The following is a 120,764-nucleotide window of genomic DNA, read 5'->3' on the forward strand; positions in this document are numbered from 1 at the left end:
AGTTTGGTAGGAAAGTCGTGAAAGGGTTTTATATTTGTATAGTGTGTTATATTACTTTGGTTTCACGATTTCATATCTATATCTATCTCTAATACAGTGTGCGATTCATGCTCATATGCTCGAGGGTGACAGAGATTAAGCAAAATGAGAAGGAGACATGCTTTTATTTATTACTTTTGTACAATTCTTCTATCGTTAGCTAACCGGAAACCTTTTTGATTATCTTCAGTTTTTCTCAGAATTTGTGCGAGGAAGAATTATGCGAAGATTCTAATGAACAGAAAAAAAACTTGATTGTACTGCCAATCCAAAATAGAGGAACAAAAAATTTAGGTGATGAAAACTGAAGTACCGTTAGGAGTGACGCACGATTTTTTGAATTGTGAACGAACGAGATGAATTGTTTGATTTATTCTGATGGAAATGATGGGGGGTTAGGCAAGATATTTTTTTTTCTAGCCACGGCTAACACGGCTTCACTATATGGAAGAATTTTTGTTCTCTCTGAACCAAAAGACGAGTAGTTGAAGAACACAGCGCCCCATCAAAAAAGATATACGCAACGCTCTGCGAGTTAGCAAACGTGAATAGGATAATTAAATGAAAAAAATTACCAATCAAGCTAGTTATTTTAAGGAACATTCAATTGTTTGTTTTTATTTTGCTAGAATTTACACAAAAAATTATTAATATACTTGTGGAAGAAAGCACACACACAAACGCAGGAAAAACATTGAGAGCGATTGATGTTTTTCTTCTCCCAACATGTTGGGAAGTGACAAAGAAAATTATAAAGAACGAAAGGGAATATTTTATTGGTGGAAACATACACACACACTGTAATCAGACGTAGGTTAGCTTTGTAAAGTAATATTTAAAAGATTATCTACATAATAACTGAAATGATACATAAAACTAACTATGTATTATGAAATAACTAATGTAAATTAAAAAAAAAAGATCGGACAGTAAAAAAGCGAACGGTTAGGAAGCATGCTAGGTCACAGAAGGAAAGGTGGTTAAAGTAACTACAGTGTGAGTAAACTTGAAGAAAGTGAATGGAAAAAAACACTTATCTTTAAAATTTAATTAAAATAAATCAAAGGTATATTAATTAAAGTAAAGGATAAGCGTAAATTAAAAACAAAGAAACCTATTGATTGAATACACACATATTGTTGTAAAATAAGAGTAAAAAACTTAAAAAATCCAAAAAATAGAAAAATATAAGACGCAAAAAGCAACAAAAAGAGACCACAGAAAAACGCTAGGTCTGGTGTAATTGTTACTTCGAAAAATCCCTTTCTATTAATAGGATGAATTTCACCAGAACTGATAAATCTGGCAAATATGTAAAAATGAAACTAGTAGTAACCTGCGTGAATCTGGTCTATGATAAATCGGAGCTCCCAAGACTGTGTTTTGACGCTTAAACTTCGTCTCACTGAAAATCGATTGTCAACATTATCTCACCGTTGACAACGTAGATATGATGCCGCAAATATTTACCGATTTCTTCCAGAGTTTATACAATATTTCGTCTGCAGTGATTGACTCTTGCAGGTTTCATCACGCATCTTCTCACGACATAATCCTCCCTCTGACCCAGTTTACCGCTATCGAAATAATGGAAGCACATGAAAATGTCGACACATCTAAGGCAGTTGGAGCGAATGGAATTCCACCTATCTCTTCAAGACAGGACCATCCCGAGCATATGCAGGACAGCACTGGTTACACCAACCCAAAAATTTGGTAACACCTAATACATTAATAATTACAGCGGAGTATCCATCCTTTGTGCACTGAGTGAGGTCTTCGAAAAAAACGATTCACACTGTATTATACAGATCAGCGAAGCCACTGATTGCCAATGTTCAAGACGGGTTTGTGTAGTATAGATCCACGACATTTGTTATATGAGGAAAGTAAAATGCGAAAACAAAGTCGATTCCATTTACGTTGATTTTTTAAAAGCGTTTGACGTTGTGGAATACACATCACTGGTCGTATTTGGAGACTTGTTCCAACCCCAGAAGCGGGAAACCTTAAGAATAATTCCTAAAGTCATTCAGACCAATTAGTTTATTAACAATACTGTTGAAAACTATAGAAGAATTATATGAATACATAAAGTGTGTGTTTATGTCCAAATGCTCATTATTTAAACACCAGTTTTCAAAATCAGGCAGATCTACAGCCATAGCGCTCACACGCATTCTGTGATTACGACAGAAGATTGCCTACATTTTTTTTTTATTAAATCGTTTATTTTTACAGGCTCAGTTACATAAGTTTAAAGGAGCCAAAATCCTATCTGTATAGTTACAAGTATACATAAACATTTTTTATTAATTCTAATGTTAATGAAGTAGAGAACCGATTACTCGCGGCTTGCTCGAGTTTAGAAGGGTGACATTTTGTTTCAGGAAAAGGATGGGATATAAGGATATGTTGACAATGTTCACACTCACATTCGCACTCACATTCATCATACTCAATTCTTAAGCCTATCTTATATCTAACATGTATTTACATTTCACCTTATTCTGTTGTTAGTAAGAAGGGATTTGATTTCTCGCGAAGGAAAAGGAAAAGGAGAATATAAGGATATAAGGACAATCACACACGAAGATCGATAACTTTTAGGAAGACATATATTTGGGACATGTAATCAAGGTCTAACCGAGCCAACACATCTCTCACCGGCACATTGGGCTGCCTTCCTCTAGCCCGAAGAGAGTTTTCTAAATTCGATCTGGCAACAAGATACTCCTCGCACGACCAAACAACGTGTTCGATGTCGTGGTAACCTTGGCCACAAGCACAGATATTGCCATCGGCAAGATTAAAACGAAAGAGTAGCGCGTCTAACGAACAGTGATTGGACATGAGTCGAGAGAAGGTGCGAATAAAGTCCCGACTTAAGTCCAGACTTTTGAACCATGGTTTGAGGCTAACCTTAGGGATAATCGAGTGAAGCCACCGACCCAATTCATCTTCGTTTCACTTACGTTGCCAGTTAGCGATGGTATTTTTACGGACTAAAGAATAAAATTCATTGAAAGCGATTTGACGCTGATAAATATCGCCTTCAATTGCACCTACCTTTGCTAATGAGTCAGCCCTCTCATTACCCGGAATTGAGCAATGTGAAGGGACCCAGACAAAGGTAATGACATAACAGCGTCTGGTTAAAGCACTCAAATTTTCTCGTATTCTCTCAAGGAAGTACGGCGAGTGCTTTTCCGGCCTCACTGAACGGATAGCTTCGACAGAGCTAAGACTATCCGTTACAATGTAATAGTGTTCAACAGGTCGTGAGGCGACGCTGTCCAGCGCCCAATGTATTGCTGCCAATTCAGCAATATACACAGAGCAAGGATTCTGAAGACTGTGTGAGGTGCTAAAAAATACGTTGAACACTCCAAATCCTGTGGACTCATTCATAGAGGACCCATCAGTAAAGTATATATTATCACAATTGATACGCCCATACTTTGCATTGAAGATTGTAGGAACGAACCCCAATCTAAGATAATCTGGATTTTCATGGATTTTCTCCTTCATGAACAGATCAAAATGTACAGAGGAATTGATGTAGTCAGGAAAACAAACACGGTTGGGAGTATACGAAGAAGGATCAACCTGCATGGAGATGAATTCATGATATGAGCTCATGAATCCTGAATGAAAATTTAGCTCGATAAGCTGCTCAAAATTTCCGATCACCAATGGGTTCATAACCTTACACCGGATGAGGAACCGAAGAGATAATAAATTGAAGCGATCTTTTAGTGGGAGTAGGCCTGCCAAAACCTCGAGACTCATGGTATGCGTTGAGGGCATACATCCCAATGCAATACGGAGACAAAGATACTGAATTCGCTCGAGTTTAATGAGATGTGTTTTGGCAGCTGATTGAAAACAGAAACTGCCATACTCCATCACTGAGAGAATAGTTGTTCGATACAACATTATAAGATCTTCGGGATTGGCTCCCCACCATGTGCCGGTGATTGTACGGAGAAAGTTTATTCTTTGTTGGTATTTTTTACTCAGATATCTAATATGGGCCCCCCAAGTACATTTGGAGTCGAACCAGACCCCAAGATACTTGAATGACATAGCATGAGTGATCGGTTTACCCAAAAGTTGAAGCTTTGGTTTTGCTGGTTTATGCTTCCTAGAAAAAACCACCATCTCTGTTTTCTCCGTGGAGAATTCGATCCCTAGCCCAATGGCCCAGGTTGAAAAATTGTTCAAAGTATCTTGTAAGGGTCCTTGCAGGTCGGATTCGTTTGATCCTACGACAGACACCACTCCATCATCTGCAAGTTGTCTTAGGCTGCAATTTTGTGTAAGGCAATTGTCGATGTCGCTTACATAGAAGTTGTACAAAAGGGGGCTTAAACATGAGCCCTGGGGGAGGCCCATGTAGGAGACCCGATTTACTGTCGAATCCCCGTGAGAAAAGTTCAACTGTTTCTCACAAAGCAAGTTATATAACATATTATTCAACAGAGGCGGCAGACCCCGAGAGTATAATTTAATTTGTCTGACAAAACCTCTATTGAAACAGAATCAAAGGCCCCCTTTATGTCCAAGAATACTGAAGCCATTTGTTTTTTTTCGGCGTAAGCCATTTGAATTTCTAAAGAAAGCAACGCAAGACAATCATTCGTCCCCTTGCCCCTGCGGAACCCATATTGTGTATCTGAGAGTAGGCCATTCGTTTCAACCCATCGATCAAGGCGAAACAAGATCATTTTCACCAACAATTTCCGTATACAAGACAGCATTGCTATTGGGCGGTACGAATTGAAGTCGGACGCGGGTTTTCCGGGTTTTTGAATAGCTATAATTCGCACTTGTCTCCAATCATCTGGAACAATATTATGCTCCAGAAACCGATTGAATAAATTCAACAAGCGATGTTTCGCCACATCAGGGAGGTTTTTTAACAAGTTGAACTTAATTCTATCCGTTCCTGGAGCCGAATTGTTACAAGAAAGGAGAGCAAGAGAGAATTCTACCATCGAAAACTCGGAATCAAGATCGCACCTATCTTGTGGTATATCTCGAACAATTTTTTGCACGGGAGCGGAATCGGGACAAACCTTCCGTGCAAAATTAAAAATCCATCGATGTGAATATTCTTCGCTTTCATTCGATGAAGAGCGATTTCTCATGTTTCGAGCCACTTTCCATAATTTTTTCATTGACGTTTCTCGTGACAAACCTCCCACGAAATTTCGCCAATAAGCACGTTTTTTCCCTTTGATCAAGTTTTTAAATGGATTTTCAAGGTCCAAATACGTTTGAAAATTCTCAATGGTTCCACGTTTCCGAAAAGCTTTAAATGCGTTCGATTTATCCTGATAAAGCTTGGAACATTGGCTATCCCACCATGGATTGGGAGGCCTTTGACGAAAAGTGGAGCCTGGGATGGGTTTCGTTTGAGCGCGAACCGCGCTGTCATATATCAAACGAGAAAGGAAGTTATACTCCTCCAATGGAGGCAAACCATCTCTGGAATTGATGGCTAGAGCAATTGCGTCCGCATATTTTTTCCAGTCAATGTGTCTTGTGAGGTCATATGCCATGTTTATAGATTCAGAAGAATTCGAACCAATGGTGATGGAAATTTTGATTGGCAAGTGGTCACTGCCGTTGGGGTCCTGGATTACATTCCACTTGCAATCTAACGATAGTGTATTCGAGCAAAGCGAGAGGTCAAGGGCACTTGGGTTAGCAGGAGGTTTAGGTACACGTGTTGTTTCCCCAGTGTTCAAAACGGTCATATTGAAGCTGTTACAAAGGTCATATATCAACAATGAACGATTGTCGTCGTACTGTTCCCCCCAGGCAGTTCCGTGAGAGTTGAAGTCTCCCAAGATCAATCGTGGCTCAGGAAGGAGTGAGCACATGTCAACAAGTTGCTTGCGGCTAACCGCAGCTCTCGGAGGCCAATACAAGCTGACAATACAAAGGTCTTTGCCTCTGATCTTTGCATGACAAGCAACAGCTTCGATCCCCCCAATAGGTGGAAGGTCAATTCTAAAAAATGAGTGGCACTTATTGATCCCCAATAGCACCCCTCCGTATCTGTCAACACGGTCCAAGCGTATAATATTAAAATCGTGGAAAGAGATATCATCTCGCGAAGAAAGCCAAGTTTCGGACAGAGCAAAAACGTCACAATTGAAGTTATGAATTAAAAATTTGAATGTATCCAGTTTAGGGATAAGACTACGACAATTCCACTGTAAAACAGTGATATCTCCGACCTCTCTATTTGAATTAGACATCAAGAGAGATAATCATTGCAAGGAGGGGCCATGTTTGCATCAATTGTTGCAAAATTGTCTTTAATACTGGAAGCATTGAAATGACAATGGTTCTGATGGAGTCGGAAACATTAAAGCATGTGAAGATTTGAGCCAGAAGGTCAGTCAACTTCATAAATCCCGATTGGGGAGTTGAGCTGGACGGAAAAATAGGGACATTTGGGGTTTTTGATGTCCCCTCGAGTGCTGGGTCGTTCGAAGGTGAACTATTCCCACGGAAGCCAGGAGGAACCTGATTTTGCTTGTCCGCTGCACTCGATTTTTTAGGCATTCTAACAGGAGGTATAACCGGAGGGGCTTGTCCTTGAACTTTGGGAGTGGTCACATTTTTGCGCCGGGGATTCCCTTGGAAAATGAACGGTGTGCCCCCGTTAACTGTGTCCGCTTCCATTTCGTCAACGGGCAACGTGGCGAAGACATTTTGTGTGATGATTGGTTGTTGTTGTTGGGCCAGTGGAGAAGCGCCCTTTAAAATATCCGCAAAAGTGCGTTTCGAGCGTTCCTTCAAAGAGCGCTTTTTTTCTCCCAGCGACTCTTGTAAGTTTCACAAACTGAGAGCTCGTGTGGGGATCCCCCGCAATATGGACATTTATGCTCAGTCGCACTGCAGGATTCCCCCTCATGTTGCTCTCCGCAAGTGGCACAGCGCTCCTTGTTGGCACAATAATCTGAAGTGTGACCAACTGACTTGCATTTTTGGCAAGTCATGGGCTTTGGCACGAAGAGTCGCACAGGCAGTCTTAATTTGCCCACCATGACGTAGTCAGGGAGAGCGGAACCAGCAAAAGTTACTCGAAACGAGTCTGACGGCGTGAATTTAGTTTTTCCCTTTTCTTGGGATACTTTCCCTAGTTGGCGGCTGTCCAAATTTGAACGCCCACCAACGGGAGTCTTTTAAATTTACCAACTCCTTCCTTTATCATTTCACACGTCAGACCCGTTTCAGTTATCACCCCCGAGATTTCTACGTCATGGGACGGCACGTAGACACGATACTCTAGGGAGAATCTCTCGTCGATCACAACTGTATTTGCGTGTTTCCGATCATTCACGACAACACGCAGTTTGTTCGGTCTAACCTTAGAGATTTCGACCACGGAGGAATAATATCTTGCCAGATCTTTCGAAACCTGAATGACATTGATGGATTTTCCGTTCGGTTTGGGCCGGAAAAAAACAACCCATGGCCAGCTCCAGGTGAATCTTCTGGATAGACCTTGACACGAGGAGAGGAAGCAACTGAGGGGGAGGTCGAGGTTGATTGTTGAGCGGGAGCGGGATCAGTTGGGCTGGGAGGCAAGTTCGGGAGTTGAGCGGAAACGGGAGCGGGAGAATGAGGGGGTGAAGAGGAAAGGTTTGCAAATTTTCTTGAGGGAGGCTTGTTGAGGTGAGTTAACTCTTCCTGTGAAGAGACATCTTCTGAGGGGGGAACGCGTTTAAGCGACTTCCCAGCACCCGTAGCTGGGGAGGGGGCGACAGTGGATTCGATATCCATGTCAACGCTTTCTTCCCCTTCTACCATTTAAAATGGCAGATGTACACTTTCTTATAATTTTTGCAATTTTTGTTTTTATAATTAACCTTAACCTAATAACCTTAACCTATTAATTTCAGTATACTTATTATGCAGACCAGTGCGGATTGTTTATAACGGTGCTGCGTGTTGATCGTTCGGTACAGCTGAACCCGTGTATCGCACCACGCGGTGATGATGTCGAAGACGTTGCTACGGCGATAACACACCAGCACACAGCGCTCGCGTGCAGGGTTTCTTCCTCTCGCTTGTTGTGTCTGCTTCAATGAATTCACAGGAAATCCCGTTAGTGTCCAACACTCAGTTCACCAACGGTATCACTTCAACGATGGACCATAACGATATAAAACCGTCCGGCGGCTTCGAGCTTAGGAAGACGAATGATTGCCTACAATGATTATAAAAAGTTATCCGCAAGGAAGTGCTCTATCATCTATCCTCTGGTCACTAGTGGTTGATTACCTTCTGAGACGCTTAGAGGCAAAGTTTGCCGAAATCGTGGGCTTTGCTGATGATCTAGTCGTAAGGATACGTGGAAAGTTCGATGATGTGATATCGAGCAGGATGCAGATGGCTGTAAACCTTACACAATCTTGGTGTATCACAGGATGTCTGAGCATAAATCCCTTAAAAAACGATTCTGTCACATTTACCCGAAAGACAGTTACAGGACGACAACTACCTGAAAGACATTCACCCGAATGTAACAAATATCCGAAAGCTACAGGTACCCGAATGCAACATTTACCCGAATGCAACATTTATCCGAGAGTAACATTTACTCAAATATAACATTTACAACGAGAGTAACAAAAAAAAAACAATACAAATATACAAAAACTCGTATATTGCGTGTGTAGAGAAAAAACGAAAGAGATCTTCCTTTGTGTACTATAAGTTATGAAAAAATATTGAAATCTGTGTAAAAAACAGATATTTCGTTGGAAGGAGATAAAATAACAGGATTATAACACAACGAGATTCTAGAGTCATTTACCGTTTATATGGATAGGATGCCGCTCCCGACGACTAGTTGGCGGCTGACTCGAATTGCGTCATCTCGGCAGCTTGAGCCCACCTCAGTTCTTTATCCTCGTTAGGTGGGGACTTCGCCCCCATTAACCTCTGACCTCTGGCCTCTAACCTCTGAATAAATTTCATTACGGAAGAATAAATTCATAAGAAAAATTGCGATGCGGTGCCATTTTTTTGTTACCAATTCGTTTCAAATTTTCAAGACATTTTCGAAATATGTCATGGCACATTTTCATTTCTAAATGAACTCTTAGTCTTAAAGAGCAATACGGAAAGGAAAGAGACGACATGTTAATCGTGCCTACATCAAATTTCCCCATTCAAATTTTCCATTTTACTTCGTATTTTTGTTGCTCTCTCATGTTGTTTTGATTTAATCTTATTTATCAACAGGAGATTGGACAAAACCCATAATCCGATTTGTCGGAATTTTTCTTCATTCGGGTTCGGGTAAATGTTACATTCGGGTGAATGTCATTCGGGCATGTGTTACATTCGGGTAAATGTGCTTCGAATAAACGTGTTTTCGGTGAATTGGACAACCCTCAAAAACAACAATTGCCCTTTTCACTAAAATGAAGAAAGAACATCTGCAGACTGCAAACCAAAAATGGTTATATTTGTTTACACTGCCATTATGCGGTCTAGGGAAGCATATGGTGACCAAAAACTAAGAAGACTATATCCACTACAACAGCCCTATTCTGTATTTCGTCGGATTTTCATTTCGTTAGAGTTATAATGTCGCATTCCCTATTTCGAACATTTTGTCCATTAAATGTTCGAAGAGAAATGGGAATGCAAAAACAACTCAAACGGAATACAGAATGAAATTTTATCAAGTTGTTCGAAATATTTCGAATCGATCGAAATACAGAATAGGGGTGGAAACACTAAACAAACTCCAACGACTGGCTTGCGTTGCTATTACAGGAGCAACTCGAAGCACACTGTTACCCTGTTACAGAAAAGATTGAAGAAAATGATAGACGGGGACAAAACAATATTTCTGATTGTGTGTTGAAGAGTGAGCTGAAGAAATGGGAAGACCGGGAAGTGAAGACCAATTGGATGGCTGTAAAACTTTTTTTTATTTTTTTTTTTATCTTCGCTTATTTTTCGTCGGCCTATTTCCGCCACTTTTAGTGCCAATCACCGACATCAGGGAGGCGACTCCACCTGTTCCTACCTATCAGACTCAACAACTCATGAGCCGGGCCAACTTCTTTTACTTCCGCTCCGAAGGAAGACGTAACCAGAGATTTTTTCGCCTCAGAAAATCCCAACGACGCCAGCTGGGATTGAACCCAGGCCGATCGGATTGTGAGGCTGTTACGCTAACCATACAACCACTGGCGCCGTCGGCTGTAAAACTTAACCAGTAAATAAATTTATCACACCGAGTTCTATGCCTTAAAAGAAAAGACCTGAGCACATTTTATAACTGAACACTGTCTGAGCAAATGACCTATTCGAAACATAAATTTCGTATAAGATGATATTTGTTGTTTTTGAAATACCGAGAGCGAAAACTCGGAACATTTGCTTTATCAAGCTCTAACAAAACGCAGATTTCAACATCTTGATAAGACCACTCTAGAGTCCAGGAGGTTTGAATTGCATTTCCGATTAAGATTATAAATTTCATTAGACAAGTTATTCTTGATTATTTGTAATTCGAGTCGATAAGAATCGACAATCACTATCACGAGCAAAAGTTTGTATTTTGTAAATCGCGATAATCTCATCGAGTCTTGTTCTTGTTCGAACTTCATGTGTTGCAAATTGCGTTTCTGAAATGGCTCCCAAATATATCAGGGACACAAACCAAAACAAACTAATTCTCCAAGGTAATGCAACAAGCAAACCAAACAGCTCGAAAAATTATTACCGTTGCACCGATAGCTTTCACTCGGTCGATGCTATTGACTTTTCTTCCTTGTTTGGTTTATAGAGACTTTAAACTTTAAACTTTTGTGGTTCATTCGTGTCTAACCGGAAAAGGGTCCTTGTGGAAAGGGAAAGAAAACTACTCTATTGCTCTTCCTTCACCTATCTTAACCCTTTCGTTACGAGCGTCGTCTACAGGCAACATCCCCGCGATGACTTGTGTGTACGAGCGTCGCCTATAGACGACATCAGAGTGATACTGCACATCGATCACACCAGCGCGATATGCACACTTTTCGGCGCAGTGCTCCGTTCAGCGGTATCATTCCGACGAAGCACACTGGCGTAGCGAAAGGGTTAAGATATACAATTTACGCTTAACTTTTCGATAGGCCCTATTTTTTTATCGATTCTCTTCATTGACTTTCTCTTTCGATAACCACGGTCTTGCAAACAGATTTTGTGCCAGATTTCGATATAATTTGATAAACGATGTTTCCCTCTACACTGCTGATTGTCGAACACATAAGGAAATGCTATTTTCGCTGAGTTATTAATGGTAGAGAATGTCGAAGAAAAGAATCGATCGAAACAAATAGGTTCTATTGAAAAGTTGAGCGTGAATTAATTACCGCTCGACGCTCTCCGGCAACGATGCTGCTCCGATGACCACCAAACGGGAAGTGTATCGACTATCTGTAGGGTCGGTAAGTCGGGGTGAGTAGGACATACGGGATGATTTAGACCACCCCTTTATCTTGAAAAGCACGGCTCAACTTGGATTTCTTATAATGTTATCTCCTTTTATTGTTGAACCGTATGTACCTATCGTAAAAAAAACTTTGGTAAAATTCGACAGGTGGAAGGAAACGGTAACATGAACGAAAAAAGCACTTTGATTGTAAAAATGTAAGTCTTTCGATCGTGGTTTTAAGTTTTTTTACGTTGGTTAAATAAACTTTTCGTGTATTGTTCAGTAAAGTTCTGTTCGCCTACAGAAGAGGAACCATTTGATGCAGGTAAACTGGAATTCTGGAACTACCACAAAGGATGGACAGACTTTATAAAAAAAAGATCGATCATGTCGAATCGATTTTCTAAACGGCGTAGGGACCAGTCCATTCATTAAATCGGTACCAAAGAATCGATCGTCTTTTCTGCAAGCAGGGCACACAAATTTCATATTTATAAAGAAACATCAAACGCACTTTGTTTTGTTCCTCAGCAGACCACAAAAATGTTTAAAGTCCAGAAAAAAACAAGGGTATCTTGTACCGTCAAGGAGCCGTTTTAATAAATACATTAATTGAAAAAGGAAATTCATCAACTAATATCTACTCAGCAGGGTTGCCATAATAAAATATGTGCTTTTGGTCTCAAAAAATCTTTTTATCTGAGTTTTTTCTCAGAAAATCTGTATCGAAATCTGTAACAACCCTTTGCGGTCATTTGTCTGCTCTCAGTCACCACAGCAATGAAGTATACTAATATTATAACTTATGCAATAATGTCTGATACTCTTTTTTTTAAAAGAATGTTAATGTGTTTTGAACTTATTCATGAACCAAAACCGTATTGCTATGAATAATATATAACGGTACTCAGTATAAACAAAAGTTGTTATCCGTGCTTGAGGAAAGGATTAATGGAAAACTCCATGTATTGCAGCACTGTGTAGATGTAAAGAGCATTTTTTTGTATGTATGTACGGCGAAATACGGCAAACTAATTATTTTTGTGTTACTTGCGAAAGTTATTACACGAAGAAGAATTATAGCAAATATTTTTCAGACATTAACATAAAAACTTTGTTTAGTAAATACTTATCAGAGGTTTACAAAAAATAAAAGAAACTTGTTCATCTTTTATAATCTTATAATTTTGTGAGATCACTGCTTTCTCGAGTAAGAGTAATTGCGACCATTTAATACAACCGCAAAGGGTTAAATCTATAAGTTCAATTTTGAAGCATAATCTTAGCTTTAGTTTCATTGGTTGACATAGTTGTTATGAATTTGACGATGTTGATGGTATCCACGTAAAAATGTGCAGTCACTTTGCAGTTAGTAGGGAAAAGATAAACAGTGTTAATTATTAATTGTAAAGCTAGCCGATGACGCAGACTTTTGCATATTTTCGCCTCAGATTGAATATGAGAAAGCAGTATTACACGCTACATATGAATGCCAAAATGAGACTCATTCAAACTGATTCGAATGCTATATGAATAAAATTGGTAAGTAGGGAAAAATATTATTGAGATCAAGTCAGAACTATTAGATGTACCGGTAAGTTTCTTCGGATTTACAACAGATGGCGTAACTTGATTATTATTCCAGTGAATCAAATTTCCAGACATTCATTGGAAAGCTACTGTCATGGCGCATTTTTTTCAGTATATGTCAAAATTGAAAAAAAAATAGTTTTTTGCCACTTCGAATCGAATGTCGAATTTCATACCAACGAGAGTGTTTTTGCGTGGAGTGTTACTTCATTACTTCAATATGAAGAAAAAAGCTGCGGACGGTCATCGCATTTTGGTGGAAGTTTATGGTGACCATGCTCCAACTGAGCGAACGTGTCAGACGTGGTTTGCACGGTTTAAAAGTGGTAATTTTGACCTGGAAGACGAAGAACGTTCCGGACCGCCAAAAAAGTTTGAAGATAAAGAATTGGAGGCTTCACTCGATCAAGATCCGTTACAAACGCAACAAGAACTTGCAGATACACTTGGAGTAGCTCAGCAAACCATATCCGATCGTTTAAAAGCAATGGGAAAGATCCGAAACATAGGACATTGGGTGCCGTATTAATTGAAGCCACGAGACGTCGAACGCCGTTTTTTACGTGCGAAAAATTGCTCCATGGCATAAAAGAAAGGGTTTTTTTTTTGCATCTAATCGTTTCTGGCGATGAAAAGTGGATCCTTAAAAGTCGGGCAACGTATGGATACCCCGGCCTTGCATCAAGCGCGGAATATTCACGGCCAGAAGATTATCCTGTCTATTTTGTGGGGCCAGCTGGGTGTGCTGTACTATGAGCTGCTAAATTCGAATGAAAACAATACAGGGGGACCTCTCCTGACGACAATTGATGCGTTAGAGCCGTACACTGAAGGAAAAACGGCCACAATATGAGCAAAGACACGATAAAGCTATTTTGCAGCACGACAAAGCTCGGCCGCATGTCGCAAACCCGGTCAAAACATACTTGGAAACGCTGAAATGGGGGGTCCTATCTCACCCGCCGTATTCTTCAGACATTGCTTCGTCCGATTACCACCTTTTTCGATCAATGCAACATGCCCTGTTGACCAGCACTTCTACAATTTTGATGAAGTCAAAAATTGGATCGATTCGTGGTTAGCCGATAAATCGGCCTCTCTGCAATGGTTATCTGTGAAGCAAAGAATTGTGTATTTAACTATGGTGTTAATTTTTAAAAATAAAACAAACTATTTTTACTATCCATTGTATCATTATTTGTTCATCTATCTTTTAACAATAGAACAAAAATTGAACGGCGAAAAAATAATCATAACTAGAATAGTTAAGAGCTGATGAAGTTAGAGAGTTAAAAAAAAGTTGTGCCATGGCGTACACGATTCCAGCCTTTCTGGTTATCTGAAACAAAAAAAATCGAACAGATTCTGAACTGCATCAAATTGTTCCTCTAACTTAGACGAACAGAACTGTACTGCACAATACACGAAAAGTTGGTTTAATTAGCGTGAAAAACCTTAAAACCACTATCGGAAAACTCACATTTTTGACGATCAGAGTGCTTACTGTGTTTATGCTACCGTTTCCCTCTACTTGTGAAGTTTTACCAAAGTTTTTTTTACTTTAGGTACATACGGTTCAACAATAGAAGGAAATGAAATTATAAAAAATTCAAGTTGAGCCGTAATTTTTGAGATAAAGGGGTGGTCCAAATCACTCCTTATGACCAAATCACCCCGTGTTACCCTACTTGGTGCGTTACTATCTCCGGGATTGCCGCGACATAGTGTCACAGAGCGCGGTGGGTGATTCCTCGGTTTTAGGAGCCACACATTTTGGCGATCCTGCCAGACTGCTGATTCAATAGCAGGAAATTTGGATTTTTTTTCTTTTTTTTCACTAAGGAATCACCCACAGCGCAAGTGATTAGGTGTGTATTATAAATGTGAACTGTTAGATCGAATTTATAAACAATATTCGAAACGAAAAAATTGCTGCGTTTATATTAGGGAGATCTATAGCTATAGATGGATTTATTCACGTGAACGGTGATGTGAACGAGTGAGAATAAATATGATACACTTATTCGAGGAATATACAGGGTTTTCCATTTCGGGCTTCCGAAAGTATACAGCCCTGCGCTGACAACCGTTTGACATAGCTGTCAACCAAAGCGTCATATCGTTAATTGAATGCCTGTCATTTTACAATATGGATCGTTTTAGCATATCGCACAACGTGTTAATTTTGTTATATTATACTATAATAATGATGAAAAACCGGCAAATGTTTTTCGAGCATTACGGACGGATTTTGGTCGTCATGGACGGCCTAAAGAGCACACAATCGCTAATGTAGTGCGTAAATTCGAACAAACTGGATCCGTAGCGGATATTGTGAAACCTGTGCATCATCGTAATGTGCGTTCGGCCGAAAATATTGCTGCTATTGCTGCCAGTGTGGAGGATGACCCGAATGTTTCGATTCCACGGCGTGCTCAGCAATTGGGTTCGTCAAACACATCATTGTGGCGGATTTTGCATTTGGACTTGCACCTACATCCATATAAAGTCCAACTGGTACAAAAATTAGAGCGTGGTGACCATGGACTGCGTCGGGCATACGTCGATTGGGTGAACGAACAACAGCAAAATGCTGAATTTTCGCATCAAATTTTCTTCAGCGATGAGGCACATTTAGAGCTCGGTGGCTATATGAACACCCAAAATTTCCGTATATGGGGCTCAGAAAACTGCTGTTTTGTTCGAGTAGCAGAGTGATGCGGGGTTCGAGATGGATGTGCGCATATGTACACGGGTCGTACATTTATCATGGCTTTAGGTTGCGTGAGGGGGTTCATGAATGTGTTCATTGTATAGATTCGCGCTGGTGTGGACGGATGATGCGATTTCTGTGGATCTCATCATGTTTCTTCATATGAATGAATCGCTGGTCTAAACCAACCGTAATGCATATGTGTGGCTGCAGCTCAGGCGAATTTGCAACCCAGAGGAGAGATCCTCTCTGGAGCCACCAAATGTGGCTGCAGGTTGCGCTAACGCGAAGGTTTTCTATATTAGCCACCGAATGTGGCTACCAACGAGCGCTGATTGTGCAATCGACACAAAAGGGGAGGAGGAAGGCCCTTTATCGGACGCTTTCTGGTACGCCAGATCACGTAGAGCACATAACGAGTATGCGCCTACTGATGCGATCCGGTGGTACCACGTCACTTAGGAATTCCTTGGCCGGGCGGAGTGGGAGTGGGAGGGAAAGGGGATAGGGAGGATGGATGGCGGAATTTCGGATTCTTTTGCCGAAGCTGTTCGGCAAGTGATACTTACCAACGCCCGATGCGTTGGGTTGGTTCCTGTTTCTACAGCGTCCTTCCTGGTCTCGTCGATGCCGGTGTCCTTCCTGCCTCTCCTATAGGCGTGTTGTGGATGTGATATTTGCTGGGATTTCTCCCGTCCTTCGGTATTTTACGATCGGAGATAGGCTCCGACTGTAAACTGATTGCATCTATTTGTTCGTTTACCCGGCGAGTTACCGCTAGGCGGAGGGTTTTTATGCTATTTTCTGTGTATTTAGGATAGAGCGTGATCTAATCATCTGCTCTATCATTCTGCGTCGAATCATGCTCTAAAAGCGTGATCCGTGCGGCGACAATATGTTTGCAAACAGGCCGGGGAAGTTGACAGTTCTCTGCAGCGGCAGAGGCGGCCTCTGTGAGAGGTATGAGTTTTGAGTGCCTTCGGAACGATCTGTGGGCGGTGTGCTGCATCGAATTTGTCATGTTTTTTTCGGACAGTTTGCGTTTACCGATTTGTTTCTGCTTCGTTCGCCTAATCTTGAGCCATTGTGGTTTCATATGGGAAATGGTTTGTTTTTCTTCGAATGTCTTCCTCGAAGAAGAAACTGAGTTGGATGCTTCTCCACAGTACCAAGTAATGGTTCCCTCATATGACAGTCGTTTGTCATCGTTTGGTGGTCAGAGGAATTTGGTCTAGAAATTATTCATTAGTTCATCCTGTGTCGACTCGATTCCGATCCGATCAATTTTAGTAGAGTTCAAGTGTACAGTTTGAGAATGCTTGTGCTTGTAAATTAAACAACATCAGCGGGCGCAAGCAAGGTAACACGCAAATCCCGTCTGTAGCTGTAGATCAACATCATCGAATATAGGTTGTGGGGGTCAATAGGATTGGGGAAGCATGTAATTTTTCAATAACATCCACATCATTCAGAAATTGGTCTATATGTATAGATCAGAATGAAAGGCCAGATATTTTGGTAAGCGCAAAAGTCGAGAAGAAATTGTCCGATTTGAGCTGTCTTTATTTCATAATATTCTCTGTATCGAAAATGTATTCCATGAAACGGGGGAACATGTTATTTGCAAGTGATTGAAGAATCTTGAATGTCAATTGTGTCTGAAAATAATTTTATATTATAATGATGAATGTTGGTAGAAGTACTAGGAAATCTATAGCAAAAAAGAACTGAAAAGGGTAAAAGGGAAATTAATCAATTGAGAGTTCTGCGATTAGACCCACGAACGTTCACTTAGTAAGAAAACGAGAATATTTGAAAGTATTTATATCAAAAAACAATTTGGGACGGGCCGAAGTTCGCGGGGTCAACTAGAATGTAGCATTGTTGTTGTTCAGAATTGGAAGTACGATGCCCGCGTAGGATTGTCCCGGTAGCGGCTCAGGACGACCGTATGAAAAAAAATATAATGACGAAAGTACGGATCGGGACGACCGTGCTGTTTAAAATAGAAGTAAAATTATTTGCAGATCGGGACGACCGTATGAATAAACTTATAAAGAAAAGAGTGCGGATCGGGACGACCGTGCTGTGTACAAATGGAAGTAAAAATATTTGCGGCTCAGGACGACCGTATGAATAAACTTATAAAGAAAAGAGTGCGGATCGGGACGACCGTGCTGTGTACAAATGGAAGTAAAAATATTTGCGGCTCAGGACGACCGTATGAATAAACTTATAATGAAAAGAGTGCGGATCGGGACGACCGTGCTGTGTAAAAATAGAGGTAAAATTATTTGCGAATCGGGACGACCGTATTACAAAAATATAATGAAAAGAGTACGGTGCGCAGAACAAGTACGTGCTTGGGAAGACCTATGGAACATAACTCGTAATTTTGTTAGTTGAAATTAGCTCATACATCCCGAAGGTGGTTCAAATGTTTTCTGTGAAGGAAAATACACTAAAACAAAATCCACATGCATTTGTTCTTTTCGTTTTTTTTAATTTCAATTTTTTTTTTCGGAGAAGAGAAAAGATTTATGGCAAACCCAGTTCAGGCAACACGGGCATCTTCAGTTTAGTGTTCAAGTGGGCTGGGCACTCGGCACATTTTCCGCCATCTTATTAGCAGGCAGTCACCGTTCGACTTCTGGCGGTCTCCGGTTATCCCGCGGATGCTCAGGAACACACACTTAAGTACTTCTGCAATCAAATGGAGAAATAGTGCATATTGTCAAAATGCCTGGGAATATCTTATGTGAAATGAGTGAATGATCGTCAAACGAATAATTATTGTAACCGTGTTTCACGTATGACGTCTCTCGTCTATTTTTTTTTTGGGAAGGAGGAGGATGTGTGGCGCTTCTCGATTATATCGATAATCTTGTCGATAACACCCGTTATTCTTTATTGAAGCATCCCACCTTGTAGGCACATACTTGGTGTGTTACTATCTCCGGCCTCGCAGCGACATAGTGTCACAGAGCGCGGTGGGTGATTCCTCGGTTTTAGGAGCCACACACTCATCAACCATGCAGGAGTCGAGTTTCGAAACGTCTGAGTTGGCTGAATGTAAACCACAAATCCGGATCATTGCAGAACTTTAGAAACACGCCTCTTCGTTTTGGCAGATAAAGTTCCTACTTCATTCCCTAGGCGTTAAGCTTTCTTGTGTCTCCAAACTATACTTAATTTTTTCAATGTATTTGCAAAGCCAATTTTCTCAGGCACCTTGGTTTTGACAGGTGTGTTGGGAAATTCGTAAATCGGTCCAATCAAAACGGGGCAGTTAGGGCGTTTAAATAGCGCTCGGTATCTTACAGTTATTCAATTGCTTATCTCAGGAAAAAAAACATTTTATTAATTTTGATATATGCGTAGAAATATTTTCTATCAGTTGATACAAACATCTTTCCGATCTACCAAGAAATACTAGAATTATGAGAATCCGAAATCTTAAATTTTTTCCTGCATGTTCTGTGTTTAGGTTTTCATTTTACCCCCCATATATTCCGGTTAGACGTAGTCCCACGTCAAAAACAAACGGTTGCAGTCAAAACTCTGTGAGTGAGAATGGGGATGTGACAAAGCCACATTTTTATATATTTTTTTATTTGCTTTTTTCAATTGGAACTTGACCGTTGTTCGAAGCTTGTTGTTATGATGAGAATCAAATTGAATAAAACTTATTTTCATTAGAAGAACCGTAATTTTGGTGGAAGATTTTATAAAGATTACATCCACGCTGTATAACCACGCCTGAGCCACAACACCCAATTAGAAAGAAACGCAACCGTATCAACATACGGTTGACATTGAACAGTTCCTTCTTCAGGGATGAGTCATCATTCGTTCCCGTTTCATTTTTATTCTCACCAAACAAGCAGGTTCTTAAAACTGAAACTGAAATGCTTCTTCACCATGCGTGCCTTGCTCCCAACCATTGCATAATTATATACCTATCCCGTAAATGATGCGGGATGCAATGGAAACAAGATTTTCTTCGTTATGTTTTTCCCGCTTTTGCGTACGTTTGAACCCAACATCTTATTGATCTTCTTCCATGTGTTAAGCAAAATATTGGATGACTCCGAGGAAGCACAACAAAAAAAACGTGAAAAGAGCTTTATAAAGCTAATCGACTACGATTTCAGAAACTCTTTTTTTTTGTTTATTCAGGTGTATCCCAAAAAAGTTGAAGTTCTTTCGATTTGCCCAAAAAGAAGCAGTGTTCAATGCTTGGTCTGTTTACCAAGCCAGGAACCCTTTGAGCTGTTTTGATTGCATGGAACGAATTGATATTTTCGTACACACACACACACACACATACTTCAAATAACGTTGGCAGGCAGGGATTTCGATGCTTTCTTCTGCGACGAACTTTTTGGACGATCGTTTTTGATTGAAGCAATTTAGAGAGAGAGAAAAACAGGCGGTGCTCTCGTGTCGATCAGGTGAGTCATCACTGAGATATTCCAACTACGTTCAGTTGTACTTAAAGGTACGCATCGTTTTCGATTCGTTGAAACACAACTATTCTGTGGCTTTAAATCTATTATTGTTATGACTTTGATGGGAACTTGCCCATGACATTGCGAAATCTGTATCGACGAGAAGTAAACAAAAATAGAATATATTTTACCTTTAATATCTTTTCAGAATAGAAAATAATTCAATTAACTTGAAAAAATTATCAAATACTTTGATATAATGTGAAATAATAAAATACAGGCAATAAACAGGAACATTCGATAGGATGGAAGCAGAAAAATTCTAAAATAATAGTGGAATAAATAAGTGTGAGTTAGTTTAGATATTTAAATTCAAAGTAAGTAGTTAGGAGTTCCATGCCATTATAACTCGAGATTTATAGATCAGGTTCTTGGCAGTTATCAAGCTTGTGATGAACTTAATTACAGCGCGGACTCGATTATATACAGTCTCCGATTTCTATTCTTTGTAAATAATTAAATCCTGTATTTAATTGGGTCGGTTTTTTTTATATTCGTTTTTATGAATATATTTTTCGTTTGTTTCGTTTGAATATATGATTTTTTTTGTTTCGGACTCTTTGTTTGAGACTTTATTGGAAGTAAAAAAATTAAAAGTAATTTTCAATGTGTAATTATTAAATTTATCCCAAAAATTCATATTAAACTTGAATGCTTCCCAACTTCTATCATTTTTAATTTCGCTGCAATATCGATCCAGGTCGTACTCGATTATATACAGACTCGATTATATGTGATTCGATTATATACAATTTTGGACTCGATTATATACAGTTTGGAGCAAAATATTTTTTTTTCATATTTCAAATATGGCTTATTTCATGAACAAATGTAACCTTTCAACGTTAAGGGTAAGTTTAAGTGGCTATTACTTGTGCCGTGGGGTAAAGATCGTGATTTTCGAAGATTTTGCTTGATTTTCACCAGGAATTGTTTATATCGATATTGCAGCCAAATTAAGAAAGATAGAAATTGTGCGTCAAAAGAACTTCAATTTAATTGATAGGAACAATCTAGTTTAATATAAATTTTTAGGATAAAATTAATAATAACACATTACAAATTATTAACTTTTAAGTGTTTCACTTCTAAAATGTTATTGAAATCCACTAATTTAGTTGTTCCACTACTATATCCTTTACTAAATTTTCACATCTTTCAAATAAAAGCATCAGAATCGTCTTCCGTAGCGTAGAGTTCTATAAGTTCTATAATTTAAAAAACAAAAAATACATGCAAAAAAAAAGAAATAAAAAAAAAATTTTTTTTGACTCCATTACAGGGAAACTTCTTAACGTACCCTCGTTATAACGTACCATCGTTATAACGTCACTCGATATAACGTACATTTTACCTCGATATAACGTACACATTATCAAAGTCCAAAAAAAATTTTTTTTGGATATTTTTTTTCTGAAACAAAAATAAATTATCTCTATTTTGATACTACAGCTTGTGTTGTAACTTTAACCAATCCCGAAATACAACTGTTTTGTGATTCCGGATTTCAAACGAATCAAACTTCAATCAACAGAACGAAGGGAAACATCATGAGAAAAGTTAGCTTCGTCTTCTAATAGAGTCCTTACTCAAACAGCAACACAATAAAGGAATATAAACTACGTTTCAGAGTTCTTTATTATGCTTCGATATAACGTACAATTCGATACAACGTACAATTTTGAAAGTAAAATGTACGTTATATCGAAGTTACCCTGTATATACAGGATTGGATTATATATAGTGAAAATAAATCAAGAACTGTATATAATCTGATGGCTACTTCCAAATTAAGGACCATAATTTGGGTCCAAAATTCGTCAGTGTAATCTCTATCAGATTAGAGGACACGAAGCCGGTTTTAAAATGTTAAAATGACTGAAAATTTTCACATCATGTTATTTAATTACTTGAAACTGACTTTTATTCAACCATATGGCTATACAATTCCAACATTTTTTCTGAGTCTTTTCATTATAATATAAAGTTGTCTTCATTAACTATTTTCATATGAGATTTTTTTTCCCCACCTGCAAAAAAAGTGTTTTCTAATTTAACCCAGCGCAAAAATGCCCGTTTTTGAAAAACTGTTTTTGATGAAACTAAAGTGTTCTAAATGATACCACATGACAATTCAAAACTGTTTTTTGTGTCAGTGTCATTTTATCTGTCATTTTTGTTGTTTTGTTGTGTATTGAAGCTTGCAAAGTTCGAGTTTAATGGAGTCGCAAAAGTAAACATAAATTTATCAAAGTTTTACCTCTTAAAGGATTCTAAATTGCTCAAATCTGTGACACAACATTACTAGACGAGTGTAAAAAATGATATCTAGCAAAAAATCCGAAGGAAATTATGAACCCGCAAAAAAATCTATGTTTACTTTTGAGCGTATAAAATTTCATACGCTGTGCAACTACGGTATATTTTCTTCTCAATAGGATATATCAGCTTCCCGATAATCCGGAGGAGCTGTACAATTATCTGATTGATTTGGATGAAGAGACATTTGTGTCAACAAATGATATTGACTTTGTCATCGTGCCCCCAAGCGGTGGAGACAGCGATGTGGATGCTGGAGATATTGACTCGGGGACGGCCCTTCCGGTTTTGACAAACAAGTGAGTATCGAGAGCAACATTGAACGAGGCCAATCACAAGAATGCTCCTCGGGCAGCAGCAAAAAGCGGAGAGCTAGACACTGGGAAAAAATGACCTTAAATTCGGATGCAGATGCAGCCGTTGCGACGTGTATGGAGAAGGTCTACAGCACGAAAATGGTTTGCAAAGTTCAAAAATGGCGACTCTGACGTCGATGACACGCCCCTTCTCAATTCGATGAAGAACGTCACTTTCGAAGGAGAACGGTCGCCAAACCAGTAGTGAATTGGTGGAAAAAATGAACTGCGGCAAATATGTACAGCCATCCAGGATATCCGGACATCTTCGATACCGGATGACCGAATATCCGGCAGCCCGATATATATTGGGTGTGGGAAAAAGAAATGTCGTACTTCTGATCGAAATTTCATACATGCAACATACTTAAAATTATCCAATTTAAGTCAAATATGCACCGTTTTGTTCGCAAACTTGTTGCCATTTAGAAGGCAATTATTCATTATCCCCCCCCTTATTACCCCCCCCCCCCTCATTCTCATTTGCAAAAAACTCAGACAGCCAGTTTTCGTAGGCCTCTTTTGAGGCCAACTTAGTATCACCAAGAGCGTTTTGCATGGACCGGAAGAGATGATAATCAGTTGAGCCCGGTCCGGACTATACGGTGGGTGCAATAGGACATCCCATCCGAGCTCCCGTAGCTTCTGGCGGGTCATCAAAGATGTGTGAGGCCGAGCGTTGTCCTGGTGGAAAACAACGCTATTCCTATTGATCATTTCTGGCCGCTTCTGGTCAATCGCCTGCTTCAAACGATCAAGCTGCTCACAGTAGAGAATCGAGTTGAGGGTCTCGCCATAGTTGAGCAGCTCTTAGTGGATGATTCCCTTCCAATCCCACCAAACACACAGCCTTCCTGGCCGTCAATCCGGGCTTGGCGATGGTTTGGGCCGGCTTATCGCGCTTCGACCACGACTTTTTTCGCTTTAGGTTGTCGTACGTGATCCACTTTTCATCACCAGTCATCATCTTCTTCAAAAATGGGTCGAGTTCGTTCCGTTTCAGCAGTGCATCACAGGCGTTGATTCGGTCTAAAAGTTTTTTTTTGCGTCAACTCGTGTGGCACCCACACATCCAGCTTTTTTTGGAATCCAATCTTCTGCAAATGGTTCCAAACGGTTTTATGGTCTATACGCAGTTCCTGGCCAACCGAGCGAGTGCTCACATGCCGGTCTACTTGGATGATTTCAACTATTTTATCGGTTTCCACGACGATGAGCCTACCAGTAAGGGGTGTATCTTCGACAGCTACACCAGAACGAAATCGATCAAACCAACGCTGTGCTGTGCGAATCGTTACAGTATCGGGTCCATAAACTACACGATTTTTTTCGGCTGCCTTCGTTGCAGTTTTAACTCGCAGGTAGTGAAAACGTAAAATATGGCGAACTTCTTGCTTGGTGGACTCCATCTTTGATGCGCTATAAATTGACATGCAATGAAAAGGACAACCACAACACTGTCAAAACGACACTTGTAGCACAGATTGTCGTCTTTAAATAGCCGTATAGTATGACCCCATGCGATGAGTACAACACAACATATGTTTACGCATATATTTCTAGCCTACTACACAGCTGGGAACCTTAAAAAAGTTATAATAATAATTTTTAAAAAACTTTTTTTTTCAATAATACCTAGAATGTCTCTTATTGTACAATTTCTAAAAAATTCACAAAAATTGTTTCATAAATAACAAAGTTATGATGATTTCAGAACGTACAAGTTTGCCCCAAAACATGCGGTCCAAGGTGTATGTCTTACATATTTCTTTGCGGTCCTTAATATGTTAATCGGATTCGATGCGAGATTACTACATGTTCATGTTATATCATTCATAAGATTATAAAATCTAATAAGATTTCATGAACCATAGAATGGTTACCATTCAACACCTGTTTAACACAGGGGGTATCTTGAAAAAAAGTTGTTTCGTTTGGAAATGAGCTCTCCTCCCCAGTAACCATTATAAGTGTAACCCAGGTATAAACAACATGAACAACCACACTTTAACCGATAGCTTTAACGGCGGCGGCGTCTTAATGGCATCAGAAAGCTTCTAAAAACCGACCGGACAGAGGGAGATTCAAACAAAGATGTGTACAGAGGAGCACTGCAGGTCCTTCAAACTCTCTCTCTCTCTCTCTTTCTCGTTATCTTAATTCAATACTCTCGCGCCTACCGTTTGCCCGATCTCTCTCTGATGCGCATGGTATACGCGTAGAGCATCATCAACATGCAGGTACCTGTTTTATTTACTCGCGCATTGAGCGATGATGAGAGAGAGAGATGAACAATGGTTTCATTTTCCGATTCGTTCCCATATGTATGGTTTTTTTTTTGTGTTTGACTCGGTCCAATTGATACATAGAAGAGAGAGAGAATCGCCAAGTGGGCAACGGTGAGAAATATGCGATGGGTTAGGGTGGGTCTCTAGAAGATGTTTTACTGTTAGTACAATAATATGGTCGGTGTTGAATCAGAGAGGACCAAGAGGGTACCAATTGAATTTTTCAAGTTATTGATTGCATTAGGTTAAGCATTTCGTAGGCTACATACCACATTTATCAGATTTGAAGAATCACTCATGCAGGAGGAATAACGTATCAACATTGAATGCTCAACGAAAACCCCATTATAGCATCAAACTTGAGACTCGTTTTTTCTCGAAACCATGGAAATGTCACATGATCCGGTCTGACTTAACACTGACCATATAATAGTTGACTAAAATTTTCGATATTCAGTTGAGTGTTATTTCTATTACATTTATGTACGCCAATCTGTTTGAGAAGTGTCAATAACAGCACCTATTCATTATTTTCATTGACCTTTGAATCGAATGGGACAACCACGTGGACAATTTTAGGGATGTAGGGGTTCACCCTTATTCAATGCACGAGGAAGGGAGTTCTAAATGATGTTCACATGGACTGAGAGAAACATACGTGAGGGATTGATACAGTTAACATTTTCTCATTATTTGTAAAATATGAAAACATTCTTAATGTGTTTCTACTAGTGTCTAGTGTCAGTATGTACGGACTAGTATGGAACCGATCGGTTACGCGGTGACCAAGCCAGGAATGACGGTCAAAAAGGTTTTGCTATGTGTTCGGTGAGTTGACTGGGAATCATCTACTGTGAGCTGCTCTACTATTAATGAACTCTCAACTCGGATCTGTACTCATATCCATTGGAAGGAAGCAATTGCCAAAAAGCCAGCTTTGACCAAAGAAAAAGGAAATATTATTATTCGAAGTATAGCATAAAATGTGAATTTCATAATGCCGGACGATTCAACTTGCTCAATACGTTGAGCCCCTACAAAAGTAGGGGACCGACAATTATCTTTTCTTCTGGCTCACATCGGTCTTTGTGGATCGATAGTGGATGTGTTCATCATTATTCTTCAATCCCAAAAATTGGCGAACAAACGCCAACATTTTGTTTATACTCTTTTTTGCGGAAAGGACGACAACTGTGGAATTGTTTGGCAAAAACGCTCTATCGAATATACATTCTGAAGAGTGGTTTACGCTCATCGTAATCGTCCAATCATCAAAGATAATATTTGATGGCGAAGTGGATCGAGACTCGTGTTAAATACAGAAAAGTTCACAAAATTATTAGGCCTACATCAAGCAGCAATTTTCATTTCTCGCCAACAACTTGAAGTTGTCGGCCGCATAGTGTCCAAGTCTCTCGTTATCAGTAATACCGCTGAAGTTTTTTTTGTCTAAATTATTTAATATCACGTGTCTGGAGTGTGGAAGAAGTGCAGAATCAAGGCAAGTTGACTCATTTGAAATTTATAAATTTATTTTAGACGTTGCCAGGGTTGCCACACTTAATTCTGTATAATTTTCTGAAAAAATCTGTATATCTGTATTTTTAGCCAAAAAATCTGTATCCGAAATTAGAGGGAAAACAATGAAAATAAAGGTTTATTTTTACTTTAAACTTAAAATATTTTTTTTTTATTTATGGGTTGTTAAAGTCGTGTCAATACAACAAAATAAATCATAAAAAAGTTTTTCGTTTCTGAATTGTATGATGTTTTTACATGGTTTTGTTGAACTGCGTCTTCAAATTTTCCTTCAACTTCATCCTTGACGCTCGTCCTTGAGCCGATGCATAGTTAGTCTTAGTCTCGTGTCGCATCTCGTGAGTGGTGACAATTGTCCTTAGGCATCGTGCACAAATTACGTAACGCTAAAAATCCGGATTTTGGACCCCCTCCCTCCTACGTAACGCAATTTCCTATCTCTAATACACAGAAAGTAACGCAACAGAAAATTGGCGCATCAAATTATTAAGGTATAGTAGCTTGACGAAATTTTGAGGGTTTATCAAGGCTGCAGTTCTGTTTCACCAGTTCAATACAGAAGTCACGAAAAAATCGATTTGAAGATCAACTTCCTAGCTGCATCCAATCCTTTTTCAGCTTCTTCTGCATCGATACCAACGCAAACATCCTCTGGCTTCTTCAGAAAGTCTTCAAAATCATTCACATCAAGGTCAGCATCAACGAATCGTTGCACGTAGCTCTCCAAACATAAGTTACCCAACATGATCAACAATAACAGTTTCATCTCAGTGGAGCCGATCTGGCGTGGAGGTAACATCCATACTTCTCACGCTCAAGATCACGAGTTCAATTCTCACTCCCTACATTCTTCCAAAATGGAAGGTAAAAGTGACGAACCAGCCAGAAACGTTGAAAGTCACTATAATACAGAAAAAAAAAGTTTCATCTCAGTTCGCAAAATTGAGAACTTTCTGATTGAAAAGTGCGAATGTCGTTATTGATGAGTTGTGGAACAAAATTTAGGAACAGTATAATCGGTTTAGTCATAAGATCGTTTAAATGAGTCAATATACGATTGGCGGATTGATTATGGTCATACATAATTTAGAAATTCTATTTTACATAACCCAGGTATCTATGTATTCAATGTAATAAATTTAATATTTAAAGTTGAATTTAAAAAAAATCTGCAAATTCTGTATTTTTGCAGTAAATCTGTAATTCTGTATATACAGATTCTCTATCTGAAATTTGGCGAAAAATCTGTAAAATACAGAATATTCTGTATATGTGGCAACCCTGGACCTTACCATAGGCATCTTACACTCTCACTCAAACAACAAGAGAACTGCGCTTAACGACAAAGCATATTGAATTGAACCATCTCAATTGTGCCAACCGCTTAGAACGCAATCAGCCGATCGTACAACGTGAGTAACACCAGTTTTCAAATCCTCTTCGTGGTGGCTAAACTAGACTAAATTACACTTATGATAACATACATATACATTGAGAGAAAAAAAGAAATTAGTTGCTAATAGCAGTGTCTGTAATTGCGGTGGTGTAGCGTTTCTTTAGTAATGCACGAGACAACCCGAAATCGAAGAAACAACTGCATCGGTTAAACTCACGACACATGCTCGAAAAAGGCTCATTGTAGCCATAGTTAGTACGAGAAAACGGTATTCGTAGAAAACTATGAGACCTAATGTTTATACTTTGTAGGTTGTAACTCATTTGCTGCAGAAGCTCTGGACTTCCTAAGACGAGCCAGCTCACCCTATCAAATCCCTATTTGAAAAAAATCGCAATCCATTCATTCGCCAGTGCCATCTGGTAAGTTATACCCCCGGAACAGGTGAGGTTAAGGTTAGGTCGAGCAAACTGTGAATTGTCGTGACCAACAACGCATTGAAAAGCATTTTAGTTTGGAGTATCACGTCTGCATCCGCTCTCATTAGGTAAAAATTTAGGGGATGATGATCGAAGCGGGTCTGAAATGCAAAACAATAAAGAATGATGGAGTAGGCTAGATCAAAAGTCTCATACCAATACTAAGTCTCCTCGAGACTTATCAACATTGTGGTACTTGCCACCTCGGAACAGTTTCTTAAGAAGGGAAACAAATAAAAGATACGCAGTCCAGCTCATTTCGAGTTTCCCTTACTCGTTCTGGACTCTCGGACAACGTCATGGCACTCACATTGAGAATGCCTGTGCGTCTGGGAAATTTCGTTTGTAATTTGTCTTTAAAAGATTTTGTGGATTAACACAATTTTCTTCCGACCTTAGTTAATAGCAAATCTAATTATTCTTATTAACCTTTAATTTGATCCTTATTGTGTTCCTGTTGTACCTTTCAATATAGAGATATTTTTGTTTGAATGAAAAATTTCCCATTCCTCTTTGATGTTGAATGATTCAATAGATAACGATCGCACCTCAAATCGGCAAATTTTTCAAACTCTGATAAATTCTTGTTGGTTTGTTGGTTTGAAATTCTACGCATACACTCAGAATGAATGATTCGTAGCTTTCGAGGTAATAAAGTTTGAAAATTTATGCATTAAAATGATGTACATCCCATCTTTATGAGTTGATTTTTTACGAAGCTACAGCATTTCAAAAATCACTGAAAAACTTTTACTTCGAACTTTGTTTATCTTTTATTATTTTTTGTGAAAAAAAAAACCAATTAACATTGTAAATTTTGTGCCTACGAACTACGATTTGCGGACATAAATGATTATTTTTGCTATAAACTAAAAAAATTCGCTCCCGATTCGCATAGAATGTTGGTAGAAGGTTACGGTGAGCCTTCCCTCGACAAATCGCTATGTTATGAGTGGTTCACAAAGTTTAAAAGTGGTAATTTTGATTGAACGTAGAAAATCATCGAATATCATTTGCGAAATTTTACGTACCAAGTACAAAGCAGAAAGTCATTTCTGCATCGGATCGTGACTGGGGATGCAAAACGGATATATTACAATAACGTTTGCATTAAAAATTGGACTTTTTTCGGATGGTGATAAAAAACAAAACAAACATTGAGTAACTGAAAATAAATTACACGGAAAATATTAGTAGAAATATTTAGCGATTGAGCGATTGGCCTCAGGCTAGAGCTTGCCGTCATTAAAAGAGGCCTTGAGAGCCCAACCTCAAAGGTTCCCGAGACTCAGACCAGGAACCGAGGTGTTGCGCGAGGTCCGTCTGACCCTCACGACAATGCCACGTCACATCAAGTTAACTGGCCAGGAAAACGGATGAGCTACTCAATTCGGATCAACTTCCACATGTGCCTTGTTTTTCAGACATGGCTCCTTCCGATCAGCATATGTTTACATCGATGTGACACACATTCGCTTAGCAGTACTCCAATTTTCACGAAAATGCACGATAACTGATTGGACTCAAAAACCAAAGGAGAAACGGAAAAATATGCAGCTTTCAATGGCCATTGCTCTGAATCAAATATTTTAAACCATTCAAGAACAATGAAGAAACTCCGGTTCATATGAATACTCCTGGTAATCTACATAAATAACAATGGAAGGCCAAATATGTCGCTAGGCGGAAAACCCGAGGAAGGGATGGTCTGATTTGATGATTTGAACCTTTTTTTTGTTGTGTTCGTCTCCACCCGTAGATCAATATGGTGGAGAGAAAATTCGAAAAAAATTTCGGAAAACTCTGAAGGAAGGTCGGAAAATTGAATTCTCATATGTTCTACTATTACATCGTGATTAGCGTTGTTAGTTCGTTTGATGTTTGCTCTAACAAAAGTTTTCTTTGTTCGAAAGTGGAAATGGATTTTCATCTAAAGCTTTTATATGAGGGGCTCAGAATGCAAGGGGTGTAAGTGACTTGATCGATTTCTCTTCATCAACTTTTTATTTAGTTAATAATTCAACTGTAAAAACGTTCCAATTTGAGTTTGCTATAGAATCCGATAGATGAGGTTCTGACCTATTTTCCACGTTGGTGAATACAGCTGGGAATGTATTTGCAGCTAAGTTATGACCCAAAGAGAGAGTCGATGTAGAGAAATCGATCAAATCACTTATACCCCTTTCATACTAAGTCCCTCATATACCTTCTGTCCAAATGAATAAAAAGTGATCGCCAAATGTGTTGGTGAGCACAAAACTCGAGGAAGGAATTGTCCGACTTGAGATCTCTTAATTTTATAATATTTTTGTATATTGAACATGTATTCCAAACAATGGGGAAACATGTTCTTTGCAAGTGATTGAAGATTCTTGAAAGGGAATTGTGTCTGAAAATAATGTTATATTTCAATGACGAATTTTGATGGAAGTACAGATCGTACTCGATTATATACTCGATCGTTCAAAAGAAATATATTTTTTCAATATTTCAAATATGACTTATTTCAAACAAAAATTAAATTAATCAACTTTAAAGTGAAAGTTATCACGAATACAGTGAAGTAAAAATCATGATTTTGGTTGATTTTTGTTGCATATTCACCAGGTGTTAATACGCCCGTCGATTTGGCGATCCCCTCGTACAGTACACAGTAGCATGTAACTGCTTACTTATCGATCGTCGTTCGTCGATCGTCCAGTCTGCTTGACCATCACGTAACAATCGTGATCTGTCAGTGGACGATGATCAGCATTTCTTTATCTGCGACGAGCACAAAAGAACAGATTACTTGCAAAAATCCTTAAGTTATACGATCCTGTGCCTGATAATAATTTCTAAAGACTAGTGCTAGTGTTTATATACCTAAATTACCTAAAATTATTTTTTATAAATACTAGGATAAAAAAGGTAACAATACGTTGAGTTTGCAATCAATTTATCTTAAAACCTAGTGTCCTTAAAAATAGGTTACAGCTACAACTAGGAACTAAGAAGAAATTATCTACATCTATCGCTTATTATACTACGCTAAACCTACAATTTACCACATCGGTGAGAATCGAACATTAAACCTATTATACAATTCCTTATACATACAATTTACAAACTTACAATATAGGGCAAATTAGGAATATTGACATAACCTTGAATTATTATGTGGAAGAGAAGTTGAATTACTAAAAGTAAGTGAATTGGATTCTAAATTATGTATTTAAAATAATTATTGTATCCATCATTCCTGTAGGAATTTATAACTCGATGTACTCTCAGTAATAAAGTTCATGAATTCGGTTAATTCTGGCGACGCCCGCGACTATTCTTCCAACATTTTATAAATTCTTTTAACCGAGCCGAGAGATGTCGTCGAAGCATTCCAAAGCCGAAACCGCGAAAAAGGCGAGTAAAACGGTCACGATGAGCAATCAGCAAGTCGCAGAGCCCGCGACGAACGCTACATCCTGTTCAACAAATACCGTTGCTGTTCCCTCTACTAGCGGCCAGGTAACAGTAGTTAGTATCGATCAGGCCGGGACTGGAGCAGCCCCTGAGAAGCGTATGGCTGGAGAAAGGCGAACCGATAAATCTAGTGGCGCCACCCGCGCAGCGGTCATTCAGGAGTCAGACTGTCCCTTGTGTGATGAGCCAAATGATATGGAAATGGTCCAATGTGATACTTGCCAGAGGTGGTTTCATTTTCGGTGCGTGAAGGTAACGCAGGACATTCAAAATGTGAGCTGGAGCTGCACCGACTGTCCTACTGTGAGTAATCAACAACGTACGACTGCCCCCGTACCTACTCAAAACCAAACATTGCCTACTCAGTCGCAGACGGCGAAGAGCGTTGTAAAGAGTATACAAAGTGAGGCAAGGAGGAGATTGAAGCTGCAGTTGCTGAAAATCGAAGAAGAGAAAAAACTTGAACAGAAGTACCTGAAGAAGAAATACGACGTGCTTCTTGAGTACGGAAGTGATACTTCAACGGAGATAAGTGTCAACGAGGCGGAGAAAATATCTAAAATCGAGGAATGGATGGCCGATACTGAGCGTTGCGATAACCAAGCGAACACCGGATTAGAGCCTGAAGAGATGGAAGAACTTTTGCCAATCCAACTGGCTGGACCTACAAAGCAAACTGCTCCGAATCTTGAACAAGGCACCGTGCAACCCACAAATCCACAACATCCAGTATCTTCGGATGTTCCTGGTATTCATCGTGTTAACCCTCCTTCGCTAATCGACCCCCGCATGTTCGTTCCAGGACAAAGATCAACACCGATGCGTCCGAGTCAGCAAGTATCGATGCCGCCGTCTGCGCCGCATGTTGCAAATGAAACTGTATGCATTCTAAACAGGAGTCAGCTAGCCGCACGACAAGCGGTTTCGAAAGATCTCCCGGAATTCAGTGGCAACCCCGAAGATTGGCCACTCTTCTTCTCGAACTTCAGTAACTCCACCCAGATGTGCGGGTTCTCCAACGAAGAAAATATGTTGCGGCTCCGAAAGTGCCTCAAAGGGAGAGCTCTAGAAGCAGTCAAGTGCCGCTTGCTTCATCCGTTTAACGTCGCAGGAGTTATGTCAACATTGAAAATGTTATATGGCAGGCCGGAAGCGATTATACAAGCAATTGTAAAAAATGTTCGATCGTTACCATCGCCAAACATCGATAGGCTAGAGACCGTCGTCAACTTCGCGCTCACCGTGGAGAACTTGGTCGCAACAATCCAAGCATGTGAAGTACACGATTTCGTCTATAATGCTTCTTTACGATACGAACTGGTGGAACGGTTACCTTCGACGTTGAAGCTTGATTGGGCCAAACACTCTAGGGATAAGCTCAATCCAAATTTGCTCGACTTCAGCTCGTGGCTGTATTCAACAGCAGAGGATGCCAGTGCGGTAATGGCTACGATAAATAACGACCCAAAGCCTCGTTCCATTAAGAAGGATGGATTTTTGAATATACATTCAGAAACCGAGTCGGGAAATAACAGATCGTACATGTCACCATCTAAAGTGAAACCAACTTCTTTCAGTGGGTTTGAGAAGCATTGTCCCATATGTAAGGGCGGGTGCCAGAGCGTTCCAAAGTGCAAACGATTTGCCGAGTTCAGTTATGACTCGAGATGGGCTGCAGTGCGAGAGTGTAAACTCTGCCGAAAGTGCTTACGGAAGCACAACGGATCATGCAGGCAACAGAAGCCATGCGGAATAAGTGGTTGTACTTATTTACACCACCCTCTTCTCCACAGTGAGAAACAACAGAGCAATAGTTCGTCAAATGGATCAATCACTGCTACGCTATCAGAAGGGACATCTCAGCAGAGTTGTAACATTCACCAAGGTCAATCGAAAGTTTTGTTCCGAATACTCCCAGTTCGTCTCTATGGACCCTCGAAAACAGTGCAAGCCTTCGCGTTTATCGATGATGGTTCGGAACTCTCGTTAATGGATCAAAGCTTGGCTGAAGAGTTAGGTCTGAAAGGCCCCAGGAAATCTTTATGCCTGAAATGGACAGGAGAGACGCAGCGTTTAGAAAAATCGTCACAGATTGTAAGTCTGCAAATTTCAAGTTGCTTCAGTCAGGCAAAAAGGTACGAACTTTGTTCCGTACATACCGTACAAAGTCTACAAATAAGACCGCAAACACTACTCTATTCTGAGATTCAGAAAAAGTACCAACATCTTGTCGGGCTTCCCATTCAATCGTACGAGAACGCCTGTCCTCGTATATTGATAGGTCTTGATAATCTCAATCTCGGACATCCACTGAAGTGTAAAGAAGGACAATCACAAGAACCAATAGGCGTCAAGACGCGTCTTGGGTGGACCGTCTATGGAAGCTGCGTGTCAGAAGATGCTGCTGAACATTCCGTTAACTACCACTCCTTGCAGATTTGTCAATGCAACCAATACAATGATGAGGATCTCCATAGAACAGTTAAAAGCTTCTTTTCGTTAGAGAGCATTGGAATTACAAAGCCCGAAAGACCCTTACAGTCTCAGGACGACCAGCGTGCCCTGATGCTTCTGGAATCGCTAACAATATTTCGAGATGGAAAGTATGAAACGGGACTTCTGTTTAAGTACGACAATGTGCGTCTGCCGAACAACAAAGAGATGGCGCTGAAGAGGTGGCAGTGTTTGGATCGGAGGATGAAGCACGATCGAGCATTAGCTGAAGCAGTGAACGCGAAAATCGAAGACCACATCGAGAAGGGTTACATACGCAAGCTAACTGACGAAGAGGTTCAAGCCTACCCTAATGTCTGGTATCTCCCGATGTTTCCAGTGGTAAACCCAAACAAACCCGGAAAAATAAGGCTCGTGTGGGATGCTGCAGCCACAACTTACGGAGTTTCTCTGAATTCCGTGCTATTGAAGGGTCCGGATCTTCTAACGTCGCTGTTATCTGTACTGATACAGTTTCGCGAATGCCGTATTGCAGTATCCGGAGATATCCGGGAGATGTATCAGCAAGTATCAATTCGGAAGAAGGATCAACCGTACCAGTTATTCTTCTATACAAAAAGTGGAATCAACCCGAACACGTACGTCATACAGGTCATGACGTTTGGAGCCTGTTGCTCGCCTAGTACTGCACAGTACATAAAAAATCTCCATGCAAGGAAGTTCGAACAGAGCTATCCTACAGCTGTTGAAGTAATCGTGGAACGCCACTACGTCGACGATATGCTTCTAAGCGTCGAACATGAGGAAGAAGCAATAAAGCTAACGAGAGAGGTGAGGAAAATTCATGCATCTGCGGGATTCGACATCCGAAATTGGGCCTCCAATTCTCCCGCGGTACTGAAGGCGCTGGACGAGTCCCCCACAGCAGTCAAAAGGCTAAGTGGTGATGGTTCAGTTGAGAAAATCCTCGGCATGTGGTGGGACACTTCTACAGATAACATTACGTTTAAAATTTCCGATCGTATAGATGCGCTGCTCTTGTCCGGTACCCGTCGACCTACCAAACGAGAGGTCTTGCGGACTCTCATGATGGTTTTTGACCCGCTAGGGCTTATCGGACATTTTCTGATGATCCTCAAGACGCTTCTCCAAGAGATATGGCGCTCGTCAATCGGCTGGGATGATTCGATCAACGACTCGCATTTCGAAAAGTGGTCTTCGTGGTGTGTGTCTCTCCCCGGAATAACGACGCTTCAGATCCCTCGCTGCTATCGAACAAAATCCTCTATAGCCAAGCACAATGACATCCAGCTACATACCTTTGTTGATGCGAGTGAAACCGGCTTCGCTGCAGTTGTATACCTGAGATTTCAGGAAGACACCACTATCGAATGTGCATTAGTTGGATCGAAAACGAGAGTGTCACCTATCAAATTTCTGTCCATTCCCCGTTCAGAGCTTCAAGCCGCCATAATTGGAGTCAGACTAGCAGAAACGGTGAAGCAATCGTTATCGATCAAGATAAGGCAACGATACTTTTGGACGGATTCGAAGGATGTACTCTGCTGGCTGAATTCCGACCATCGTCGTTATAGCCAGTTTGTGGCCTTCAGAGTCAGCGAGCTCCTCGAATCCTCAGATGTGCGCGAATGGAATTGGATACCTAGCAAGCAAAACGTGGCGGACGAAGGAACGAAATGGAAGACCAACCCCGACTTGTCCGCTTCTAGCCGTTGGTTCCGTGGGCCAGAATTCCTGTGGAAATCTACGGAACATTGGCCTATGTCTAATAGTCGCATCGGAGTAACCACTGAAGAACTACGTCCTCATCTGTTGTTTCATACTAAAATTGTAGAACCTGTAATCGATCTCCATCGCTTTTCCGACTGGCGGAAACTAATTCGCTGCACGGCTCATGTTTTTCGCTACATAAATAATCTGAAATCCTGCGTATATAAAAAGAATGTAACCAACGGACCACTGCAACGTCGAGAGCTAAGCGATTCCGAATGCTGCCTATTTCGTATGGCACAAAACTACACCTACGCTGACGAAATCACCATTCTCTCTAGAAACCGGCTTGCAGAGAATCCAGACAAAACCATTCCGAGAAACAGTCCATTATTTCACAAATGTGTCTTCCTCGACGAGAACGATGTTCTAAGGGTTCGAGGTCGAACAAGAGCTTGCCAGTTTATCGCCCGAGATGCCGCTCAACCAATCATTCTACCACGCGAGCACCCAATCACACGGCTTATTCTTCTTGATTTTCACAAGCGGTTCAACCACCAGAATCACGAGACGATTCTCAATGAAATACGTCAACGTTTCCACGTTCCAAGACTGAAGGGAACATACAGGAAGGTACGCAGGGAGTGCCAAAAATGCAAGAACGACCAAGCGTCTCCACAACCTCCCGCCATGAGTGACCTGCCACCGTACCGTCTAGCTGCTTTCACAGGACCCTTCACGTACATGGGGATCGATTATTTCGGTCCCATGACTGTCGTCGTTGGACGACGCTCAGAAAAAAGATGGGGAGTGCTGGCAACATGCCTCACAACTCGCGCTATCCATTTAGAACTAGCTCACACACTGACAACCGATTCGTGTATTCTAGCAATACGTAACGTAATGGCTAGGAGAGGGACACCTGCAGTTATTTTTAGCGACCGTGGCACCAACTTCCAGGGCGCCAGTAAAGAATTGAAAGAAGTGCTGCAAGACATCAACCAAGAACAGCTCATGCGGGAATTCACAACATCCAATACGGAATGGACCTTTATACCGCCAGCTTCACCACACATGGGCGGAGCGTGGGAGCGCTTGATTGGCAGCGTAAAATGCAACCTTCATAAACTGCAGTGGAGGAAACTTCCCACGGATGAAGTTCTTTACAGTACACTGCTAGAAATTGAGAACATTATAAACTCGCGACCACTTACTGACATCCCCATGGACGACGATGAATCTCCAGTGCTGACACCAAACCACTTTTTGCTGGGGTCATCAAATGGACTAAAACCATGGGTACAGTACAACGATAACCCCATCGTGCTCCGGAATTCCTGGAGGCAATCACAAGTTATGGCCAATGAATTTTGGCGCCAATGGTTAAGAGATTATCTCCCTGTAATCACCCGTCGCACCAAGTGGTTCATGAAGGTAAAACCAATTCAAGTGAATGATGTGGTAGTCATCGCAGATCCCAAGGCCCCTCGCAATAGTTGGCCTATGGGACGAATCATCGCAACCAGAGCAGGACAGGACGGGCAAGTCAGGAGTGCCACCATACAGACTAATCAGGGCATCTACGAACGTCCCGCGGTTAAACTCGCCGTACTCGACGTGGGCGTTAGGAACCAATACGCCTCCGGAGAACCCTCTGCGCATTCGGGGGGGAGTGTTAATACGCCCGTCGATTTGGCGATCCCCTCGTACAGTACACAGTAGCAATGTAACTGCTTACTTATCGATCGTCGTTCGTCGATCGTCCAGTCTGCTTGACCATCACGTAACAATCGTGATCTGTCAGTGGACGATGATCAGCATTTCTTTATCTGCGACGAGCACAAAAGAACAGATTACTTGCAAAAATCCTTAAGTTATACGATCCTGTGCCTGATAATAATTTCTAAAGACTAGTGCTAGTGTTTATATACCTAAATTACCTAAAATTATTTTTTATAAATACTAGGATAAAAAAGGTAACAATACGTTGAGTTTGCAATCAATTTATCTTAAAACCTAGTGTCCTTAAAAATAGGTTACAGCTACAACTAGGAACTAAGAAGAAATTATCTACATCTATCGCTTATTATACTACGCTAAACCTACAATTTACCACATCGGTGAGAATCGAACATTAAACCTATTATACAATTCCTTATACATACAATTTACAAACTTACAATATAGGGCAAATTAGGAATATTGACATAACCTTGAATTATTATGTGGAAGAGAAGTTGAATTACTAAAAGTAAGTGAATTGGATTCTAAATTATGTATTTAAAATAATTATTGTATCCATCATTCCTGTAGGAATTTATAACTCGATGTACTCTCAGTAATAAAGTTCATGAATTCGGTTAATTCTGGCGACGCCCGCGACTATTCTTCCAACACCAGGAATTGTCCAAAATTATATTGAAGCGAAATAAAAAAGATAGAAGTTGGGTGTCAAAGAACGTATTTTGACGTAGAACTACGTCTTTCAGGAAGGATGCCAAATCAAAAAAGGGTCACGTTTTTATGAAATAAACTTAACGTTAATAACTATTTTCACTGTGAACTAATTCTCAGAATCTGCGTACCAATCGAATCGGAAATTCTCTAAAATTTGTTTGATATGCTATACTTTACAATTCACTAATCTTTAAACGGTTTAAATTCATGAAAACTGGAAGAATTTCCTTTTTCCCATACATTTGTTCTGTCGATTTGTGTGCTAACCCTACCCGTATTTCGAATGCTTATAACTCGAACATTTCTTAACAGATCGGAAAGATTCAGAATTGAGGTCATCGAAATGCGTTAATTTAATGGTTTAGCTATGTAAATCTGATACAAATGGTGTGCAAGAATGATGTTTACAATATTTGTAAGTTTTATAATCCAGGAAAGGTCTGAATACGTGCCAAATAATTATTTGGTGATTGATTGAAAGTTAGCTCGAATGAGGGGCGCATTGTCACCAATAGAATGTGTATTTTATAATCCTTTAAAATGTTTGCGAATCCGTAAAACTATACTATAAAACTACTGTAAATCATGAAAAAGACAATTGTATTTATATGTTTTGAACATTCGAATACCTGATTTGACAAAGTTGTGCTGAATTAGAGGATTCAAAAAAGTGGACAAACCATGTTCATATTTTCGACTGGACAAACCAATATAATTTACCTTGTATACAGTGAGAAGAAATCAGAGACTGTATATAATCCTGTCCGCGCTGTACTCGGAAATTTATAGTAAAAGGAAATTTTAAAGGGTCAAAAGGTAATCGATCAATAGAGTGTTCTGTAATTGTACCCACGAACGTTCGCTTAGTAAGAAAACGTGATTAATTGGAAGTACTAATGTAAAAAAACAATTTTGGGCGGAACGAAGGTCGCCGGGTCAGCTAGTTAACCAATATTTACACAACCACTAAGTCTCAATTCCGAGAGTGTTTCTCTTTTGAAATTGTAAATTGAACAAATCACAACGTAATTTAAAACATCTGCGTTGGCACAGAACATCCCCCTTCGAGAACCACCCTAGTCTGCTCATGTTGGTGAAGGTGGCGAAACATTTTCTTGTGGTGCGTAGTCCTTGCAAACAGGCGAGATGCATGAACAAACAAAAAAAACAGCACGAGAGAAACAAGAGAGAAAAAGCATATCTTTGGCCACACAGAGGACCGCCACGGACCATGAATACGGTCCACTGCGGTGGAGATAGCGAACGTTGGTTGGCTCAGTTCTCATTCAAATCGCTCACGGTGCGGGATACGAAAGTTAATGCGGGCGGACGCGGTTTCACCTTTTTTTTGTGGCCATACCCTCCAATAACCACTCGTCGCTCTCGTCTCGAATAATTGTAATTGTCCTCCGTCGTACAGCAAAACAGTGTGAATCTCTGTGAAAATGGTACATGCAATTATGTGAGGCGGTATGATTGATTTTTGTTTTTGTACACTCAACATGAATTGAGAATTTAATCTCCAGTGGTATGTTGTGATCAGTCCCAGTGAATTGTTATGTTTACCGCCATCTTGAATCTTAACTATGGTTTACTGAAGAAAGTGTTGATGTTTCTTCGCATACATACGAATACCCAAGTGTATCTAATTCCCTTTAGTGGTTGGTTTTACAAAATTATGGTGATACAGAAGAAATAACATAAATTTTAGTGTTTTTTTTTGCAATTCTGCGGGTTGAGTGTCGAGCAGCTTTGCCATCCATAACCCAAGGCAGTGGAGATTATGAAATTCTTCAGAGAAACCGAAAAGGAAATCCACTATTGTATTCACTGAGAGGGAGGTTATCGATTTTCTGACACTTTTCAACGAGGGAGCAAAAGAAAATACGTGAATGAATAACACCTCTGCGTAAAGAAGGGAAACCTCGGGACCCAAATGTTGTGTGAAGTATGCAGTGTGTTGACTTGTATTGGTCTCGAAATAACAGAAAATATAAACTGTTTGTGTCGACGGATGGGTCGTAAAACAAAGTGAATTAAGTGCGAGGTAGAAAACAAAATTATTTTCGGCTTTTCTACCGAGCTCATAAAGATAGAAGCCCAACGGAGTACCGCATGCTAGCGGATCGCGTGCAAGGTGAGTTTACTGCATCCACAATTTACACACTTCGATGCTTATAAGTGCAATTGCACTGCAAAAAGAGGCTAGTTCGTCTTGAAAAACACAACCCACGACGTTAGAATGTGGGAACGCAAATCGATTGATGGCGAATCATCGGATATACATAGAACCAGGGGTGGGCTGGCTTGTAACAAGTTACTCTTAACTATAACTTTTCTATAAATAGTTTGGTCGTGGTTGAGTAATTTGATTTTTGTTTGAATTTTTTAGTTTCAACTATTTTATCAAAACGTACGGCCTTGAGCTTGCTGTTCAAGAATCTTGGATTCGATGAAGAGTTACACAGCTGACCTAATGTGGGATTCGTACTTGCCTGGTTCATCTCTCTATTATTACAGTCATCGGCGATTCGTAAAATGACGAGAAATAAAAGAGACTCAGTTTTGATCTAACTTTTACCTCGAAGAACAATTCAATGTATTTTTAAGTCGATCAGTAATCAATGTATCCTCCCTTCGTTTTCAGTGCCTTTTGTAGTCGTTTTCGGAGCTGCAGATCAAGATTATCTAATGCTGGATTGGCTTGAAATACGTGAGGTTTTGTGAAGGTAATTTGGACCGCCTAAGCGAATCGCCTAATATTTCCAAACCAATACTTCTTAAATTAAACAAGTCACATTAAACTGAGATACACTGAATGTTTAATCATTATATCAAACTTCAAACTACCAAACTATAAAAAAAGATGATTTTTGGATATTATAATTTTTTTTTTTTCCAAAATATATATTTTATTAAGGCACATGTGGCGTTAGCCTGACGGGGCCGGGAGTCCAATATTTTGACAATTTTTGTCTTACAACTATGTTAGTAATATGTAACCGATTACTCGCGGTTGGCTCGAGGTTAGTATTACAAGTGTTCTCATAATTGGTATGTTGCAGTCTTCGATGCTCTGTACGTGTGCCCTACACGGGATACTTCCTATTGGGATGCAGCTGACCATTAATCAGCAACGCCCCCCTAGTCTGTACCCCATATCTAGCGTGGTGCGTCTTTCTCGCCTCGAGGAATCCAGGATAGCGTTGTACGTGTACAGCGTTGTACAGGTACCACGATAGCATGACACACATACTTTGGTTGTACATTGTACCGTATGCCAAACTGACAATCATAAATTTGAATTTATTGCATTGTATTTTCACCAATATTTCAATGAAAAAGGTTTTTATTTAGCGTCTAAACTATCAAACACAACAAATAGGTTTCCAATCTGAGTTATTAACTCAAGAGAAAGTCAATGAAAAGAATATTTACCAAGTGTTTTGATTCAGTTTGTTCATGCTACCCACCACTAACCATTAGTGGCGCTGCGCACAGTACAACTGTAGCCATGTACAACGGTAAAATAGGTCGGTACAGGTACAGCGATTGTACCGAGTTGCTTGCATGGTTCTAGCACTGTACATGGTGACAGACATACAATTTTCGAAGTACAACGGTAGTACAGCTGTATGTCTGTCATAAGTATAACCAACGACCGAACTCATCACCACTCCACATGCGCTGCCAACTTACGAGCGTATACTGACGAGGAATGTGGAAAAATTCATTATAAGCAATTTGCCTTTCAAAAAGTGTGCCTTCTGAAGCGCCCACCTTAGCTAGCGAGTCCGCTTTCTCATTCCCCGGAATCGAGCAATGCGAGGGAACCCATGCTAAGGTAATCTTGAATAATTTTTCGACCAAAACACTCAATAGTTGTCTTATTCTTGTTAGGAAATAAGATGAGCGTTTATCAACTTTCATTGAGCGGATTGCCTCTATTGAGCTGAGACTGTCTGAAAAAATAAAATAGTGGTCGATGGGCAATGTTTCAATGATCCCTAATGCGTAATATATCGCACCCAATTCAGCGACATACACGGAACAAGGATCTTTGAGTTTGAAAGAGTCCTGGAATTTTCATTGAAGATGCCGAAGCCAGTGGACCCGTTTATGAATGAACCGTCAGTAAAGAACATTTTATCAGATCTAATTTTCCCATATTCTGCCGAAAATATCGGCGGAATAGAATCGGAGCGTATGTGATCTGGGATTCCATGGATTTTTTGTCATGGAATCCCAGATCACCTACGCTCCGATTCTATTCCTATTATATATTCTATTATTCGATATTATAATTTGATGTGGTGTGATTTGAACAGTCTGTGGGGTAATTTGGTCCAGTGTGTGTTTCATCGAAAAAAACATACTTATATTTATATCAATCAGTAACGATGAAAGGTGTCTTGACCAGAAGCCAGACCACAAGAGTTGCATTGTGACCATACAATGCCTTTTTTGCAATAAAATTTTATGGTACAAAACATTTCCAAACATGTAGCATACCCTAGATATTCGGTGACAATGATTGGTGAATGTGACATTTCAGGCACTCCATGAATCCGCCAAACCAATCTTTCACGCCTGAACGAGTTTTGAAGTTAAACGTTGAACGGATAAGTAAGCTATTTTTTTCGGCCAATTCATAGGGGTAGGCAAATTGGTCATGGGGGACAGTCACCCTGTACGCCAGTAGTACTGTCACATGTCAAAATATAAATAAAAACAAAAATTGCTCTCACGATAGCCATTCGGCCGTAGTTCTATGCGCATGGTATGTAAGGAATTCCACGTGAAATTTAGTTTATTCAATCTGATATATTGAACAAATCATCAGTTTGGACGACTGTTCACATATTCTAGGAGAGGTGAACAGATATTTTGTTCAATCTCAGCGATTGATTAATACAGAAATTACTTTGATGTTTGGGGGCAAAGTGGTCATAGGTGCATAACGACTTACAATGTTCTGTTTACTAAAGCTAATATACCTCATCACATTCTGCTCTTGAAAAGGTTCATTTTATGGTTTTGACTCTGGAAAAATATGCCACTCCAACTAAACCAAGCCTCATTTTGCGAAACGTTATGTGTTTCTTACAACGTTTTTGTATGCATCAGAAAATTTAAATTGAGACTCTAGGTGAATAGACCAAGCTCATTTCATGCATGTACCTACTATTTTATTATTTGCCATGAGAAAGCTAGGCTGGACAACATCTCCCCTTCCCCCATATGAAGCTCGTTGTATGTTAATAAATATTGAAACACTTTAGAAACGCAGAGAAAATGCCACAATTTCATGTTTAATTGACTTAGTTTCACACAGGAATAGCTCTGAAAAACTTACTTGAAAATCTAAATTTTCATGAACCAACACGAGCCTTGCGAGCACGGAATTTGTTCAAACCAACTTCATTTCGAACTTTATATGCTATGAATGGTCCACTTAATAGAATGATAAGAACGTACAATAAGTACAGTAATGTAATTGATGTGACAATGACTAAGAAATTATTGAAAAAGTCATTGAGTGAAAGATCATTGTATTCGTGAATTACAGTTTTGTCATATATGTTTGCTGCGTTGCAGTTCGTAATTTATTATTATTACTAAAGACATGATACCTCTTTTATAATTGATTTTCATAAATATAGCTATAAATTATTCATTAAGTATATTGTAATTGTAATGTAATGTATGTAATTTGTTGTCTACTATAGTTTGACGAAATAAAGAAATAAATATATCGAATATGATTTGAACAAATTTTGACGAAAAAAACGCTATCACATTTAGCTTGATATGTGTGAGTGACCACTTTGCTCCCACTAGGTTACCACTTTACCTCCAAGCAAAAAAAAGATCGATTTTTCACCTTTTTTTCTAATGGTGAAAAATGTACTAGTTTGAATTTTCATAGTAAAAGCCGTATGCCATTTTGAACAACAATGAGTTAACCATAATATTCTAGGAAAAACGGGAATCGTAGCGGCATGTGGACGCTGGGAATGGGCATATTCCTTAGGGTGATTACTATGCCCCCACTTCCCCTATGCCATTTCTCGGATATCATGTGACGGATAATCAATCTTTTTTTGTAATTCCGCGACATCTGGAATCAATTAAACCAGAGAAAAGTTTCACCCACAGAAATGTGTCCAAATAACCCATACAGCATGCAAAAATTGAAATGCAAATATTGCATTTGTTGTTATCAATCTTACAGTTTCGCTGTATCAAATGGTTCCTCTACTGTAGGCGAACAGATTTTTACTGCACAATACACGAAAACTTTGTTTAATCAGGGGAAAAAAAATCCTTGACACAACGATAAAAAAACTTAGATTTTCCCACAATCAAAGTGCTTTATTTGTTCATGCTACCGATTCCCTCACCTGTCAAATTTGGGGGAAAAGGGGGGAATTTGGACCACCTATGCATATCGCCTAATATTTCCAAACCAATACGGTCTAAATAAAAAATGTCACATTGTATACTGAGCTACACTTGTTTAGTCTCAATCAATAATGTTTAATCATTAAATAAATAAAATGATGAATGATGAGATGATTTTTGGGGTGATTTGGCGGTGATTTGGTCCAGTGTGTGTTTCATCGAAAAAAACATACTTATGTTTATGTAAAGTATTTTGGGATAATGTTACGATCAGTAACAGTGTTGTGGGATCGATCCCAGGTGTCTTGGCCAGATTCCAGACCACAAAAATTGACACCATCTCGAATTCTGCATGAATCTTTTCACTGTAGTTCAAGCATTTTCAAACCCTTTCGTTGTTGGTCAAAAAAAACTGTTCTTGATGGCCTGAGTTACTTTTTCAAGCTCCTCCTTCTTCCAACGTTGTTTGCCCATCCTCTTTTTGTAATTCTTGACTTCTGGAATCAACTAGATCAAAGAAAAGCCTCAAACCTGTAGGACCAATTCACTTCACAGAAACGTGTCCATGTCACCCCACAAAACATGCAAAAATTAAAATGCAAATAATTTCATTTATTGTTATCAAACTTACAGTTTCGCTACATCAAATTGTTCCTCTTCTGTAGACGAACAGAACTTTACTGCACAATACACGAAAAGTTTGTTTAATCAGCGGGAAAAACCTTAAAACCACGATCGGAAAATTCACATTTTCTGACAATCAAAATGCTTGTTGTGTTCATGCTACCGTTTCCTTCCACCTGTAAAATTTTACCAAAGTTTTTTTACGTTAGTTACATACGGTTCAATAATAAAAGAAAATGACATTATAAAAAATCCAAGTTGAGCCGTACTTTTTGAGATAAAGGGGTGGTCAAATCATCCCGTCTGTCCAACTCACCCCTGTTGGTATGGACGAAAGAACGATTAGGATTCCTTTATGGTGGTTATGACTGAAGCCTCTCTCGGTTTGCCCCATACAAACACATGTTTTTTATTGTTGAAAAGCTCAAACTCGGCTCATCTCCTCATATCATCCTCCACAGCATCTTCATCAAAATTCAATCTTTTGGTTTTTTTTATATTTGCAGTATTTGCTGATGAATAGTATCACTGATCCAAATGTCCTGTACTTCGAGCCAATTTTTGTAACTCCTACCCTACTTAAATTGTACTGTGCTATCCTGATGCGATTCGTAATTTTTCCACAACACAAACCATCATCTATGATATGAATCAGTTAAAATCCGGAATCACTATTCATTTTATAGCAGCGGTCGTAGTACAACATCTTTAGACAGCAAATTGTCTGGAAAACCTGTATTTTTCGACGGTTAACGTAAACGGTTTCACGATAATCCGTTTTGTTTTGAAAAAGTTGTGTAGGATGGAAACCGAGAGAAGAATTTTTATTTTGGACACCCACACCAAAGTCACAAACAAGACCGTGGACTTTAAAATGTATAGGGAAGAGTGCCTGCAGGAACATCTCCTTCCGTTTATTAAGGCTCACAAAGGTCCGACGAAGGTTTTACCAGATTTGGTAAGCTGCCACTATATTCGAGAGGTGCTTCAGTGGAACCGTAACAATGGGGTCGATTACATCAAAAAAGACAGCATTTCTTCCAATTGCCCCCAATTTCCCCCAATCGAGAAATATCGGGCAATTGTCTAGCGTAAATTGAAGGTAGGAACCAACATAACTCGGGATACTGAAAACATGAAGAGATCGTGGAATAAAAAGCTTTCTGAGATTGACCAACAGAGAGTCCTAACTTTGAAGGAGGGTATCTGTAAAAAAAATCGAAAATTCATCAAATTATATCGGGATAATTTTTTCATCACCATCACGTTGTTCTTGGTCCATTCCATCGTCTTCTTTTCAATATTCCATAGTAGCGAAATCCTACCGAAATAGAGCGGGCTTGTCATGTTTGTTGAGGAAAAACAGCTAACGTTTCTCCAGACAGACGAAATATGTCATTCCATGATATTTATTGATGGTCCCGGTGGCGATGAAAGTATCGCTTCTTCAGTCGCAGCTATTATAATGACTTTCAGTAGTTTGCCTGGCTCGTCGTTTTGACAACGGTTTTACTTCAATTCCGAAGGAAGAATGTCAGGAGCGAGGATTAACTCATGACTTTTAGCGTGAGAGGTACGGATGTTAACCACTATGCCGGATTGCCTCCTTACAGACGGTAAACGTTCCCCGATCACTTTTCCTTCTTTGATCACATGGGTTACAGTTGATTTGGCCACAATTAACAATCTTGCCAATTTTGTGAGCAAACGTCGAAATCCAAATAGAGGAATCATGCTACAAGCACTCATCTACAAAATGGGGAATGTGCAGATTATTTAAATGCGCACTGTAAAGAAATACAAACTTGAGGAATTTCCAGCAAAATTGCTAACAGATAGTGTAACACTTACACTTATACTAAACGTTTCACAGTGTATGATCGGATATTGCAATGGAATTTCGCGAAGCAACGAATATGTCAAATAATATTATGTACATTCGCATATGCATCACACTTAGAGCGAGCGATTAATTTGCACAGCTCACAACACACCGAATCGATATCGATCACGTCCGAAAGTATCGATGTTACTTACATCGTCGACATAATTTCTAGTAATATGTGTTACCATGGCAACCTAGCACTTTTAACAACGTTCTCAAATTAACTCTCGTGCTATCACCATGAAGACTAAACTGAGTCTGAACTATAGGTTCCCTTTCCCTGTCTACACCCAGCAAACATTAAATCGCATAACAAGCGTATATATAACATCATATGCCCTAAATTTTGGTTGACATATAATGCGAATAACATCCATCAGCTATCTCGCGCGGCTATCTGAAATTGAATTCAACAGCGGTTAAAACTCATACATATGATTCGACATGATACAACCTAATACTTTCTATGCAGGAGGATCAGTCATACCTGGTTGCCGATTTTATTATTCAACTAAGAAAAGGATCTTTGATTTCCCTATCATAGAAACCAAATATATAATATCATTGAAGTGGAATAATAAAAAAAATAATAAAAATCATTAAAACTATCTCAATTTTCAATTATTTTTATTACAATTTTCACTGTACAATTTGTTTTCACAATCATATCCAACTAAATTGTTATTAATATTATAATAAATATAATAGATCCATCTGGCAACCTTGCAAAGCGATGCGATGCAATGTGCCAAATTCTATGTGGTATATATCTAAGATTGGCCTACAATGGCGTAGTTCATTTAGTTTTGCTGCATGTTTCATTAGAAGGGATGTTTGCCGTTGTTACTTTCATCGACCATCAGCAATTTCGAGTGCATCAGCATTTCATTGACATTCCAATATGATGTAATATGTTCTTTATTAGGATCTAATATGATTTACTGTTCATGATTTTCTTCAGCATGCAAAATGATTTACTACAGTACTGAATCGATTTAAATTATACGCTTATACGACACACAAACTGCATCAGCGTAATATACGCATATGATGCGGATTAAATATATTTTACGACAATGTACATCATAAAATTGATGTTTATTATACCGAATTACATTACATTTTATGCGATTTCAAATATACACGATACATACTTTGATTGATGCGATATGTGATCATGATTTATTCTGATTTCTTGTAAGACTTAGCACGTGCAAAATTATACGATTTAGAGCCCCCGCAGACTGCAGACTGATTTGTCGGCCGATAGTTTGATCGGCTTCTTAATCAGTGCAGAGAGGTATGGATTCAGTTGGGTCGGTTTTGCACCAGAAGGCCGACCCGACAAACAGAAAGTCTGTAGTATGCGGGGGCTCTTAATGTTTGCTGGGCATGCGCATTGGGTATGCAGTGTTGCCATCCCATTAAACATTGAATCGTTTAACTTTGCACATGATAAGTTACATATAAATTCGTATCAAATCACAATCGCATAAAATATCAATCAAAATATCGATCATGTATATCTAAACTCGCATAAAATGCAAAAAACACGATTTTCCATGTCATCGATGGATGGATTGAGTGGTAACATTGTCGGATCAAATCGCATATCAGTCCAAAAAGCATCGCATATCGTTATATACGGCTTTATATGCGTACAAAATATGGCATATACGTATATCGCCTCCACTTTTGCGTGTATATACTAGTTATATGCATCATATATCATACAAATGTGTCTTGGTTGTATGTATATCGCCTCCAATTATAACTATTCATACGACTTAATGTTTGCTGGGAATTATCAAAATTCCATTCCATCCCCGATTATGAATCGTACGGCGTACAATATTAGCAGCATTTATCAACTGACTCAGGAAAAACTGTGTCAACTTTTGAGGGTTCGTCCCAGAATCCTGATCGTCTTTCTATGCGGAATTGGTTGACTGTTGATTGTGACCGCTTGGAGTGACTGACGAAAATATAAATGACGAATCCATCTTAGTCGATCCGACTGAGCATTGTATTTACCTATATTCGCAGTTTTCTTCTTAGCTGCGGCTGGCTCCTGCTTGCAATGGTCAACAGAATGATATTCGTATAAATGTTAAGATGTTATTCTTTGTCATTAACTTAATACACAGAATTAAATACATGGGTATACTTATTGTGAGGATGGATACCATATGTGAAATTATTCAGATAAACAGTTGTTAGCTGAATGTTAACTGTTAGCCCTTTGCAGTCGTTTGTCTGCTCTCAGCCACCACAGCAACACAGCAAGTATACAAATCTTGTACTTTGTGCAACAATATATCAGTTCACACTTTTTCTAAAAGAATTTTAATGTCTAGTAAACCTGTTAACGAATTTATACGGCGATTCTATGAATAATGGATAACGGTACTCAGTACGAACAAAAGTTGTCACCCGTGCTAGGGGAAGTGTTTATTTGAAACTCCATGTATTGCGACAAAGAGCATTGTTCTGTACGTTCAAACAGAAAGATAAAAGGTGGAAGACGCCACATTAGCTTTGTGATACATCCGAACACCTGAACTGCATTTTGGAGACTGTTTCGAAAAATATCATACGAATTGTAGCATATATTAGGCTGTCAAAAAAGTCCTGCGGTATTTTTTTTGAATTTTCATTTGTTCATAAAATTAGTTACAATCATCTGTTTTAAGTCAATATGCGCCGTTTTGTTCGATGACTTGTTCCCAACGAGATGCCAACTTCATAATACCCCTGTTATAGAAGCCCGCTTCCTTATTGGCAAAAAACTCGGATAGCCAATTTTCACAGGCCTCTTTTGTGGCTAACTTCTGACTACCTAGCTCGTTCGCCATGGATAAAAACAGGTGGTAGTCACTTGGCGCAAGGTCCGGACTATACGGCGGATGCAAAAGAACCTCCCATCCGAGCTCCCGGAGTTTCTGGCGCGCCACCAAAGAAGTGTGTGGCCTGGCGTTGTCCTGATGGAAGACAATGCGGCCTCTGTTTATCAAAGATGGCCTCTTCTTCATGAGTGCTACCTTCAAGCGGTCCAGTTCGCAGTACAGGTCCGAATTGAGCGTTTGGCCATAGGGAAGCAGCTCATAATAGATTATTCCTTGACAATCCCACCAAACACAAAGCCGAACCTTCCTGGCCGTTAATGAGGGCTTGGCCACCGTCTGAGCCGCTTCAGCGGGCTTCGACCACGACCGTTTGCGCTTCACGTTGTCGTAAGTGACCCACTTTTCATCGCCAGTCACCATCCGCTTCAGAAACGGGTCGATTTTGTTGCGATTCAGCAGCGATTCACATGCGTCGATACGGTCAAAGATGTTTTTTTGCGTCAACGTGTGTGGCACCCATACATCGAGCTTCTTTGTGAATCCAAGCTTCTTCAAATGGTTAATAACGGTTTGATGACATATCCCCAGCTCTTGGCCGATGCTACGGCTGCTACTATGCCGGTCTTTCTCGGCTAATTTAGGGATTTTGTCGCAATTTTCCGGCCTTCCGGAGCGTGGCGCATCTTCGACGACCTCTACACCAGAACGAAAACGTTGAAACCATCGTTGTGCGGTGGAAATGGAAACTGTATCGGGACCATAAACTGCACAAATTTTATTGGCAGCTTGAGATGCATTTTTGCCTTTGCCATAGTAGTACTGTAAAATATGTCGGATTTTCTCTTTATTTTGCTCCATATTTACGACACTATAACTCACGAACGACTTAACCAAACAAAACACTGTCAAGCTATACAAGCTATAGTATGACTCGATACAATGAATACAACTAGAACTACGCGCTTACAACGACACCTCGCGGAAATACCGCAGGACTTTTTTGACAGCCTAATATTTTTCATATGAAAACAACACATATGAAACACATCACAAAAACATCCATCATGAGTAGTTGCTTCTGTCCGTACAGTAATAAAACCAATAACCTCTCTCTGATTTTTGCAAAATTCAAACACCCAACACCACATTACATCAATACCCTTTTAATTATTCGCTACGCATACCTGGGCGCCTCTCCATGCAATGCAAAACAGTTGCATGGAGCAAATACAGAGGCTCCATGTCGTGAATGGCCGTACGATGTTTTACAGTTAAAGTTTTACAGTTAGAATTTGGTCGCATAAAGTAGGACATTTCTCAGCATAGAAATAACGTACAAAAAAGGGAAGGATGTTATTTTGTAGGTTTATCAACTTTAAGGTTAAAAAACATGAAAATTATTCGTCATCTGTTTCAATGAATTTTCGAACTTTTCGTGTGATCCCACCCATCATTTTCTGCACAGTACTGCTGGTAACTGTTTTTAATGGCTCTGTCACATTTCTTCAATTTGCCTTTGATATTGTCCAATATCTCTCGAAAATCCGAACAATTTGGTGGATTGATAGTTTTTTCAATGCAGTCGATTTTGTTCTCCATATACCACTTGTTGCCATCCCGGCTGTAATGACAGCTTGTCAAGTCAGGCCAGAACTTCACTGGACGTTTGTATGATAGAATGAATTGCTAAATCCTGTTCTGAAGACGCTCCTTCTTGTAATTGTTGCCCCAGTGATGACAACCATTGTCGTCGTTCCACAACTACAGATCCCTTGCAAAATCATCAACTTACGGGTAAATTTATCTGCGTAAACGAATTTGAACCTACCCTACGCTTGACAAGGTAAAATTTGTTGCCGACTATTTGCCTAGAATTCCATTTTACGTACCCTATGATCAAAAAGTACCGGGATTTTTAAAATAAAACAAAATAGAGTTCAATTTCAGGCAAATTTATTTTATCTCTTTTAAATACGATTCATCAGAAGCAACACACATGTGTCAACCCTTGATCCAGTCCTCCATGCATCCCTGGTAGGCCAACGAAAGGATGGTTTTTAGTTCCCTCGTCACATTCTCTTTGATCTCATCGATCTAGTTAAATCTTTTTCCACGAAGTGGCAACTTCAACTAGGGAAACAAAAAAAAAGTCGCACGGGACCATTGGGTAAATACGGTGCTTACTCGGTGGTTTTTACTTGATGTTTGGTCAAATAATTCAGTACAATTCTGGCTCGGTGCGATGGCGCGTTTTTATCATGCAAAATCCAAGAACTGTCGGCCCACATTTCTGGTCGTTTGCAACGTACAGCATCTCTCAAACGCTTCAAAACGGATAAATAATATTCTTTGTTAACCGTCTAGCCCGGTGGAAGGTGTCCATAGTGCGCTAAACATTGACAATCGAAGAAAACAGTAAGCATCACCTTCACTTTTGAGTGGATTTGACGCGGTTTTTTCTCGTCATCGAAGCGCTACTCGGACGATTCTTGCTTTGTTTCTATGTCAAATTCATAAACTCATGTCTCGTCGCCCATAATTATCCGAAGGTTGGATCTCTTTGGGCTTGAGAAACCATCTCTGTCTGTCTGTCTGTCAACTGTCTGTTGATGGTGTTTTTGCACGAAATTCAGGTCCTTCGGAACGAACCTGGCTTCCACGCTCAAAACAATATGCTGTGCCGTTCCATATGCAATGCCAAATTCACTAGACATCTCTCTTAAACTGGTATGACGATTTTCAAGCACCACGTCCTTCACTTTTCAAGTTTTTATCGGTGTTCGAAGTCTTCCGGTAACGTTTGAGTACAATATTTGCAGTCGATTCTGGAAATTTGAAGAATTTTGCAATTTTTCCTCCCGACCACGTTGGATTCTCAATGTGATTGTGCGATTTTTTTACGCCTTTCGCGTTCCATCGTCGATATCTTTTCAATGTATCCTTCAATCTTGACGAATTCTTTACTACTGAATAAACAAGCCTCCGGATCAAAACGCTGTCAAGAGTTTCTAGGGGTGCTGAAGTGAATAGAAATAAGCGACCAAATTCTAACTGAAACACACTGATCTGGTTTACACTAAAGTAAAAATGGCACAGATCGCGCATCGTGCGAACACAGTTTCAGCAATCGTAAATTGATTGAAAATTATCTGCTTTCTAAAATGAACTAAGACCGACTCAATGGCTTGGCAATTTTTTCGATCGAAAATGAATCGTTAGCAGATCTTGATTTAAATGCAATTAAGGAAGCTGGTAATGATTTTTCCTAACCTTCTAAATACGGATAAACTGCTCCGTAAGCTCCGTAAAAGTGAGTAGTTTTCTCAAAATATCAGAAACTGAAAGTTGGTGAAAAAAATCAAATAAAGTGGTATTTTTTAGGGGCGCCATTTTCATAGTTTGTCGGGGGCGCTGTCTACCCTCACTACGTCGCAGAATGAGAGCACCAAGGCAAAATCAAACTGTTGTCGGGAACAATTTCGGGTCGAAGGGAGTGATAGAAATGGTAATCGAGTTTTGAAGATCTTCCCGAATTGCAGGGACGAAGTTTGACAGTTACTATAATGTTTGAACATCCAAATATCTGGTCAAAAAAAAATTACATTAAATTTTTTATAGTTTCAAATGTATCGGGAATAAATTTCTACTATTATGCTTTTGTAAGGCAACTATACCAGTCTTATTTTCTATGAACTTCTCTGAACATGGCCCTTCCACTGTCTGGACAAACAGCTTGTCAAGTTCGGTCAGAAAAGGCAATCATCCACATGCTTTTTTAAAAAAAAGAGCAATCCTCCTTTGAACTCCTTTTCAAAATTTTCGTAGTACATGCTGCCAGAAGTTACAAGAGCGCCACTTTTTACATTTACAGCGTCATTACAACAACGTTTCGGAAAGAGAAATTTTGTTTGCAAACTTGTTCTTATGACGCTATAAACAAACTAAATTGACATAAAGACCACTGACAGTAGTAGCAACTTGGGAAAAAAATCAAAAATGTTCAGCGGGATTTGAAATTCCAAATTCCTGGTATATATTTGACAGAATGTAGTGTTCATGCATAGTTTTCATACTGAACGTATGCGTATTTGCACTTCTTTTTTGTCTATTAATCCGCGATTTTTGTTATCTGCGTTAACTGGCTTCCACTATCTTATTAATTGCATTCTGAGAAACGAAGATTGAAAAAAATTGTATTCAAATTTTAAACTATTTTATCATGTTTCTCATTTGCAATATTTTTTTATTTACAGCTACACCGCCCACGCACAGTTTCCGTCAACTTTGTGAGCAAATCGAAATAGGTAGGGTTAAAGGCTCCTTTTGTGGGTGCGTATGGCGTGATTTCCCAGTCGTTCTGACGCTGTAAAACACCAACAATGGTTTGGAAGTGTGTGTGTGTGTGTGCGTTTTTTGTAATGCAAAGTTTGTTGATCTTCTACCGTGCCCATAGCACTCGCCGACCACATTTCTACCGATCATCAAACGAAAAAAAACTTCTTCACTTTTTCAATCATTTAAATTCGTGTTCAGTCTTTAAGTGTTTTATTCATTTTTTTCATGGAGATTACGTCGTTTTTGGAACGAACCTCGAAGTTTCAGCCTTGTTGCCTTATTTTTTTTGCTGCGAATTTTTCTCGAACACCGATCGAAACAGTATTTTTGAATCGTTGTGTTCGAAAACGAAAATTTTATCCGCAAGTTGCAGCCATACGGCTAAACTTAACGATCCGGTCGATAACAGCTAACATTATGTATGCAATCCCGCGCTGACGGCTGGATGTCTGCCAGCAAGTCTACAGCACTGCTCTACAATAGCGCTGCAAATAACCTCACAGCGTATGGTTGCTTGCCAGATATCGGAACAACGACGAAGACGACGACGGGAAATACTTTATGGCCATGCTCCTCATACTCCGGAATATCGTTTCGGTTTCTGGGAAATGACTTTTCGCACCAGTTTGTCTCTGGGAGAAAAACGGAAAATGGCAGAGTTGAAAGGCTGGTTTTCCAACATAAAGAAAACAGGATGGCACTGTAGGATGAAAAATTTACACACGCTAAATGCATTGTGTTGCATCTACATGAGGTAGCAGTTGATATGCTTGAGAAGAGTTCAGGGATGATATTTTCAATATGCCGGAGGGAATTTATCATAAGGAACATATGCTGAGTATGTTAAATTGATCGAAGTATTTTGCATTATTTATTAAGCCTGAGGAGGTGTAACTTTGAAATTTTTCGAAACGGAAGAGTGTTTACTTATATGAATATGTCAGCCATCAAAATATTTTTGAAATTGTCTTTCAATCTGTATAGCTAACGCGATTTCCGCTCCATTAACACCTTCAGAGAAGGGAGCACTAGCATGAAGTGATCATAATAAATCATTTTACGCTTTACAAAGATTAATGGGTAATGATCCAGTTAACTAAAAGAAGAACGTTTTGACGATTACTCGTGGCACACAGTCCAATTAATGATGTTGATTATTCAGAAAAAAAGTGAACGCTTGGAGAATTGGGTAGTACTGCTTGAAACTCCCTCCCTTCACTTTATTTTTCATTTTTACCCCATATCCAGTGAACGTTTCCATGTGGCGTAGAATCTCCCGCTTTGAGTTTTTACACGACAAAAGCATCAGTTTGGGGTGAATTAAATATGAGTTCTCTGCTGCATTATTATTTATCTGGATGCCAACTGGACACATTATCCCGTTCTTTTTTTTCTCTTGATGGCTTCTCTGTTGGTTCATTTATCCCGTTTTGTGCTGTTCGAGCGACTGACAACATGTGCTTATTGGACGTGTGTGAAAGATAAACACGTTATTTATTCAGCCTGAAGTTACCTTCCGCATATTCACCATTGTATCATTCAGTATGTCTTCTCCCATTCGTGTTTCATCATATACACTAGAATAAGTTATGAAGATTGATAAAAATCATATATTTTCATTACACAATATCTTAGAAATCTGCATTTTACAGCAGCCTCTATAAACAATTAACCCTTTGCGGTCGGATGCTAATAATACATTGCGTATACCGAGTACCGTTACCGTTTTGTTCGTAGAAATTTCGTACACATCCATGAAAAAGTTCACTTGACATTAAGAATTGTTTAGAAAAAATGTAAACTACTACATCGTTGAATAAAGTATTTAGTGAGATTCCTTGCTGTGGTGACTGAGAGCAGACAAACTACCGCAAAGGGTTAAATGTCTTACGGTTGATTGGAAATGTAAGGAGACTATCTGGCATTCGATACTAAATTCTCTTAAAAATTGCGAAGTACTTCGAAAGATCGATTATATTTCAAGATGCGTCAAAGATCCTGGGTAAACGTCAGAGAAAACGTCAACATCGGTTGCACGGCCCAATTGCTATGGATGGAAGAAAATATCCTGTCTTTGATCAGATCAGAAGGGTTTGACCTACTATCGTTAAATCGTTAGTCGTTACCGATAAAAAAATCGATTCTTTCGAAAACGTGGGAAAATGGCTTGATGAATGGTTTGCTTCAAAAGAGGGACAATTCTCCACAAATTGTCAAACAAATGGGAGACACTTATGGCTATTGATGATAAATACTTTGAATAAAATTGAGTTTTTCATTTAAACGCCATAAACGTATGTTTTCATGAAAGAAAAATTAATCCGGCTTCATACTAAGTTTACAAGTAAATGATTTTTTAAAAGAGTACAGGAAAACCTGTTTTCATGCGGTTTTTTTTTGTGTGATTTTTTTGTGCGGTAGGGGAGATGGGGGTATGACGGACATATTAAGGAAAACTTCAATTGTATCTTTGGAAACTCATGTTTTCAAAAATTTAAAAGCAGTTTCTTAAAGTTCAATATACTGGTTTTCGAAATAACTGGCCAAATGTTTTATAAAAATGTGTTTTTCCATGTTTTTATTACTGGAATTAAAACAAGACGAAAGGTAGAACATTTTAGGGGAATATGGACAGGTTCATAAACAGGTTCATGGACAGGTTCATAAAGGCGCGTCCACATTATGCCGAATGATGCCGATCGGCCTATACCAGGCGGCATAGTCGGTTGGTTATGTAATGTGGACGCCCCATCAGCTGCACGAAGTCGAAGTCCCATCGGATTCACGAAGCCTACACGAACACACGGAGCACAATGTCGTTAACGCTTATTTACTTTGTTTTGTCTTGGTTCGACTTTCTCGAACCGGACCCACTTGTTTCGGGTTGAATTCGGTTTGATTCGAGTCGGTTTTCGGCACGTCGGCAAGCCCGGGGTCCACATTTAGTCGGCTTTACAGGGCGGCCAGAGCCGGTTTGTGTAATGTGGATGCGTCTTAATATAGGAAGCGTAGAAGTTTATAGCTCGCGAGAGGAATATTTAATTTCACTCTCTATCAGTGTTTGTGCGTCCAGTAGAAAGAAAAGGAATATAAAAAAGAGTTCGATATTCTTCCCTTCACTTTCCATCATGCATTGCATGTGATTATGGATGTGACTGTCCATTTCAACCCCACCAGTGTAATGATTTCAATCATTTAAATTTATCACTTACGAATGAATTTACTTTTCCGTAAATACCTAATATCGCTTCTCTGTCAACTCACAAACCGAAATATAACCATCAGTGAATTCAATTTTGCTATTAAACCACTCAAAATGCTTAATATCGAAACCGCAAAAGTTACATCCACACGCGGAATCAAAAATATTTACGTCTAATTTATCCACATCTTAAATCTTCGACACTTCACTAACATGCAACATGTTTCGACATGCAACTAAAAGCATAACACAGCCACGCGCAACCAAAAAGGCAAACTGTCCCATCGCAAAGCAGGTAAAAAAACCTACTGGTGCAGTTTTGTACGGTATTCTTTATGCGATTTTTTTGTGCAGTCCTTATCCCTTATTATATATGACGCACAGAGAAAGGTTTACCTGTACCTATTTTCGCAAGTTCCTAGAGATATAAAACGGTCAATTTGTGACATAAAAAAGGACTACCGTAAAAATATCATTTTCTTATCAACGAAGCTTTATTTATACACACTGTTATTTTTATATAACTTATTTCAGATTCAGCTTATATTGATTGGACTTGAAACCGTATTCGGGTGATTTTAAAGTAATTACGTGTATGTTCTGTTATACATACACAACAATTAGAACTCAATCTGCTTTTTGTGCTCTGCTTTTAGATATTTTCGTATGTTAATGTGTGAGAAAAAATGTGTTTTAGAGGAGACCTTTTCAGGTTTCCAAAAGTTAACTCTCTGCCGTCGCGATAGGAGTTTTATAAAGAGTACGCTCGATGAATAACGAAATATATCAACGGTCCGATTGTTTTCCTTTTCAGGTTTCCAGAAGTTAATTCTTCGACGCAGCGTTTGGAGCTCTTTAAAGGTCGGTTTCTCAAAGATAACTCTCCACCGTCGCAATTGGGTTTCGATAGTGCAGTTTGGAGCTCGATTGGAGTTCGATATAACGGAAGATATTGCCTTCTTGAGATTGAGGTTGACACATGAGTTTTTCGGTTTTTCTTTTGTTCGATAGTCTTGCGTTTACATAATCACATCACTTAGCTCAGTGAATCTTGATTCTTACCTCTCCCCACTAACAACTATCCCTTCCATGATAATCGCTACGGAACCACGTTATAGAGGCTACCCTTCAGGCCTTCGGAGAGGCGAATATCATACTAACATTCCTTCCATTCCAATGATGACTGTAAGGACGTGGCCGGCGTCATTATTGACTAAAGCCGAAACCGAAACTTGCACAATGAGAATGGTTCGCTACTCCCAAGCATCATTCACTGTGTTCTTTGTGAAATTTCGCTGGTTTAGGTCAATTACGGAGAGCAACTACGAAATGTACAGTCTACCCAAGCTCAAACTCAATCTCAAGCTTTTTATTAGCTTTGAGGCATACAAATGGAATACCCAGAAGACAAAAATCAGCGTTTTCGACACCTGCTCTTCTTCGCTTTTCATCATGATCAAAAAGCTGCAGAAACAGCCCGGGACATTTTTGACGTGTATGGAGACGGTCTACAGCACGGAAAAGGTTTGCAAAGTTAAAAAATGGCGACTTTCACGTCTATGACACGCACGTCCTGAATTCGATGGAGAACGTTTCAAATCACTTTTGAAGAAGAACGGCCGCCAAAGTAGTCGTGAATTGGTTACTGCGGCGAATATATAATTGATTAACTTATTGATATAATTATTGTTTTTTGTTCAAATGAAAGCTACGCTACTGACTTATTCCTCAAACTAATATATCGAAACGACATATGACATAATCACCAAATGACATTTCGATCAGGTATTTTATTTCGGGTAAATTGTTCTACGATATCTCTACAACCTCAAAATAACTCAACTCATTCATGCCGATAAGTCCCTGATCCCAGATACACACCAGCTCAGTAAAGCTTAGAATCTGTGTGCCTGTCTAGCGCTACTACGGATACAAACAACTGTTTAATGCACGATTCGTCACATCATCTGACATTGTCTGCTGATCAACAATAATATACTATCCAAATAACAGTTTATTAAAAGACACATAAATGATCCATATTCTATTATTTGTTTGAATGTTTGGACTATTTTATTCGTTATTTCGACCATAACTTTATTTTTTACTTCCAAAGAGTTTGAGAATCGGTTGAACACGATCTCTTGTTTGCATTATTTATAAGCGCTAAACGTAGCCACCAATCATCATTTCTATAAAAATAGAAAACTTCAAATAATCTTACACATTGAGAAATGATAAATTGGATGACAATCGTGTTTAATAGTTGTCATATTTTTCAAACTACGAATGGAACCGGGCAATACTAATTTGTAGAATTTGAAGTATTTTGTAGATTCTTCACCATGAAAAGAGCTCCACCATGAAAATAGCATCAACAACTTTTTGTTGGAAATTATATAAGCTTCAAAGTCAAAGTAAATATAGAAGGAAACTCAAGAAACAAAGAAATTCGGATAAGATTTTTTTTTTGTTTATCATTCTGTGGGCTCAATTCATTTTTTATTTATACTATTTTCATATTTCTGGTATGTTTTTGAGAACATCAATTCTTCTTGTACATGACGACAGATTAGGAGTATGATACGGTGCAATTAAAAATATCCCATTTTTGCACTTCAATCCTCCAGGATAATCGGCTGTCTCGTTCAATCGATGACGAGAGAATACTCTCGATGGGGAGACTTCCGTAATTTCAATGAACCACGCGCATGCGTTCGCCGGACGAAGCGGCATTTTCCCTATTACGTCTCATTGACATTGTACACACAAACAGAGTCCGTACAGTTTCGGCATAACAGCACTAATTGGAACACCTCTCTGGAGAAATTATCGATGGGAATCCCCCATTGCGACCTTACGGGGTGTGTTTTCTAACTATAATGATTTACGGTCTACAATAAAAATGTATTGTTATTTTGTTTTTCTCTTTCTGTTTTCCAGAATCTTCGTTTCACATCTCCCTGCGGCGGCGGTGATAATCTTCCAACCAGCAACGAAAAAATCGATAAGAACAATCCATCTTAAGTGAGGAAAAGCAAAGTGAAGAGGGTTGGGATATTCCCGATATCTGCTTGTGTAACTGAACGGAGAATGTATATTTCTTCAGCTACAACTGCAGTGTATTGATCCTTGGACAAATATTGCAATGGCATGTGCATCTGCAATGTGCATTGCGGCTACAAATATATCTGATTATGTGCAGCGCTAAACTCGAAGAAAGGAAGTGACGAAAAGGGGAAGCGAAATTCGAAAAGTGTGCTGTGCTGCTGACCGGATGATGGTGAAAATGGGCGCAATCCATAGGCTATGGTGGTGTTGTTCAGAAAAAGTTATTTTATCGTAGATTACAGAAGTTTTTAAATAAGTGGAAAATGAAGTGCTGAACGAAAAGTCAGGAGAGAAGTGAATTAATTCGATAAAAGAAAGATAAATAAAGAAAAGCAATGATGGAATTATAAAATATGCGTCCATTCGCTGGCCCAAAGCAATTTCTAGACAACTGCATCAACATCTACAACTGAAAATGGAACGTGGTGGAGATACGAGAGCTACATCCAGCCATCAGATGTCACGAATCGAGGATTACAGCAACGTGAGCACTTCCATGCAAAACTTGTCGCAGGACGAGCCTGATAATCTAAGGAAAAGGTAGGTCACGACGTTCATAATTGTGGTGGATTAGGTTCAAGATCAGTCATTAATTCTTGAATAGTTTAACAAGCTGGTTGAACTTGACTTAGAATTATGGTTTTTATTGTCTTGTTTGTTCAATGCTCCTTATCACACAGCAAATATTTGTGAATGTTTGCTCTTGGAATCTCTATATGCGACGAAGGAAACTAATATCCGTAATGTTCAGCAAATTATCTATATATATTCATGCAATGTTTTTGTCTATTCCGAAGCAATATCAAATAGCACTTGGAATCGGCAATACGTTTGTTTTTTCGCACCATTATTAAAAATTTCTTACACACTCGTGGTCACCAATGTTCGACGCCGAACATCACAAATGACACACACATGTACACAATAGCGGAGGCAAAAAAACGCAGAAGCAAGAGCAAAACAACAACGCCTAACCACGGCTCGCATATCCGTTCGACGAAACCTCAATAACTATAAAACACGGAGGTAGCCAACTGCATGTGGCGTTATACGATAATTTTCACCTCTTTTTCTAGTTTTATATTTTACTCTACACTCTTATTCGCCCGTTCATGGTTACTGTTGGGGTTCGAAGCTGTCTGTCTGTGTTTCCTTTTTTATAGCTCTTTCTGAAGCACTAAGCCAGAAGCGTCGTCCGGCTGCTATATAACCGATAGAAACTACAGATAAGGTTGATCCAGTGCGAACCAACATCAGTGGCACTTAAATAGGGTTGTTCCAACATGTTTTAAATCCCTTCATCCTATATATTTTTTCTGTCATGTATCTTAGTTCTGAACTGATAAATATATTTTCGTTTTCCTAATCCAATGAACTTGGGGTGTATAAGCTCCACAATTTCTTTGAAATCATGCGTCAGGTATTTTATAGCTCGAAAGTTTCTATAAGAGCTCATTACACATTCTGCACGGAGAAGTGATTGGGCCGTATTTATTAATCGACGAGAACGTCCGTCATGTTACCGTCAGTGGAGAGCGCTTCCGCGAGATGTTGGAAGACTATTTTTGGTCAGAATTGGAAGATCTTACCGTCAATGATATGTGGTTTCAAAAAGACGGTGCCACCAGCCACACAGCGCATGTTGCAATGGATTTATTGAAATGTAAGTTTGGGGTTTGTCAAGTCACTTATCTATGTCAACAAGCCAGCTACTTCAGAAGGGCTCGAAGACAACATCCAACACGAAATTCGCAACATTCCGTTCGAAATGTGAGGCCGAGTAGTGGAAAATTGGGTCCAACGATCGCTGTAAATGGGTGGTGGGTGATGGTCATATGACCGAAATCGAATTTCATTCTTAAAATGTAAGAGTTGAACTACAATCAGAAAATAATTGAACCCAATATCTAAAAAAACTGTGTTTGATTAAAAAAAAAGTTGACAAGTCCTTAATTAGAACACAAATAAAAAATGAGAATGAAATAAAAATTTAGTTTGCTCTTAATTTTTGATTATACCGTTCATTTGAAATCGTGCTTAGACAAAATGGAACACCCTATAACTAAATTTCCGTTGTGGTCGCAAAGTTCTCAGAAAAAGTACGGACGAAAGCTTGACGACTGTGACTGTTTGAAGTAATTGCATTTGAATTGAGTTTTTTCATCATTCAGAAATCTGCAATGTTTATTTTTTTGATTCATCAAATGGAGGTTCTGGAAGAATAGTATTTTTTATACTAACTTATATAGGATGAGGTAGAATCCGGAACCACATTCAAACATTCTAACATAACTCTATATGTTTTTTTATCAATGTTCAAAAATGTACACAAAATACCATTAGCCAATACTACCCTTCTCTTCTATTTATTTAATTATGCAGAAGAGAACAAGAAGTCATCATTTATCAGTGCATTTTTGAACACAAGTCTAAATAGGTTATGTCTACGTAGATATAAACCTAAGTCTAATAAATCTATAACTACAGCCAGATGCTAATATAGATTTAAAGCATTTTTTCCTACGTTGCCACGTTGTCCGGAACATTGTTTGGAGAAAGTTTTAATAACTTTATAGCCAGGCGATGTATATTAAGTATTCTATGACCATGAGTTATCTTACTTAAGCTACCATGATCTGACATGTGTGAGAATACCTTTTCGAACATCTGAATCAGCAACAGCATTCTGAATTTTTTACATTACCAAACAACATGCTCGATATCATGATATCCTAGAGCACAATTACCTACATTGTTAGTAGCAAGACCTACACGATAAAAAAAATTAATTGTGCACGAATTGATTGGACAACAACAAATATTTGGGAAAAATATAAAACATCTATCGAAGATTACGTCTAAGGTCATTCCAAGATCATCCCTCCATTGATTCTGCCAACTGATAAATGCCTATTATCGGCAAATAGAGATCAATTCACAATACGCATCGACTTACATTGTCAGCATACGCTCGAAATGTAGGTAAAAAGATTGCTCGTTGCGTTGTGGGAGAAAAAAAGGGGCTAGTAAAATCGAAATAACATACCTATTTTAATCGTCAAATTGTTTACTTTTTTACTATATTCACTGTTCATGTTTTAAGCTAACAAATTATTGGATAAATTTTCTGTATAATGGTATGCTACATAATGTATATTGCAATAACGATTTTGCGTAATATGCTCAACACAGTCAAATCGCACGATCTCGATAGTCGTGTGGTGCCAGCTAAACCGCATGTCACTCAATGTATCGAAATGTTCCATAATTTCATTCGGCAGACAACGTGCATTGATTCAACATATTTATATTCCGTTTCGGTAAGGATTGCACAGATGCATATTGGCTGAAAGCTTTGTACTGTTCTTTGGTGCGACCTATGCTGGAATATTCGGCTGTAGTGTGGTGTCTATACTATCAAAGAATTTCACGAGCCCATGCGGAGGATCTTCTTTATGTTCTTATGATGTGTTTGATTTTAATATTTTGCTTTGTAAAAATAAGAGTTGTTTTCGCACATTTTGCAATTAAAACGTGTAGTGCAAGTTAAAACTTTTGTGTCGTTGGGGTGATTATTTTACCTGTTAACAATCTATGTAAATAAAAAAGATTTGGTGCCCGTTCCTCACGATTTAACTCATGAACGGAGCAACGGATTTAACAGTCAGTATCAGGATTGATGCGTCTTAGTCTGCATCAGGTTTATTAGCCTTAAAAATTAAATACCACGAAAATAGATCACGTGCAGAAAAACAATTTCTGTGTTTCAAGAACGGTCAAAATCGTCTAAAAAAGAAAATTTATTGAAAGAAGAAATGTTGGAAGCAATCCAAGCTCGACACATGTTATGGGTACCTGACAGCGAACTGAAAATGTCGATTTGACAAACTAGCAACTACGAAGTTTCGGAAAGGCAGCTTTTTCTTCTTCAATCGCACTAACGTTCCTAGAGGAACTTCGCCGTCTCAACGTAGTATTACTTGCGTCATTTTTTATTAGTACTTAGTTGAGATTTCTCTGCCAAATAACACGCCTTGAATGCATTCTGAGTGGCAAGCTCTAGAATACGCTTGATCACAGTGCAAGTCGGAGGAAATTTCTTTGACGAAAAATTCCCCCGACCAGAACGGGAATCGAACCCGAACACCCGGCATGTTAATTATGACGCTAACCACTCGGCCACGGGAGCACAAGCTTTTTCTAGAGATACCAAAACTTCGCAGACATTTGAAGGCCGCTGAAATTAATTCGAATGATTTCGTTAATGAGATTGCATTGTATGTGTTACAGTTCATCATGAAGAATCGGTTCGGACTTCCAAGAATTGGTTCCAGATCTTACAGTGAAGCTGTTTCTGACCATGTACGTTTTTGTGGCATCTTGTGGAGGGGCTTATGGCTGCGGTCTCAGCTCCCAAAGATTTTTATTCGTTAAATTTATTTGAGTCACATTTCGACATCCACAAATAAACCATATTTTATTTGTTTTCTTATTTTGTAACTGTCAGTGACCAACGCGTGAAGATTTTGTGATTTCATGTCATCTAATATTATAATTAATACGTTTCTTGTTTGGACAGGATTGATTTTTAAATCGAGAACGAAAATTAAGTATTGTAGAGGGGTGACACCCAAGTAACCCGCTCGGATGTCACCCGGTCACGCTACGCTACTGGGTAGAAGTAACAGTAAATTTATAGTAAGCTAGCTTACCCGGCAAACTTCGTCCCGCCCAATTTTTTTTCTCGTTATCACATTCACGTTTTCTTACTAAGCGCACGTTCCTGGGTCCAATCGCAGACCCCGTTGAATTTACCTTTCGCTATAACATTCCTAGTACTTCTACCAAAGTTCACCATTATAATATCAGATTATTTTCAGACACAATTCAAGATTTTCCAACTTGCAGATAACATGTTTCTCCATTACATGGAATAAATGTTCAATACAGAAAATATGATAGAATAAAGACAGGTGTCTAAAGGTGTCTATTCACCAAAGAAACGTTTTGTGTCCCCTAAAACCTTTGCATGCCAAATTTGGCATTTTCTTGATTAGCTTTCGAGGTATGCCGAAATTTGTCTTTCATTTGTACGGTAGTTTTGTTGCTTAATTAGTTCTCGAGTATGCAGAAATTGGTGTTTCATTTGTATGGCAGCCCCCCCTTGAGAGAGGGGGTGGAGTGTCTAACCAGCGTGAAAACATTTATTGCACCCTAAAACCTTCATATACCTAATTTGGTTTCGTTTGCTTAATTAATTATCGAGTAATGCAGAAGTTTATGTTTCATTTGTATGGCAGCCTCCCGCTAAGAGAGGGGGGAGGAGTATCCAACCACCATAGAATCATTCATTGCACCCTAGAACCTTCTTCTTCTTCTTATATGGCACTAACGTTCCTAGAGGAACTCCGCCGTCTCAACGTAATATTACTTGCGTCATTTTCATTAGTACTTAGTTGAGATTTCTATGCCAAATAACACGCCTTGAATGCATTCTGAGTGGCAAGCTCTAGAATACGCGTGACCACAGTGCAAGTCAGAGGAAATTTCATTGAAGAAAAATTTCCCCGACCAGAACGGGAATCGAACCCGAACCCCCGGCATGCTAGGTTTGACGCTAACCACTCGGCCACGGGAGCACAACAACCTCCACATGCCAAATTTGGTTTCGTTTGCTTGATAAATTCTCGAGTAATGCAGTAATTTGTATTTCATTTGTATGGCAGCCCCCCCTTAGAGAGGGGGAGGGGGGTGGAGTGTCTAACCATCGTGAAAACATTTATTGCGCCCTAAAACTTTCATATACCTAATTTGGTTTCATAAGCTTGATTAATTCTCGAGTTATGCAGAAATTTGTGTTTCATTTGTATGGCATTTTCCCTCCATTATGAACATTTGTGTTCACGAACAGTAAACATATCCAACCAACCCTGAAAACAATCGTTGGTAGAAATAGTTACACTACGTTTGTTACCTTTGCCAGGTAATATTTAGAATGTTTATTTGAAGCTACTTGACGATAGTTTTGATCGATAATTATAATATACTGCTTTCATCATTATTGGATATCTACAGGTAGTAACCGAAACGCAATACAAATAGCTGCTATTAGAGCACGTGAAAACAATGTTAGTGAATAAATATCACCGAGATATGTTAGTATATATTACCACCCCGAATCATCAACACAACATTTGAATTTTTCATTGTGACAATACTCGAAAAGTAAAGATCGAAGTCGCATAGAAAAATGGGGAGAAAAAACTTTAGGCTACTGGAGCATCATAGATAGTGCAACGAATTTATAGGGAAATTAAAACAATTTTTGAAAAGACTATTAGAAGATTTTTTTTTCTAAACTGCTACAGTGTGAAGGTAATATTGCATTCCTGAGAACCACAACGGTCGTGCGATGTTCAACCCTGATCGCGCAATTGGTCCGACGGAGAACGCACAGAACAAAGTCGTGACGGTGATCGACGAGTCCCATCATAATCGTTGCTCCAATCCAAATCACTCTCATTGTGCAAGTTTCGGTGATTCGAGCTTTAAATGGTCAATAACGACGCCGGCCACGTTCTTACAGTCACCAGGGGAAGGGAAGGAATGTTAATATGATATTCGCCGCCCGAAGGCCAGAAAGGTCGCCTCTATAGCGTGGTTCCCTAGCGTTTAAAAAGGAAGGGATAGTTGTTGGTGGAGGGAGGTAAGAATCGGGATCCACTGTGGTGAGTGATATGATTAGGAGTTAATCCATTTCTTTCTTTCCATAAGAACCATGAATAACAGCTACTAAAACCATCCTCCTTTGGGGCTTTGGACCCTCTGTTCTTGTTCTCAATAGTTCCAGGTTTTCGGTTTCGGGTTTCGGTCATGTCCAATAAACTAATCGTAAATCCGCTTTTTTATTGACAAAGACCCCGCGGTAAATTATGAACTGTGAGAAAACCACAACTGACAGTGCATTATTTTATATATAAACGATCTGAGACGGGTTTTACGATATTGTGACATTAATTTGTTCGCGGATGATACTGTCCTGTTCATCGCAGCTAAGGATATAAAAGAAACCGAGGAACACATAAACGAAGATTTGCATTCTCTGGCTCAGTGGCTTAAATTCAAACAATTGAAATTGAATGTTGGCAAAACAAAATACATGCTAATTTCTTCAGCAAACTCCAGTATTGACGTATATTTTGAAATAGATGATGATACATTAGAACGCGTGAATGAAATCAAATACCTAGGAGTTATGATTGATGACAATTTAACTTTCAAGTCTCATATTAATAATGTCATCAAGAAGATTGCCAAGAAGTATGGCGTTTTGTGTCGTTTGAAAAAAGAACTGACGGTGAACAGTAAAATTAAATTGTATAAATCATTGATCCGCACATAGACTTTTGCTCGTTGATCCTATTCCTTGCAAACAATACACAATTAACGAGATTGCAGCGTTTACAAAATAAAATTATGCGTTTGATTTTAAGATGTAGTAGATACACTTCCTCTAATTTTATGTTGGACGCGCTACAGTTGCTATCTGTGAAGCAAAGAATTTATTATTTGACAATGGTGTTCATCTTTAAAATTTTAAACGGTATGCTGCCTCGATATTTGTGTGATCGAATTGAAAGAGAAAGTGATGTTCATAGATACAATACAAGAAACGCGGATGATGCAAGAACACTTTAACTTTATATTCAGTAGGTCGCAGAACTCGTTGCTATACAAAGGAATACATTTTTTCAATTCGATGCCCAGGAAAATAAAACGAGCGGCAACAATGGAAGAGTTTAAGAGAATGTGTATTTCCCACGTTAATTCTGTTCTGTAAACAGGGTTCGAAAAATTTATTTATGTTTACTAATAATAGAAAATAAAAAAAAATTACAGGTATCTCAAACTGCCATGTTCTTACTGATAATGATGATGTATTTTTTATTGTATTGTAGATTATTAAAAAAAAGAAAAACAAGCGTTGTCTACGAAAGTTTGAGCCTCGCGCGCGTTTGGTGGGCTTGGACTAATGTTAATAATAAACACTGGCAGAAAACTGACACACAATGCAATTTTATGTAGGGTCTGAAATGGAAACTGGAATTGGGATTCCAGTTTCCATTTCAGTCATTCAGAATTGTCGTAAACCATCTTTCATCAGAAGGTTGTATCGATTATTTCTGATTGTAGCAGATCTCTTTTATGTTCTAAATTGAAACTCTTGGATATTGGGTTCAATTCCCAATCAGTCAAGGATCTTCCCGGGTTGGAAATTTTCTTGACATGCCTTGGAAAAAAAACTTTGGGCCTGAAGTTGAGACTATGACTATGTTTATGTCAATATGGATAGGAATATTGTTTGTTTTTTCGCAGTTTATGCCTATTTTTAATTTTCGATTAATAGATATTTATTCCTGCAACAGAGCCAGTTCGCTTTGTTTTTGTTTTTATAATACTGGCTTCTTGATATGTTTGAGAATAAAAATTATCTATAAGATAAATTGTCCTGTTCAAACCGTTGTAGGGGTGTGAGGTGGGCCATCATCATCATCTTTCAACATGCCACTCAGGATACATAAAAGTATGATGGCATTTGGAAAATTTTGACGCAAGTCGTGACGGGTGATGAGAAATGTATTATTTCATTGGGCGGAAAAAAGGAATGAGCGAAATAAACCACTATCAGATACCCTTGAAGCCGGACTTCACCCGAATGAAGAAATTCTATATTATAAGGTTACACCAGTCGATAAAATCCAACAAGCACTGCTCTCAACTGAATAAATTCTAAATTCCTTCTAGAAAAAAAACGTCCAGAACTTGCCAAAATGATTTGTTTTAGTTTGGCTGTAGTGTGCAGATTATCGCTTGATCAGATCCTTTAAAAAATCTCTCATAGGCAGGAATTTCTAATTTTTGGGCAGCGTAAAAAGACGACAGCTCTTCGACAAGAAACCAAATAAAGGGTGTGTCACATAAAATAGCATCACGGAAAAAACGCTTTAGAAATTCGCCCAGTAGACCGATCCTTTTGAAAATTTTAGACAGTAGAATAAAAACTATTAAACAACTTTTGGCATTTTCTTTTTATTCATACTTCGAGCCCAAGCCCGTATGCTCGCACCTTCCTCTTTACCCCGTCCATAAGGTTCTGTACAACGTCAGGTTGTAGTTTTTTTTGAACAGAAATCCATTTTCTCTTGAAGTCCGCCTCCGATTTGACAACTTTAGGGTTCTTCCGGAGGGCCTGCTTCATAATCGCCCAATATTTCCTTTGGCACGAAGGTGACCCCGTTGGCTTCGTACCACTCCAACACGTCCTTTGAATAGTGGCACGAAGCGAGATCCGGCCAGAAGATGGTCGGGCCCTCGTGCTGCTTCAATAGTGGTAGTAAGCGCTTCTGTAGGCACTCCTTAAGGTAAACCTGCCCGTTTACCGTGCCGGTCATCACGAAGGGGGCGCTCCGCTTTCCGCATGAGCAGATCGATTGCCACACCATGTACTTTTTGGCAAACTTGGATAGTTTCTGCTTGCGAATCTCCTCCGGAACGCTGAATTTGTCCTCTGCGGAGAAGAACAACAGGCCCGGCAGCTGACGAAAGTCCGCTTTGACGTAGGTTTCGTCGTCCATTACCAGGAAATGCGGTTTCGTCAGCATTTCGGTGTACAGCTTCCGGGCTCGCGTCTTCCCCACCATGTTTTGCCTTTCGTCGCGGTTAAGAGCCTTCTGAACTTTGTATGTACGCAGGCCCTCCCGCTGCTTGGTCCGCTGGACGAATGAACTTGACAAATTCAGCTTATTGGCGACATCCCGGACCGAACTTCTCGGATCACGTCTAAACTGCTTAACTACGCGCTTGTGATCTTTTTCACTGACGGAGCATCCATTTTTGCCGTTCTTCATCTTCCGGTCGATGGTTAGGTTCTCGAAGTATCGTTTTAGTACTCTGCTGACCGTGGATTGGACGCATCTTACCGATGTCCCGATGTGACAACTCCGGATTCTCGAAATGAGTGCGCAGGATTAATTCACGACGCTCTTCTTTCGTTCGACGACATTTTTCCAAATTTACGAAAAAATGACAGTGAAGCATGGCCAACGTGATCTATACACTCTTATCTGATTATAAGCGAAAGCTGAAGATATAATTCCTAAAAATTAAATTTCTACAGCGTTTTTTCCGTGATGCAATTTGATGTGACACACCCTTTAATGGAATCGGCACGTACTTTACGGACAACTCCAATATTCTAGTCTAGTCGTTATATTTTCGATATTTTTGCTCTTTCCACAATCTTAACAACTCTCAAGTGTTACAAAACAACATGAAAAGTTGAAAAACTACTAGACAGGTAAAGCTTTTCAAGTCAAATTCCCGATTTCTAATCTGCAACTTACATTTCATTGTGTAGTAAAAATGTGAGTTTTGGTGCTTTGAACAACACGGTTCTTGGACAAAATATAGTTTGACAAAAGGATTTAATCTATACTGATCTTCAGAATTTCGAAGAATATATAGGTAAAAGCATCAACGAGATCGTGGAACTGTAATACAAGTTGTTTCAATTTTAACTGTAATACAAATTTTGTCCATATCGATAATATTCCCACTGTGCTTCAGTGTTTAATGATCACCCTAGTTTCATCTCACCAACACCAACAGGGATCGTCTGGTTTGTTCCGGTGGTGGTTCATTCGCTTGCGCCCAGATAGTGCTGAGAGCATCCGAAACCACCAACTCAGTTGAGCAGTGAGGTTCGTTGAGAAAACTGCGTTTGTCGCGAAATTTTATATTGTGAAACGGGATCTGCGCGCGAGTTGTTTTTCTGTTGTTTCGTGTGTGTACATAAATACATATATATTACCACCTTATTATTAGCCTTCATATAAACAGCCCCTAGGAGAGAAAAAAAACGTTCGACGGTTCGGAGGTATCTAAAGCCTTCTCTCGTGTTGTCGTAGTAGCAAATTTGCTGCCCGCAAATGACGCGCGTGTTCGTATTTGTGCGGTAGAGGAAAAATATCACGGAAATGATCAAGGCGTTCTCGTAGAAGGAACACAGGCAGGTAGCTAAAGCTTTTCATGCGTTCGTCGCTTGCTGTTCGGAATTTGATCAGTTTTTGAGATGTGAGATTTTGTTGTCCGTGGGAAAGTCTAATGTGAGAAGAAGATTCAGTAGTGGGTGAAATGTGTTTTGCTGGAATCTTTTTGTGTGAAAGTTTATAGATTACGCCCCCAGAAGGCACAGTGTTTCTGAAGTACCAGCCTAGCAATAATAACATATGACCTCGGAATACGCTATCTGTTTTTGTTTTGAAGTGTTGATGTTGGAATCCGGGAGCCAGTCAAACGGAGAGCTGCTGTAAAGGTGTTGAGATATTCAAAATAATCAAATATATGGATATGGTTATGTCCGCGTTGAATATGATATCGATATGAGAAGCAAGTGAATTATCGGTGCCCTGGTATACAGAATAATTTATAGAGAATTCACGAAAATCTTTTGGAGATGGTCTTCTTCATGACTAAAACGGTGCTACCAAGTGACAAGACCCAGGAGCCTCCTGACAAACCAACGATAGAAAATATCATCGTTAAAAAAGGGTAAATACTGAGAATAATTGTAGTGTACCGTCTGTCCAAATTCGAAATATTTTAAGCTTAATACTTTGTAACACCCAAACTATAAGTTATATTGTATTGAGGATGGGTGAAACAAGTAAATTGCACATTGGGACAGTTTAAACTTGAGGCCAAGAGCCCATGTACACATCGATGCAAGAGGACACAACATTCGATCATCGATACGATTGTATCAACAATAACCGAATGCGGTTGCAGCTTCTCCGTGAAATGTTATTGCTACGCATATTCAGCCTTCAATTATCATGAGCTGTTTCATGAGATGAAACCTCGAATACAGTACGGTACATTGACCAGCAATTTCGTTAAATGGCGCATTTCATTGTAACATGGTAAAGAAATAATAATTATTCTGTATTCGTTACGATAAATGAAATTTTCATTAAATTGTACGTCGAACATTGGGTAACGTTCTGGAAGCTGCGCGTATCAAGCGATTCCTTTCAGAGGTCGCTGTGGCAGCTTAAGTCCCGTCACTGACGTTGAGCACCCAATGAAAAGCACACCTATGTGTTCGCGTGTGTCTGTGCACGCCAGTAAAACAACAACCGATTTCCTTTCAGTCAGTCAGTCGATTTCAATGCCATTGACTGCGGAGAATCACGAGGAATAATTATGTGTGTATTATAGATAGTCGGCGCTGGAGTGACGTGGGGAGTCGTATAACAGTCCCACGTGTTCATCAACTGGCGGACGAAACACAAAAAAAAACAAAAGTGCGATTCTCGCCGTCGACGAGATAAATAAAAACAAACCGAAGGCAAAAATGTAAAAACATTGCGAAACAAAGCCCTAGTTTCTCTCCAGGCTTAATTTGCAAACCAAATTTACGAGGAGGAAAGCACAAAACGCAAAGTCGGTGAGAAAAAAGATGCGAATCATTTGATAACATACACCTTTCCCATTATTTAGTATTCTCCGCAAGCGATTTCGTCTGACGTTGATGGCTGTCTTCGTGCTTATAAAATATGAAAGCGTAGTATTTGCATGACATTAAGCCATCTGACAGCGAAGCTACTAAGAAGAAAGTAGTTTTTTATATTAATTTAAACCTTTGAAATGTCGCGCACAATGTTTTAGGTTTTTTTATTTTTTCATTTTGGGCTATAACAGAATTGAACGGAAACTAAAGGTAAAACACGAGAAAATCGCTTTTGATAAAACTCCTAGTTCATCAAGTTACGTGGTCTAAGTTCCCCAAAAAGTTGATACGATTGATTCCAATTGGCGGGGAGAGGGATGTTCAATTCCAAATGAAACCGTCCAAAAAATGCAGATTTTAAAAACATATATTTTTGATTCGAATGAAAGTTTGAGGAAATATGAGTTTTCCACAGCAATTGGGATTTTTTTGATTCAAGCGTAACTTGAAAAGGGCGTATCGATTTTAGTAGGAGAAATCTTTGATAATTTATATCTCAAAAACTATGAGTCGTACCGAAATAGTGTCTTAGAAAGAGTTATAGAGTATTGATGTCTAAACATGATTATTTTTTTATTTACAAAAAAAAAACATTAATTTGCAACATCCAAAATACATTTTTTTTTTCAATTTTTTCATATAAATTTGAACTCATGTAGAAAATTTAAAAAATGGGTCCAAGATGGTAAAACTATTTTTGACGAACTTTGTGGAACATCGAATTTTTATGAATTTTCGAAACTTCGAATTTTTGTATGTTAACATAATTTTTAGCCACAAATTATGATTCCTGATGTGATTTAAAACAAAAAAGCTCATTATAAATCTCCTTCTAAATGCAGCCATTCTCGAGATATTTTGAAACATATTTCTTTTTTTTTTTTATCTGTATTATAGTGATTTTCAACTCATTTGGCTGGTTCGTCACTTTTTACTTCCATTTTTGGAAGAATGTCGGGAGTGAGAATTGAACTCGTGACCTTTAGCGTGAGAGGCATGGATGTTACCACTACGCCAGATCGCCTCCACGAAACATATTTCTAATTCATTGTCTTTTTAAAGGAAATATTCCCTTTTAATATGTTTGTCGTGTTATACCGTCATGTTCTTGAAATTTTATGAATTTGCTTATAATTTCCAACAACTTTTCCAAATACATCATCATGGTAAAAATATATGTTAAGGAGTTACGTTGAAAATCATTTGAATACGCTTGAGTCAAAAAATTCCAATTGCTGTGGAAAACTCATATTTCCTTCAACCCAAACGGAATACAAACTTTCATTCGAATCAAAAATACTCATGTTTTGTCATTTGTCGATTTCATTTGGAATTGCTCGGATGTAATTTGCATTTTTTTTTCGAGGAGGAATCGATTCCTCATTTGAGCGTTAATAATTCTTTGCCGCCTTAACGAACTGTTATGATAATCTTCTCTATCCACAGTTAAATTTCTAAGAATTAAATTCTTCCTACACCCAAACTAGCGTTGGCAGAAAACATGTCATCTTTGGCAGAAAAGATGCCATTTCCTGTGCAAGCAATGCAGTTATCTATTATCGGAACGCCCCTAGGTTGTAGTCTTTTTCGGGAAAGTCCAGAACAAACTGATTAGAAGCATTCAAGAAATAGTGGAAACGCTTTGAAACATCGAGGATTCTTCGATTTTCCAATTATCATCGATGGATGTTTCTGAGTACCAGAAAAATTGTAACATGAAAATTATCCGGTTTTCATATGACGCCTTTTTTCCTCCAAATGAGTCAACATTTAATAACGTAATCATTTTGAAAAATAAGGCAGATTCGTTGCAATTATATACCTGGTCAACGGTCAAATCATAAGTCTTCAAGTAATTGGAAAAATTGTTCTTTGAAATTATCCATTGCACAAACTTTAAAATTAAGACAAGAATCGCTGAACTTAAACGACGCAGATACTATCAACCACATCCGTTTCTGGCTTGCTTCATTTTCCAATAAAGTAAGTATAGAATTTCTACCATCAGTTACTTTGAAACAATTAAAACAATTTTACATTTAGCATATTTAATTTTTCTTATAGTGCTTATAGTCAAATCATACAGTTCCACAAATTAATCCTTCTACTTTAGTATTCTTGTGATTGTCGTACGGCGTATACTGAATTGTTGAGCGATTCGTGATTTGTATGTTTTTTTTCATTAGCTTATATCGCCTTATTGTCACTACACAAGAATAAATCTATTACAAAAAAATATGACTGTCTCTTCCACGGTTCAAACTGGAAAACGGCATAGGTAAGAGATTTGCTCAGAGTTCGGAGAATAGTTTTTGATTCTGACCTTATGAAAATAATATGCTTTCAAGCTTTCAAAGAAATATGTGGTATACGCTACTAATCCATCAGTAAGAAATTTTTCCATGAATACGGCTAATCACTATAGGCGACATGAATGTTTAACAATTTTTTCTTGCTTAAATTTCATTTTTGTTCAATATTTGTTTATTAATTTTAAACAATAATTTAACGGCAGATTGAACTTTTCATATAATTTTTCATTTTTCGAAAAACGTAATAAAAGCGAAACATTTTCAGTGATAAATTCGAGAGTGATGAAAACGAGACTGGATAAAAACGCCCAGTGATATAATCGATTCGTCACTGTATTATAATATCTAAAATATGTATTTTTTAATTTAAAAAAATCATATAAAATATAAAAATAGAAGTTATATAGAAAATTCAAAAAATTAGTCCAGAATGGTAAAACTATTTTTGACGAACTTCGTGGAATAGAGATATTTAAAAGAAATATTTCTAATGTATTGTCTTTTTTTGTAGTAAACAGAACCTTTTAATATGTTTCTCGCGTTATACCGCCATGTTCATTAAATTTTATAAATTCGCTTATAATTTCCAACAACTTTCCAAATACATCATTATGGTAAAAATATATGTTTAGGAGTTACGTTGGAAAACATTTGAGGACTTGTGAGTTAATACATAACGTAGCAATTTTCAAAAATCTTTCTTAACTCTTAAAAATCTTAATACAAACTTTTACCATATTATTCGTGTTGCACAATCAAAACAGGAACAGTTTTCAAAGTAGAATTGAAATCCTAACAACACAAATACATCTCATTGATTCAACCGGACGTTATGGACAGTTAGTTAACTTGTTTACGTTATGCCTAAATTTTTTTATGTTCCCAATATCTTAGAAGGAAACGAAATTTAATATTTAACTCTTCAGTAGAAATTTTTGTGACCTTGAAATAAGTAGATGGTTTGCGTGGTTTTGTCGCAACCCTATGAAATAGTTTTCGTTCTCATTCTTGAAAATAGTTCTCATCCATAACAAATGCTGTTGACTGCCCGCTGGCTAGAGACATTCCAGATCTCGCAAATGACATCTTTCATACTTTTCCCCGGTTAATTATGCCTCGTCGCTACAGTATTTGCTCGTTTTTGACAGCACAGCTAGGGACCACATATTGCTTATGACAATTGACGAAGCAGAACGTGGGATTTGTGTTTAGATAATGCGTTTAAAATTTTTAATTTTTTCGTTGCATGTACAGTTATGAGTTTTTTATTCTACATCCTATACCTTTCTGTTCAACGTGGTCCTAGAGCATTGTCCACTTGGAATCCGTACGCTCTATATCTGGCATCGCACGATCAGTGATCGCTACTAGAATTTTTTTGCAACGGAATGTTTATAAAATACTGGGTTCTACTCCAGATCATCCACGGAATAGTCGGACAAGTCAAATAATGTATAAGCCATGAGCAAAAAAAAAGAGCATGAGCTTACCACTCACTGACAAATTCCGGAAAGGCCTATAGATTTATTAGAGAACTCCGCACCGCGGATAATTGGGGTTCTACTATAATCCTTTTCCGGTGGCGGAAGATTCATCACTTTTCGTGCAGCGAATCAGAACGAGCAGTTCAAACGAAACCTCGTATATTCACCCGCGGAATATTCATCCGTCAACTGAGATATAATGTGTTGAGAAGCAAACCCTGAACTGGTCGGATAATCAAGTCACAATGAAATAAGATGTCGCTCGTGGTACCGTTAGAAGAATTCGTCATCGAACAGGATTTGTTCTTAATGAACAGCGACCAAAACTCGCGCTCGTAGATTGTATGATCAGGTGCTGGTGAGGTACCATAAATTCCGGCAATAACACTTTCGTGAAATGGATTTCGGACAGCTTCCTGGTCAAAAATTCTACGAGAAGATGTCCCTAGGAGAATAAAATTCGTGTCCATGGATTAATTTGCACGGAAGATTATGATTTGGAAAGGATTTGCACCTATAGGCCGAACAACCAAGGTTTTTGTCACAAACAGGACGATGGACTCAAAACCGTACAACAAAGAATTTCCTAAGAAACAACAATGTGTGCTTGTGATGGACATAAGCTCTCCCCCACCGGACGATATGAAATCCGAGGTGGTGCATCATTTTATCGAGCCTTTACCTCGGATATTAAAACGCGACCAACATGAGCCGTAAAAGGACAATTGGAATGCTAAGTTTTTGCCTTAAAAAAGGCTGTTATTTGCTCATTGGCTGGAGCGAAACTGTATTCAAATCTCAAATGACTCCTTTTTATACTCTAGCGAGATACAATTTCTGTGTTATAGTAAGAGTCTAAGTGGGAAATCTTAGACTCTTAGTTACTCTTTCTCTTATCGATGCTTGAGGATCTGAAAGAAAATATGATGCAAATGGGATTAAATCGAGGATTTTTTTCATCAGTTGCAGAGGTCGTCCTTGACGTGGCAAATCGTTCGAATGACTTCGAATGCCTTGTACGATTCATAAATCCGTGTACTCACCAAATAGATTTTGCAACATTTCAAACGTTTCGACACAAGGAATATTCCTGTAACACAAAATTTCACACAATATCTCACCCATAGAATTACCCATATCAAAAATCGTCGAGCAAAAAAAAATCATCTTGTTTTTAATGACGCTGTAAACAAACTAAACGGCAGATCGCGCAAAAAAAATTACATCAAGACCATTGACAGTAGTACCAACTTAAAAAAAATGAAAATGTTCAGCGGAAAGATTTGAAAATACAAATTCCCAGTATTTGACAGAATGTATAAAGTGATGTTCCTCATCTGTATCGATCAAATTGATATTAATCGTTTTTTGTAATAAGCGTATTATCCACAACCAACACAGACTATTTCTTGTTGGTATGTTCCGCATTTCACCAGTCTATCTCCAGTTTGTTGGAAAGCTTTCATTCAACCAGTACTCGATGTCGACGAACCGTCATCTCCAGCCTTACGGAAGTAGGATGAATCGTATGAAAAACGAACAGACACCCGAAAATTGCTCGTTCCAAAAATAACTGGCACAAACGAATATTACGGTGTACCTTGAAGTTGTTCATTTACACCCCACACACACAGACACTCGAGGATGGATGGTTTTGCATGATCCCGTATGAACCTGTTATTGTTAGCTCTTCTCGGTGTAGCAAGCGAAAAAAAAACACCTATCATCATCCATTGCTGGTGTTCCGGTCGCGTTCGTACTGATAAGATAAGCATTGACAGCCTCAACGCCTCGGCGGTCGGTTAGTCTGTTGTGCGGTGCGAAAGTTCTACTTTGTGCTGTTTTCGCATACTTCAACTTGTTTGTGTTGATGTTTTCTTGGAATTTGAACGCATTGTTCGTTATAGTAAATAAACAGAGGAGAGCTAGGAACGTGATCGAATTCCGCGCTGATTTCAGTTTATTCACATCGAAATCATAACCGTCGGATTTCGGGCGGGCGATGTGCTGAATTATCTAAATTGGTGGAGACGATAAGTATATCCCAACTTTAAGGCCAAAGAACTATACATTACATTATTTTCAATAAAAACAATTGTTTTATCAATTACGGGGAATGGTTTCCTTACAATCACTTGTTCGAGCTGTTATGTATTTTAATGTGGTTCAAATTACATTCTGCTTAGTGTGGACGTTTTTATCAACATTCATCATTTTATATGACGGGCCGTAATGTAATCTCTAAAACAGGGGTTATCAGATTTTTTTTTATGGCAGAGCACTTTTTGTAGCAAAAATATTTGACGGTTCATCTGAAATTTTTAACCAATAAAAAAATCCTATTTACATTGATATTATCCAACTGGTAACAACACTATTTCGGTTGCACGTCGCAGTTACATGACATCTGACTCGAAGTAAACAAAATAAATCACTATATGCCCAGTGATATTAATTAAGGAATGTTTTTTTCAATGTGGGTTTTCAAGTGGGAGCATTTGCTATAATTTCGCGGAGCACAAATTTTCCGCGGAGCATCATTTGAAAACCCCTGCTCTAAAACATGTATGATTGGATAGAGATCCAATCAGCATTTTCCTTAAGGGGGTGGTACACTATGAACAACATAAAAAGTATGTGATTTTCGCGATTTTTTTCAACGAGAAAATAAATTATTAATCTGATATCACAGTTTTATTAGGCATATATTACTTAAAAAACAAAAAAAAAATTGGTGTCAATTGGACTGTCCCCTGAATAGCCGCAACCGGTTTGTTGAACCCTTGCAGCCAAAACCTTGTAAATTGGTGGGAGTTCTACAAGTTTTTCTAGTGGACCGATTTTAACGAATGTTTTTTTTTCTACGTAATATTGGATATGTTTCCTGTCATCATGCGTAGTTTTTTTTAAATATTGATTTTTGACGAAATGGCGACATTTTCTGTAAAAAAAATTACGTTTTTGCCTCAAAAATCGAGACATGAACATTCACCAAATTTTTTTTTTCAAGATATCAAAAAAATCCTACGTACGATGACATGAAATCTAGTGGAGAATCTGGAAAAAAATATTTCGTCAAAATCGGAGGGACCGTTCCGGAGGTAGAACTCCCACCAGTTTGCAAAACTTAGTTTCGATAAAAACGCGTTTAAAATTTTGGATCCGCGCTCCTTACGCAAAGACTTAGGTCCGCTAATTGGCTTGTTACTTTGGAACGGAGCATCAGACAAACCTGGGACAAAAACTACATTAAAGTAGACGTCCCAGAAAACATTTTAGGCCAGAAATATATTTTTTTCATTTTTTCAAATTGCCATAGTATACTACCCTTTTAATAGCATTCTGTGAAGAGAGGAAGAGTACGCGATAGAAGGATTCTATTTGCAACCAAGCGTAAAGGCGCGTCCACATTATGCCGAATGATGCCGATCGGCCTGTACCAGGCGGCATATTCGATTCGTTATGTAATGTGGACGCCCCATCGGGTGCACGAAGCCGAAGTCCCATCGGATGCACGAAGCCGTCACGAACACACGAAGCACTATGTCGTCAACGCTAATTTACTTCGTTTTGTTTTGGTTCGACTTTCTCGAACCGGACCCACTTGTTTCGGGTTGGGTTCGGTTTGATTCGAGTCGGTTTTCGGCACGTCGGCAAGCCCGGGCAGTACGTCCACATTTAGCCGGCTTTACCGGGCGGCTAAGGCCGATTGGCGTAATGTGGACGCGTCTTAGGAGTTTTCCTTCACTAGACGCGACCAAATTAAAATCCATAAACCTTCATTATTGTCTTCGTTTGTATAAACGTTTGAAAATATATCACTCGTCTTTGTAATTGTCAGCATCATCTCTGATTGCAGTGAAGCTTTGTGGGTGTAAAAACATTGGCCGCTTGAAAAATCTTGACTATTTATTTAAAAGGATCTAAGTTTTCGCCTTTGAATTTTTACGAATAGTGTTGAACAGTGTTAGAATTATTTCAATACACTTTCCAAAATCCCAAAATAATGATATAAAACCATTCTCAGAAAAAGATTTCTTATAGAAAACTTGCTAGCAGAGCAGTCAAAATGTCATTGCCAAATTCACTGTATCACTATCTTGATTTTTAACAATATCAAGAACAGTTGTAATTTAAAAAAAACTAAACTAATTTGTTTAGGAAAGCTTTTCTCCTGTAGATGTGCCCATCTGTATTGATGACTCATTGGTTCTTGTATGGGCTATTCATTTTTTTTCAAAATTAAAAAAAAACACATTTTTGAATAAAATAAATGTTATATTTTATAACATTTTTCTATGTGATACTTTTTTAATTGTTTGATATTTTCAATGGAAAACCAAACAATTTTCTACATGTCATTGTTTGAACAAAATTTTATAGGTTTTAAAGTTTTTGAATACGAAAAAAATCAAGAATAAACTTAGGCTCTTTTTAAAAAGCCGTCTAGATTTGAGATTTCAAGTATGGAAAGTTGCTCAAATGGCCAATGTTTTTACACCCACGAATTTTCACTGCTTTTTTTTTTTCTTTTCTTCTAATTAACTTTTTTCGAGACTTCAGCTCAGCATCGTCCGTTCTCTTAGTCTTAGTTAGTTTCATTCTGAACTTCCGAACAGAGGCGCAAGCAATGTAAACTATATAAAAATTCGAAATTGTGTACACTCATAGTTGTATAAATGTTCTCTTTTCAACCAATGAACAAGTTTTTTTTTTGAGAAATCAATGACTTTTTACCTACGTTCATGGCATTGAGGTTATTGAATATTTTTCTGTGAAAATACAGACTTCAGTTTCCAGGTGGGGAATAACTTTAATATTTATTAATAAATGTAATTGGAGAAATCATTAAATGATAATGATTTCTTAGAAAATACGCTGAAGGCGCAACTGGCTCTTTTTTGTATACTTTAGATGAAACGTAAAACTTCTTAATGTAATTCTAGATGGAGTTGACGAAGGTTTTTTTTAGTGTTATTGAGAGTTTCTGACAGAAAACTCGGATGTCTCCTGCGTTGTGTCCCCTTTACGATAGAGTATTGCGTTTATGTACCTTGCTGTGACGTCAGATAGACGGCGTCATCACTGGAAAGGTTTTGACACTAAAAAGAGATACTCGATGATGTGGTAAATCGTTTCAAGAATTCCTCACTTGAAATTGTTAAGATTTTTGAATACGACCGACCGAAATCTGTCTCATAGAACAATGATATGCACTTTGTTGACCTGTTCGACACCCCGGGTAATGAATTGTAACAATTACAAGCAGCTTGGTCACACGGACGCTTTTTGCATATTGCTGCAATAAAAACGATGCACATATTGCGGCGGTATGCATAATGAAAATCCATCTTCTGAAGAGATCAAGTATCTTAATTGCGGCGATGTTCCCCATGGTTTTGTTCAATAGTGTTGACAAAGAGAGTAAAGAATCAAGCGTCCCTTAAAGGAACGTTCTCAGCGGACTTGTGCAGTAATGCTTAAGAATTCTGTACCAACGACACAGAACAATCCCTACTTTCTTCTGCTGATCGATATACGACTCCGTCACTCCCAGGAAGAATTTCGGGACTTCACGAGCTAAAATGAAATCACGAATCATTAGGTAGGCGCTTATTTAACCCAGGGGTCCTCAGCACTTCCCGGAACAAAACTGAACCCGCCTGTTCTTCTTTCACATCCATTGAAGAAGTTTCTTGTTAGGTTCAAATTAACGGCATAGATTTCTATGTGGCCTTGACTTATTGACATAGTTCACCCAGAACTATGATAGGTCGTCAACAACTCATTGATACATTCGAGACCTTGCTGTAGGTAATTTACCACACATGGAACGGGTTGAGGGTCACTCTACGATGACAACCGCGCCATGTTAAATACGATTTGTGTGTCCACTTCAAAATGACCGTTTCGAATACTGGGAAAGCAACTAGTATAGCTAAACCTCCTGCGGGGGAAAGAACTCTATATTAGGATTGGGCGATCTTGAAGAATCGATTTCCTAAACGAAGTAGAGATCAACTCACTGCACTAATTTTTTTAATGTTTCATATTTTTATTGATTTATTTATTTGTTTGATAGATAGCATAAGATTTTACATCTTTTAAATTGCTACATACGATACGGTTTGTTATTACTGACATAACATAAAAAAAATAATACAATTAAATATTAAGAAAACAAAAAAATACTATAATAATTATTAAAATTAATTCAGGTATCCTTTGCATTGCTTCTTGAATGTTGTAAATGATTTTTGATTTCTCATATGATTGGGAAGAGAATTCCAAAGACAAACACCTCTTACAAATAATGTTTTCCCATATAATGCAGTGGTGTATGTCGGAAGAACATAGTGATTATTTTATGAATCAAAAGACAAGAACGAGCTTCGATAAAGTTTTGGAATGAATAACCCAAAAGTTCGCTTTGTAAATGAGAAACGTTGTCCAGGCGGCTGAGATTGAAAACGAAACGAGCACAAGTATTGAGTGCGGCCCTTAGCCTGTCCAAAGTTTGCACATTAATCGAAAGCAAAAAAAAGTCACACGATATGAAGTATGGTAAAAAAAATTAAATATTTTAAAAAGTCTAAGCTTAGTATCTTTATTCAACTAATAATCTTTTAATTTCAGCGCAAAGTAGCGTAAACCTTGCCACATTAGGACAAAACAAATTTATTCCATTGGAAATCGCTCTGAATTGTGAGTCTTAGGCTAGTGGCATTATCGACTAATCGTATTGTGTCATTGACATCGAAATTTATATCGTTTTGCATTGATCGACTAGAAAATCCTAATGCTTGCGAAACCTTTTCCAAAACTCATTAGGTGACAAGCTAGTAGAAAGTTGAGTGTTGTTATAGGTACGTTTACAGTAACATATTCGAATATCTTAATTGTTTAAAATAAAATAAAATCATTTGGTTCCTAGAAATTTTCCATTGTTTGTACGCAAGATCACGATCAATCATAGCCTTTTGAATTTGCGTGTTAAACCATGACGTGTTATGGCGAGCTTAAGCCTGAATTTCACAATGGGAACACACCTCTCATACAATGATTTCAGGTAATGATTGAAAAAAAAATCAAAAATCAGGGTTATCGAATAAGTTTAAGAGCTATTTTAAGTGACAATGAAGCCAGAAGCCAGAAAAAACGTTCGGATTTAGGACTCTCCATAATCTATGATTTTTTCGTAAACAAACTCTGGACAGTCTAGCAGCAGGTGGTTATAAATTAATCCAACTGATATTTTTTCAGAATTGATAATAATTTTGACTAATATAAACTTTATTGTATGACCTTGACGTTCGACAAATAACGATTCCAAAACTTTGAATTTGTAGCATTTTCGAATATACATTGATAATCCGCCTCCTATTTTCTCAATTCTATCATTTCTAATAGTGTTATAACCACTGACGAAAATCTTTTGCCGATCTATTTTTGAACATCTTTATATTCAGTGAAGTGCTGCTCTGCAAGTCCATTAAAGGAGAAAGATGATAATCTGACGGGACCGGGTCTGGAGTAGGATTGGGCGATCTTTAGAAAAAGATCGATTTACTAAACGGCATAGGGTTCGATTCACTGATTAAATCGGTTTCAGAGAATCGATCATTGAAAAATCGAATGCCGTTTTCCAGTCTATTTACTTATTCTATATTAGTGTCGTTTTTTCTTCAATCATGGAATAAACATTTCACATTTTTCTTTTCAAATATCAAAGACATTTCATTTTGATTGCCAGCATGAAGGTAATAAAAAAAATTGTACCATCAAATAAACATTTTAAATTTATTTACCATTTAAAAATAAAACCGTGCCATACGTCTGGCATCTAGTCGAAATTTCGGTAGTAGTCTCAGTTCTAGAATGGAACGTTTCGGCTGGACCTGATGTCACTGTCCATTTTCGTCACAATTTTCAATGTCAGTCTCGTGAATGTGATGGTGTAAATATAACTTGTGACCATTTGTTTTTTTATCCAAAATATATATTTTTATTAAGGCTCATATGGCGTCAGCCTGACGGGACCGGGAGTTCAATATTTCGACAATGTTTGCCTTACAACTATGTCCGTAATATGTAACCGATTACTCGCGGTTGGCTCGAGGTTAGATTACAAGTGTTTTCGTAATTGTGATGTTGCTGTCTCCAATACTCTGTACGTGTGCCCGACACGGGATACTTCCTATTGGGATGCAGCTGGCCATTAATCAGCAACGCCCCCCTAGTCTGTACCCCATATCTAGCGTGGTGCGTCTTTATCGACTCGAGGAATCCAGGATAGAATGGTCACTAGCCGGCGCAAACATCAGCTCGTGTAGAGTTGTCATGAGCGGTACAACCTTTGGCTCTTGTTGAATGATCAGATGCACAACCTTTGGCCCGTGTATCTGTAAAGAGTGTCTGTATGTATTGCCGCGACTAAGTAAAAGTTTATAGATCGGATAGGAGGGATATGAAACAGGGACACAACGAAGGAAACATCATCAAACGTGGACATCGGCGTTTCTGAGGAACAGGTATAGATGAAACAGAAGATCAGGATCACGGCTACCTAAGATATCCCGGACGGGGATATCCGATTGTCTGCCTTTTACTCTCAGTGCTCTAGAGAGCTGAGAGCAAGCAGCATGGAACCGGATACGCGACCAGACAATATGCTCGATGTCGTGGTAGCTATCGCCACAATCACAAAGATTGTTCGCTGCGAGCCCAATGCGATAGAGATGCGCGTTTAGGTTGTAGTGATTGGACATAAGCCGAGATATCACGCGAATGAAATCACGACCTACATTCAATCCCTTAAACCATGCTCTCGCCGAGACCTTAGGGATAATCGTGTGTAACCAGCGACCGAACTCATCTTCACTCCACATGCGCTGCCAACTAACGAGTGTGTCCTGACGAGGAATGTGAAAAAATTCGTTATAAGCAATTTGCCTTTCAAAAAAAAGTACCTTCTGAAGCGCCCACCTTAGCTAGCGAGTCCGCTTTCTCATTCCCCGGAATCGAGCAATGAGAGGGAACCCATGCTAAGGTACTCTTGAATAATTTTTCGACCAAAACACTTAATAGATGTCTTATTCTTGTTAGGAAATAAGATGAGCGTTTATCAACTTTCATTGAGCGGATTGCCTCTATTGAGCTGAGACTGTCTGAAAAAATAAAATAATGGTCGATGGGCAATGTTTCAATAATCCCTAGTGCGTGGTATATCGCACCCAGTTCAGCCACATACACGGAACAAGGATCTTTGAGTTTGAAAGAGGCACTGGAATTTTCATTAAAGATGCCGAAGCCAGTGGACCCGTTTATGTATGAACCGTCAGTAAAGAACATTTTATCAGATCTAACTTTCCCATATTTTTCCGAAAATATCGACGGAATAACATTGGAGCATAGATTATCTGGGGTTCCATGGATTTTTCGTCGCATGGACAGATCAAAAATGACAGAGGAATTGCAAAAGTATGGGAAGCAAACTTGTTTGGAGATGCCTGGTGAATGGTGCACTTCATGGGTGAGGTACTCATTGTATAAAGACATAAAACTTGACTGAGGAGTCAGTTGGAGTAGATTTTCGAAGTTATCAATCACCAATGGATTCATGATCTTGCAACGGATGAGAAATCTGTAGGATAATTCTGTGAACCGACGAGTAAGCGGGGGTACTCCTGCCAAGACTTCGAGACTCATCGTATGTGTCGAATGCAAACACCCCATGGCTATACGCAAGCAACGATATTGTATTCTCTCCAGCTTGAGAATATGAATCCATTTGTTTTGTAATGACCGAATTTACAAAACTGGTTCTCCTAAGTTCACGACCACTAATTTGAAAACCTTGGAAAGTATCCAATGTTTATAAAATTTGTCAGGTTTTTCTAGAGATTAAAATCAATGTTAAATGAAAAACAAATTTACAAAAAAAAAATCAGCGATAAAAAGATCGAAAAGAAACGATCGATTTTCGCGATTTTCGATTTAGTCTCAGCATGTTTCCCATAAGCTTCCACAAGCAAACGATATGCTTCGATCGCTTTTTTCTTCAAATGAAAAAAAGTTAAAAGAAGCGAATGCTGCAATTGCTCTTAATTTCGAACGAAAATCAACATTTTTAATAGGCTGAACATTTTTAATACGCAGTTGCTTTATTTTTTGCAGAGTGACTCTAACATATTTTTGACGTTTAATGTCAAATGAAAAAAATTACATATATGTCAAGTCTAAGGAATGCATACAACCTTGCTTCTTGGATGGCACTAACGTTCCCAGTGGAACATTTGCCTTCTCAACGTAAGTATTACTTGCGTCATTTTCATTAGTAGTACTTATTTAAGATTTCTATGCCGAATAACACGCCTTGAATGTATTCTGGAGTGACAAGCTCTAGAATACGCGTGACCACAGTGCAAGTCGGAGTAAATTTCTTTGACGAAAAATTCCTCCGACCAGAACGGGAATCGAACCCGAACCCTCGGCATGATAATGTGGGACGCTAACCACTCGGCCCCGGGAGCATTTATGCAACCCTGCTAGCAACATCTAAAATATAAACCGGACAATTTAATCTTGCACGCCTGGTATAAGTTGGACTGTTGAATCATTGAATCCTCGGTCCCGACAAGCTAACGCCAAAAAGTGCCTAAAGAAAAATCCAAACCAAACATTTTTGAATAGGTATATTTTTTGAACATAATTTTTCGTCATGAGCCAGAAATGTTATGCCTAAATGGACGAGTGCGAATTTCTGACTATATTTGGAAAACATTAGTTGAGATTTTACCCATTCGTCTTCATCTGCAACTTCCCAACAATTCATTCCGAATCCAAAAACAAATTGGAGATTAGACTCATAGATTTCACTTTCGCTTGTTATCAGTTTCCGAAAATGTGTCCGCGTCTGCCACAACATGTTTTATTGCATTAGACACTGTCTGAAGGTTTGCATTCCGAAGTCCAGGAAGCATTGCGTAGTGTTAGATAACGTTCATTATACTTTTAAAAACAATGATTTTTTTTATATGATCGCCATTTTCGTGTTACCAACCGTAATTTCACTAGCGCGTTTTTTTAAATCACTGGCGTCGTTCATCACGTCATAAATGAAAGCGAGAGTTCATAAAAGTTGGAAAAATATGAAACGAAAAATCCGCTTTTGTGAAATAATTAATTCAATCGTGGTTTTCATCTCAGAGAAATCTGAGCAAAAAAGGAAAAACTTCGCTGGTTTTGTTTTTGAGGAAGCAATCATGCTAGCGAGACGACCTCGAGACAAAATATGAAAACTGGAGTCCACTAGGTCAAGTCCAGTCCAACGGCGTCAGAGTGGCGAAGTAACAAAAAAGGAAAACTCACCCTTTTACGTCAATTTGTGTCTGATGTTCCATGAAGCATTAATATTGTATGAGGAGCTTAGTGGACACAGGAGACTTCATTGTTGAACGATTTCGTTTTTTTTTTAATCCGAGAAGAAGCAAAAAACGAAAGGCGAGCATTTTTTCCTCAGATATTTGTTTGTCGAATATAAAAACCATAATATCAATCAACCATAATATAGATTCAAAAATCACTTTCTAACGCGTTTTATCTTTTTGTTCAATCTTCTAGCATGATGTCAATCCAGGAGGAGCTCGACCAGATGGGCATAAAGAACGACCAGCCGCCAGCTTACTCGCAGGCGATTGCCGGTGACGACGCCAACAACACAGACAGCAGCGTCGACAACAATGTGTGCCAGAATGGGTGGCCAGCTATGCCAGGAGGTGTTCCGGGTGTGGCCAATAAACCAGCCGGCTGGATGGATGGTTTATTCGGCTGCATGCGACCGGTGCTGTCACTAATTGGCAAAAGTCACATTATGGAGATGAAGAGCAAACAGACTGATGACTGGGAAATACCCTTCGAAACTATCACCGATCTGTTGTGGCTCGGAAGCGGTGCCCAAGGAGCCGTCTTCCGGGGTACGCTTCGGAACGAGCTGGTCGCGGTTAAGAAGGTTCGTGACGTCAAAGAAACCGACATCAAACACCTTCGAAAACTGGACCATGAGAACATTGTAAAATTCAAGTAAGTAGTCGCTTCGAAATGAATCCACTTAGAGATGGTGATTCCTTATTGCGATAACGTGACTCTTGCCGTGTTAGCAGTAGTTATTTATCAAAGGCACGTTTTTTTTCTATGGCAAACAGTTGCAGTCCCTGCTTCACCGTTTTATATCCTCATTAACACAGTTTTCCGATTGCGTGCTGTTGAGTTGGCCGCAAAAGTCTATTAGGAAGCACGACTTTCCATTTCTTCCAGCTACTGCTTAGCGTATTGTTTACGGTTGAGTAATGTTTTCGCTGACACACATGTCATAATGACCAATGACGACAGTTCGATTGCGATCTGACAACGTTCTCGGCTTGAAATCACATTCATTACAATAGTTCTGTGCTTCACGTCCAATCCAAACCTTTATCACAGCTATTCGTCATATCATATTCAATTCCATTTCGATATTCGACATAATAAATCTAACAAATTGCTTGTTTTTTTCTGTTCTACTTTTTCCCTACTCTCCACGACGTCTCGTCGCGTACTTTGACTGGGCCTTGTACCTGAATGTGGATGGCTCCACACGCCAACGTTCACCGGCGACCCGTTTGACGCCAAACTTCACCCCTTTTCAACTGGCGGAATACCGGCGACGCAATGGGGCTGACGACGACGCGCCTTCGATACTGGTGGCTCTTTTCGGCGGCACGTTTACTTTCTCAATCAATCACGCTCGCAACACACAGGGGCGTATGTACCCAGGCGCCAGTATTTTGTATAATCATGGAATTCTGCCCGTTCGGACCGTTGCATCAAATTCTGGCGGACGGGGGCGACATAATCTCGCCGAACCGATTGGTGTCCTGGTCCCAGCAGATCGCCCACGGAATGCAGTACCTCCACTCGCACAAGATCATCCATCGGGATCTCAAGAGCCCTAAGTGAGTATACATAAATGGAATACATATAAAAATCATATAAAATTTATGAAGCACATTCTGCCATTTTAAATTGATCCTTTAAAACACATGTTTAACTACACTCGACAAAAAAAAAGAGGAACAAAGTACGAAGTCGAAATGTTCAGGTGATTTTAGAAATGATGTAACTTCATGAAAAATGGGATTGGGGTTGGGTAGTAGATCATTTTTAAACTTAAACTTTCAAGCTATAAAATATTTCACGAAAACATTTTTATACTGGTGTTTGTGGATGTAGCGGAAAATAATCACCCTTATTCTTGTTTTCGAACGAATACAATACGTTCGAAAGTATGCCTCTTTCGTATCCTTGGTTTCGTACGAAAGAAATCTATTCATTCGGACTTTCGAACATCGTTCGTTCGAACGAATTGTCCTATCCTTGTCCTATCCACGGTCGAAATAAGATCGATTCATCTATACAACTGCTCTGCAAGAAACATCGCGCTGCTATTCTATTAATAACTCAACAATGATCATATCAACTGTCGCCGCTGTCCGGTCTAACTGGACAATGGAAGAACAGAACGAATACGCTTACGCCTAAATGGCTACTGTTGAAATGTATTGTATAGAAGGAATACTTTAACGCCGAAAAATGGCAACTGTGTACGTGCTAATTATAGATATGATAAACATGTGACATGTACACGATTAAAAATCGGCTATGTTACAGCTAAAATGCTAATGAGCCTGAAATAAACAAATGGACGAAGTCCTATTCTAGCGAGAATAACGAACCGAAACGGTCTCAAGCCGCCGAGGTGACGCAATCCGAGGCGGTCGCTAGCAAACTTGTGGTGCACCGGTTGTCCGGTTAGTTTGGAACATAGGCGACGATCCTTAGTTAGCTCTGACCGAGCGAGTTGCCATTGTCTAGCACACAATGTTCACGAAATAAACGATACCTACGAATTTCAGTAATTAGTGAGTTATGTTATGTTGAATAATTGAATGAGCAAAAGTACAACTTACTTTATCAACCATCGTTCAGGATCAAGCAAATTGAGCAGCTTCGAGGCTATAAACAGAATAACTTCAAACAGCTGCTAAACATTCTCGAGAAACTCACGGACACTCACGGACACTCACGGTCGTGTTCGCACAAACACCGTACATTTACACTCCTGGTACAGTATTGGAAATTTGAAACTACCGTCCGACATTTCCTGCAAGCCACAGTGAACCAACTTTTCGTACTGACCTAACACCAGGCTGAACTCCGGACTGGACGGGGGTTTAATTTTAGAGCAGGACATTTGGAACGCATTTCGCATGTCAGTGGCAGTAAATGATTTATAAACAAGTACGGATCGGAAGTTTCCCACGCAACATGCTCGTGTTGACTATCCATGTTGACCATGATTCCTGCAATATACAGTGACTCTATTCCGTAATCGTACTCTACCATGCAGATCTCCTTTCCCTTCTTTTGAAAGTGGAAAACAAGCTTTCGGAACATTCTATTTAGATCAAATCATAGTGTCATATGATAGTTAAAAGGTTTGCTATCTGTTTTCAGAATAATGGTTTTTATTTCTCTAAAAATGACGAATATATGTGCTAATGTACGAAAATTGACTCAAACTCATAATCGTACGCCGGTTGAAATCTCTACTCGATTTTGAAGGCTTTGGCCAATTTCCTAATTCCATCATTAGTATGGTATCCCTTGTTCATTGCAACTATCTTTAGCTGTCTTTAGCCTTATCTACAAGTTTTTTGGTGTATTCGAAAGGAATATTTATCAATTTTTTCATTAAGTGGTTTTTAAATTTTTTATTTTTAGAAATTTAATGGTTTCTATATTTCCTACACAGGTAACTTCCTTAGTTTTTTACTGGGATTGATGTCGGAAGATTGTGGAGGAGGAATATCAATAACTTTTGAACAATTGTAATGTAACCATGTACGAACTTTATATGTCTTGAGGCTCTGGGTCATTGTCTTGGCATAACTTGAATCCTCGATTTCATCACATTTTGTTGACACTTTGCTTCATATTTTCCTTCAGGGTGTTCAAGTAAACATTCCGATCCATTACACCATCGATAATAATCAAATTGAGCAAACAAAAAGTTTGTAATGTGCCTAGGAGGGATAAACCGTTTCTCAGCAAAAAAAAAATCAGTAACTTCAATTAAATTATTTCAAACAGCATGAAACACATCAATGTATTACTGGTAAGATGTTGTTTCCAAAGATGGGTTCTAATTTGTTATTTTCACTCCGATGGCTATCGTTTCGTATGAAGGAAGCCAACGATGAATTAAACGTAAAAAATATAAAAGCAACGTTTAACCGTTTGAGTGCGGAGCAAATTTTGTTAGCATATGCCAAAAATGCGGATAAGTTTGGGTATATTTAAAAAAAAAACTAAAAAGCTTAGATGTGAACTGATTAGGTCACAAAAGTTGTATTGATAGGAAAAAAACACATAAAAAGTGAGGTTTCTAAAATTTACTAGCATAAACTCCCTTACCTCTACATAAATTATTTTTTTAAATAATATATTTAAACAATTTCATTCAAAATTATGCTTTGCTGCACAAAGCGCATGAAGTCCTTTTCAAAAAATGTCCCCGAAAGATGAAATCCTACGTTAAGCGGTGCTAAGTCAAAAATAATAACATAGAACAAGAAGAGCGCTATCGCGCTCCCCGCACTTTTCGCTAAAACAAGAGGAGCGCTATCGCGCTCCCCCGTATTCAAACGGTTAAACATAGTGGTGATGGAGGATGGTATGAGGGTGCATGTATGAGCAATTTGGTTTTCATCGATGGTGTATTGGATCAGAATGTTTACTTGAACATCCTGAAGGAAAATATGAAGCAATGTGTCAACAAAACGGGATGGAATAGAGACAATGACCCTGAGCTCAAGACATATGAAGTTCGAACATGGTTACATCACAATTACTCAAAAGATATTGATATTCCCCCAGAATCTTCCGACACCAATCCCAGTAAAAAACTAAGGAAGTTACCTGTGTAGGAAATATAGAAACCATTAAATTTCTAAAAATAAAAATTTTAAAAACCACTTAATGAAAAAATTGATAAATATTCCTTTCGAATACACCAAAAAACTTGTAGATAAGGCTAAAGACCTCTAAACATAAGTGCAATGAACAAGGGATAGCATACTAATGATGGAATTAGGAAATTAGCCAACGCCTTCAAAATCGAGTAGAGATTTCAACCAGCGTACGATTATGAGTTTGAGTCAATTTTCATACATTAGCACATATATTTGCCATTTTTAGAGAAATTAAAAAACATTATTCTGAAAACAGATAGCAAAGCTTTTAACTCTCATATGACACTATGATTTTATCTAAATAGAATGTTCCGAAAGCTTGTTTTCCACTTTCAAAAGAAGGTCTGCATGGTGGAGTACGATTACGAGTTTGAATCACTGTATCATCACTCATTTCAATAACCGCGAAGCAAATGGAGTAATACAAACTGAATCTTTCTCAATTCCCATCTTCCATCGGATTTCAGTTGTATTCCACTTTTACTTTTATTACTACTCATCGCAATAATTTCGTTGCATTAATTTTAATAGATTGCGATAATTTTGTAAACAGAGACATTATTGTTGCGTTTTGACAATTCAACTCCTCTAGGTAGGTTTGAATTTCGAAACACATCTGGAAACACCAAATGTGTTTACATTCGAAAGTGTTTTCGTTCGCCCGGGTTCGAACAATACCAATGATGCCTTTTACGAACTTGTTCGAATTAGAGTACTTCGTTCGAATACAGGTACGGCCGTTAACAAGAATAGGTACGGCCGTTAACAAGAATAAGGGTGAATATCTAGAAGAAATAAAACATCGATTTCTTTTTGGTTTTTCAAAGACCTTGTGGATTAACACAATTTTTACCAACTAAATCATAGCAAATCCAATTATCCTTATCTACCAGCTTTCGTTTGATCGCTATAACATTCATGTAGGGCCTATCAACACAGAGATATTGTTGTTTTCAAATTTCCCAATATAGTACCATACATTTGTTCTGCCCATTTCTTTGCTTACCTATCCGTACCGTCAATAACGTACAACCGATGCATTCGATTCTGCCAATTTTATCTTATTCAGTATAAATAGGTCATCGGCGATTTGAAATCACAGTATCAATCTAGCTAGTGAGCAGACAACATTCATACCTAATGTTGATATCACACAGATCGATACAAGAATGGAAAAAATGCAAAATAATAGTACAATTTTGTTTGATCGAAGCAGCGCATCGTTTTCATGTCGTTGCATCTTGATTTACAGGACTGCTCGAAACAATTGTTATGGTAGAATTACGGCGCTGAATGTCAGCAAATGAGCGTTATTTGATATGGGAGCATTGAATAATATTTTCTCAATCATTAGCTTTTCGGTTGCCCTTCGAAAGAAACTAGCACGAGACCCACGAATCAATATAATAATGCGATTTAGAACGCAGGGTTGTTGCATTTTGTCAATTAAGTAGGAATTAGTAAATAAATTGTGACCAAGTCGGAGACGGGTGTTTCGTCATATAATAAGCCGCCGATTTGAGTCATTGTAGAGTTCTTTCGGTTACCTTCTCAGGTAGCCCGTTGATATCCTCCGCCAATGTTACTCGAAACATCCGACTTTCAGATTTATGTTTCGTCGAGTCGTTTCTGGTTCGCGTTAACATAATCACTGACCGCAGTGAATCCTGATTCTCAACCCTTCCCACTAACAACTATCCCTCCCATGATAATCGCTAGAGAGTCACGCTATAGAGGCGACCCTTCTGACCTTCGGATGGCGATTATCATACTAACATTCCTTCCCTTCCCCTGGTGACTGTAAGAACGTGGCCGTCGTCGTTATTGACTATTTAAAGTTTTTTGTCATGTCACGAAAACAAAGGTTTCCGTTAATGGGGTAACAATAAATGGAGAAATTTACAAGGAGTGTCTTCAGAACAGGATTTTGTCATTCATTCGATCGCATAAAGGTTCAGTGAAATTTTGGCCTGACTTGGTGAGCCGGGATAGCGTCAAGTGGAATAAGGAGAACAAGTTCGATTTCATTTGAAAAACTATGAATTCATCACCAATCCCACTTGTTCGTTTTTCGCCCCACCGATACATATTGGGAAATTATCAAAGGCAAACGAACAAAAGTAACAGAGACATGAAAAAACCAGCTTAAATGGAAAAGTGGTGGAACAATATAGCAAATACGATTACCAGCAGTACTTTGCAGAAAATGATGGGTGGTATCACACGAAAAGTTCAAAAATTCATCCGAACAGCTGACGAATAATTTTCATGTATTTTTCCTTTAAAGTTCGTAAAAAAAACCTACAAAATGACATCCTTCCATTTTTATAGGTTATTTTTATGCTGAGAAATGTCCTACTTCATGCGACCAAATTACAAACTGAAATAGGCTTTACAAACGATATTAACAATGGATAGAAAAATTTCTCATCACGCATTTTGACCTTTTTGCAGCTGGGATCAAGTTATATCTAAGTCATTCATTTTTTTCCCCATAAGATTCGTCTTGAGTAGCCTACATTTGTTATCCAAGCCTTGTCTATTACCTGCTTCAACGAATTGAGGAAATTGACTCATAAAATCATTAAGGTTTGAAAGCTTGACGAAATTTTGAGGGTTTATCAAGGCCGTTGTTTTGATGACCGGATCGCTGAAATCAAATCGCTTCGAAATCTGTTTCACGAGCTCCATTTAGAAGTCACGACAAATCGATTTGAAGGTTAGCTTCCTAGCTGCATTCAATACCTTTTCAGCTTCTTCTGCATCGATACCAACGCGAGCATCCTTAGGCTTCTTCAGAAAATCTTCAAAATCTTTCACATCAAGGTCACAATCAGCGAATCGTTGCACGTAACTCTCCAAACATAACTTACCCAACATGATCAACAATAACGTTAAGTTTAAGCTCTACTAATCGCCCAAGATTTCGCTTAACAACTGCCTCAACAAAAGCTATCTCTTTGCGTTGCGTTCAACATTTTCATAAAACGTGGTATAATATTTAAAATTGAATTTAAAAAAATCTCTAAATTCTGTATCTTTGCTGAAAATCTGTAATTCTGTATGTACAGATTGTGCATCTGAAATTTTTCGAAAAATCTAAAATACAGAACATTCTGTATATGTGGCAACCCTGATCGAGAGTGATGATTGAATTGAGGACGAATTAAATGTAATAAGTTCATAACCCTGCGTTGACAATGCGGTCGTGTCTTGGACATCATCCCTTCTATTTTGGGGTTTTATGAAGTCTCTCGTTTACCTTATTAACCGCTGATGATTCACGCCTTGGAAAACAATATTCGTCACTTTAATTCATAACTACAGAAGTAACAAGTGCTCGTAATGCTACGCAGGTTCAACGTAGGTGTTCCTTAAGTGTTTTGGTTTGGCAACACTGGCGTTGCTAGGTTAAATCCTTAAAAAATTATGGCTGATCGATTCTTTGTGCTCCAAAAAAAACACGAAAATCGATCTTTTCGATCTTTCCGATCGTTTTGATCGAAGAAAATTTTTTGTAAATTTGTTTCAATGAATATTGATTTTAATCGCTCTCAACCACCTGACAAATTTCAAAAGCATTGGATTCATTTTTTAAATTAGTCTGAACAGCCATACAAATGAAACACAAATTTCTGGATAAGTCGAAAACTAATCAAGCAAATGGAACCAAATTTTGCATGTAAAGGTTTTTAAGAGCAAGAAACGTTTCTATGGTGGTTTGACACTCCTCCCCCCGTCTATGGGGGGTTACCATACAGATGAAGCAAAAATGTCTGCATAACTCAGAATTAATCAAGCTAATGAAACCAACTTTGTCATGTGGAGGTTTTAGGAGACAAGAAACGTTTCTTAAGTGGCTCTTCTCCCTCTCTACAGGTGGTGGGGAGATGTGTGTGTGCGCTGAATAACTCGAGACCTAATCAAGCAAATGCAATTAAACTTGACATATAGAGGTTGAGGGTATCGATAAATGTTTCTATGGTAGTTCGATACGCCTCCCCCTCTCTAAAGGGACCGGGCTGCCATACAAATGAAATACAAATTTCTCCATAACTCGAGAACTAATAAAGCGAATAGAGCCAAATTTGGGACCCAAAAACCCTCAGGGTACGAGAAATGTTTCTATGATGGTATGACACGCTCCCTTCTCTGAAATGGAGAGGGGGTTTCATAAAAATAATACACATATTCCAACCAAACATGACAATTGAAAATTTTCGGAAAACACTGAAGGAAAATGGGAAAATTCGAAAAATTCAATTCGCATGTGTTCTACAATAACATATTGACAAGCGTTGTTAGTCCATTTGATGATTGCGATAACGAAAGTGGAAATGGATTTTAATGTGATAAAACCACGTCGGTGACGTCCAAATTGAACCTCTATTCAACTGACAGAAGCCAACATATCGGGTTCCCCACTGACATTTTCCCTTTGTTTTGCTTTGAATTGGGTTCCCCTTTGACAGTTCTGCTTGAAATTTTCCTAGCGATCTAAGCATCAATCATAGCACCCGGCTGTATAAAATACACTCCTATATCGTTTTCTATCTATATAAATAAAAATGGCTCGCCGAATGTGTTGACAAGAGCAAAACTCGAGAAAGAAATTTTCTTGGCTTTGTGTGGGCTGTCTTCATTCTATCATATTTTCTGTGTAAAACATTTATTCCATGTAACGGAGAAACATGTTATTTGCAAGTGGATGAAAAATCTTGCACGAAATTGTGTCTGAAAATAATCTGATATAATGTCGAGTTTTGGTAGAAGTACTGAAATTTTATAGTAAAAAATATTTTTAAAGAGTAGATTAGAAGATCAATCAGTGAACAGTTCTGCGATTGGACCCATGAACGTGCGCTTAGTAAGAAAACGTGGATGTGATAACGAAAAATAAATTTTGGGTGGGACGAAGTTTGCCGGGTAAGCTAGTATCACCATAAAAATGAATAACGACGCTAGGTAGTAGTTCCATTCTTTTTGTCTAAATTAAGAAACAATAAAGATATTTGCGAAGGTGACATTATATTCTGTCCAATCTTTCACAGCAAAAACGCTATCTAACCGGGGAAACCCCTGGCCTTATTATCCGCGCCAGTATATAACTGCTCGTGTCGGACTTATCTATAGATAAAATACAATACACACATTACAATCACATAGTGAGCGACAACACAGCGAAACAATATAGAAAGGGAACTGGAAAAACTTTTGCGAGCTACCACGAAACGCGCAAACGGCACTTCAGTTCTCGCACTGATAAATCACAATCGTGTATTTTCGAGATAGATACCGGAAGAGCGAAGCACATGCGCTCAGGTGGAAATTCCACTGCTTTCGCTTGTTGTCGATGACGTACAGCGACCTTTATACGCATCCATTGTATAACTTATGTACATGAGCAACTATGCTTTGACAACCATATGACGTCACTCTATGAAATTTTCATATCACGAGCATAAATAACCGAACACTCACTTTTCACTTTCAGCATTCTGATCGGCGAGGGAGAGGTGATCAAAATTAGCGACTTTGGAACGTCGCGTGAGTGGAATGAAATCAGTACAAAAATGAGCTTCGCCGGAACGGTGGCATGGATGGCACCGGAGGTGATCCGAAACGAACCCTGCAACGAGAAGGTCGACATCTGGTCCTACGGTGTGGTGCTGTGGGAACTGCTGACCGGCGAAGTGCCATACAAAAACGTAGACTCGTCCCAGATCATATTCGGTGTGGGCAACAACTCGCTCTACCTGCCCATCCCGGCGAGCTGTCCGGAGGGTTTTATGTTGCTGATCAAACAGTGCTGGAGTCCGAAGCCAAGAAACAGGCCGTCGTTCAAAATCATACTCACACATCTGGAGATAGCGGGTAACGAGCTGTTACGTCAGTGCGCCGAAGAGCAAGGATACTATGAAACGCAGAAATCGTGGCGGGAAGAGATCCGCAGTCACATGCAGAAACTGACCACTAATGGGATGAATATACAAAGGTACGAGCAAGAGTTGATCAAGAAACGAAAAGACGAGTGGAAACACGCACAGGATATCAGGATGATATACGAGAGGAAACTTGAACGAACGAACACGATGTATATGCAACTGAGTGCAATTTTCGTTCAGTTGGAGCAGAAAGAACGAGAAATAGCAGAGTAAGTAGACAGGTGACGGATTTCGCGTCAACTCGACCAGATGTTGGCATGACCCTCCCAGAACTTAATGAAACTTTTTGGACGTGAAGACCTGACCTAAGTTGCTAAGTTGCTGACCTTGGCATAGTTGGTTTTCCGAATATTTATCTACACTAACATACAGCCATTCCATGTCAAACCGATATAGTGGTTCTCAGATTTTCGTGGGAAGTGGAAATTTTGTTCTTTGTCGCAAACCATTAGACCCATATTTTTTTTTTTTTTGTTAGGGTGACCATTTCCATTTTAGGGTGGTCCGAAAAATCAAATTTTTCCACTTTTTTCAAAAAATTACTTTTTTCGAAAATTCATAACTTTTGAACTACTGAGCCGATTTGAATGATCGACATATCAAATTAAAGCCAATCTTTTGTGAAAAAATACCAGAGCTGCACAAAATTTTAATTTTGGTTTCGTTATTATTGATTGTGTTTGTTTTTATAGTTTTCATGGTCTCGAGACCAAAGGCGCTATATTTTTTTATATTTTTTCTGGAAAGCTGATAATTTTTCACATAACATATCTCGAAACCAGGGAGGCGTTTTTTGACGTAGAACTACGTCTTTCATTAAGGGTGTCAAATCAGAAAACAGGTCACGTTTTTATGAAATAAATTTAACGTTAATAGCTATTTTTGCCGCGAACGGATTTTGGCGATCTACATAGTAAACGAATCGGAAATTCCCTAAGATTTGTTTAATATGCTATACATTAGAATCTCCTGGTTCGTAAATGGTTAAAATACATGAAAACTTTAAGCGTTTCAATTTTTCCATACATTTGTTCTGTCCATTTGTGTGCTTTCCCGAACAGAGCTGTCAATAACGAGCAACTAATCGACGAGCAGCGAAAGGGAAATCGTAGGATTTAAAGTCTCCGTGAACAAAGAAAAAGAAGAACAATGAAGGGGAATACTTGCCTAGAGTATAAACAGTGGTTCTCGCTGAGGCAAACTTTCATTCGGCATCGGACTGTTGAGCAATCCAGTTCACTTTGCTTTCGCTGCGCTTCGATCTGAGATTGGACCCCACCAGTGGTAATCCAACTTGGATATCGTCGTGTGATTTTTTCAGTTCGTTTTTGGCGTTATTCGTATCGTGTGTTTTTCTTTCCGCGTCATAAATTGGACGCTTCGCGTAATGTGTGATGAGCAAGAAGAAGAGGAAGGCTGGCCCAAGCACTGCAAAAAGCGAACGCATTGCCAGGGGCAGTCAAATTTCGAGGCAAGCGTCATCTAGTGAAGCACGCGATGTTGGTGCAGTGAAACGCGCTCGCACTGAACCGAGCCTTCGCGAGTGTGACACCGCATCGAACAACAGCGAAGTAGGTGATTTCGGCGCGTTGGTCGAAAATGTAAACGCCTTTACCCAGGCAGCAACCAAAATCAATCTCCCCCCGCTGGTGGTGAAGGCGGTCGCTCTAGACGAACTCATCAGCGAATTCGCATCGATGGGTGTTACAGCAAATTACAAGCCGTGTGGCATAATTCAGTATTTTTCCAAGCAGTTAACACTGTTTGTTTTTCGTCATCATAAGGGCTTCGTTGATGCCTTCGATATTGCATGAATGCATTAAACTGACTTTATGGCGAAGCAGGCATCAAGTTTGTGCGCCAATAAATCATTTGAGGGAATACCAAGCATCTTGAATGTCATACTGGAATGTTATAAGTTATTTGGGTTCGTGAGCCAGTCGCAAAACTGCCTTCAACTAGGATTGCGCTAATTTTGATCATAATAAAGCAATGTTACTGTTTTCGAGGTTGTTGATAGTAACAAAAAGAGTTTATTTAGCATGTTTAGACACGTCGTTCTGGAATGTTGTATGTGATTAGATTTCGCTTGCTAGTAGCAAAACTAAGGTTGGCAGCTGCGCTTATCTCGAGCATGAGAAAGTAATGCAACTTTTTTCGAGACCAGTATTATAAACAGAATCGTTTCATTTGAGAATAACGCAAAATGTTGAGAAGTGTCAATATTCCTAGTAATTTCAAGCCATCGATATATGGTTCTGTATGCGTGCTATGGCGAACGCTTGTTTGGCGCTTGGTTTACTTTGTACGAACGATGCCTAGAGGTGTAATTCCCCTGAGGCAATACTAAATAACATGTAGCATGATATTTGATACTTGCATGTGTTGTCATTGTTGTTGTTTCCTCGCGGTGCCAAAGACATATTGATGCAGTTATGAGATGTGGAATAATGGTGCTGGTGCAACATGTATATAATCGACTGTAGCCGAGTCTATGTCAATTGCGAAAAAGGCCACCGGAATAGAGTTCGACGTAAATTTTCAATACTGATATTATTTGCGACATATGATCAGCTAGTGTATTGTTCTGCGAGGGCAAGAATGAATCATCAATGAACTATAGTCAACTGATTCTACAATGAAAAAACATTTCAGAGATTATTCTACTAAGCAGTTGTTTCTAAAATTTCACAGCACTATAGAATAATATCCGAAGGTATAAACAAGTGACTTATATAAAATAACAGCGTAGTTCTACGTCAACAATGCGGTTGTATCTTGGACACAACCTCCTATAACTTTTTTCGTTTTTGAGTTATTATTTCTCAAAGATAACCGATGGTCCGAGAAATCATTTTTTCCCATTTTTCCACTACAAATAATCATAACTTTTGATCTACTAGACCGATTCAGATGATCGACATATCAAATTAAAGCCAATAATCTAGTATTGTTTGAAAACATATTACACTCCGAATAGAAATGGATTTCGTTTTTGGAATTATTGATTATATTTGTTTTCTATAGCTTACATCCTTTCGCGACCAAGGGCACTATATTTTTTTATTTTTTATTCCTGAAAGCTGAGGATTGTTCACAAAATATATCCGAATATCAGAGAGGTGTTATTTTTCGTTTTTAAGTTATGATTTTTCAAAGTTAACATGTTTTCAGTTTTCGTTCAATATTTCTATGTGACTAGACTGAATGTATGTAACTATAATCCAATTAATTGACAAGTGTGTTATTTTTTCAAGAAAGGCTAGCTAGTAGGCTTTAATTTGATATGTCGATTGATATGTCTGAATCGGACCAGTTGTTCAAAAGTAATAATTTTTTGAAAAAAATAATTTTTTGGGAAAAAGGGAAAAATGATTTTTAGAACCATCGGTTAACTTTGAAAAATCATAACTCAAAAACGATAAAAAACGCCTCCCTGGTTTCGAGATATGCAGTGTGAAAAATCCTCAGCTTTCCATAAAAAATATAAAAAACTATAGCGCCCTTGGTACCAAGACCATGAAAACTATAAAAAACGAATACAATCAATAATGACAAAACCAAAACCTAGAATTTTTGCAAGCGTAGCATTTTTCCAAGAATGGCTAGCTAATTAGCTTTAGTTTGATATATCGACCGTCTAAATCGGTTCAGTAGTTCACAAGTTATAAATTTTTGAAAAATGTAATTTTTGGAAATAAGGGGAAAAAGTCGATATTTCGGATCAGCCTAAAATGAAAATGGGCACCCTACTGAAAAAATAAAAAAATACGGGTCTAATGTTTTGCTATAAAAAACAAAACTACCACTTTTCACGAAAATCTGAGAAACACTATATCGGTTTGGCATGGAATGGCTGCATATGAAAGAGCCAAATATTTTTGACCATTTTATTAATAAACATTTTTTACTCGAAAATGGTAAGTCCTACAAAAAAGTGATCTATGAAGGGGTTTAAGGAAAATAATTGAATTTAAAACTGAAAAAAACTGAAAAAACATTTATTTAAATCCCACACTGAAAAAATCGATTTTAAAAACTAAAAGTCAATTTTCTCAAAATGGTCATCTCAGATTTTGATGAAATGGTAGATAGATGGTAGGCAAAAAAGTTGTTCTAACAAAAGCTTTTTCAATATTTTATTGAAATTAAGTTTATTTCTTCTTTCAGTGCAGAAAGCCAACCCAAAATAAAAAAAAATAATAATATAAATGTTGAATGAGTGTTCTAGAGGTTTTTATTTCAATCCAAATTTAATAAAACTTATGACATTTTTTTGACATTAAATTCATTTTCATTAATCTACCATGTACATGTTAACTTATATTCTAAGAGATACAATCATAATATCTTTCCTATTTTTTTCTTTTTATCTAAAATTTGAAGATTTTGGGATCATCTACTGAAATTAAAAACTTTTAGCTACGATTTTATTTTCATCTACAGGAATAAAAGAATGAAATTTTTGTGTTCCCGATATTGTTTTCGCGTGATTGAATAGTTCCTCAAGCTCACTTGCCTTTAGATAAATTTGTCATTTTGTCAACTGTCCAATCATAAAGATCCAGTGCTGTTTGGATTGTGTTTCCGTAATCTTGGGCAAGACTTGCTCTCTTTGCAATTCATCACAGGGTCCTTTTCCGTGGGAGGTGGCAAAGAAATGCATTCTGCTTGAAATTACACAGACTGGCGAAATTCTTTTTGTTTTTGTAGTGTGCTGCCGATGGGATTCTGACAAATTCTATCAGTTTTTCTATAAACAACTGCATAGCCACAGTGTCGTGTGCTAAAACTTCTGAAATAACTTTAAAGTTTACGTTTTCTAGTTTACCATCTTTTTTGTAGTATATTTCGAATGGGTGAATAGTTGCTTGCGAGTTTTTTCAAGTAATAACTCTGTGCCGCATTTTGAATTATGAACAAATAGTTCTCTGAAAAATCGCAAATTACTATTATTTTTCCTTGCGTCAAAGATTTTTTTTTATTTCGCAAAAAAGCAGACTGCTGTTTGTAAATAACGTCATGCTCTATGAGTTTGTCTACTTTATCAACGAAATACGGCACAAATTCATCGTTTAGTTTTAAAATCGTTCATTGAAATCAGCCATTTGTTGGAAAACGATTTCTTCTTTTCCGCTGTCCTCTAATAGAAGAGTTGTTTCTTCATGAATTGTTGATTTGGAAACACAATCCAAACAACACTAGAGCTTTATGATTTGGCAGTTAAACAAAATGACAAATGTATGTAAAGGCAAATGAACTTGAGGAACTATTCAATCGCGCAAAAATCGGGAACACAAAAATTTCATTGCTTTCCTGTAAATGAAAATAAAATCGCAACTAAACGGTTTTCAAATTCAGTAGACGATCCCAAAATCTTCAAAATGTTGAATAAAAAGAAAAAAATAGGAAAGATGTGATGATTGTATCTCTTAGAATATAAGTTAACATGTACATAATATAAGATCAGATGAATGAAAATGAATTCAATGTCAAAATATGTCATAAGTTTTATAACATTTGATTTGAAATAAAGACATCTAAAACACTCTTTCAACATTTTTATTATCATTGATTTTTTTTTTGTTGGCTTTCTGCAGTGAAAAAAGAAATAAACTTAATTTCAATAAAATATTGAGAATGTTTTTGTTAGAAAAACTTTTTTGCCTTAAATATTCACAAGAATGGAATATGTAGTTGTAGGGCACATAGTTATCTATTTATCTACAATTTCATCAAAATCTGAGATGACTATTTTGAGAAAATCGATTTTTTTTCAGTGTGGGATTCCAAAAAATATATTTTCAATATTTCTTTTAAATTCTATTATTTTCCTAAAACTCTTCCATAGATCACTTTTTTGTAGGACTTACTATTTTCGAGTAAAAAAAATTCCAAAAATTGCCAAAAATATTTTGGTCCTTTCGTTAGTGTAGATAAATTTTCGGAAAACTAAGTATGCCAAGTTGCCTAATTAGATAAGGTCTTCACGCCCAGAAAGTTTCATTAGGTTCTGAGAGGGTCATGCCGATTCCATAAACGAGTTGGCGCGAAATCCGTCATGTGCCAATTTCTTATCTTGTACTTTATTCATTATCTTATCCTTTTTTTACCAGGCGCGAGAAGCAGCTACCCGGTTACAAGCCTCGCAAGTGTGGAAACCTGCTCAAGCGAAGTGGCGATAAGACAAACCGAAAGCGTGCCCCACTCAACTTTACTGCTGCGGTGTTAACCGCCAATCAACAACAACAACAACAACAACAACAGCAGCAGCAGCAGTTTGCGACACCTTCAGGTGCGCAGTTCGTTCCTGGCGAATCCACGACACCCAGTCCCACATCCGTTCTGAACAGCCCAGCAAAAGCCACCCTATATGCTCAACTAGATGGTACAACTCAGAATCCCAAATCGGTGGTCATTATTCCTCCGGGAATGGCCGCTTCCGGTTCGACATCTTCCGGACGGACAAAAAAATTTCGACACAGACGGGTTGGTTCAGGAACGTTCAACTCACCGAAATCTAGCCCTAGCAGAGATCGCCGTGTGCAGAGCGAACCCGAAACTAGGCACGTAAAACTAGTGGACACAGAAACGCAAACCGACGCGATGGATATCAGCGAAACAGACGCTAGCCCCAGTCCAAATTTAGCTTCAAAACGAATGTCGACAAGTTTGCGAGAAGAGGAGGAAGAAGAGAAAGAGCAACGGGATGGGATCCCGGAATTGGCGACCCAGTCGCAAGGGTATAGGTGTGGTAAACCACAATCGGAAGACGACGGAGAAGTGCCTGAAGACGAGGAGAATGGAAACTCCCTGTCTACAATGACAAACAGCCGAAGCAGTGATATGCTAACGAGTAGCGCTCACCAGCAGCAATTGAGCGACCAAAATGAGGAGGACGAGGATGAGCGGGCCTGTTCGAGCCCGGACCCAATCATGGACGCAATGAACAGCAACGAGAGGCTGGACCGTGACTGCAGCGATGATGACAAGATCGACACCCTGGATCGCAAAGTGAGCTTTATTTCGGAGAAACTGCAACAGCAGAGCGTTGTTGCAAATCACGTCCAGCAACTCACGGACTATAGCAATATTCTCAACGATAACAACGTCATTGTGTACCGGTGCAACAAAAAGTTGAACGGAAGCGTCGGGAAGGGAAGCAAGCGGGCGGAGAGTGCGATCTTGATGAAGCATCCCACGGCGGGAAACAATTTGAACGCCGGTGGAAATGCCGTTGGTGCCTATGTTTACAGCGGGAATGGAGCGATGGGCGATGAATCTCCACACCATCTGCCGAGGCAGACGATTCAGGACAAGGAGCTGTGCAACGACAGTTGGACAGACGAAGAGGGCGAGGATCCAATCGAACTGTACAATTATACGTTGCGACGAAAGAGGTAGGTTGCTGTTTCAAATTAAATACTTCTATTAGTCATGCTAGTATTTATCTATTCATTGTTTGTAAGATCATATATCAGCGACGATATTTTATTGTCTGTTACACGTTCTTGCTATTTTCGCTTAAATGACGTAACACATCAGGTGAGAAACGCCTTATCAATGGCACGAGCGCAGCGCAGCTCTAATGTGAAGCTCTGGGTTTTTCTGGGGTGGTGCTGCGATTTCATATTTATATTAGAAATGAAGATTGGAGCTATTTTTGTAGCATGTAGCAACGATTGCGATGTATGCAGAGTTATAAGACTGTAACTCAGAAATCATTTTGCTTATTAATTTCAAATATTTTACCATAGACGTATTTCATGCCAACTCGACTGGTCATTGGCAGGACCATTTCAGATTGCAGTGAAACGTTGTGGGTAAAGACATTGTTCATTTAAGCAACTTTGCATACTCGATATCTCCTAAAAAGAATAAGACTACTTTTTGAAAGGGCCAAATTTTTTTTTATATAAAAATTTCCCACTTACTGCAAAATTTTTGTCAAATAATAAAATGTGAGAATTTATTTAAATTTTCAGAAAAAAAAACATTTTTTTTCAAAAAATTACATTCAAATCTAAAATTCATTTAAAAATAAATTTTTTTTCTCGAAAACGTACTTTTTTAAATTCTAAAAAAATCATATGCATAGCCCATACCAACACTGATCCATAGATCGGAAAATGGGCACTTTTACGGGGAATTTTTTTTTACAACAACTTTTTCTTGACGGCGACAGTGGTTGTGTGGTTAGCGTAGCAGCCTCACAATCCGATCGGCCTGGGTTCAATTTCAGCTGGCGTCGTTGGGCTTTTTTTTAAGGCGAAAAATCTCTGGTCACGTCTTCCTTCGGAAGGGAAGTAAAAGAAGTTGGTCCGGAAAAGGTGAAGTCGCCTCCCTGATGTCGGTGATTGGCACTAAAAGTGGTGGAAATAGGCCGACAAAAAATAAGAAAAAAAAAATTTCATGTTTTATTTGAAAAAACAGAATACAACTAGGATACCTCGCTAATTGTTGAACATTTCCCAAATGGTAAACAGTCTGAGGAATTCTACCTAGAAATCAATTTCAATTGTTGTTTTCCAAACACTATCTTCAAATTCATCTGCGTTTGAAAGTTACACATGTTATGTTGCCCAATTGATAACATTTACATAACCCTTGCCTTTGAAAAATACGATTAAAAATATTGTTTAATCAATGATCATTCGACACTGCAATTTTCATAATATAAAAATAAGAAACTGCATCCTCAAAATAAGCTTTATAATAAAACCAGCTGCGAATTTTTCACTGCCACTATTTTTTCACAACGCCTGATTGAATGTTTATAATAAAACTTTATAATAAAACCAGCTACGAATTTTTCACTGCCACTATTTTTTCACAACGCCTGATTGAATGTTTTAACAGTTCTTCAATCATCCGGGGTCCTGTTACACTAACATATTATATGAATAATACATTTTTAGATGCTGTTATTTTTCATCTCATATTCCATTTGTCGAACACTTTCATAACCTCAAATTGTCTATTCCATTAGAAGGGGAGCCAGAATTTTTTGAAGAACATGATATAACGTTTCTGTTCAAAGATGTCCAAGTGTAAATAAAACTGCAGTTGAAATTCAATCATGTTGGTGTTTTCTAGTGTGCAAATCAACAAAAGAAAAAAATATACTGAAGATAACAATCCGATGTCACTGAAACGTCCACTTTTGTGAACAATTTAATATATGTGACCATACTCAATTTTATCCTTTTATAATTTTGAATATGGGACTATACTCATTTTTTCTCTTCTCACATATTAATTGGAAAATCTTGCAAATTGAAATTGAAAAATAATAAAACAAAATGATATTCAATTTACCCATATCTGGCAGCCCTGATGTCATTTACATTACCGGTTTGTCTCACGCATGGCGGGTATATGATTCTAGGTGAGGCCGTTTTGTCACTAAGTTGGTTAGGGAAGCGGTATATGAAAACAGTACAGAAAAAAGCAGAAGGGAAATTATTTACCTGAAACGTGAATGTGACAGGCTGATCAAAAGCGAGGTTTTGCATAACCGTATTGTATTTTGTTTACAAATGAAACACAGTATACTTTCAAAATAGCTACAGAGTGGTTTTCACATATTGGCCCACCTTAGGATTTATTTATAAGCACCTTGGTCTCAAGAACGAATGTTGTTGAGCTAACGGCGGGTTTACATTAGGAAGATCTATAGCTATAGATGGATTTATTCACGTGAATATAGGTGTAAACGGGTGAGAATAAATATGATATACTTATTCGAGGTATATATAACTTGAATAAATTCAGCATATGTAAACGCTTGTGAATTTCTCACTGGTGAGAAATCACTAAAGTTGGATGCAGTTCTACTTCAGGTGAATAAATTCACCGAAAATATGAATATATTCATTATAGAAGTTCACGCTAGTGTAAACAGTTGATGCGATTTCTATAAATCTCATCATATTTCTTCACATGAATATATCACTAGTCTAAACCCACCCTAAGAAACTAACTGCTGAACCTGAGATGCTGAACATCTAGTGAGGATCGTTCAACATTTGGTTGAATGGATGGATATGTGGTCAACATTTGGGTCCCAGAACACCATTGAAAAAATATGTTTTCTTGAACAATACAAATAGTCTCATATAATAAATATAACAAAAATTGATGCTTAAGGTGAAGGTGGAAGCTAGCCATTGTAGTAGTATAGGTAAACCCTCGTGTAAAAATGGGGTAATAGTGTTTGTGAGAGAAGAGCAAAGCACACGTAAATAGATCAATTCACTTATCAGACTGTGTGGCGCTTCATTGACACGAGTCTTTGAATACATCTGAAAAAAAAAAACAAATAACAATTCAATACTAAAGTAAAATGTATGAACGATATGTTCCGATGAATTTATAACACATGCGAATTGGGGCACTTTTGGTATTAACAAGTTCTTCCGCATAGTAACTCGATGTTGATAAATCCTTAATATTTTCCTTCGTTGATCGTATTGTTTTCACATATTCACGTTGGAAAGCCTTAACCCTTCTCTTCGTTGGCCGAGGCATTTAGATTGAATTTTCCGTTTACTGTTTTTGAAAGCATAGGCAGCCGTGGCAGTGTTCCGAGCTCTGCAATACAATTTTCTTACCCAATGTTAAAGTTGCTAAAACTTACATTATAGACCCATTAAACGTAAAAATAATAATTGTATTGATATCAACACAATTTTATCCTATTGATTTTCATGACATGGGACGCTATGACTCCGGAATAACATTTTATTGAGTGGTTTTTATAGCTGTTTCGATGATGTTGTTTGGCATCAGTGTCGAAAAAATAACGATGCTTCCACCAATACAAACAAAACCATTGCAGAAGATTGAAAAACGAAAATTTAACTTTCAGAGCACTTGCTCGAGTTTTCCGACGTTCTTCACTATACGGTGCGAAAGCAGATGAAAATTTAATATCTTGTGAGTAATCGATTAGAGTTTGGTTGATATTACTTGATGGGAAGTGTGCGACGATCATTTTCTTCACACTGTTTCGCAAAATTATTGATTTTCGGGCGAGAGGTGAGGGAGGGAGATGAAAGAAATGAGCGCCATTGTGGCAGCCATTTGTGGCTAGCTTCCACCTTCACTTTAATGGTTGCTATAGAGCAGAGGTGGCCACCCTGCGGCCCTCCAACGTTGTTCATGCGGCCCGCAGCCTGATTTGAAAAAAGAATCTTATGAGCGAAATCAGGAATATAGTTGAAAATTCTTCCATACAATAAAGGGTGTGTCACATCAAATTGCATCACGGAAAAAAACGCTGTAGAAATTCGCCCTGTAGACCGATCCTTTTGAAAATTGTAGACAGTAAAATAAAAACTATTAAACAACTTTTGGCATTTTCTTTTTATTCATACTTCGAGCCCAAGCCCGTATGTTCGCACCTTCCTCTTTATCCCGTCCATAAGGTTCTGTACAACGTCAGGTTGTAGGTTTTTTTAACAGAAATCCATTTTCTCTTGAAGTCCGCCTCCGATTTGACAACTTTTGGGTTCTTCCGGAGGATCTGCTTCATAATCGCCTAATATTTCTCTATTGGGCGAAGCTCCGGCGCGTTGGGCGGGTTCATTTCCTTTGGCACGAAGGTGACCCCGTTGGCTTCGTACCACTCCAACACGTCCTTTGAATAGTGGCACGAGGCGAGATCCGGCCAGAAGATGGTCGGGCCCTCGTGCTGCTTCAATAGTGGTAGTAAGCGCTTCTGTAGGCACTCCTTAAGGTAAACCTGCCCGTTTACCGTGCCGGTCATCACGAAGGGGGCGCTCCGCTTTCCGCAAGAGCAGATCGCTTGCCACACCATGTACTTTTTGGCAAACTTGGATAGTTTCTGCTTGCGAATCTCCTCTGGAACGCTGAATTTGTCCTCTGCGGAGAAGAACAACAGGCCCGGCAGCTGACGAAAGTCCGCTTTGACGTAGGTTTCGTCGTCCATTACCAGGCAATGCGGCTTCGTCAACATTTCGGTGTACAGCTTCCGGGCTCGGTGTACAGCCTCCGGGCTTATCAGATAAGAGTGTATAGATCACGTTGGCCATGCTTCACTGTAAATTTTTCGTAAATCTGGAAAAATGTCGTCGAACGAAAAAGAGCGTCGTGAATTAATCCTGTGCACTCATTTCGAGAATAAGCGAAAGCTGAAGATATAATTCCTAAAAATTAAATTTCTACCGCGTTTTTTCCGTGATGCACTTTGATGTGACACACCCTTTAGAATAAAAATAACTTTGTGAGTAATTCGTGTTAATCGTGTGTATCCAAGCTGATCATTTTCTGTTTTCTTTTCCGTTTTTTCCGTGCTAATTTAACCTTCTGACAATCTCGTTAGTACTCAAAGGACTTTTTCACGTTTTTGGTTCTGTTCTGCTCACACTCGCATAAATTCGTGCAAGTAACGGCATTAAAAACGGTTTTATACGTTGTCAGTTACTCGGATGCGAGTAAACGTCAAACAATCCGAAGAATTACAAATGTACGCATACCACGGAATTTAACATTTGATTTGTATGTGGGTGTAAGGCCCCAACATGGCCTTGAAATCGGCGATCCTTACTTTTCCCGACATGTTAAGGATGGTGCTGCAGAAATGCCTGGATGATGGTCTCTCCCCTGCGAAATGGAAGATCCAAAAGTCGGTGCTGCTCCCGAAACCAGGAAAGCCACCTGGAGATTCAGCATCGTATAGACCTATTTGTTTGCTGGATACTTTAGGAAAGCTCTTGAAGAGGGTTATTCTCAACAGACTGGTGAAATGAACGGAGGGTGATCACGGGTTGTCGAAAATGCAGTTCGGGTTCCGGAAAGGAAAGTCAACAGCGGACGCTATTCGGACAGTTATTTAGATAGCTCAGGTCTCGCTTGAACAAAAACGAAGAGGTGATCGTGTTACGCCACAATAACGCGTGAAACTTAAAATTGTCTTTTCTATGTTTTTTCTTTAGTGTATAAGTCAATTTTGTTTAGTAAATTCTGGCTCTGTAAATTGTCGTGAAATGTAATTTTTTTTATTGCCATAATAAATGTACACCAAACTAACTCTTACCATGAACACTGAGACCACTGGGCTACATCGAGCGACTTCGGAGTGACAGCGAGAGTTCCGAAAGGTTTAGACCATCAAGAAAGAGGAAATAGAGGGAGGGATAGAGAGAGAGATAGAGAGAGAGAGAGAGAGATAGAGAGAGAGATAGAGAGAGAGATAGAGAGAGAGAGAGAGAGAGATGGAGAGAGAGAGAGAGAGAGATGGAGAGAGAGAGATAGATAGAGAGAGAGAGAGATGGAGAGAGAGAGATAGATAGAGAGAGAGAGAGATGGAGAGAGAGAGATAGATAGAGAGAGAGAGAGAGAGATGGAGAGAGAGAAGGGAAAAAGAAGGCGATATAGCGTACGACGGGGACTTGGACTTTGACTGTGGAGAACAACGGAAGCAAGAAAACGTTACGAAAAAAAAGACAAGTTTCTAAGAAAGCATAGCGGAAGTTAACACGTTGAGAAGAAATACATAGTCGACTGAGAAAAGTAAAGAAGAAGAAATAGGAAGCGGAAATAAAGTGGTTGAGAGTGGAAAGTGTGAAAGATTGTGTAGAAGACGCCCACTCGATTCATCATCCCGAGGCGTTCGAAGCCAGGGAATTCTGGGTTGGAATAGAACACCCACGTTTCAGCCACACCTCACCATATTGTCCCCACGAAGGAAAGGTACCAGGTACGTCAACTCCTCCTCTCTCATGCCAACGAAGTCATCAACGGGCCCCAACTTGTGACATCCGGCGCCGCATCGACTAACCCACGTTTTTGTTCAATAAAAAAATCACATATATCCATACAATTAACCTTCTTTCAAATCCCTATCAATCTGTCCCAGAACCAGTGCGCATTGGAAAAAGGCGAATTTAGGTTTCCGTTCGGGAAAATACGGGTTGAAGAGTCCTCCCGAGGTCGGTGGCAGACCCTGAGAAAATATTAAAAAAAAAGAGGTGAGCTAAGCTGGGCAGGTTTCGCGGTGTAAGCCGCGAGGGACTTTCAATCGTTACTACGCGGTGATTTTGATCGACATGAAGAACGGCTTCAATAGTGTCAGCTGGGAGGTCATCGCCGAGGCGCTACACAGATTGAAGGTCCCTGGCTACCTGTACAGGACACTAAGGAATTATTTCCAGAATCGGATCCTGGTATACCACACAGGCAGGGGTCAGATACTGAAGAGCATGTCGGCGGGAGCTTTGGAACACTATGTACGACGATGTACTAAGGCTGAAACCACCCAAAGGTGTGGAGATCGTGAGCTTCGCGGACGACATCGTAACAACGATAATCGGCTAGACGCTTCAGGAAGTGGAAAGGTTGGCGACGGAGCCAGTAGATCGGTAGTTCAATGAAAAGAGTAAAGCTCCAGATGGCACATCACAAAGTCGAGGTGCTGTCAGTGAGCAATAGCAAGGCAGTGCTGTGGGCAGAATCTCGGTCGGAGGACAAACCATCGCTTCGAGGCGGGCAGTGAAATACCTCGGAGTTATGATCGACGACCAGCTAAACTATAACCAGCACGTCGATTATGCATGCGGGAAGACGGCAAAGGCCATCAACGCGGTGGCGAGGATCATGCCAAATAGCTTTGGTCCAAGCAGCAAGAGGCGCTTCTTGGCATATCTTGGCATCTCTTGGTACAGGGTCTTTCAGATTAAACGCTCGCGCAACAAATTTTAATAACTTCTACAAAAATGAACCGATTTTTATTTTAAAGAAACGAAAATAAAGCTTATTTTAGGACATTTTCGATGTGACCACCCCTTTTTTCAATAACGGGTTGTAAACTCTACGCAGAAATAACAACGTTTCATCGGTGGTATGAGGCTTCGCTCCGTCCTGTTGGTCCGGTTGGCTGTTCAGTACTCTAAATATGGCAGTTTTGTTTGTTGACGTACCCGTTTAGCCAGAAATGTGCTTCATCGATGAACCATATGTACGGCAGGTTCCAGCGCTTTTGAGTGAGATACGCGTCGAAGGTCGTTGCATTCGTTGCAGAGAGAGAGAGAGAAAGAAGAGAGAGAGAGAGAAAAAAAGAGAAGAGAGAGAGAGAAAAAAAGAGGAGAGAGAGAGAGAAAGGAGGAGAAAGAGAAGAATTAGAGAAACGGAGAGAGAGATAGAAAGAGAAAGAGAGAGAGATAGAATGAGAGAGAGAGATAGAATGAGAGAGAGAGATAGAATGAGAGAGAGAGAAAGAGTTACAGAAAGAGAGAGAGAGAAAAAGAGAGAGAAAAAAAAAAGAGAGAGAGAGAAAAAAAAGAGAGAGAGAGAGAGAGAGAGAAGAGAGAGAAAGAGAGAGAGAGAGAGAGAGAGAGAGAGAGAGAGAGAAAGAGAGAAAGAGAGAGAGAGAGAGAGAGAGAGAGAGAAAGAAAGAGAAGAGAGAGAGAGATAGAGAAAGAAAGAAAGAGAAAAGAGAGAGAGTAGTTCCGAATGAAAAATCGAGACATTTTAAGACATTTGGCATCAAATTTTTTTTTTCGAAAGTCCCGATTGCCTTTACTCTCTTGGGTGATTTTTCGATTTTCAAAATACTCAACCTTGACCGCTTTGCGCCACTCTACCTTAAGTCTGATTGAGCATAAATTTGGCATAGGGTTTTTTTTTCGAGGTGGTAAACATTTCGTATAGGGTAACTTATGATTGATTTTTTCCCATACATTCATTGGCACCCTCCGGTAGCCACGCGCTAATGTTACACTGTAAAATGCTATTAGGGAGAGTTTCATCCATTCTTACCCACAAGCTAAAAAGTAACAAACAATTGAGTGTGAGCATTTTTTCGTATACGTCCCTTAACGACTCGAATAACAGCATATCCGCAGATATTTTTGTCCTAGCAAAAAGGACAACATCCCCTTAAAACAATAGCTGAGCGAATCGTTAACAAATCAGTTTTCCAAATTCACATCATGTATTTATTTCTTTCAAATTTCAGCATCGGACGCCTCCCAATCAAACGTGGGCGACGCTGTAAATTCCCATCCGGATCGCCATCTTCGGCGAGTGCCGCCAACACCCAGTGCTATCCACCAGGTTCCCCATCCGCGAATGTACCCGCTGCTGCTGCCATTGGTGGAACCCTTCCGGCCTCTCCTGGTATTGCTTGTGCGTCTTCCGTCGGTACCCACGCGAAGCAACACTCGAATGTGACCATTTCGGATGAGGAGAACACCTCCGAGTACAGTCATGCCCCTTCAAGTCAGCGGTCTACGCTGGAGAGTAATCCGGAGCTACCGGCCGCTATCAAGCGCCACCACCATCATGAACGAATTAAGCAAATAATGCAAAAAAGCACCACCTCAGCCAAGGACACCGATGACGACGATGATGATGATGACGACATTGAAGTCGACTCCCCGAACGATTCTAGTGACTCTAGCTCAGATGAAGACAATAACGCTGTCAAGAGGGAAAAACGTGGCCCTAGCAAAGATGAAGAGAATGGTAACAGTTATTAGGTGTTACACACACGAACCGTTTGAAAAGGAAAAAAAGAGCGTGATTAATGCGAGATCTTGAGAGAAACTGTGTTGAGATTAGTTTATTTTTCTTCTTTTTGGTACTCGTGGAGCAATAGTATGTTTAAGAAACGCGTTTAGTTTTGTTTTCTTTTTTGTTCAATGTTCGCTAGATTTAAGTTGTACATTCCGGATTCGTTCCAAAGGTACGAACTCTACGATCCATTCCGTTTCAGCATTGCGAGAAAAGACTTTAATATATAATAAGCGATATTACATTATAATATTAACTACAATATATTATTAATGTAAGCAAAGAGTAATTTAGGATAAGGGTCAAAACTGAGCAGGAATTACCTTTAAATTAATAAATCGAACTTAATTTAAACCCGTAGCGTTAAGAAAGCATAAGTTGTAAACAAGACACTGTAAAAATTTCTCCGGTAAAATCTTTTCCCATTGTGTAAATTATTATTTTTACAACTCTGAGTTTACAAAAGTGATAATTGGAATAGAATCGTGATTTTGTGTATTTGTGTATGTGTGGATAGGAGCGTGTAAATGAAGTAAAACGTGAGATATAGCAATAAATTATTGCAAATAGGAGAAACTTAAATAATCATAACGAACTTCGTCCAATACTGTAATTTAAATCGGAACATATTTTCCTTTACCCGTTTGCCCCACTTTGCTTAGTTCCAAATAGTTCTGTCATTACGTTTTCTTTAGTACTGCCTGACCGAAATACGGACCCATGATTGTGGTCGTATCGATACAAATTGCAACAAAAAGTATAATCATTCTAGATGCCGTCGCCTTAACTATTTGTAGTCAATGGAATAGAAACACTCACCCGCAGGAGAGTCGATACAATTTGAAACTGTACCTGCTTAGATGTCGATATAATACGAAAAAAAATCTTAACTCTCCCCCAGCTTTGAATCAGTTTTCTGATTTTCGGAACGAGTATGAATACACTAGCGAAAGATAGCTTTTGTATGTCGAGTAAAAATTAGAAGACTATTTTTGGAACAGTATTTTTTACGTTGCCACTTTTTTTGCGTGCAATTAGTAGCCTCTTGAGACAAAAGAAATACGATGATTTATACACGATTGAAACGAACTCAGTACTTGTTGATCATATTCTTTAATTGCGAAAAAAAGGAGACACATACAAACTGTTCTGATGCTTGCGAAATAGCTATTTGACATTTGAAAACTATTACTGTTAAAATCATAAACACTTAAACGATAACAAAATTAAGTACTCTCTACTTCCTGCAAACATAATTGGATGAGAAACATGAAAAGGACCGCCTAATGATAACTAATTTTACTGCTTCTGGCGTTATAGAGATCTTAAAAGTTGAAGATGCCACTGCTGTAAGAAATCACACCTAACGAAAAATCTGTTCAACAAACAATATTCTAAGACAGCGAATGTGAGAAAATGTCACTGTTTGTGCTACATGTAACCGTATGAAACTGGCACTTACTAGGAAGGGGTAAAAACGGATCCTGGAAAATAAATTAATCGAAACATGAGGAATAACCGTTGATAATCCGAACTTCCTTCGTTTATTGGCAAACAAGTTTCACATGTCATCCAGTCTGAGTCATTTTTACTCACCGACCAACCATCGGGAGCGCTATTCGCAATTTCCGTAGGAAGGCACTGCTTCTACGGGTGTTGTGGACAACCCTATTTTGCTGTGCTTCGGATACGTTGTTCATCCGACGCAGCTTCGACCGCAGGGCTCGCGCACGACAGCATCTGTCACTGAGCGATGCTGGAGATGCGCATACACAGGGTACGTTTATGACAAGGTAGTCTGGACTGACTAGTGCACCAATAGTAGTGAGGCTGGGACGTGTTAGCTTTGCAAGTATCATGGGATGGTATAATAAATTTGTCTAAATAATTTTTATTTCTATTATATTGTAGCTTAATGTATATTTTCATTCATTTCAAAACCTAAGGGAAATTGTGGTTCAGCAAGTCGGATTTTAGCTTGCTGAAGCTTCCTGTAGTTACCGATACCTCTTGCCGCAGTGCTTAAATTAAACTATCAGAACCGGCCGAACCGCTAGGTTTCTCATTAGAGATGTTGATGGTACTGCCCCCGATTTCCTTTGACAGAATATCCTTCTCGGGATAGTCATGTTTCCTCCCATTAGAAAAGTGGACCGATTCTGCGGATGCTACGGATGTTTTTAATGGATTCAACTCTTGCTTTATGTCAATCAAGACCTTTCGGCGAGCCTTCCGGTTTTGGTTTCCCGAGGCATGAGAATCGTTGGGCTTTCTGATAGTAGAAACAGCTGAGAATTAACTATTTTTGTACTACAGGTCGGACTCGATTATCCGGAGTATTGATTTTTTGACGTAGGACTACGTCTTTCATTTCTATACCGGGGTGTAAAATCAAAGTTTCGAAAACGAAAGCGTTACGCCGGAGACCGAGATTTTGAGCGTTAATAGCTCCTAAACAACTGAACGAAATGGTATGATAAACACTTCATTCGAAAGATAAAATGTCTACGCGTTATATACTTGTTACTTTTTGATCCAAAAACTTGTTCAATAGTCTTAAAATTGCTTTAAAACAGGCTATTGAAATCACCAATCGGTATATAAGCGAGCGGCGCTCGGAAATCCACTCAGTTCTAAATGAACAGCGATTGGAGCATGTTGTCGCTGTTGCGGTGAAGCTCTTTATTTATGATGAAAGCGCGGATGAACGGTGTCACCAAGAGCCTGTTTGTGCACCCTAGGCCAGAAGGGAATCTATCAGGAGGAGAGTGATGCCACAAACGGTTCCCTGGGAAGACATCGCTACACACACATACACGCGCGGCTATTAACAGGTGGTTATCGAGTTGGCATTAACCACTGGTGGGCTTCCAGTATCGAGGAAAATGTGGAAATATCTAATCGTTACTGAAAATAATCTGCCAGTTCCTTTGGGAATTTTCAAAATATATTCATGTGAAAGAGTTTAATTGAATGTTTTCTATCCATGTTACACTGTGACCAAATATGTTTCAATCAAGTGCTATTAACAGGTGGTTATCGAGTTGGCATTAACCACTGGTGGGCTTCCAGTATCGAGGAAAATGTGGAAATATCTAATCGTTACTGAAAATAATCTGCCAGTTCCTTTGGGAATTTTCAAAATATATTCATGTGGAAGAGTTTAATTGAATGTTTTCTATCCATGTAACACTGTGACCAAATACATTTGGTTTTGTGGTTTTTCAATCAATCGCAATTAACAGGATAGCTTCAGAAGATTATTCTTCCCCATCAGTAGGATATTTCCGTATCCAATATTGTATGCGCCCGCAATCGATTATTGCTCAGTCGCCGAAAGTTCCGAGCTCAGAGAGTTCATTCCCCTCTAGTTTGCCTTCCAAATTGCCATCGTAAACCACACCTTCTCTCGATTCAATCACACACAAAAAGCATACTTAAGCGATATTCTGGTGGTGAGACACATTCATTTTTCGTGAGGACATCGACAAGACAACATCGTTGCCTAACGTGCTGGAGGAGGTGGACGGCGAAGGATCGACACATACACGCGCAGAACTCTTTCCGTTAGGATGCCATTCAGCATCGAGAAAGTTCCGGAAAGATCTAATCATTGCTGGAAAATAATCTGCCAGTTCCTTTGGGAATTTTCAAAATATATTCATGTGAAAGAGTTTAATTGAATGTTTTCTATCCATGTAACACTGTGACCAAATACATTTGGTTTTGGGGTTTTTCAATCAATCGCAATCAACAGGATAGCTTCTGAAGATTATTCTTCCCCATCAGTAGGATATTTCCGTATCCAATATTGGATGCATAAAACCTTGTGCCTCCAACGTAACGCTCTCGTTTTCGAAGTTCTCCAAATATTCATTCATTCAGAATGAATTCAGATTCAACTTCATACAAATGATCTCTAAATCAACGATAGTCCTACGTCACCCTTGCGGTTATACCATAGATATAACCCACTTCCTGTTTTTTCACTCCGGATAATCGAATCCTCCGGATAATCGAGTCAAAACATTTTTTTTTTCTTTATTTGTTTTTTTGCATGTATTTATAGTTTTTTAAAAATAAAAGAGGAATTCGATTTTTTATTCATCCCCTAAAAGTCAGAAAACACCTTTCTCACAAGAAAAAAAATAATTTATCCAGATTCTCTCAGAAGGTGATAGACGAATATATTTGATGAAAAAAATCCTTCTATGCATATGTTCGAATTTCAACATTGACAGAAATACAAAACTTTTTTTTTGTTTCGGACTATGTTGCTTCAAACTAGCTCTACATCAAAAAGTACGCTACGGAAGGCGTTTCTGATGCTTTCATTTGAAAGATGAGAAAATTTAGTACAGAATATAGTAGTGGAACAACTAAATAGTGAATTTTAATAACATTTTGGAAGTGAAACACTTAAAAGTTAATAATTTTTAATGTGTTATTATGTTATTATTTTATTTACATTGTTTTGAAGATCAAATTTGTTAGTCGACGTCCCCCATTCTTCATACATTGCGTAAACCGATTTCTGGCGTTTATCATGACTCTTGTTAGCATAGTAGGTGTTATGTTGGGAATTTCTTTTTGGATTTTGGTCTTCAAATCTTGTAGGGTTCTTAAACGTTCTTAAACACGGG

At 38.8% G+C, this 120,764-nt stretch overlaps 3 protein-coding genes across 17 annotated transcripts in view; all 3 read left to right on the forward strand.

Annotated features, from left to right (window-relative positions):
* Positions 1 to 621, forward strand: part of LOC129764301 (la-related protein Larp4B) — a 95,438-nt gene extending 94,817 nt beyond the window's left edge. For all 7 annotated transcript variants that reach the window (XM_055763252.1, XM_055763253.1, XM_055763254.1 and 4 more), the window contains one exon: positions 1 to 621. This exon is cut by the window's left edge and continues 7,568 nt beyond it. The gene's annotated coding sequence lies outside the window, so the exon portion shown is untranslated.
* A 34,148-nt stretch (positions 622 to 34,769) lies between these two features.
* LOC129768042 (uncharacterized) lies at positions 34,770 to 38,732 on the forward strand. 5 transcript variants are annotated; one of them, XM_055769414.1, is made up of 3 exons: positions 34,770 to 38,314; positions 38,374 to 38,458; positions 38,526 to 38,724. In XM_055769414.1, the coding sequence occupies exon 1, from the start codon at positions 34,815 to 34,817 to the stop codon at positions 38,058 to 38,060; it is 3,246 nt and encodes a 1,081-aa protein (XP_055625389.1). In that variant the 5' UTR covers positions 34,770 to 34,814; the 3' UTR covers positions 38,061 to 38,314; positions 38,374 to 38,458; positions 38,526 to 38,724. The 5 variants fall into 5 exon arrangements, with proteins under 5 accessions (XP_055625389.1, XP_055625390.1, XP_055625386.1 ...); XM_055769415.1 differs by having other exon boundaries at positions 34,770 to 38,458; positions 38,526 to 38,589; positions 38,652 to 38,719; XM_055769411.1 differs by having other exon boundaries at positions 34,770 to 38,589; positions 38,652 to 38,732.
* A 1,328-nt stretch (positions 38,733 to 40,060) lies between these two features.
* Positions 40,061 to 117,625, forward strand: LOC129764198 (mitogen-activated protein kinase kinase kinase 9). 5 transcript variants are annotated; one of them, XM_055763057.1, is made up of 8 exons: positions 40,061 to 40,932; positions 41,443 to 41,524; positions 61,036 to 61,743; positions 89,193 to 89,651; positions 90,368 to 90,562; positions 99,135 to 99,794; positions 105,702 to 106,985; positions 115,565 to 117,625. In XM_055763057.1, the coding sequence occupies exons 3-8, from the start codon at positions 61,619 to 61,621 to the stop codon at positions 116,085 to 116,087; spliced, it is 3,246 nt and encodes a 1,081-aa protein (XP_055619032.1). In that variant the 5' UTR covers positions 40,061 to 40,932; positions 41,443 to 41,524; positions 61,036 to 61,618; the 3' UTR covers positions 116,088 to 117,625. The 5 variants fall into 5 exon arrangements, with proteins under 5 accessions (XP_055619032.1, XP_055619029.1, XP_055619028.1 ...); XM_055763054.1 differs by lacking the exon at positions 41,443 to 41,524 and adding an exon at positions 54,809 to 54,859; XM_055763053.1 differs by lacking the exon at positions 41,443 to 41,524.
* The last annotated feature ends 3,139 nt before the right edge of the window (positions 117,626 to 120,764 follow it).

Source organism: Toxorhynchites rutilus, chromosome 2, assembly GCF_029784135.1.
Source record: "Toxorhynchites rutilus septentrionalis strain SRP chromosome 2, ASM2978413v1, whole genome shotgun sequence".
Lineage (NCBI taxonomy): Eukaryota > Metazoa > Arthropoda > Insecta > Diptera > Culicidae > Toxorhynchites > Toxorhynchites rutilus.

Excerpts from the sequence above, each read along its gene's own strand:
- LOC129768042 (XM_055769411.1), top strand. The coding sequence starts at position 34,815 with ATGGCGCTGAAGAGGTGGCAGTGTTTGGATCGGAGGATGAAGCACGAT.
- LOC129764198 (XM_055763057.1), top strand. The coding sequence starts at position 61,619 with ATGGAACGTGGTGGAGATACGAGAGCTACATCCAGCCATCAGATGTCA. Across the intron at positions 61,744-89,192 it reads CCTGATAATCTAAGGAAAAG|CATGATGTCAATCCAGGAGG; the intron begins GTAGGTCACGAC and ends TCAATCTTCTAG. Across the intron at positions 90,563-99,134 it reads CGGGATCTCAAGAGCCCTAA|CATTCTGATCGGCGAGGGAG; the intron begins GTGAGTATACAT and ends TTTCACTTTCAG.